The sequence below is a fragment of the Ochotona princeps genome, chromosome 4 (assembly GCF_030435755.1).
Source record: "Ochotona princeps isolate mOchPri1 chromosome 4, mOchPri1.hap1, whole genome shotgun sequence".
NCBI classification, from domain to species: Eukaryota; Metazoa; Chordata; class Mammalia; order Lagomorpha; family Ochotonidae; genus Ochotona; species Ochotona princeps.
The window spans coordinates 77000431-77144281 of NC_080835.1; the positions used below are offsets into that span (position 1 = coordinate 77000431).

The following is a 143851-nucleotide window of genomic DNA, read 5'->3' on the forward strand; positions in this document are numbered from 1 at the left end:
AGTACATTAAATCTGCAATGCAAAGTAGAGCAAATGGTGTCTTCACCAGATATAGTTAGAGTTGTACAGTGGAGGAAAAACCCAGCCAGGAGGATCTAGCCTTGACTTTGCAGCTAAGCAGTTCTGTAGCCTTAGGCAAGTTGTTTCCTCTGTGCACCTTTCATTGCAAATGAGAGAAATGCATCCCAGCTGTGTCTGAGAGCCAGCTCAGCTTGGAAATCCTTTGGGTGATATGCCACTGTGCATTCTCACTCTGGGAATTTGTAAGGCCTCAGGAACTGAGAAGAAAGGTCTGCATCTTCTAAAAAACTGACTACCAGTTACCCCTAAAGCACAGAAACCCTCACTATGGGATCCTTCAAACCCTAAAACCTCACTATGAACTGAAGAGTCAATGGCCCAACACAGGACCTTCCAGAACAACACATGTGGACTTGAGCATCATTGTGGATGAGCAAGGAAGAGTGAAAGCTCTCTGGTGTGGTCCTTCTTGGGCGGTCTGTCTCCTCAATCAGCAGAGTGACCAGCCACTATGATCAAAAAGACACTTAGAAAACCCTAACTCTGTGGCAGGTATGGTCCTGCAAGGCTGATATTCCGACCTCCACTGAGGCTGGGGCAGCTTACACATAGCCCAAGGTGACATTGTGAGGATTGGGACCCACACTGAGGCCTCAGGTCCTAAAGCCTGTACTGCCATCCTCATAATTGCTAGGTTGACCATGTCATACCCCTGACACACCCAGGAAACGGGATCAAGAGTCAAGGGTCCTCAGCCTGCTGATCCCTACATCCACCAGGCGTCCCTTGTGGGAAATGGAAGGGAATCATGGCCTCTGAACTTGGAGGAGCAACTACCCCCTTTACTGGCAGCTCTCTTCCTCCCTAGAGAGATCCTGAGATGTTGGCACGCCCACCAGCCTCTCCCCAGTTCGGAGTGTCCACGTCCCATCATGCAAGCTCCAGGCAGGCAGGCAAGTGTGGCGGTACACAGTTCAGTCACAGACCCTATCATTTCTGGCTTTGACTTTTAATCTGGTATTCATTCCAACCTGATTTACCCAGATCAACTGTTAACCCCTGGCTGCTCAAGGTGTGGTGCACAAGCCAGCAGCTTCCTGATAAGCACCTGAGAGCCTGTGGAGAAGGTGAAATCTCTGCCCCCACTACGGAGTGGAGACTTCAGGCCAGCCAGATGCTTCCAGTGATTTGAACATGCATGCGCATTTGTTTACCTTAATTAATTAATTTTATTTGCAAAGCAGAGGGACAGGAGAAGAATGTCTCCCAAATTCCTGCCAATAGCCAGGGAACTCAATCTAGATCTCCTACGTGGGTGGCAGGGATCCCACCACTTGGGCCAACAGGCTACATGAGCATTTTAAAGGTACTAGTACACAGCCACCTGTGGCGCATCCTCGGAGTGTAAATTTCCAGAAACTAGAGTCCTAACTTCCAGAGAAGAGAGTACCAGAGTAGAGGGAGACCCGAGAGAGAAGTCCAAGAGAGAGGGAGGAGAGAGAAAGAGATTGTGTGTGTGTATGTGCGCGCATGCAATTAACTTTCTTCAGATTCTCTACCCTCAAGAAAAATCAAGTCCTTTCTGGCTGGAATCAAAGAACAACTTTGTTTTATCAACAGTGGAACAGTGACCCTTAGCCAGCAGAACCCTCTCCTCCCTACAGGCAATGCTGGTGTCCTCTACAAGCCCTCTTGGGCTGAACTCCACTTGGCAGTGAATGAAAGGCACTGTTCTGCTTATATATCACCCCACTTCTCTGTCTCCCAAAGCCCACAGAGGTTTACACTGATGCATATAAATAAGATTCCTCTTATTTTCTATTGATCCACTGTCCTAATCTAACATGAATTAAGGCAAAGGAAGGAGGAAGAGAAGAAGGAAATGAACCTATGCTAAATATCTGTTATATTCAAGCAGGTTTTTAACCTCATGGTAACAACACTCGGGTTCCGTATTAGAGTACTTGTGTTCAATTCCCACCTCCGGCTGCAGAGTCCAGCCTCCCACCAACACACTCAGAGGCAGAGGTGAGTGGCCATGTACAGTCCCTGCCGCTCTGTACATTTGAAGAGAGAAGAGATCTCCAGCTACCTATCTGGGAAAGTTTGTTTCTCTGATTTTCTATTAAAGAAATGTATAAACAATAAAAAATCCATATGTTCTGCCCAATCCATTCTCTAAAAGTTCCTTTGTTCACATATCTATCATTTAATAAACATTGAACTAGGCAAGATTATTTTTTAAGGTTTACTTATTTTGAAAGGGAGAGACACACAGAAAGATCTTCCATTCACTGCTTCACTGCCCAGATGGTCGCAATGGCCAGAGCTGAGCCGATCTGAAGCCAGGAGCCAGGAGCTTCGTGCATATCTTCTATAAACCACAGTGGCAGCTCCTGACTTCCAGTTTCTGCCTGGTCCAGCCTGGGCCATTGCAGCCATCTGGGGAGTGAACCAGAGTGGATGGAAGATCTCTCTGTGTGTCTCCCTCTCTGTTACTCTCTCAAACAAATAAATCTTCTAAAAAATATTTACTGAGCTATAAGTGACATACCAGAATTCAATGCAGTGGTGTTTAACATATACACAAGGTTATGAACATCGCCACTATCTACTTCCAGAATATTTCCATCCCTCAAAAAGAAACCTCAAATTGAATATAGTCATTTTCCTTTGCTTCCTTCCCTAGTTTCCAGCAGTCACTTCCTGTCTCAGTAAATTTGCCCTTTCTGGATATTTCATGTAAATGAAATTGTATAATATGTAGGCTTTTATGTGCAGCTTCTTTCAATTAGCATAAAATGTGTCAACATTAATCCATGATGGAACACATATCAATATTACATTCCTCTTAAAAATGAATAATTCTATATATGGATATACCACTTTTTTTTTATTGTTATTGGAAAGCCAGATATACAGAGAGGAGGAGACACACAGAGGAAGATCTTTCATCCGATGATTAACTCCCCAAGTGAGCCGCAACGGGTCGGTATGTGCCAATCCGAAGCCGGGAACCAGGAACCTCTTCCGGGTCTCCCACACAGGTGCAGGGTCCCAAAGCTTTGGGCCATCCTCGACTGCTTTCCCAGGCCACAAGCAGGGAGCTGGATGGGAAGTGGAGCTGCCGGGATTAGAACCAGCACCCATATGGGATTCCGGGGCTTTCAAGGCGAGGACTTTAGCCGCTAGGCCATGCCGCCGGGCCTATACCACTTTTTTAATGTTTATCTTTTTATCTACTTGAAGGGCTGTGAGCAAACAGAATGAGAGGGTTCCATCTGCTAGTTCTTTCCTTGAATGCCCACAGCAGCCACAGCTGGGTCAAGTTGAAGTGAGGAACCTCAAACTCCATCCAGGTCTCTCATAGGTGGCAGGGGTCCAAGTACATGAGCCACAATCTGCTACTTCTTAGAAAGCTTTAGCAGGAAGCTGGCTAAGCAGAATAACCAGGACTCAAATCAGCACTCCAGTGTCGGATGTAGGTATCCCAGATGATGGCTTAACCCCCTGTGACACATTGCCCACACCAGTTAAACTACCTTTTGTTCATTCACTCCTGAGTAGGTGAACATTTAGGTTATTGTCACTGTGGGACTATTATTAATAATGGTCCTATAAATACTGATGTGCAAATTTCCATATAAATATATATTTTAATTCTCCTGAGTAAATACATAGCACTGGTGTCCTCAGATCATGTAAGAGTGAATCTATGCTTAACTTTTTGAAGAAATACCAAATTGTTCCAAAGTGACTACATCATATACATTCCCACTGGCAATGAGGGTGCAAGATATTCACGTTCTTGTCTATATGTTATTGTACGTTACTTTAATTAAAGTCTTCCTAGTAGCCATAAAGTAGTATCTCGCTGTAGTTTTCATTTCATTTCATTGAGTATCTTTTCATGTGCTATTGGTTATCTGTACTCAAATTTATTTGGAGAAAGTGTTCAAATTCTTGGCTCTTTTTTGGTTGAAAACACATGTGGCAGCTCTTGGTACCATATTCCCCTTCTTTCGCTGGCTTTGATGTTTTTGTTGTCTGTTTTGTGAATTCCCAAGTTCATTTGGTAAAATCTATATTGTTTATCATGTGTGACTACTTGTATCTGCTCAATTAAGTTAGTGGTCAACAAATGAATAAACAGAAATTTCTTTGTCTTTTTAAAAAAATAAGTCACCCAATCTCTGTGTGTGTGTGTGTGTGTGTGTGTGTGTGTGTGTGTGTTGGGACATACCTTCATGGGTCAAATAGGCAGTTTACAACTCTACATTAGCCGTCACTTCCTGCTTGTGTAGAGCCCCAAAGTCAGAGGTAAAATTAGGATTTTCCTAAGTCTCTTCCTACACATGGCTTTGTGCATGTGCTTGACCTTCTAGATTTTTAGAAAGGTCCAGAGATTCCTCTGGACCTCCCATTCCCCATTTTCCTTTTCTTTTGTGCTTTCTACTAAGTCTCTTGTTAATTCTGAAATCACTGCCTGAGGAAGCTGCGATGTTTAAACATTCCCACTGATTATCTCCATAATTACCCTAGCAGTAAGACTGCTTACAAAGAAAGCTCTGAGGCCAAATAAAGACGAGTTCGGAGAATGCAGTTTTACAGGAACCTCCCTAGCAGGTAACAGTGATTATTCTCTGGGGGTGAAGTTTTCTGCAACCCCCCAACGTGTTCTGTCCCCTTCCATTGCTTCTGATTGGCTTGTCTGCACAGCACCAGCTTCTAGGTTGCCAAATTTTCTGGTCGCCTGAGGAGGTGGGAGTAACACAAGTTAGAGTGCCACAAGGCTCACTGTTCTTTTTATTTATTTAAATTCTTTATTTTATTACACAGTTTAATAAGTATTGGGGTTTCCTCTTCCCCCCATTATTCTCCTCTCCAGGCTTTCAATAGGTGTCTTCCGAATAAGGCTCACTATTCTTACTGGTATCATTAAGAATACACTGAACTATTTTTTTTAAAAAAATAAAATAAATGCATCAAGTGAATGCAAGTCTTTCGTTAATTTCCAGAGTTCTAAAAAATGTTGATTTTGATCATTCTTTGCTAACATCCTCATTGCTTTCATGGGGAAGTGGATTTTTTTCAGAAGTTCTTACTTCATTACTCTGTAAATGCTTCTTTTAATGAAACACATAAATATTATCGCAATCCAATTCTATATATTTTTCTTGTTTTTTTTTTTCTACTCACAAAGTAACATTCTTATTTATTTTCTCCTTCAGTGAGTAAAGTGTAAAATTGAGAATGGAGACACAAAACATTTATTTTCTGATTTTCCAGCAGTTCCCTCAGACAATGGTTGTGTGATAGGAAAGCACAGAGCTAAAATACTTTTTCCAAAGAAATAAATATAAATCCAGGGTCACAGTGGTTTTAGTTCCCTATTAGTTACAAGAGGAACTCGGGATTACAGACTTGTCTGACTATGGAAGACTTGAAGAGGATACATCATATTCCAAGGGGAAAAAAATGCCTCGATTTCTTGAATCTTTGTGGGAAGAAGAGCAGAACTTCTGAACAGACCAGTTGTGTGGCAATTACTCAACTTCAAATTTCATGTGACTCTTCCTTCTCCATGGCTTTCTCCCAATAGCAGACACTGAGGTGAGTTAGATGCAAATGAAACCACGATTAATATCTTCCCCCTTCTTGAGCAAAACTGGAATTGGTCAAGGATCTCTGGTGACTGCTGGCTCCCTCCTGGAGATAGTTGGAGCCAAATTCCAGGAATCAGTGTGCTTTGGGGAGGGGTGGGAAGGAGATTTGCATGTGTGACCTCACCCAGGAGACGCTCCAGCCCCGAGCATATAAACAGGAGGAGCGTGCTAGGCAGGGAGTTGCACCCTGCTCCAACGTTCCAGTCCCAGCAATCGCCTAACCCATCAGGACCATGGCGGCTCTCAGGTTCTTGCTGCTGCCCTTGGGGCTCTTTCTGTGCCTTGGATGGAAGCTTACCTTGGCCAGCCCTGCAAATTACAGTGACAACTGCCTGGACTTCCAAGACGTTTTTATCACCATCAGCAGCACAGGCATCAAGGCCTCTCCAACAGTCTATGAAAGCAACACAGTCTACACAGGTGAGCAGAAGCCACTCTCTTTGCGGTGCTTTGTTCGCCAAGGGGTGTGGCCCAGAACCTCAGAACCTACTCCTCTGTCCCTGCTCTCCATTACACAGTGTGTTTCTTAGCTAGATGGGCTGGGGTGGTAGAGAGAGATTTCTGCAAGTTTCTTGTGCAGACCTGGGTCGCGGGAGATTAAGAGTCGCTGTGCCTGGAATGAGTGTGTCCAAGAGCATACTTGGAGCAAATTCTCTGATAAAAGTACAATGGACATTTTAATTTTTTTTAATTTTTAAGGGATAACAACTGCATCTTATGACATTCACTTGATAAAGCAGTGCCAATGTGGACCACTGTGTCCTGCACACCTCTAGAATGCGCCATTTGTATCTGGTCTATAGTTGGAACATCTAGTGAGCTGAACAGGAAAGCATGACAATGTCATCTCATATACTGACTTGCTCAGGTTTCACTACTAGCTAAGAATCTGCTCACCTGACTTAGTGTATCTTGTTCTTTCTTTTTGAGATTTATTTATTTATTATTAGAGAGTCAGATTTACAGAGAGAGAGAGGAGCTACAGAGAGAAATATCTTCCATCTGTTGATTCACTCCCCAAGTAGCCGCAATGGCAGGAATTGAGCTAATCAAAAGCCAGGAGCCAGGAATTTCTTCCAGGTCTCCCATGCAGATGCAGGGTCCCAAGGCCTTGGGCCATTCTCAACTGCTTTCCCAGGCCACAAGGAGGAAGCTGGGTGGGAAGTGGAACAGCTGGGACATGAAACAGCAGTCATATGGGATCCTGGCACATGCCAGGCGAGGACTTTAGCCGCTAGGCTACTGCACTGGGTCCTGTATTTTGTTCTTAATCCAAGGCTTTGATGACAGGTGTCTTTTACAGTCAAGGAAAATACTTTCTAATCCATTTCATAAGAGCAGTAACAAATAATAGCATTTCATATGGTGCTTTATGCATGCCGTCCACCCAATGATCTATTGTTCTAATTTATAGGTGAGAAAACAGGCAGAGATGATAAGGGACTGGCTCAGGTCATGGAGCTACTGAAATGCTGGAACTGAGATATGAACCAGCATTCTGGCTTCAGAGGCCCTGCCCTTAACCATTGCATGACCTGGGTTATAATAATGGGAGTTGACACAGTTACCATGTGCTAGGTACTACACTAGAGGGAAATGCTATCATTTCCCCCATTTTACAGATGAGAACTGAGTAAGGTTGTTCAATTTTTACCCAAGATGATTAGGACAGAACAGAGCTAAGAGTTCAACCTGAATAATACATCCAAGATCTTTCCCGCTTTGTCCAGCCAGCCTGTATGATTTCAGAGCCTGTATTCTTAACTAGGGTGCTATCTGGGCTCTCTGTAATGTCCAGCCACACATGTTAGAACCCACCAGGGTGACTGATAATCCACAATCACGGTTGACAGAGACCAGACAGGTGCATGTGGTCAACCACAACAGGCTCACACATACCCTTGTTGGCCTGTCTTCTAGCATTTCACCGGGACCCACCATCAATTGCTGGAGTCCCGTGATGAAGCTCACAATGCCCCACCCCTCTCAGGTAGTGAACCTTGTCCTTCCAAAGCAAGAAGAAGAATCCTGTCATTCGAGATGAGCAGCAGGTTGCACCTATGTGTTGGCCCATGGAGGGACCTGGAAGGTTGAGAGGTGTGAGGGCAAGTGAGATTACAGGCCCCGATGGAAGGTAACATGTTATGTGGTGAAGGATCTTGCCACTGAAATGGAAGAATGAGATCTCCACCATGAGAAGGTGTTGTGGAGGGGGAGATGGGGAGTCTTTTGAAAGTGGGAAGGCAGGAGTAGGAAAAATCAAGAGGACATTAGGTTGAGCCAGGAGAAAAGGAAGGAGTAGAGAACTATGCTTCCTTGAATGCCTACACATGCCATGCACTTCTCCAAATTTTGCCCGACTCACCCTCAGAGGGTGGGAGTTTGGCACAGTGGTTAAGAAGCTGGTTAAGGTGCCAGCTGGCGGCAGCCCCGACCTCAGCTTCCTGTCAGGAGGACCCTGCGAGTCAGCAGTGATAGCTCAAGTGGTTGGGTTTTTGCCACCCACCTGGGAGGCCTGGACAGAGTCCCAGCTTCCACTTCTGGGTTGTTGTGGGCATTTGAGAGGTGAACCTTAGAGATACCTTAGAAATGAGAACAACAACAACAAAAAAATCAGGATGAGGGCAGGTTCTTAGGGCCCCAAAAGTTAGGTGCTACATATGACCATCCACAGAGCAGAGGCAAAAAAGAAAAGCAGAAATGTTTGTTTTTGCTAATGTTTGTTTATTTATTTTCATCTACTTGAAAGGCAGAGAGAAATGAAGCAAGATCTTCCATTTGCCAGGTTCACTCCTCACATGCTTACAATAGTAAGGGCTGGTCTTGGTTGAAGACAAAAACCTCAAACTCAATTTGGCTGCCCCATGTGGGGGTAGAAACCCAAGGTTTTGAGCCATCATCTGCTGCTTCCCACGATACACTCTCATGAAGCTAATTAGGAAGCAGAGTAGCCAGGACTCAACCTACCACTCCTAAATGAGATCTAAGGGTCCCCAGTGTTGGCTTAACCTACTCTACCACAATATCCAACCCCTAAAGTAGATGTGTTTAGATACCCTGGAAAAGGACACTCAGAGGGTTTTGAACAGCTGTGTATTCTGATTCCATGTTTGTAAATCAGGTTTGGCCACAGCATGTTCCAATCCAGCCTGAAGGAAGAAGACTCTCAGACTGTAGAACTCTATACAACGCAGGTGTCTAGGAAGTGAGAAAGGAGGACTAGAGCCCAAGCGAAAGGGCGAGAACAGGAGGCGGGATGAGTAAGGGCATGTCCAAATGACTGACTGCCTGACACCATCCCTCCTCACCTCCACCACACCGAGACCCACAGATCTAGGTCAAATGTCAGGGGCTCACTGAGCAAGTCAGGGCCCATGGGATGCAGTCAGCCAATCTTGATTGGCAAAGCAAACCACAGGAACAGAGAGATGCATTGTGCTAAAAATAACACAACAACGCAATTTAATCCAACATCCATCAGGTATTAAAAGCTTTACATTCTCCTCTTTAAGCCTCCCAGGAACCTTTCCAGGTAGCTAACATGATCCCAGGTAATGAGAGATGACATCATTTTCCCCAGACCTGGAACCAGGCTATGTGCAAAGTGCACATTAAACAAAAGTGTGTGGCGTGAAAGAGGAACAAGAAGCAAGTGGAAGATCAGAGCAGACACGAGTTGTTTTTTTTTTTAAATGTACAAGTTTTATTTGTTTTTTTTTAAGATTTATTTATTTTATTACAAAGTCAGATATACAGAGAGGAGGAGAGACAGAGAGGAAGATCTTCCGTCCGATGATTCACTCCCCAAGTGAGCCGCAACGGGCCGGTGCGCGCAGATCCGAAGCCGGGAACCAGGAACCTCTTCCAGGTCTCCCACGCGGGTGCAGGGTCCCAAAGCTTTGGGCTGTCCTCGACTGCTTTCCCAGGCCACAAGCAGGGAGCTGAATAGGAAGTGGAGCTGCCGGGATTAGAACCGGAGCCCATATGGGATCCCGGGGCTTTCAAGGCGAGGACTTTAGCTGCTAGGCCACGCCGCCGGGCCCACGAGTTGTTCTCAGTAGGAATTCAGGTCCAGGACCACCTGACCCCAGTGTGCTACATGATCCATTTGTGTTTGCTTTGCCCAAAGGTCTTTGAAGAAATGTGTGGTGGGCAGAATGGTGAAAGGAACAAGAATGGTGTCTCCTCTGTGGGTGACGGCTAGAGGGGTCACAGGAATGTCTCATCTGAGTGTGGACATTGACCCCAACGGGCCATTTAACCTGTGCATGCATTAGGCTCTCAACAGCTCGGAACTGGAGAATCAGCATTTCTGGGACCAAGAAGCAGGCTTTGCTTTTACTCAGAAGTGGTGTTCCCATATGTTCACGGAGGGGTTCCCACACCTCCGTCACAGGATCTGCTCCTCCAGGCCCTTGCTGCCCCTGGGAGGAGGGCCGAGCAGGTTCATCATCCTCCCTGGGAGATTGGCCTGGTTCAGGGAGGTTGAGAGAGCCCCTGCTAGAATCCCCTCATCCAGGATAGAGTGAAGGCAGCAGCAGACCAGATCATTGTCCACTTCTCACTGTGGCAAATTCAGAAAGCACAAAATAGGGCCCAGCGTGGTAGCCTAGCAGCTAAAGTCCTGCCTTGCACAAGCCAGTATCCCACATGGCTACTGCTTCTAATTCTGGGATCCCAGCTTCCCATCCAGCTCCCTGATTGTGTTCTGGGAAAAAACTTGACAACGGCCTAAGGCCTTGGAACTGCACTCACATGGAACACCTTGAAGAGGTCCCTGGCTCCTGGCTTCAGATCAGTGTAGCTCTGGCCATTGCAGCCACTTGGGGAATGAATCAGTAGATAGAAGATCTTCCTCTCTGTCTCTCTTCCTCTCTGTATATCTGACTTTCCAATAAAAATTAAATAAATCTTTTAAAAAAAGAAAACACAAAATAGCACTAGGGACAAAGCCACCCAGAGGACCACGACAAAGAAGTTATCACAGTTCACATAGTTTATTTCAGTCGTTTTATTTGGAGGGCAGATGGGTCAAGTCAGGCAACAGGCAGGGCTGGGCAGATAGGGACCTAGAACTGTTCTGGGATTCCCACATGGGTGGGGACCTTAGATCACGAGCTATCATCCACTGCCTCCCAGGAAGCACATGAGCAGGACACTGGATCAGAAACAGAGGAGTAGAGACTCGAGTCAGCACCGTGATATGGCATACAGGTGTCCCCAGAGGTGTCTTCACCATGGCATTAAGTGCCAGCCTCTTTGGTTATCCACTTGATGTATTTATTTCCAAACTTTCTTCAACTTTCTTTTTAGAAATATACCAGGGAGTGGGTGTTTGGGTCAATGACTAAGTTACCAGTAGAGATGTGTGCATTCTACCTTGGAGTACTTGGGCTTGAGTCCCTGCTCTGGCTCCCGACTCCAGCTCCCCACTGATGCAAACCCTGGGAGGCGGCTGTAATGGCTTCAGTTGTTGGGTCCCTGTCACCCACATGGGAGACCTGGATTGAGTTTCCAGCTCCCAGCTTCCGCCGCAAGACCATCACAGCATTTAGAGAGTGAACCAGGTATTTACTTGAGAAGTGCTCAAGTAAATACATTTTCAATATTTTTTTAATGTTTTAAATAAATAAATAACAGGATCATGCTACATGTGCACACTCTGGCTCACAACTGATTATTTCCTCTTCCCTTCCTCGTAGTGTGGGTTCCCGTGAATGCCAACCTCAGCTCTGTGGTCCTGCGAGCCCTGGACAGGAACAGCAATTCAGTGGGCTCCTGGCAAGGTGCAGATAAACACTGCAATGACAGTGTTCTCTATTACATGAAGCCTGGGGACAACACGCTTATCAAGGTGCAGTGGACAGCTCCTGCTTCTCACAACATCACCGAAGTGGAGCTGCAGTAAGAACCCATTTTACCTTGCTTGTTAACTTCCATACTGGGGATTACAGTTTCAAATTGACCTTGGAGGATGGAAAAGACAATCCAGATGATGTGATGTGGAAAATTCAGCAGTGGCTCTTCTTTTCTGTCTCCCCATTCTCTCTGTCCTACCTTTTATCTGCAGTGCTTACACACACATGTACACACACCCGCACACATCAGCTGTCTTCAACATAAATAGCAAGAACTGGACAGCATTTTTGTTTGACATTACACTCAAACTGCAGATTCTTAAAAAAAAAAAAAAAAACATAGATTCACTTTGGAAATAGCTAACAGAAAGTATGAGGGTTGTATACAAAACTGGCTGCCTAGTATCCCACAAAATAGACACACTCTGATTATGAGGGAGGTCACCTGGGAAAATTTAACAGTAAATCTTCTGCATTTACTTTAGGAACCAAACCTTGGGGGGAGGGGGAAGGGAAACTCATGCTCACTGATGAGCACCTCGCATTGAGAAGGCAGGTCTGACCTTGAGGCTGAGTCCACTGTCAACAGCCAGGTCTCTGTGGGAGCTTGTGACACCCACAGTGATGGTGTGAAGCCATTCTGTGCTTTCCTGCCATGCTCTGGGCCTGCTCAAACTGAGCAGGCTTTGGAGCAGGCACTACTGTGCCCAGAGGGAGATGTGCAAGGGACTGCCACAGCCTCGCCTCACAAGGACAGCAGGTATTAAAGACAGCCAAGGCTAAGCGGGCAGAAACTTCCTCTCCTCTCACCATGCTTCCTCTCCTCTCACATGCAAGAATGTTTAAAAGTGCAAGCAGTGACAATCTGAGAAAATCAGGACAGTTCCGCAGCAAGAGTAGGCTCCAGGCCCATCTCAACTCACACACCTGCTACACCTGTTGGCCTATGCTGGCTCACAGTGTGTGCACAAAACCACCCAAAGGAGGGGGGAGCCCAGCATAGTAAGGTGGAACAGAAAGCAAGAAACCCCAGTATGGTGGGTACTGTGCTGAGGAGAGCACAAAACAGATATGAAGGGGCCTCTGCCACCCGGGACTTAACGGTGGAGTTGAGGAGGTAAGACCTAGAGAGAATTTCTGAGGCACATCACTTTCTCAGCCTTCTTTATAGTCTCAGGTCTCTGCTTTATGTTCTCATGACTCCCTCAACTGTATCAGTGCCTGGATCACAATGGCAATTGATGGCTGAACTCATCAGTTGATCATTTGAATTCTCTCAGATTGCCAATGCCACAAGGGCAGGAACCATGCCAATCTCATTCACCACCAAGCATAGTGATTGGCATGTAGGGTCCTTGCATTAATTACCAGTTGAATGCATGAAATACGACTGACAATAGAACTATACTCAAGCCATAGGTCCTCCAGTGGGAAGGCAGATCCAATGCATTTCAGTGCAGCAGAGGGACCCCACAGGAGACCTGTGGGTTAGTAATGAAGGGAGACATGACTTCCAGAAAAGGTTGCATCGAGTCTTAAGGCAGATGTGACCAGAACTGGCCTTCAATGCAGGGGACTGGCTTGCATCAAGAACAGAGGTGTGAGACAACTGGAAGGGAGTCCAGGATGGTGACCTTGGTGGGGCTGGGATGGAAAAGAATCTTAGTCAAGTCAACCTAGGACAGGCCAACATTTAATGATGTATTAACTGTGCTGTGACAAAAGGAATTCAGTCCCAGAGGCAGAAATGTGAGCTGAGCTCATGAATTCCAGAGAAAAGGCCCTCACTTTCTCTCTCCTTGTTTTTCCCACCACAGAGCCTTCTGTGTAGACTTCAACAACACGGCTTTGTTTTCTTCCCAGAAGCTGGACAGAGCAGGTAAGTACCTCTGCACAGTTTGACAGGAAACTCAGCTGGCATGGGAAATGGCTTTGTGAATGCCTGAGACAAGACAGTCTTCCTAACACCCATTAGGAAGGCATCACTTGAGTCTCCCAGCACTTGGAAATGTAACATTTGCCCAGCCGCATAACCCAGGCCCTGTGGGAAACAAAATCCCTCCCCAGCATTCCAGCAGATTCCCAGAAACTTTACATTCTCAGTCACTCATGGCTTGACTCCTGTGTAACCAGACATTCGTAGGAAAATCAACATCTTCCAGTTTGCAAAGCATTCATGGATATAGTAGCCTTTAGGCAAAGGGCTTTAAAGGAAGTGGGTGTAGGGGGTGGAAAGCGGCACAAAGAAGCACTGGTATAGTAGAAATATTGACAATTTCATCAATTCTTAAAGTGGCCTTATGTGACATAGCACTAGGAATTTCCATTGGCTTTTTTTTTTTTAAGATTTACTTTATTTTTATTGAAAAGGCAGATTTACAAAGAGGAGAAACAGTAAGAAGGATCTTCCATCTGCTGGTTCATTCCTCAAGTGGAACAGCCAGAGCTAAGCTGATCTGAAGCCAAGAGCCAGGAGCTTCTTCTGGGTCTCCCACATGGGTGCAGGGTCCCAATGCTTTGGGCTGTCCTCGACTGCTTTCCCAGGCCACAAGCAGGGAGCTGGATGGGAAGTGGGGCAGCCAGGATATGAACCAGCACCCATATGGAATCCCAGTGCATTTAAGGCAAGGACTTTCGACACTGGGCTGCTATGCCAGTCCCAGAGATATCACTTGTTAAGATCTAGATACATCCAGTTTTTGAACAGACCTTTGAGATTAGCAAAGAGATAAGAAAATTGCACCTTTCTGCATATTTTCACTAATCAATCTAATATAATATTAACCACATGAAAAGAATCAAGCACAGGTTCTCTGCGCCAACAACAAATTCAACAATTATAGAAATTCAGTAGGTCTCTTCTTCATCCCATAAAGTTATGCAGACCTTAAGAGTAGAGAATTGCGGGCCCGGCGCCGTGGCCTAGCAGCTAAAGTCCTCGCCTTGAACGCCCCGGGATCCCATATGGGCGCCGGTTCTAATCCCGGCAGCTCCACTTCCCATCCAGCTCCCTGCTTGTGGCCTGGGAAAGCAGTCGAGGACGGCCCAATGCATTGGGACCCTGTACCCGTGTGGGAGACCAGGAAGAGGTTCCTGGTTCCCGGCTTCGGATCGGCGCGCAAAGGCGCGCACCAGCCGTTGCACTCACTTGGGGAGTGAATCATCGGACGGAAGATCTTCCTCTCTGTCTCTCCTCTCTGTATATCTGACTTTGTAATAAAAATAAATAAATCTTTAAAAATATATATATATTTATATATAAATATAAATTTTTTAAAAAAGAGTAGAGAATTGCTTATTTTTGTTACTTAATACTGAGTTCCCCCATCTGTCTTCCAGCTAGGCATGCACCTCACCCTAGAGAAGTACTGATGGGAAGTTTTCCCATGGACTCTGGCTCCAGCAGCCCATCAGAGTAGCCTTCTTTGTTCAGTACCCATTTGTCACCCAAAAGATGTTCTAATGTCATTTTTTTCCCCACAGTGATGACTACAACCATGACCTCCAACCCTACCACAGCCTTCACCTCCAAGACTCCCATAGCCTCAACTTCGAAGATCTCCACAACTTTGCCCCCCAGGATTTCCACTGCCTTGACGTCCAGAACTCCTAATAACCCATCCACAACTACAACCACAACCAAAACCACAACCAAAACCACAACCACGAGCTTGGCCCACAGAGCCTTCAGCAGTTCCATCACAGGTGCCGTTCATATCCTGCTCGTCTTTCTCACCAGCAAACTCCTCTTTTAAAGGAAATTTAAAAATCGGTCATTCCCACTTCTACCACATTCTCCAGTTCCAAATGGTTCAGTTCAGTTCCAAACAGGTGCTTGGACATGTGTAAAGAATGAAGGCCTAAGACAGCCAAGTACAACTCTACAACCACTGCTTTGGGCCACTGCTGGGGGAGCGTGGGTCAAACAGACGCTCAACTGGACCTTTCAGGGACCCAGTAAGGTTTTTTGTAAATACTGAGATCTGGCTCGAGTGTAACCTCAGGTTCTGCCTCTTGGTTTAACACACTGACAGCCAACTCCACAGTCAACCCAAACTTCTGTTCATCGCTAGCTCATTTCTCTGTACCCCCTGAGTGTCCAGGGGAAGAATCCTTCCCTGCTTCCAAGATGACCTCAGGGTTCTGACTAAACCCACTTAGGTTGCACAGAATGTCTGGGACTCATGTGACTCAAGGAGGAAAGGAAAAAGAAGAAATAGCCCTGGGGCTATTGGCAGCTTCTCATTTTGTTTGCACTGTGGGTTCTGCAGAGCAAAGAACAGGGATGTGCCCTGTCTGTGCAGACACTGATAGGAAATCATAGGGTAGGTAGGTATCAGTGTATTTTTTTCTATTTCAGACCACAAATATTATATTCTTCAAGTAAAAATAATGAACATGATCAATTCAAAGTCCAAAGAGTGACCAATCTTATTGTATTCAGTTTTGTGGGTATTAAAATTTTCACAAAATGCTGAGTGTGTGTGTTTTCCTGGCCAGGCATAAGGGTTACAATATCCCAATTTTCATTTTCCTCAAGCACAAACTGGTAATTTCCCCCCATAGTAATTTCTGTTAAGAAATGGGCAAAATATTTGTCATATTTATAGCATGATATAAAGCCAAAAAATGGTATTTCTAGAAAGTTGATAATAAATAATGAGGCTTTCTTTAAATAACTGTGCTAAATCCCAGGCTGCCAACAGTCTTCTCTGACCCCCTAGAGCATGTGCCTTTTAAGAGTTCTCCCACTGTTCACTCAGTATCATGGTATATCCTCATGGTATTCCCCACCATAGTCCGTGTATATAACTGATGAAGGGTTCCTAGGCAGACATCCAATCTGCTCATTCATAGATTCTTGGCATACCCAAGTAACTACTATTGTGAAAGGTTGCCTACGATTCTTTTCAGTCATCTAAAAAGTCACTATAATAAATGAAATAACCAACTTTTCCTTTCAAGATCATCTCCTTACTCATTTGGGATCCAGGGTAGGTGTAGGATGGGTTGGGCTTGGTCTTGGCACCCACTGAACTACATTAGAGCTGGGTCTGAGGGTGGACCAGACATGGCTGGGCTATAGCACCCAACAGTAAAAGCCAGAATGGGTGTAGACTGGTCAGGCAAGGCCGCTGTTCCTGCCAAGAGAGCAGGTGGGCCAAATCAGGCTGGGCCAAGGACCCACCAATATGAGATCTGCCAGTGGGAGATGACCTGATAGAGGAACTTGGGGAATTCCTCTGTTGGGACACAGTACCTGCAGATGAGCATAAGAATCGAGACTGGGAACAGCCCAAACCAGGCCAAGTTACAGCACCCACCAGCAGATGCACATACGTGAGTCAGGTCTGGGGGAAGTCCAGGCTTGGTCGGTTCACAGCACTCATTGACAGATTAGAGAACCAGGACAGGGTGCAGGACAAGCCAGGTTGAGTTGCAACACCACCCAGTTCACATTAGGGCCAAGATGGGGGCTTGCTGGGCTGAGTTGGGCTGCAGCACCCACCAACATGAGTTAGAACTGGGGCAGACAGGACCAGGTCAGGCTACAGCACCCACCAGTAAATACCAAGGTGAGGTGAGTCATGCCAGACTGGGCCGCAGCACCCATCAGCACATGCAAGACCTGAGATGGGGGGAGGGGGTGCTGAGTCCATTAGGGGCCAGCAAGGACTCCCCTGCTGAATTACTGCTCCTGTTGGTGATTGTGAAAGTTGGGACTTGGAGCAAATCAGGCTGGGCAGGGCTACAACACTTCTTGGTCTGCAGATGAGTCAGGTTAAGGGAGAGCCAGGCTGGGCTAAGAGACCATATCCACTGGTGCATGAATGAACCAGGGTAAGTGCAAGCTTGTTGGGCTTTGCTGCAGCATTAGCTGGCAAGTGCTGGGGCTGGGGGAAAACCCTGTCATACTAGATCGTAGAGCCACCTGGAAAGTGCAAGATCCAGGGCTGGGATTGGGTACAGTAGGGAAATTGTGGGCATCTTTCTGACGGGCTGCAGTTTCCACTGGTAAGCATGAGAGCTGGGAGTGGGACTGGCTAGATAGGTGGTAGCACCCACTGGCATGAGGTTGGTTGGGTTGAGCTAGGCTACAATGCCCATTGATGTGTTCTAGAGCCAAATGAGATGTAGGAAAGACTAGACCAGTCTCCTGCACATTACTGACATGCACAGGAACCAGGGCTGGAGGCTGGGACTTAGTGGGGGTTATTATAACTGCAGCCTAGACCACTATGACTAGGCTGCAGTTCCCACTAGTGCACATGAGGGCTGAGTGTGTGGTGGGTAGAGTTGGGCTGGGTTGCAGCATCCATTGGTTTGTGTAAGAGATGGAACTGGAGACAGAACTTACTCAGCAACTGAAATCACCAGTGTGTGTAGACTGATGTGGGTGACAGACTGAGCCAGACCCTTTACTGGTTAGCACACACAGGAGTCAGATTTGGGGTCATCTCAAGGCTTCTTTGGGGAACCCCCCCTGCAACTGAACCACTGGACTCAGAATTGCAGGATGAAGTTCATATGTCAGAATGGACTTCCTTGGTTGCTAGAGATGGTGCAGTGGATGGCATGCCCAGATGCACTCAGGAGACATGACAACCATTTAATTGAGGCCTACAGAGAATGTTTAATACTAGAGGGCAAAAAAAAAAAAAAAAAAAAAAAAAAAAAAAATTTGGGCAGCTATCCCAGGCAAGCACTGACAGCAAGTATCTGGGCAATGGAAACTCTAAGATAAACTATGTCAGCCAATGGACCTTAAAAGGATTTCTTCATCCTTGGAGCAATGAAACCAACAGCATTTCAGAACTATCAAAACCACTTGAGCAGTACCCTCGGAGCACGCTCCACGTTGAGACATTGGGATGACACTGGCTGGTCATTCCCCACCCCCAAGTACTGATGCAGTTGGGAGGTTGAATGCAGCTTCTCCCTTTCTCCCAGATACAGGAAGAAGAAAAAAAAATTGGAAACAATGGACTCACTCACTTTCCCCTATTCCTTGACCCTTCCCACCCTAACTGGTGATCCACATGAGCATGCATCCTTCCCGACTATGTAAACATCATCAAAAATAAAACGAAATTTAAAAAAATTGATCTCCCCAAAACACTGAGAAATGTCACAGGATGAGGAAAAACCCACAGCTGCCCACCCATTTAATCATCAATTGCTTTATGCTTCATGACTGAATATTAGGAAGAAATATTAGGAGAAATACCCTAGTTTTAAATCCTACAAAACTTGCTTTTGTGATCATTTCCACTCTCATTAAAATTATAAAAAGAATTTTATTACTATACTGTTAAAACTAACAGCCCTATTCTGATTTAGATAATGGCCATCTCCAACTGCTTCAGGTTCATTTAGCAACAAATATTTATTGAGCACCTGCTACCTACCAGATAATGTTCTGAGCTCTTGAGCAACACAAAGGTCCTTCTGGGCACAGATCCCCATCTCACAACTGCTTCACCAACCCGCCAATTTTTTTTAAGATTTCATTTATTTTTATTGGAAAGTCAGATATACAGAGAGGAGGAAAGACAGAGATAATTCACTCCCCAAGTGAGTGCAACGGCCCGTGCTAGCCGATCCGAAGCCAGGATCCCGGAACTTCTTCCAGGTCTCCCACAAGGGTACAGAGTCCCAAGGCTTTGGGCTGTCTTCAATTGCTTTCCCAGGCCAAAAGCAGGGAGCGGGATGGGAAGTGGAGCAGCCGGAACTGGAACCGGCGCCCATAAAGCTTCGTATTCAATCCTTACAAAAATGTATTACCTTAAAAGTTGCCTGATTGTTCTCTATGTTTTCAAAGATGAGATAATTAGCACTCAGAGGTGTTATGTAACTGGCCTCCATCACACAACTAGTAAAAGGCAGGGAAGGAAAATGGATTTGCTCACAAGATTATGCATTCCCATTTCACCAAGATGACTTTGAGTCAGCCACGATTTTAATGAGCTGAGTGACAAGAGATGAACACTTGGCTCTGTTTCACTGAATGAGTGTACAATAGTAACAGTGGCATGAAACTGGTAGTAATAACTGCTCCATAAATGGTAGCTGCTCTGACGATGTGTCTTAGTGTCTCTCAGTTTACCTTTCTTGGAGTTCACTAAGTATCTTAGATGTACATATTCATGTCTTTTATTTGATTTGATAAGTTTTCAGTCATTATTTCCTTAAATATCCTTTTCCCCTTTTCTCTTCTTCTTGGAATCCCACTACACATGTAGTAAGACACCTCACTGTGGCTCACGGTTCTCTGACTCTGTTCATTAGCTTTCATTCTTTTACCTTTCTGAACCTCAGGATCATTAGTTCACTAGTTCTTAGGTCTAATTACCACAGCCCCTCTGATGAATTTCTCACTTCAGTTACACTTTTCAGGTTCAACATTTCTACTTGGGTTGTTATCATTTGTATCTCCTTTTTCACATTCTCTGTTCAGACATTGGTCTCTTACTTGCCTTTAGTTCTTTGTGCATGGAGGCAGCTGACTTAAAGTCTTTGCCTAGTACAATAATTTAGATATTAGTTTGGCTGTCTCCCAAAAGCACTCATTTTAAAGGCTTGTTCCTTAAGTTCTTATGTTAATGAGAATAGTAAAGGCTAAGGGAAGAAACTTAATTCGCTCACAGCCTCTGAGGGTGGGGCTTTAGGAAAGTGCACCGGATTAGGTTGCTGGGATGGGATCCCATGAGCAAATCCTGGTGGCTTTGGAAGGAGAGACCACACAGAAGACTGTGGGTTCCCTGTCTCTGCTTAACGACTCTGCTCACCATGTTATTCTTTGTGGTTGTTCTGCTGTGTATTGCCATATCAGATTCCAGAATAATGGGGCCTCTATTCTAGGACCTCAAAAATTATGAGCTGAAAAAACTTTCTTCCTTCATCAGTAGCTTCTCTGCAGTATTTTTAGAGAGATAAAAAACTGACTCATTCTCACACCTAGAAAGTATGACTGGGCTTCATCAGAGAGATACAAATGAAAACCATGTTGAGGTACCACCTAACTCCAGTGAGACTGGCCTACGTTCAGAACTCAAGTAACAACACCTGCTGACATGGATGTGGGGAGAATGGTAACTTCCTTCACTGCTGGAGTGTAAGCTAGTACAACCACTGTGGAAATCAGTATGGAGAGTGCTTGGAGAATTGTAAATAAATCTGCCATATGACCCAGCTATCCCACTCCCAGGAATATACCCAAAGGAAATGAAATCTGCATAATGAGAAGTGGATCTGCAATCCTAAATGTGCAGCAGCACAATCTACAATAGTAAAGACATGGAAACAAACCAGATGTGCTTCCAAAGAAGAGTAGTTAAAGAAACTGTGGTACGGGCCATCCTAGATTATTTTCCCAAGCCACAGGCAGGGAACTGGATGGGCAGTGCAGCACCCGGGACATGAACTGGCATCCATATGGGATCCTGGCTTGTGCAAGGCAAGGATTTAATCATTGAGTCATTGCACCAAGCCCCTAGCTGTAGTTTCTTATTACCCCTTCTGAGTCTATGCTTACACTTAGGTAGATAATACAGAGGTTTTACTGTGCCTTTTCAAAGCAAAAATGTATACTAATATATACATAGTATATATTATAATTATTACATATTAATATTTGCTATTGTATGAATTATCTTACTGTACAATTAAATATTTGTTTCAGAGACCTATTCCTATTAAGAATATAAAGAACTTTCCTTTTTTGTTTTGTGGTAGGCCCATAACTTTCCATTGTATGAAGTGAAGGCAACATTCTGTTTAAATGTGGTTGTTGAAATATGAATTTCCTTAGAAAGTCATAGTACTTTTTATAATATATAATCTATTAGTGTTTATTCTCAAACTGTGGAATGCATGGGGAAACTGGGAGTCAGCCTGCATGTTTTTCCTTTTAGAGTGATGTACATGTAATATGTTTATTTTGTACATTATCATAGTTTTGTATATTGTATTTTACCAATGATCTCATGGATTCCTTGCTTCTGACATTTTAGGAAAAATAGAAACACTTGAAGTCTAAAAAAAAAAAAAAGAAAAGAAACTGTGGCACATCTACTCCATGGAATATTATTCAGCTATTAAGAAGAATGAAATTATGCCATTTACAACTAGGGGTCCCAACTAGAGATCATTTTGCTCATGAAATGAGTCAATCACAAAAGAACAAATACCATAGGTTTTTAATATAAGGAAACCATCATGGAAAGTGTAACTTCAACAACCCAATTCACATTGTTTACTTTTGGGTTTTGGCTTTCTTTAGGGGGGGAGGGGAGTGCATCCTGTGTGTTTTGATGTTTTTTATTTCAGTTTCATTTATGCCAAATACTTTCTTTTGTCTTGCCAAGCTCATTGCTGGCTCATGGATGACACAGAGGCATCATTTTCCCAAGAGACTGCTGTGTTTTCTTTTTGTCACCCATGTGTTGGTTACTCGGTGGCATGTTTTTTCATGGTGCCGTAACTTGTTGTTGTTGTTGTTCTAACTCATACCAGTTGTTGACCTTGTTTCATGGCTTCTCATTTATGGAAATGTATAGTGATGGAGTACCGGGTTCTACCATATCCAGATGTGAGGGTACAGTGCAACATGCAGTTCTGCTTCCAAACAAAAGATGGAATCCCAATGAAACTGTTGGAAATATGTAGACAATGGGATGCCGGACTATCTGACACCATCTTTACCAGCAACGTTAGGGCACACTTAAATAAGAGACTGACGGAATTATGACTCCTTATGAAGGACTATACTATTGTAGCACATGGGAAAAAATCTGTCGGTGGGTGGGAGTTTGGGGGAAAATCCAAAATAAAATAAAATAAAATAAAATTTAAAAAAAAAGAAAGTATGACTGAGCTTCCTCAGGGACAGTTTCTGTCAATGTCTTTTTCCTTTAAGTGAACTGTGTGTTGCTTTGTTTTTGTATGTTTTGTAATTCTTTCTTGACAACTAAACATTTTCAATATTATAGTAACTGATTTGTTTCTTTTCCCCCAATTCATTTTACTATTTTTGGTTGTTGAAGGTAAGAGTTTTGCTTTTTTTAAATTTGTGATGATTTTTACATAGTTGGAGTGCGAAGGGTCAAGGACTAGAGAAAAGCGGGTGAGATCATTGTTTCTACATTCTCCTTTTTCCTTCCTACATCTGGGGGCATGAGGAAGGGGAGAAGCCACACCCAGCCTCCCAACCATCCCAGGGTCCCTGATGTGGGGCATGCTCCAAGGATCCTGCTGAAGTGGATTTGATAATTCAACTTTTCTGAACTGCTGTCCATCGCATCACTCCAATCACAATGAAATTTCTCCAGAGTCCACTGGTTGACATAGTTCACCTTAGAGTCTCCATTTGCCCAGGTATTTACTGCCAACACTTGGCTAGGGTAGTGATCAATTTGTTCTGACCATCCTCTGTTATGGTCCCAGGTATTCTCTGCAATTCCAATGTACTACCATATCCTTCATGTGCATCTGAATATGCTGTACACTGCTCCATCTAAGTCACTGAGGAGGCCCAACTCTGACATATGCATTCCACAGCCAACCTTGGAACCTGTACTTCTCTTCATGACTGGAGTTCTGAGATCAGCATTCAGTTTGGGGGGATCCCCAAAGAAACTTTGTCTGAAGTAATCCCAGACCTGATTCTTGTTCCCACCTGTCAATACAGGGTCCGACACAGTTTGTCACCCCAATCAGCCTATGCACACACTGGTAGTTGCAATTGCTGGGTAAGTTCTATCTCCAGGTCTGTCTTCTATACAAACCAATAGGTGTTGCAGCCAGCTCAAACCTGCTCATCACGCACTCAGCTTCATGTAAACCAGTGGGAGCTGAAGCCTAATTGGAGCAACTTACAATAACTCCCACCAGGCCCACACCCTGCCCTGGTTCCCATGCTTGCCAGTATATACAGCAGACTGGTCCAGTCTGTCCCACATCCCATTTTGCTCCTATACATGTGAATAGGCATTGGAGCCTAGTTCAACCCAACAACCTCCCACTGTCCAATCTACACTAGTGCCGACGGGTTCCACTCTCTGTCTAGCCATGTCTGACCCTAGTCCTGGTTCTCATGCAAACCAGTGGGAGTGGCAACCCAAGGGGGAGATGCCCACTGTTTCCTTACTGGGCCCATTCCCACTCATGGATCTTTCATTCTCCAGGTGGTTCTTCAGTTTAGCTTAACAGAATTAGCCCCCAGTGCCACCCTCTGCCAGCTGATGCTGTGGTAAAGCCCAACCAACCCACATCCACTCTGGCTTATGCATGCATGAGTAGGTACAGTCAGTCCAACCTGGCTTTCCCCTGAGGCCAACAGGTATTATAATCCTTCCTGGCCTGGACTGCCCCCATCCCAGCACTCATGCTCACCAGTGAAAGTAGTGGCCCATCAGGGGATCCCCCTCGCAGCCCACCAATAGGCTCACCCCCTTCCCCCAAGTCTTATGTGTGTTGGTTGGGTGCCACGGACCAGTCTTGCACAACCTACCTCACCTTGGTATTTGCCAGTGGATGCTGCAGCCTGGCCCAGCCCACTCCTAGTTCCAGCTCACGCTGGTGGGGGCTACAGCCTAGCCTAGCCCAACCAGCCCCTAGTCCTGGCCCTAATGTGAATTGGTTGGCATTGTGGCCAACTCGGCATGACCCACACACCATTCTGGTTCTCAAAATTGCCAGCAGGTAATATGAACTGGTCCAGCCTGGCTCGCCCCAGATCTGAACTAAACATATGCCAGTGGGTACCATAACCTGGCCTGGTTTGGGGTGCTCCCTATCTTGGTTCTTGTATTTACTTGCAGGGACTGTGTCCCGACAGAGGAGTTCCCCAACCTTCTCCATCAGAACCTCTCCCAATGCCAGATCTCACACACTCTGGTGGGTCTAAGGCCCAGCCCTACTTAATCCACCTCCTATCCTAGCAGGAACAGTGGCCTTTCCTGACTGGCCCTCACCCATTCTGATTCTTACTGTTGAGTGTTACAATCCAGCCAAGCCTGGTCTATACCCAGACACAGATCACACACGGCTCTGCAGGGGCAGAGACCTAGCCCAGCCCATCCTACACCCACCCAGCTTGGTTCTCACAAGCACCAGTGGATGCCAGAGTCTAGCCCAGCCTGGTGCACCCCAGACCCAGTACCCAGTCCACACTGTGCTGAGAGACATTGCAGCCATGTCCAGACCAGATCGCAGCTCCCATCCAGCCTTTGCACTCACCAGTGGGAACCAGAACCCAGCCAGGGCATCCCCTTAGTTCCCCAACCAGCCACAGATCTTCCATGTGCCAGTGGTTGCTCGGCATAGTCCCTCCCCTGTCTTGGTCTTTGCCTTTGGATGCTGCAGCCTGGCCTGACCCCAGTCCCAACTCTCGCTGGCTGGTGCTACAACCTGGCCCTGTTAAGTCTGCTGCCATCCATGGCTCATGCAAATCAGAAGGTGTGATAGCCTAGCTTGGCATGACCTGCACCCTAGCCTGGTTTCTGCACTTGCCAGTGGGCTAAGGTTTGCTTGGCCCTGCTCGATCCACTCTCTTTCCAAAACCAATCCACACACTTGTCAACAGATGGAGCTACCTTGCCTAGCCTGCCCAACACCCAGGCCTGGACCATGTGCTCACCAGCAGGAGCTATAACACACTAGGGGAGTTTCCCTCATTCGCCTGCTTGGCCCACTCCCAGACCCAAATCTCACACATGCCAGCAGGTGCTAGGCCCTTACCCAGCATAGTCTAACCCCCTCTTTCCTGATCTTTGCATGAGCTGGTAGCTTTTGCAGCCTGGCCCACCCCACATTCTGTTTTAGGGTGCATATGTAGGTGCTGTAGCCTGGACCTGCCCAGCCTGTTCCAGTACTGTATCAGTGGGTCCTATGGCCATGCCTGGCTCAGCCCATCACTATGCCCAGCTCTTAGGGTAATCAGCAGGACTTGTAGTACCACAGGGTTAGGCTCATATATTCTCCACAGAATCTACCCCTGGACCTGGTTCTCTCGCATGCTGGTTAGTTTCATAGCCCATCCTAATGTGATCCATCCCCTGTTCTGACCACTCAACCATCAGTTACCGGGATCCTGCCCTGCCAGAATGGTCCCAGCCCTAGCTTTCATGTGGGCTGGCATGTGGTATTCAGCAATGTTCCATGCTAACAAGTCCAGCTCAGTTCTCCCATGTGGGTTGGTTCATCTGTTTGACCCATAAAAGTCTTCTGGTCTTCCCCCTCGAAACCACCAGGTCTCATACTCCTCACTTACCTGCAAGTACAGCGGTCTTGTTGTTTGGAGTCCCTGGGGAGTCATTCTTCACCTGCAGGATGCTCCCATGGTGGTCCTTACTAACCATATCCCCTTGCTCCTTTTCCTAATCAATCCATAATCCTTGTGCCCAGGATTGCATGGGTTCTTTTTTTTTTTTTTTTCAATTTTTTCCCTTATTTTTGACAATCTTTACATAGTTAATTAGGGCACAAAGGTTCAAGGGCTAGAGGAAAGTGGGTAAGACTATTATTTCCACATTCTTTTCCTTTTATCTGTTGTAATGGGAAAGATAAAGGGAGAAGCCCCACCTAACCTCCCACCCATCCCAGGTCCCCAATGTGAGGCATGCTCCAAGGGTCTTGCTCCAGTGGTTTTGATAGTTCAACAGTTATAAACTGCTGCCAATCTCGCCGCTAAAAAGCATGATGAGGTCTCTGCAGAATCTACTGGTTGACATAGTCCACCTTAAGAGTTTCCGTTTGCCCAGATCTTCACTGTCAACACTTGGCTGGGGTAGTTGATTGATTTGTTCTGTCCTCTGTTGTGGTGCCAGGTATCCTCTGCAGGTTCTGGTGGACTGCCATATCCTCCATGTGCACCTGGATATGCTGTCCACTGCTCCGTCTGAGCCTCTCAGGACACTCAGCTCTGGCACTTGCACTCCATGACAGATCATGGAACCTGCACTTCTCTTCATGGTTAGGCTTCTGAGTCCAGCAGTTCAGTTTGGGAGATCCCAAAAGAAACTGTCTAAGGTGATCCCAGACCAGATTCTTGTGTGTACTTGCAAGTACAGGGCCCGGTACAGTCCATCGCCCCAATCAGTTGGTGGTTGCAAATGCTGGGTCAGTTCTGTTTCCAGCCCTGTCTTCAACGCGAACCAACGGGTGTTGCAGTCCAGCCTGATTCTGCCCAGTACACACTCGGTCCTCACATAAACCAGTGGGACTGCAGCCTAGTCAGAGTGACCCACAATATCCCCCACCTGGCCTGCCCCATACCCTGGTTCCCGTGCTTGCCAGTAATGTACAGCAAACTAGTCCAGTCTGTCCCACATCCCGTTCAGCTCTCATACATGTCAATGGGCATTGAAGCCTAGTTCAACCCAACCAACTCTACTATCCAGCCCACACACATACTGGTGGATGCCTTTCTGTCTAGCTATCCCTTGCCCTGTCCGTCCTGGTTTTCGTGCTCTCCAATTGGAGTGGTAACCCAAGATGGAAGAGCCCACTATTCCCTTCTAGGCCACTCCCACTCCCAGATTATACACTTTCCAGGTGGTTCTGGAGTTTAACTTGACAGATTTAGCCCCCAGTGCCAGCCTCTGCCAGCTGATGCTGAGACAAAGCCCAACCAACCCTCATCCACTCTAATTTTTGCTTGCACCAGTCAGAACAGTCAGCTCAACCTGGCTTTTCCCTGATTTAGTTCACATGAGGTCCACAGCTGTTGTAGCCCTGCCTGGTCTAGTCTGCACCCATCCCAACTCATGCTCTCCAGTGGGAGTGGTTGTACAGCAGGGGAGCCCTCCACATTCCCTCTACCAGCTTTGCCCCCTCCCTGCCTGGTTCTACATAGGTTCTTCAGCCCAGCCTTTGGAAGCCCAGCAGGTGGTATGCTGATCCAAAACTCTCCCCACCCACCAGAGTCCCAAGCTCCTGGCACATGTGCTGGCCTGATGCCTTACCCCTCTACACCCTCAAGATCCAGACCCACTGAAGTTCTCCAGGCCTGATCCACCAGCACACCAGGGCAACGTGCTGACCTGGAGCTCTCCCTTCCCCTCTCTCCAGCCAAGACCAAGCACATGGAGAAATCCCCAGGTTCGCTCTACCTGCCTGGAGGTGAGCTCCCAGGTCCCCACATGCCCACCGGTGCTATGCTCCTAGCCCTCCACTAACCCAAGCCCACATCCTCAGGCCCCCAAGGGCTTCCCGCTGCCCTCCAGGCCAGCTTGCTGACCCAGCCTACCCAGCCTCCCCCCCCACCAGCAGGCTTGCCACTTGCCAATATGGTAGAATGTACAATTTTCAATTTGTTTGCTGTTATGAATTATTTTTGCAAGGACTGCATTCGTTGTTGTGTATGATCACTGATGTCCCATCTGTTATCTGAACTGTCAGCCAGTGAGCATACATATTTTCTTAAATTCTCAATGTTAGTATCCTCTTTTTTTCATTAAGCTTTCCCTGGTACCTGTAGTTCCTTGTTTGGGGTGTTTGTCTGTTTGTTTGTATGTTTAGATTCCAGAATTCTAAGGACATTGACTCCAACAGTTTTGGTCAAACTAATGACTATATCAGAGGAGAGTCCAATTATTGGGGTTCCTCATTCCTGCATTGTTAGTATCTGCTAGGCCTTGTACTGAGCACATGACTCATCTCATTCGACCCTCACCATAACCCTATATGAGATTTGGCCATTTTACAGATGAGGACCAGCAAGCTGAAAGGGAGAAATCACTCTCCCAAAGTCAGTGACCAAGCAGTGAAGCTGGGCTTTGAAGCCTGGTCTGTACAGTTCACCACAGTTTGAAAATGGTTTGTCCCCTCCAAAAGTCACACTGCAGTTTAAGCCCCATAGTAAGGTAGTAAGAGGGTGAATATTTAATCTGACCACAGCAGTGTTTAGAGGTGAAGCCTTTGAGAAGCAATTACATTAGATAAGGGTATCAAGGCTGAATTCTGTTGGCTTTCTAAGAAAGGGCTGGGGGAGGCCAGAGGACACACCTTGTGCTCACCATCACTCATCATGTCATATACTGAACTGTTTGGGGATTCTGCTTGTAAGAAGGCCATCACGAGATGTGGTCCTTGATACTGGACTAGAACCAGGCGCCAAGAGAAACCCCTTTTTCTCCTTCACCCAGTCTGTGAAACTGTGCCATTAGCACCAGAAACCAGACAAAACAAACTCAAGAGTCTGCCTCCTAATCAAACACCCAGGGGTGGAATGGAGGTACAAGGTTCTTGCGGTTCTTACATCATCTGCATTCCACCAGAACAACTGGCTCCCATAGATCAAGACAAAGAGAAGGGATGGAGGTCCCCTACTGATACCATAAGCAGGCCACATACTCTCAGAGTTTCTCCATGCCCTACTAATGTGCCACCACCTCCAAGATAAACTACAGACAGTCCTGACCCAATAAGCTAGGAACACGTTCCATGTTTACCTTTCATGGCTCAGCCTGGTTCTCAACTCAGGATCAGTGTGGAAGGTGCAGCACGTATTGGCTATGCCAAGACACTCTCTGAAGACAAAGACTTTGTAAACTCCAAAGAAATTTGGGTAGCTACATTCAAATGAGCAGAACAGAGTCAGTTAAGCAAGAACACAGCCTGAGAAGCCAGAAGCTTGTTAAATTCCTGTTCTACTAAATGGCAAAGTGACCTCAGACTGCTTGCTCAACCTTCTTCCACCTCCACTTTCTCACCTGTTAGATAAGGGTTGGTCCAGCTGCCTCAGCTCTAGTTCCAGGCTCAATTTCTCTGAAGTGTTCAGGCCTTGTTTCAAGCATCTGATCAGGGGTAGTTAGCAGGTGTCCCCTTTTACTGAGGCTGAACAAGGAGAGAGGTTTCAGTTGAAAAATACAGGGTTGGGCCCAGCATAGTAGCCTAGTGGCTAAAGCCCTTGCCTTGCATGTGCCAGGATCCCATGTGGGAGTCAGTTCTAATCCCAGCAGCCCCACTTCTCATCCAGCTCCCTGCTTGTGTCTTGGGAAAGCACTCAAGGACAGCCCAAAGCTTTGGGACCCTGAACCCACATGGGAGACCCATGGGAAGCTCCTGCCTTCAAATCAGCTTGGCTCTTGCTGTTACAGCCACTTGGGGAGTGAATCAGTGGACGAAAGATCTTCCTCTCTGACTCTCCTCCTCTCTATGTATCTAGCTTTCCAATAAAAATAAATAGATCTTTTTTAAAAAAGGAGGGGGGAAGGGCCATGGTCAGCCATCTGCCACCCTTGGTGGATCCCTAGGAGAACCAGCAAGCAGGGCAGCTGGCAGGGTCAGAGTAAAGGGCTTCAAATGCATGCACGTGTATGGGGCCAGGGACAGCTACTCCTGACCCTCCTCTGATCACTCTCCAGTCTCATACCTGGGAAGTGATACACCTCACCCCCTATTCCTAATGTAAAAACACACCTGCACTGAAGCCTGCAGGCTGTGCCTCCTGCCCAGAAAGAAGAGATGAACAATCAACAGGCTGTATATTACTCCCACTCTCTTGCCCAACCTTGTTTTTTCACGTTAGCACTTTCTTGCTCACAGTTTTGTAATTAATAAATGCAATGTGAAAGTAGGAAAAAAAATTCATGTCTTCGAAATCCCATTACCTACCAGATCATTGCCTGTCAGTCAGACTCTCGAACCTGGTGAATGATCTATTACACTAGCCATCCAAAGCAGGAGAGTAAAAATAAATAAATCTTTAAAAAAAAAAGAATTTTTGAAGATACAGAACATGTAGATGTACACTATTGTCTTTTTAAATCACACATATTTTTATAATAAACATTGAAAAGTTTGACTGAAAACATGCTACTTCATAAGAAAATGGTTTTTAAAACCATAAACTCCAAAGCAAGGTTGCCTGTGTTCAATTTCATTTGAGTTCCATTAGCTGTTTAATACTCAAGTTTTATGGTTTGTTTTTTTACAGAAAAAAATAGAAGTTACCCATAGGTTGCTATGAGTATTAAATAAATATACACAAAACTCCTAGAACAGTGCCTGGAATGTAAATATTACCTAAATCTTCCTAATGCACTAAACAGGCACCACAAATGATATAATGATGAACAAGAAAACTGAGTATTCTAATAATATAAAGCAATATAAACGTAGGCAAATAAAACAGTGCCTAGAACAAAGATTAAAACTACTGACTCGTAACTGACCTAAGAAGTATCTCATGTTGAGGCACTGGAGTGATGGCTCAGTGACTAAATCCTTGCTTTTCATGTGCTGACAATCCCATATGGGTGTTGGTTCATGTCCTAGCTATTCCACTTCCCATCCAGGTCCTTACTTATGGACCAGGAAAGCAACACAGATGGTCTAAAGCCTTGGGTCCTTTACCCGTATAGTAGAAGCTCCCAACTCTTGGCTTCAGATCATCTCAGCTCCATCCAAGTGAGAGTGGTCCAAGTCCTTGGACCTCTACACTCATGTGGGAAACCAGGAAGCCAGGAAGAAGCTCCTGGCTCTTGGCTTTGGATTGGATCAACTCTGTCCATTGTAGCCATTTGGGGAGTGAAACAACAGCTGGAAGAGCTCCCTCTCTCTGTCTCTGTTTCTCTCTGTGTAACTGTTTCTTTCAAATAAAAATAAGATAAAAGTTTAAATGAGGCTCAGCAGTGAAACTAGGACATAGAGATCACTTTCACCTTGACTTTCTGTAAGTCACATCCATATGTAGGTAAATACGGCAGGTAATATGAAGTTAAATATATATTATGTGTGTGTATATATATATATAAACTTGATATAAATGGAAATTAACATATGCAAAAGATGTATATTTTTAATCTATATTTACACAGATAACCTATTTGTAAAAATAACTTTAGGTCCAGACACTTGAGTTAAACAAACTGAAAACGTCTTTAGCTACATTACTAAAATACGTTTTTTAAAAAGGGATCTATTTAAAGAGCTTTCAAAGTTTGTTTTAAACTAGTTAGTTATTTTTAATTATTGGCCCTGGGGTTGTCTGTTTAAACTAAAGAGACCTAGTTTCAAATCCCAGCTATTCAACTTAACTGGATTACTTTGTGCTAGATTTTTAATCTCTTTAACTCCAGATTCCTCATCATCAAGAAAACAGCGTCCACATTGGGCTACTGGACACACGGTGGCTGTTAAATCAGCATAAGCCAACAAATGCGCAAACCTGAAGTTAGCCAACAATGCAGACATCAACACAATCACAAATGATGGTAGAAAGTGAAATGCCTCCGGTCGTGTTGTATTTTTTTCTTCTTTCCTTTTCTAAACACTGTCTTCTCCTTCAAGAACAGAGCCTTTGGTTTTTTTCCCCCTAGCAGTATGGGGATTGCTAAAGATTATTATGACAACAGATCAGGTCCTTGTTTGCTGCAAAACACTATTGCCTCAGAGTTACTATCAATGAGTTGAGCTCTACATTCCACCAGGCACTCTGCTCTGAGGCCAAACAGATGGACTGATAATAAGCATTCTTCGCAAGATCAGCCAAACTGCTCCTTGCCTGGGGCACAGCCAACACTCCAGGAGCTCAGGGATGGGCAGTAACTACATGCAACCCTTTCTGCCCACCCTACACGGTGAGGGAGTCCTTTTCAGTTGAGCCTCAGGCTCAAGGGACAGTTAAGAAGACAGCTATTTATGGAGAGGGCTTTGAGGCAGAGTTCTAGCTTATTCAAAAAAAATAAATCTACTTATTTTTATCGGAAAGGCAGATTTACACAGAGAAGGAGAGACAGAGAGAAAGGTTTTCCATCCACTGGGTCACTTCCCAAGTGGCCACAATGGCTGGAGGAATGGAGCCAATCCAAAGCCAGGAGCTAGGAGCTTCTTCTGGGTCTCCCATGCGGATACAGGGTCCCAAAGCTTTGGGCCGTCCTCCACTGTTTTCCCAGGCGGTAATAAGGAGGGAGCTAGATTAAAAGTGGAGTAGCTGGAAGAGAATTGGCAGCCATAAGGAATCTATACTTGCAGACAGAAGATTAGCCAGTTGAGCCATCATGTTAGTCCCAATTCATTACATAAATTAGTAGCTGAAGACTAAAAGAAATGTTGACAATGAATGGAAATGTAAAATTCTCAGATGAAATTAACCAGTAAACAGGTCTGAATGAACATTTAGAGTATTTTGTTTTATGCCGTGGTGGTTGTTCACTAAGCTGGAGTGCATAAAGAATAACATCTATCTAAAGAAGGCTCAAAAAAATGGATATCAAATCTCAAAGATTTACCAATCCAAGCCCAAGAAGTGCTTAAAGATGGTGGTCCTGAGTCATCCATCCAGGAAAGAGTTATTCAGTACTTTCTGTGTGGCAGGCATTGAGCTAATTCCCAGGGAAACAGGACTGAACCAGACAGAGCAAGCTCTGGTCCTCATACACTGGACAGCCTCAGGCCTGGGACAGATAAATAGTAAACCAGCACACAATTAAGTAAGACAAAAGGAATGGGGGTGGAATTAAAACCCATCTTAAGCTTAACCTTTTTTCAATGGCAAGAAAGAGGGTCTAGTATTTTGACAGTAAACTAAGAGGAATTCCACCTACTCAAGGTGAAGAAGGAAGACTTCTTCCAAAGGGCAAGTGTTAAGCTAAGATCAGAAGAATGCTTTCAGTGTAAGATGGGAATGGAATGGCACTGTGCAAGAATAGCAAGCCAAGCAGAAATTTAATAAATGCAAAGAATTTGAGGCAGGAGTAGAATCAACATGCTTTAGAACTTGAAAAACGACCAACTAGACCAAAAGAGAATGACTTGAAGCTGGGAAAGTAGGCAGGGTCAGGTAAGCCAGTGGAAGGAAGAAGTCTTCTAGAGATAATATGGAGGGTATTAGGGTAGTCAAGAACTGAAATACCCTTTAGCAAGATCTGCAGGCATGTCAAAGAGGAAGCAAGGGAGCATGAATGAGGTCAAGTCACAAATGTGAGTGGCCTGGAGGCTGGCATGATGGCACAATGGGACTAAGCCACCACTTGGGACACTGATATCCGATACTGGAGTACCAGTTTGAGTTCCAGATAATTCACTTCTGATCCAGCTTCCTGCTAATGTGACTAAGAAAGCAGTGGAGGATGATCCAAGTGTTTGGGTCCCTCCCACCAACATGGGAGGACAGGTTGGAGTTTAAGGCTCTTGGCTACAGCTTGGCCCAGTCCCAGCTCTTTGGGCCATCTGGAGAGTGAATAGTGGATGGTAGAGTGATCTTGGACACTCTCTCTCTCTGAGTCTCACACTCTCTTTCATTCATGGAAATAGTGGTGGTTCAGGCTAGTATGATAACATTCAAAACGGAAAGATAGATTTTGAGAGCAATGCAATCTAATTTTCTGATAGATTAGATATAAGATAGAGTCAGAGTGGGGGAATTGAGGACAACTCTCAGGTTTCCAGCTTTGCAAAAAAAAAAAAAAAAGGATGGGGACCAGCATGGTATGGTAATATAGCTGGCTAATCCTCTGCCTGTGGTAGTATATCCCATATGGGCACCAATTCAAATCCCAGCTACCCCACTTCCCACCCAGCTCCCTACTGGAAAAGCAACAGAGGATAGTCCAAAGCCCTAGAATGCTGCACCCACATTGAAGACCTGGAAGAAGCTCCTAGCTCCTGGCTCCTGGCTTCAGTTCAGCTCAGCTTTGGTTACTGCAGGCATTTGGAGAGCAAAACAGTAGACAGAAGATCTTTGTCTCTGTAAATCTGTTTTTCCAACAAAAATAAATAAATCTTTTAAAAACAATTAATGGATGGCAGTAGCATTTTTGAGGAAGACTGGCAGAGGAAGAAGGAGAAGAAATCAGATGTGTGTAACTGGAAATGGTAACTTCGGGATGCTCCTGAGACATACAACTCTGGATCTAGCTGTGGCCAAATACAAATTTTGACAAGTGAAAGACAAAACCAACACTTCTATTTCTTCAGGCTGTTCCTAGTCTTGGTGCTCATATCTATTAATAGAGCTTTGAGGGATCTGACAACTTGGCTCATACTTAATATCCTATTACACTGGCAATTTTTACCGAACACAAACAAGTTAGATGTGGATGAACTTGAACTTAAGTACTCAGAACTGTTTCTCTCTCTCTCTTTTTTAAGACCTATTTTTTTTTATTAGAAAGGCAGATTTACAAAGGAAAGGAGAGAGAGAAAGATATTCTGTCTGCTGGTTCACTGAGCCGATCCGAAAGCCAGGAACCAGAAGCTTCTTCCTGGTCTCCCACGCAGGTGCAGGGTCCCAAGGCTTTGGGCCATCCTCTACTGCTTTCCCATGCCACAAGTAGGGAACTGGAAAGGAAGTGGAGCAGCCTGGATATGAACCAGCACCTATATGGGATCCTGGGATCCTGAGCATGCAATACAAGGACTTCAGCTTCTAGGCTACTATGCCAGGCCGTGTGAGATGATTTCTTAGGAATCTTTTTTTTTTAAGATTTATTTATTTTTATTGCAAAGTCAGATATACAGAGAAGAGGGGAGACAGAGAGGAAGATCTTCCATCCGATGATTCACTCCCCAAGTGACCACAACGGCCGGTACTGCGCCGATCCGAAGCTGAGAGCCAGGAGTTCTTCCAGGTCTCTCATGCGGGTGCAAGGTCTCAAGGCTTTGGGCCATCCTCGACTGCTTTCTCAGGTCACAACCAGGGAGCTGGATGGGAAGTGGAGCCACCGGGACTAGAACCGGTGACCATATGGAATCCTGGCGCGTTCAAGGTGAGGACTTCAGCTGCTAGGCCACGGTGCCAGGCCCTTCTTAGGAATCTTTACTAACACTATTACAAGCCTAGGATGTCATTTCTTTGATCAATTACAAAAAAAAAAATTAAAACAGAAAAAAAGAACAGAGAGGGAGGGAGAGAGAGGGAGGGAGAAACAGTATTCTCTTTTCAAAAACATTAATTCAGAGTCAATATTGTGACATAGTGGGTAAAACAGTTGCCTGCAATGCCACATCACATATGGGCACTTGTTTTAGTCCTGACTGCTCCACTTAACAATTTAGCTGTCTGCTAATGGCCTAGGAAAAGCAGCACAAGATAGCCCAAGTGTTGGAGCTCCTGCCAACCACGTGGGTGACTCAAATGAAACCAAGGCTCCTGGCTTCACTCTGGTCCAGCCCTGGTTACAGCCATCTGGGCAGTGAAACAAAGGATCTCTCTCTCTCTCTCTCTCTCTCTCTTTCTCTCTCTCCTTTTCTCTCTCTGTAACTCTTTCAAATAAAATAATTTTTTAAGTCATTAATTGTTCTGCTTTTTTTATTTTTTACTTGTTATGTTTCGAAGGCTGTAGGAGGAGTGGGCATTTGGCCCAGCAGTTGTGATCCAATTGAGACACCTGTAACCCACACTGGAGTGCCTAGTTTGGGAGTACTCCCAACACTGGCTCTTCTTATCTATAGTTTTCTGCTAATATAGACAGTAGATATGAGTTCAAGTGCTTACGTTTCTGCCACCCGCATGGAAGACCTGGGTAGAGTTCCTGGCTCCCAGGTTTACTTCATCCCAGGCCTGACACACACCCTCTCTCTTGTTCTCTCTCTCTCTTTCTTTTTCCTTTCAAAAAACAAATGTTCAAGAAGCGGATATTTGGATTTCTGAAGGCAATCAACTGATGAGTCACTGAAGGTAGAAATCCTGCAGAACAAGAACCACCCTCCACTATTTTTCTTTTGTGCCAATAGCAGTTCTCTCTGCAGCTATGCGGGGACTCTAACAGAGTTGATCTGGGCCATTTTCCAAAAGTGTCTTACCGCAGAATCTTGCCATAAAGTGAAATTGTGTGAAACTGACAATGATTTTTCTATGTGCAAAGGAAGCCAGAATTATACAAGACATAACAAAAGCAAAACGAGTACAATCTGTTTCTCATCTTCAGGAGAATTTCAGTTTGAGGGAAAATGCACAAGTTTAGAACTTGCAAAGCCAAATGGATCACTTACCATTGGTCCAGTGTGTACTGGTGGCCATATGTACACAACTAGTCATAGTATCCTGGCTATTTTTATAATATATTAGTGCTTATTATCCCAGTTAACACAATACAGACGAAACTTGAGCTCTGGTCGTTATGCTCATTTTAACTTCTTACCTTGGATCCAGTTTTCAATTCAAGAGTTATGCTTCCGATATTTTTGTATTTCTTTATCCATAAACCCCAGTAATGACCACTGCTGTTTTCTTATTGCACCCTGCAAACATGAAACATGCCTCACTCCCCCACTCCTCTGCTCCAGAAAGGGCATGATACACACTCCTGCCCACCTTCCCCAGCCTCCCCTCCTGCTCCTGCACCTCATACTTAATATACGAGCAGTCCATGCACTGTCTTATCCTCCTTGGTGGGCTAGACCTGGTGACTGGTTCTAAGGACATTAGCTCCAATGTTGCTGGCACTCTGCCCTTCCTTCACCTGTTGCAATGATCAAGAGGATGGTAAGCAGTCTGGGGTGGTAGCCCAAAAGGCTAATCCTCTACCTGCAAGCGCCAGCACCACACACGGGCACATGTTCATGTCCTGGCTGCTCCACTTCTGACTCAGCTCCCTGCTTATGGCCTGGGAAAGCAGTGAAGGATGGCCTAAAGCCTTGGACCCTGAACCCACATAGAAGACCTGAAGAAGCTCCTAGCTCCTGGTTTCAGAATGGCTCAGTTCTAGTCATGTGATGAGTGAACCACTGGAATTGCAAATCTTTCTCTCTGTCTCTTCTCTCTGTAAATCTGCCTTTCCAACAAAAATAAATCTTGAAAGTGCTAAAAAAAGAACAGTATGGTGAGCAACCAAAGGGGAAAACCGACATCTCAGCCCAGTCATCCACAAGGAACTAAATCCTGCTCACAACCATGTGAGTGAGCTGGGAGGAAGAGCTTTCCAGGATAAGCTTTGAGGAGACGGAAGTGCTGAGCGAGCCTGAGCCAGAACTGCAGCCTAGCTACGCTTAGCTTTCTGGCCCACAGACACGTAACAGACATGTGCCATAAATTTTTTTTCTTTATTTCCCTTTTATTTGAAAGGCAGAGAGACAGATTTTTTCCATCTAATGGCTCATTCTCCAAATGCCCACAACAGCCAAGGCATGGGCAGACCAAAATCAGCAGCCCAGAATTCAATCCAGGTCTCCCACATGGGTGGCAGGAACCCCAGGTATGTGGGCCATCAACTAATGCCTCACAGAGTGCACTCAGACAGGAAGCTGGATTGGAAGCAGAGGCAGGACTCAAAGCCAGGCACTCTGTTATGGGATGTGGGCATCCCAATGGCAGCTTAGCCACTGAGCCAGAAGCCCATCCCACGTATTGTTTTAATCCACTCTGTCAGGGTAACTCCAACACTCACCCAGAGCAGTGGTTATGAGGATGAAACACATTGATACGAGAAGCATTCAGCCAAATGCCCAACACAGAACAGACACTGCACAAGGTCACTCCTATTCTCTCTCCACTTGCCTCCACCTCGGTCCACATACATATCAGCTCAGTGTGAGATTCCTACAATTGCTTTACAACTGGTTTCTTGCTTCCCTTTGTCCAGCTGGTCTTCTTTATAAACAAACGAAACCTTATCAGCTCCCCATATGACCTTTTTCCTTCCCTAAACTAATGTTTACTCATTAGTATTTATAGTCATCTGGATAGAAAAGTTACAAGTTCAAGCCTCAAAACCTATACGTTTTTCGAGTCTAAAAATATTTACAGGGGCCCGGCAGCATGGCCTAGCGGCTAAAGTCCTCGCCTTGAAAGCGCCGGGATCCCATACGGGCGCCGGTTCTAATCCCGGCAGCTCCACTTCCCATCCAGCTCCCTGCTTGTGGCCTGGGAAAGCAGTCGAGGATGGCCCAATGCATTGGGACCCTGCACCCGCGTGGGAGACCCAGAAGAGGTTCCAGGTTCCCGGGTTCGGATCGGCGCTCATCGGCCCGTTGCGGCTCACTTGGGGAGTGAATCATTGGACGGAAGATCTTCCTCTCTATCTCTCCTCCTCTATGTATATCTGGCTGTAATAAAAATGAATAAATCTTTAAAAAAAAAGATTTATAAGTGCTCATTTTGTATATAAGATACTACATAATTTCATCAGCTTTTGCCAATATGTCATTTTAACAAAATATTATTGAATAGCTTCTCAGCTATTGTGGTTAGAATAAAGACTTCCCAGAAGAAATTCAGAATAAGTAGGGGGAAAAAGGTAATAACTACAATATAGCTTGATAGAATATAGCAGCAGACTCTAGGGAGAAAGGAAAATCACCCTTATTCTATCTTGGTACTGCCAACCATTAATTCATCTACTCACTGATTTATTTGACAGATTAATTAGACAGTTAAATAGATACACAAAATTCTTGCTCTCCTAAGGAGAACGAGTCAAAAAATTCCACAAAACTCTCCTGAATCAACTCATGAACAACAAACACTGGAGAATCAAAAATATTATGAAAAATACTTTCCCAAAGTGCTATGAGAAAATATTTTCCCAATGTATCAGAACTGTAAAGTGGGCATTTTTAAAAATCTAGAAATATGCACCCACTGCTCCTTTTTCAGGGTCTGTGTTTTAGATTCAAAATCCCTGAATGCCCTACATTCAGTTTATAATTTACTAGATGAGTGATCTTAAACAAATAGCTTAAGCCTTCAATTTTAGTTTTCTCATCTACAGAGAACAATACCTGTCTTGAATGTTACTTGTGAGAATTAAAACATCACTTGCTTTAATAACTGCAATCCCACATTTCATAATCAATATCAAATAATCAGAATAAATAACATAAATTGTGATTAGTAACTAAAATACATTCAAATTTGATTATGTAGGCAGTGAATTACTGTCAAAAAGGACAATAAAATTCTTGGAACTATTAATTCCCCAAAATAAAAATCTATCTCTTCCTTCATCAGTTTTTCTAGAATATTAATCACCATGTAAGTCCTTTTATTATTTTCAGGCAACAACATTCTGAGAACTTGTATATACTAGGTGGAAATAATAAAACCCTGTGTTTAAGAAGTTTAGAATAGGGCCCGGCAGCGTGGCCTAGCGGCTGCCTTGAACACACCAGGATCCCGTATGGGCGCCGGTTCTAATCCCGGCAGCTCCACTTCCCATCCAGCTCCCTGCTTGTGGCCTGGGAAAGCAGTTGAGGACGGCCCAAGGCACTGGGACACTGCACCCGTGTGGGAGACCTGGAAGAGGTTCCTGGTTCCTGGCATAGGATCGGCGCGTATAGGCCCGTTGCAGCTCACTTGGGGAGTGAATCATCGGACGGAAGATCTTCCTCTCTGTCTCTCCTCCTCTCTCTGTATATCTGACTTTGTAATAAAAAAAATAATAATAAATAAATAAATAAATCTTTTTAAAAAAAAAGAAGTTTAGAATATGAGAACACAGAGAGAACTTGCTTGCGTTTGTACAAGCAATATCCTGCAGATTTAATCATGAAGATCCCAGAGATGAATGCCAAGAACATAGCTCAACTGATACTGGTAAGTTAAATGATCATGAACAAAATGGAATCAATAAAGAAAAACTGTACACAGGAAATGCTTCGTAGAGTTGCAGATCAATTTTGTTTTCACTATTTGAACAAGTGTAAAAGATGTGGTAATTCTGCATTCTTCTGAACTGAGATCTTTCTAACAATCCTAACGTCTGGAAATCCAGACAAAAGTACATAGATAGTTACTGATATTCCATATTTGTTCAACATGTTGCTCCTCACTGGCAAGTATAGCTCGCTAAGTTGTGTAAACGTGCACTAAAGTAGTGTCTCCAATAATCTTTGTACATGTGTCTGCAAAGCACAGGCTCAGACATATGTGTGCCTAATTTTCACAGAATTTTGGCATACTCAGGAGAAGCAATCAAAGGAATGCTATCTATTAAAGTACATGTTACAGTTTGGGCTTTGTGGCACAGCAGTTAAGCCACTGCTTGGCATTTGCCCATATCCCTTATCAGGTGACAGCATTCGAGAACCGTCTCTGCTTCAATTTCAGCTTCTTGCTAATGTACATTCTACCAGACAGCAGTTAATGAATAGCTCAGTTTAGGTCCATGCTCTATATACACAGGAGACCTGGACAGAGTTCCTGGCTTCTGGCCTTGGAGTGGCCCATCCTCAGGCATTGCAAGCACTTAGGACTATACCAGTAGATGCACTCATCCTCGTGTTCACTCTCTCTCTCTCACTCAATGTTGCTATGTCTTTCAAATACATACAAATACATAAAACTTAAAAAACAATGTTCATTAAAAAATAAAGTCTATACACTGTCTTCAGACTTTGTGGCCATTTGAATTTTTTTTTTATAGGATTCACCTAAGTTGTATAACATTTTTACTATTTGTATGACACCAAGGGGAAAAAACTGATACTAAAAATCAGATAAGGAGAAAATAGATTGCTCTTGCATTCAAATCATTCCACATTAAAACATTTTGATGAACAGTACTCACCCAGCAATTGCAACCACCAGCATATGCATAAGCTGATCAGGGCAAAAAACTGTGCCAGACCCTGTATTGGCAAGTACACACAAGAATCTGGTCTGGGATCACCTTAGACAGTTTCTTTGAGGATCTCCCCCAAACTGAATGCTGATCTCAGAACCCTAACCATGAAGAGAAGAGCAGGTTCCATGGTCTGTCATGGAGTGCAAGTGTCAAAGCTGAGCCTCATCAGAGGCTCAGACGGAGCAGTGGACAGCACATCCAGGTGCACATGGAGGATATGGCAGTCTATCGGAACCTGCAGAGGATACCTGGCACCACAACAGAGGGCAGAGGAGAGAACAAATTGATCAAGTACCACAGCCAAGTGTTGGCAGTGAAGATCTGGGCAAACGCAAACTCTAGGGTGGACTATGTCAGTCAGTGGATTCTGCAGAGACCTCATCATGCTTGGAGCAGCGAGATCGGCAGCAGTTCATAACTGTTGAACTATTAAAATCACTTGAGCAGGACCCTCAGAGCGTGCCCCACGTCAGGGACCCTGGAATGGGTGGGAGGCTAGGTGGGGCTTCTCCTTTTATCTCTCCCTTTACCCCAGATACAGAAATAATAATAATAATAATAATAATAATACATTTTCCTATAGTCTTTGATCCTTTGTGCCCTAATCAACTATGTAAAGATCATTAAAATAAACTAATTACAAAAAATTTTTGATGAAAATGAAGTGATTTTTAATTTGCAGATGAAGGATTCTGAAGGTTATATTAAGGCTACATCACAAGTTTGGTTTTAAAGCAGCTCTAATAAGGATTTCAACAAATCAGCTACTCCAGGACATATGCAGAGATACAATTATGTGGCAACTTCTTAATATTCCAAGGCATCACAGTCTTGTTCAAATATGGAAAGAGATGAGTCTTTCTACAGTGCTACTCCCTCAGAGCTATTCTCCTTTGTAGACAACAATGTTATTGTCAGTCTCATACACTTTCACTTTGTAAAGAACTCCCACAGGAAGAAATTTCTGGAGGTTTTCCCAGATATAAACAGCTACATTCTCAGTTGTGCTATAGGAAAAGAAAAACAAAAAGACAGGAGAGAAAGTTCAAAATGCAAATAAACAAAATTTCTAGAGACCAGAAATTCTAATTTTGATATCATTATTAAACACTTCACACATCAAACAGCAATCAGACAAAATGCTCAAGTCAGTTTTTCTCTGTTCTCTACCCCTGTCAGGGCAGACACCAACACCCACCTCACGACATTTGCGAAGTATGGCACGTCCAGGTCCAGATTCTTGTGATCCAGGGGCTTCATAATCGCCTCCTAGAGATGAAGGGAAAAACCATTTAGAGAAAAGGAGACTCACATTCCAAGGTGTTCCACTAAGGTCTCTAAACCTCACCCTGCCATCTAGCCACCATTTTACCTGTGACTTACAAATCCATCCATCTTAGAGTTTAAAAATATAGTCAGGTCCAATACTCCGTAATAAATACAAAATTATCCCTGACCCTGAATTGAAAAGATGAAAACCAAAGAGTGAGGAGGATTTCTGGTTCTTCCTTGTAAAATAAGCTATCATTTTCGAGAATCAAATGAACACTTTCTGAACTCCTTCCCAAAAGATACCAGGAATACTTTTCCATAGCAATCTCACCTAAGAGACAGTGGACAAAGCTCAGGGAGTGTTGCATTTGATAGGGCTGACTAACAACTACTACGATACTAAATAAGTGGTTCTAAATTTCTGCTCTAGGAATGATTTAAGAATGACCTTGGCCTCCTAGAGAAATACAAAATACAAATATAGAAAGACTATATGCTTATATATACTAACATAATGCTTCCTAATGCTTATATATACTAACATAATGCTTTCCTTGCCATTAGCAATTATTCTAACTCCTTTATTCTTTCTAGAGTTTTACTTTTGGCTATTACACAAAGTTTAAGCATTTGTGAAACAATCCAACTTTCCTTATGGTATTGTTTTAAGAGAGGTATGCTAATAACAATAGTACCAAGAATTCTTTGGAAGAAAATTGAAATCACATTTAAAAAAATTCAGCAAGTCCCAGATCCAACAGCTTTTACAAAGTAGGTCAAATGAAGGACATTCCCCATGGCTACCAAGAACATAACTACCTTTGCTTTATCTTCAGTCCCAATTCCAGCCCCAACTCCTCCCCTGGAGCCTCTTCTGCAGGGCCCTTTCTAGTCTCCCTCTGTATGCCATGGTGAGGCCCTTCTACTGTGGGCAGTGTGTGTGTCCCCAGGTCAACCAAAGTGGGGAAAAGCAGAGAGCCGCTCCTCCGGGGAGTCAATCACATTCTTGCTGAGACCTCCATACGGTCACCTTGCACGTAACTGTGTGTGTACAAATTCTACACCCCCAGACAACACATGAACCCTGTCTTTAAAGAACTTTCTTCACATCTATTTATTTAGCCAATAGTTAATGAATACTTAACTATCCTTTACCTCTCAGAAAAAGTAATGAACATGATCTATGGGCTATGTCCCAGTCATCTTTGTATTCTTAATACATAAGAATAGATGCATAGTAAGCAAGCTGAATATAGGGATAGATATCACACAAGAAATCATGACAGTTAATAAAAGACCCACATTTTTAATGGAATAATATCAGAATACCTGGGTTAAAGTCCGAGTGCTACTTCCTATCAAATTTCCTGCTAACGAGCTCCCTGGGAGGCAGGTAATGGTTCTAAGTACTGTGGCTCTTGCTGCCCAGGTGGGAAACCAGCACTGACTTCCAGAATGTTTGCCTCAGCCTAGTTTAGCCTTGGCTGTTGCAGACACTTCAAGAGCAAAGTAGCAGATCAACTATTTATCTCTGTGTCTATCTCTTGTCTCCCTGCCTTTCAAAACAACAACAAAAAAATCTAAATGGAAAGAAATCTTCTGCTAATTTTGCAAACATCCTGGGGTAAGTGGGTTAATTGCTCGCATCTCTCAATCTTCATCTATGGAATGAAGAAGTTGGTTTGAATTATCCCTAAAGTCTCGTAGAAGGCAAGAATTCTGTAAGGACATAATCAGTGTGCTCTTTATTGCATGTCATCCCTATGATGAACTGCTCCAGTGAGTTTAAAATAAATCCAGAGTGGATAAATGGGTGAGGGGACAGAGGAGTAAAATCTATGACCAAAGGCATGAGGAATATTTAAATAAAAAATAGAAAGTTGGGTCCGACACAGTTGCCTAGTGGCTAAAGTCCTAGTCTTGCATGCACTGGGATCCTATCCAGGCATCGATTTGTATCTGGGCTGTTCCACTTCCCTTCCAGTTCCCTGCTTGTAGCCGAGGAAAGCAGTCAAGGATGACCCTAAGTTACCTTGGGACCCTGCACTGGCATGGTAGACCTGGAGGGAGCTCCTGGCTCCTGGCTTTGGATCAGCTCAGCTCCAGCCATCGCAGTCACTTGGGAGTGAACCAGCAGACAGATTTTTCTATCTCTCCTTCTCTCTGTACATCTGATTTTCCAATAAAAATAAATACATTTTAAAAAAGACATCTTAAAAAAAGAAATAGAAAGCTACAATGAGAAAATTGGGTCTTAAAAGATGAGCAGAATTTGTCAGATGGAGGACATCAAGAGATTTCATCAACGAAGAGTACAAGGCGAGCATGTTACATTTCTTCCCATCACTTCAACTCCACTGTGAGTAATTTCTACTAAAGCCACCCAAACATCTTAGAAGCCCATGTAAATAGTTCCTCCAACCACTCTTCAATTCACATACCTAATTCTACTTCCAAGGTCATGGAATCTCAGAAGACAACTGGTTGGGGAGGTGACAAGGGGACCATCACATACTGTGCTTCAGGGATAGCATTCAGTAAGTATTTAACATGGCATTACCTCCATGTACTCTTTGAGTTCAGTCAAATTCATAACCATTCCTGTAACAGGATCAATCTGAAGAATAAAACAAGGTGAATGTTACTTTAATAGGCTCTCCACATCTAAACCTCTGGAAATTATTACAGGCTGTGCAAGGTGTGCAGATTGTGCTCTCAATGGCCTTGGTCCTGGAGAAATCATCTGAGCACAGAAGTACCACGCACTTCAGGCAGTCACATCATTGTACAGCTCTTTGATTAGTCACACACAGCACATGGAAGACAGCACTTAGGGGGAGGAGAGGCCTGGAAGGGAGGTGGCTCACCACACACAAAGCCAACGAGGACTCAACACTGATTAGCTTAGTTTTCAGCAGGGAATCCACCACATTGTCTGAAAGAGGGCCCAGCAATGTGCACAAACCACACAAATATTTGCAGCACGTACCTCTCCATGTACTGTCACCACCACTATGGGAAAAGGAAACAAAACACCAAAAAAACCAGCATGACTTTCAACAGATTAACATCACAGCACAAGTTAGGCAACGTAAATGATGTGTTCACTGCCCTCCACCCACAAAGGAACCCTTCACATTTTCTTTTAGTTAACATCTTTTCACCAACCAAACTGAAACTCGAACAAAATAGAGGGGCTTAGTAGCTGCTCAGCTAAGCAGGAAATCATGAAGGGTATAAAATTAGGATGTTGAGACACCAGGGGATAGAGTTCCTGCTGGAGCTCTGAGTACAGAAGTAGAAAACGCATACAGAGAAGAGAAGCTATGCACTGAGCTGGTCTCCAGTTCTGGCCAGTACTCCTGAGCATGCAAAACTACTGTTAGGTCTTCAACTCATCGCTTAACTCACAAAAAACTTGAATAGTGAACTATAATGCTTTGTAAACTAGCAAGCACTTACACGAATATTTGAAAAATCTTCATAATAGGGGCTTTACAAACTAGAAAGTTTTACAGATTTTTTTTTTGTCCCTGCACAAATTCCTTGGAATGTTGGCAAATTTTCAGACTCAATCATTTTTCTGCCACACAGCATATGCCTAGGATATGCCCCCTTTTGTCAAGGAACAAAATTTAACTTAAGTGTCAGGCATACCTGAAGGAAGGGTAAAAACGCCACCAAAAAAATTTAGTAGACACGCTAAGACCCAAGAAAGACTTCTTTCAACTCTTTGTTTTGGACACATCCTACCAAGGCTACTGATGGTAACTCCCATTTGCTGTTCACCGCCGGCTCCAAGCATTGACACTCCGTCCGTCGGAGCTCTCTGATTACACCTACATGTGTGCAACACCTTTTGTCCTCACAGAAGGGCTAACTCGTCACCAGGTTTTTTTCTCACCTTTATAATTGTGCCCATGGCCATTGGGATTGTTGCATTTCCCAAACAGTTTCAAGTTTTCTTCATTACTCAAGGAATTGCTGCACACAAAAAGAGAAAAAAAGCATAACACATTCAGACCCGCCGACCCCTTTTCTGTTCCCTCATTTATTATTTGTTCCAGTCATTTGAGAAGTTTTTCAATTTGTTATTACTTTGGTTCACCAAGTGCGGAGTCATACATCATCTTGATTTCATTATTTGACTATACATCATGAACCAGCATATGCTCCCTAATTGGATGACTGTACTGTGCAAATTAGCATGAACAACCCTTACAGCTAACCCCCTTTTCCCACAGCAAATTCCTACAACTGATCTACACATGTTCTCCCTCATTTCACTTCAGTAAACACTGACTAAACACCTACTATGTAAAAGGCAGGTGCAGAAGGAAGCAAAAGCACATAAGGATAAATGCAAGATTTGTCCTCAAGCCATAAAATCTCTCCTGAAAAAGAAAATTACAGGGCTTAAATCTATGCTTTAATTATCTTGGTCTACTGTGCCACAACTATCGCCTATTGAAAATTGTATCACTCCATTGAGGATTTCAAATTCAGCAAATTTTTAAAATTGCAACACAGAGCTCTTGTTTCAGAGAGAAAACAATTCACTGAATGATTTTTTAAATGTATTTATCTGAAAGGAAGAGAGGCACAAACAACTCTCCCAACCACTGGTTCTCTCCCCCTCAATGCCTGGAAGAGCCAGGGCTGGTGCGCCAAGAGCTCTGGGCTCTGGGCTCTGGGCTCTGGCTCTGGCTCTGGACTCTCACACCTGCCACAGCACCTGAGCCATCACCTCCTGAATGTCAGGGTGTACAGCGGCAGGAAGCTGGAATCAACAGGCTCCCTGAAATGGAATATGGGCATCCTACTACTGCACCAAACCCCTGCTCACACTCACCCAGCGAGCTTCTGTCCCCGGGAGGCCTCACCCACGTTCATTCTGTGAGCTTCCCCCCCTTGCCCTGTGAGATCTTCCCCGTTATTCCCACTTTTCATAGACTGCCACAGCCAAGCTGCAGCACAATTTTGTGCTCAGCGTACTCTCCACAAGATTGGTTGCATCTGTGAACTCAACCAGGTTCATCTGCAAGCTGGCTGGATCCCTGCAAACATCCCTGCCACCAGCACAAGACCGCATACAGAATAAACAAGCGCTTGTCTGGTGAATGAATGGATGCCTCCTGGTACAGAAATTGACAAAAATCAGGCATTGCTTGGGACACCCACATCCCTTCTCACTGCCCTCTGCTCTCCATCAGCTTCCTTCTAACACATGCTCTGGGGGCAGCAGGTGATTTAAGTACTTAGGTCGCCGCAAAGGCACTGGAGCCCAGGGCTAGGGGTCCTGACTCTTCCTGGCTGTCGTTGGCCCAGTCCTGGCTCTTACTCATCATCTGGGGAACGAAACAAGGGGTGGACGCTTGTGTGTGTGTGCCTTTCAAATAAAATAAAAAAAATTTTTAGAGCTTAAAACTTCCTAAGGTTTCAAATCGCAACTGTGCTGCAGGCTTAGGAAACTGAACATACTGGGCTCCTCTCGGTAACAAAGGAGCAAAATGTGCCACGTAACCGTTCCAGATGCGGTAGCTGTGCGCATGACACATGATGTCAGCCAACACTCACTGAATGCGCTGACGACACACCACAGCCAGTACCGGGTGGTCTGAGCCTAACTCGTTGAACTTCACGGCCACACCCTAGAAGGGGCGACTGGAGCGTCCGGCTCCCGAAACCAGGTCGTCGCCCCTCGGCAGCCGGCCGCCTGTTCCAGAACCCGGCACGTCTCGGTCCCCGCGGCCGCCCCACCCCGGGGCGCGCGCGCGGCCACGCCCCGGGACGTGCCCGGCAGCCGGATGCCCGCCCGTGGCTGTGGGCACCTGCAGGCCCTCCCCACCTGTGCAGCCGGTGGCTCGCGCTGAAGGAAACTAGGCGGGACACCCGCGCCCAGCGGCGACCGCCCGAGCCCGCCGCGCTCATGGTCTTCCAGGCCCACGCCCTTTTTCTGTCAGCGCCTCTTCCTCGTGCGGCTGCGCAGGACGGGCTCGGGCCGTCCCCGGAGGCGTTCCCGCCGTTGGGCTCCAGCCAATCCCGGCCCGGGGAGGTCTCCACTTCGTACCGGCGGCTTCCTCCTTCCCTGTTTATTCTGAAGTTCGATTAGTTAGCGAAACCTCTGACGGACGCCGATGGCTGGGGACTTACCGTCCAGAGGCCGCCCCGCACGTTTTGGGGCACCGTAGTTACTTGCTGGGTCCTCGAGTGACCTCTCAAGCTTCCTCTCCTGCTCCTAGAAAGCCTGGGGTTAAACAGAAAGCCGCGGAGGCTGCTAACCCTTGATCAGATGAACCCCAGGACAACCATCTGCTTGTAGCTTTATGCAGAAATCTGAGTGCCGGGAGGACTGCTTAGTGTGAACCCATGGCAGCCATCAACATGGCGTCTCTTCTATTTTCCTCTCCTAAATGTACAACTCTACAGCAAGTCAAGACACCTTGGGAGAGAGAGGCTCCTGTCTTCTCCCACCTGCTCACAAGAATGTTCATTCTACTTACTGTCGTTTCCTCTTGCCTCCATCACTTTTCATTAAATATTTATTACAAATCTACCGTGTTGCTGGCACTGCAACAGGCAGGCACAGGAGAGAAGAACTGGACACTGTATATGAGAAAAATGAGAAGCAGGACACGCCAGTGATAACAGACTAGGAAGTTTCTTGTACATGTGGGAGAGGGGGAAAAAAATCAGTGGGACCTAGTGGAAATGTAAGGGCTGGAAAGTTATGGGTAACAGGGTATCTTGCCAACGCTATCCATCTGAGACCTTTATGGCTTCCCTGAATAAAAGATAGGGGGCTTCCTAAGGTTTATTTTTACTGGAAAGACAAATCTACACAGAGAAGGGGCAACAGAGAAAAAGTTCTTCCCTCTGCTGGTTCACTCCCCTACTGGGTTCAATGGCCAGAGCTGAGCTGATCTGAAGCTGGGAGCCAGGATCTTCTGAGTCTCCCACGTGGGGAGCAGGGTCCCAAGGCCTCAGGCCACCCTCCATTGCCTTCCTAGACCACATGTAAGGAGCTGGATGGGAAGTAGACCAGCCGGGACATGAACCAGTGCCCATATGGGATGCTGGCAGGTGCAAAGCAAGGAGTTAGTCACTAAGCCATCACACCAGGCCCAGTCTTCTGACATAAATAAACCCAGCACAAAGCTAGGCAATGTTGCGTGGGTGAAATGAATAACTCTAATCTCAAAGCACAGAAGCCTAAGAGGAGTATTGTTTATACTGATTAGATCCTTCTGTAGTTTCAAGAACTTTGCAGAAGGCAGGGCTAGGGCAGAATTCAATGGTGATTTCTCCCAGATGTTTCCTGTCTCCTGCTATAGACTAGGAATCTTCAAGAGTTAGCAGAAGATAATCTAAGCCTCTGAGGAGGCTGAGCTTTGACACATGCTCTCCATGGTCAGACCATGGAACCTGCACTTTTCTGCATGGTTGGAGTTCTGAGATCAGCATTCAGTTTGGGGGGATCCCCAAAGAAACTTTGTCTGAGGTGATCCCAGACCTGATTCTTGGGTGTGCTTGCCAGTACAGGGTCTGGCACAGTTTGTTGCCTCAATCAGCTTATTCATATGCTGCTGGTTGCAATTGCTGGGTCAGTTCTGACTCCATCCATGTCTTCTATTACAAACCAATGGGTGTTGCAGCCAGCCCGATCCTGCCCACTACACACTCACCCCTCACACAAATCAGTGGAAGCTGCAGCCTAGTGGGAGTGACCCGCAATAACCCCCATCAGTCCTGCCCTGGTTCCCATGCTTGCCAGTATGCACAGCAGACTGGTCTAGGCTGTCCCACATTCCATTCAGCTCCCCTAAACATCATTGGGCATTGAAGCCTAACTCAACCTCCAACCCTCATTCATGTCAGCAGGTGCCCCTGCCTGCCTAGTCAGGGCTGCCCCCAGTCCTCATTCTCATGTTCACCAATTAGAGCTTCAGCCCATCAGAGAAGGGCCCACTGTTTCCCTACTGGGCCCACTCCCACTCCAGGATCTTGCAATCTGCAGGTGGTTCTGCAGGCTAACTCAGTATGACTTGCCCCAAGTTCCAGCACTTGCCAGCTGATGCTGCAGCAGAGCCCAACCAGCCTGTCCTTATTCTGACATAAAGTATTTTTAATTCAGTTTTCCAAAACTTTTTGAAGTACTCTCATTTTGTTTGTTCTAAATTCAATTATTGTTATATAACAAACCTTCTTTACACATTTTCAAATATTTGTCCCATCTCCCTCATTGGGTTATTTTTAAAAAGAATTTCAAAGAATTATAAACTTTTATAGATTGTAGAGAAAGAAATTTTAATGGATACGAAAGCACAGGCTAAGATAAATGAATAACTTATCCAGGATCACTTAGAATAGCAACAGTATTCCCTAGGGACTGACTACAACAGACAAATACTGTCTAGAAACTATTGTTACACAAACATTTCTCATTCCCCAAACAGTTGGAAGAATAAAAAGGTGGAAGGACAAAAGATATTTCTAAGAAGTTACTTTGATAAACAAGGTGCCCTACTAAAATATTTCATTGCATTTACAAAGTTCGTATGCCAAACTGTTTTTCTATGTAAAAGTATTCACCAATTTCATCATCAGTGGTCCTCACTGATCATTTATGAATTATGAGTTGAACTGTGTCCCTCTTAAGAAAAGTTCCTGTGTTGAAGCCCCTCGGAATGTAACTGTATTTGGAAATAGAGCTAATTAACTGGTCCAGGGTGGGAATTCAGCCAGCCACGGGAGGGAGTACAGGTGTTACTGGAGGAAAAGAGAACAAAGGATTTTGAGGGCGTTGGCAGGAGTGTGACTTAAGTGACAGACTCTAAGTAGACCTGAGGCTATTGGTAAAAACTGGCAGGGTGTAGAAATACAGATTTTTGTGGTCTCTAGTGCCACCTGTTGCCCAACTACTGGCGTTTCCTCAGTTCCTGAGAGTTATACCACCAAAGAGCACAAGAAATGCCCAATTACTGAAGTCCCTCAAAACAACAGCCCCCAAGGCTGAGCTGGGGTAGAGGGCGTGGTAGCAGGTGGTCTACAGGAGCTGTGTGCCATTGCACTAGTATTGCTATCAACAGCACAGAAATAGCCAGCTGAGAAGAAGCCTCCAAATATAGCATGCATGGCTTCCTGTCCTCCAGCTGTCTTAGGGCCAATGGCAAGCATGGCTGTGATGGAATGAACGAGATGTATATGAGACCAGTACTCAAAGTCCACTATCTCAATCACTTTTATTCTCCCAGCCTGATAGTGGTAATGACCCAATTTCAGTTTCTCTTTTATGCATACTTACTGTTATCCATAGAAAGATACATCCAATAAATGTAAATCTATGCACTCTTCAAAAGGTTGTATCACTTGCTTAATGATATCAAGGAAAAAAACCCAAAAATATAAAACCATTATTATCTCACAAATTCTGTTTTTAATAGCAATGTGAAAACCAAATAGTTTGGGATATTGGGGTGTCTTTTTTCCTCTCTTTTGTACAAAGTACACTCATTTTAAACCTGGCTCCTGAAGTTGTTTCCTCAGATGGGGACGAAGGTGCCATGGAATCCATAGGGCATTTGCACAGGTACCTCTGCTCGGCCCAGTTCTTCAAAGTTCTTGGCATCCAAGACAAGGAGGAAATTGCTTTCCTTCTAGAAAAGGAAACACAATACTAAAAGAAAAAGTTCCTCTCTTTTAATTGAAAATGGTCTCTTCCTCAGGACCATAAAATTCTTAAAGGCAAGACTATGTCTTAATCATCTTCATCTCTATTCTCAGTCCCTAGCATACTACCTTACCTATATGCTCATGAAAAATTTCCACAGTGATACACTAGACCGAAAAGGAAATTACAGCTAAACAACTTAATATTTAAAGCGTACTTAAATTGTCTAAATCAGTGATCTTCATAGGATCACTAATGATCTTTATACTTGTCTCTTCCCAGTCTCCTAAGATACATAGGAGCATTACCAAATTAGAAACACTTCCATTTTGTGTTCCTTTGGAGTGGTTCAAAGGGCAGTATTGTGAGGCTGACTAAGGTTTGTCCTGTTTTAATTACAGGAGTACCAAGTGCATCATGAGGCTTGAGTCTCCCAAGTTCATGCAGATATGGCTAACCGATCACAGCATTTGTCCCACTGAATCCTTAACAGGCCTCTGGATCCCACACCAAGGCAGGTACCAGTCACTAACCAAAGTCTTCGCTCAAAGTGAATGAATCTGCCATAGGACTGTCCTAGACAACAGTTCACATAATAGGTAACATTATTGAGACACTAGGCCAGGCTTATGGCCTTGAACTTTGAGATCCACTAATTGAAATCTGTGCAGAGGGTGATGTGAACATTAGACTAGAAGCCCAAACATGTAGACTTAAAGACTGGTTTTGCCACTCTGGGACATGCTGCAAGTCTCAACTTTTTACTGTATGTAAAACAGTATCCCACGAAGTAATTTTGATGACTGAGTAAGACAGCATGGTGAAAGCAGTTTGTTAATAACAAATTCTTACTTAAATATAAATTAGTGTCATGGTACTACAAATAGAACTTTAAAACAATAATAAAATGTGGATTGTGATAAAGGAGTATGTAACTAGTAAAAAGTAGAGGGTGACATATCAGAATCAAAAAAACTTTACAGCACCATTAAATAGAACCCTCAAGTGGCTCCAGTGCTGTTTCCCTCTGACTAGCCACATCCAGGAAAATGTGATCTATTGATTTACCTGGTTGGGAGTGATCACCACAGAAAGAACAACCCCATCATCTTCTTCATTAGCTCCTGGTATTGGCACAAAAACTGGTTCTGAGGGATAAAATCCATCCTTTCTCCAAACCTGCAGAGACCCCCAAAAAAGCACATGATTAACAAAAAAAGACCAGTTATGACAAGGAAGATTTCTGTAGCTTTTGTCACTTCCAGCATAAAGCTGGATATCAATAGAGTATTCAGAAAGTCTTGTTGAGTTGGATAGTGGGATGGAGTTTTTGTAACCACAAATTCCATCACCACTGAACATAATTTACAGTGTAATTTATCAGCAACCTCAACCTTACAGTTTCTCCCAAAATAACATCATCCATAGAAATTATGTTTCTGCATTTGGGGTTTTTTTAGATTCCCCAGGGGGAACATATTCCTAACTTAGGCAATTCCATGTGTCCCTCAAAATTAAAAAAATATTACTGGGCTACTTATATATTAAAGAATCCTAGGTGTTACCTTAAAACAAACAGTAACTAATTTAAAAACCAAAAGAGGTTTTTTAAAAGTTCCAAAGAAGAAAAATATTTCAATCACCTTCAGTGTCTTGTTCACCACATCAACCTTGATCAGAGAATCTCCCACCAAATGCCGGAAGCCACAGCCATAGAAGAACTGATACTTTTTGCCGCTGAATTTTCCGTAGTTGATCTGGGGAAATTCAATGCCTCCTTCCTCCTCTAGGTCCTTGTGATGCAGATTTTCATGAGAGCACCAAATCTAACAGATCCAAAAAGGATTTACTTATTTCCTTTAGTGTTTCTGATTTTCATCAGTGTAAGTCAGTGAGGGGGGACTAACTAAATGAATTTGTAACAAGCCTTGGAAACTGAGGTTCTATATGAATTTTTTTTTTTAGCAATTGCTCTTTTTTTATCGTGGGTATAAATGCATAAAATAACATCATAGGAGTGAGCAACTGACTCGGTAGTTAAAATAACCACATCCTGTACCTCAGTACCTGGATTCACATCCTGGATCCAGCTCCCAGGTTCACTATCTCAGCAATCGATAATGGCTGAAGTATTTGAATGCTGCAACCCACATGGGAGACTGGAATTGAATTACTGCCTCTTGGCTCCAAGCTCCTAGTTTTGGCCTAGTTTTCCTAACCATTGCGGGCATTTACAAAGTGAACTTGTAGATTGGAGCACTGTCTCTCACACTCCCCATTCCCCTTAAATAATAGTCAAAAAATAAATTAGATTTAAGAGCAAATACAAACACCAGGTTTTATAACTGCTCATAAAATGGAATAAGAGATGAAAGTGAACTTCCTACTTGGCTAAAGCTAAGAGACTGACAGCTTCACAACACTATTACCAACAAGGTGGGAAACGTTCAATGCCCACTTCAAATGCTTAGCCATCCCACAACCACTAGGAAGCTGCATTCACCTTCTTCCAAACAAAAACAAAGTGCAGCGTAAGCACAGTGCTCAGTCTCATCTAGTTGCTGTAATTTTTATTCAAGCAATATTCCCCTACTCTCACCCTGATCAGCTAAATCCTGGGAAGCCTTCTAAACACCAAATATTGGTGAGAACAGCCAAGAGGTGAAGTAACCCCACAGAGTTCAAAGTCTTCATCTAATGTCCATGGATGGCATACCTTTCCGTCAGCCTGTTTCACAGCTCTGGCTGAAGAATAGGACAATGGACTGAGGTTCTCACCTTCAGGGGCATCCACACTAATGTTTAAGGGCAAAACAAACCTTCTAGGAAAAGCTCTGGCTGCTGAATTATAGACCTATTGAGACAAAAATAAAACAGATGGAAAAAATTGTCATCCACAGGATAATAGCATGTCTTAACCATTTGGATCCCATCAACATTCCTGGCATTCCTTTGTAACCACATAAATGATCATTTTCATGTATTTCTTAAGTATTTATTGATACCATCAGGCAAGCATCAGACACTAGGAATATCGCAGTGAACAAAGTAAAGTGTTTGCCTTCTGGAAATTTATATTCTAGGAGTAGAAGTATGATAATAAGAGCATAGAAAGAATAGAAACTATTTATGCTACTTGATGGAGTCCATGCAGTAGGTGTGAATAACACGAAGGTGTGAAGAGAACAGCTCCCTGACTGGCAGGGCCCAGGGAGCTACCAGCTGCTTAGCAGGGCTAAGTGGATTCATCTCTGACCACCTTGACGCAGTTTTCACTCCCCTTCGCATGGGCACTCAACCACCCCACTAAGAATTTTGTAATCTATTGAGGCATTGTCTGCCCCTGTGAGATGGCTTTTACAACCAATGTGAGCTTAAGAGTTAATGTTACTGAGGATGTCCTGGTGAGTGGGCCTTTAACTACACACAGGAGTATAATTAAGTCTGTGCTGTTTACCCATTGCCAGAAAATCTGGCCCAGATATTTATCATGCTTTCTGGGGAATGGCTTGATAAGAGGGACCCTAAAAGTTATCCTGTTACTGTGACCCTAAAGGTCATTCTGCTATGACAAAGAATATAGTTACTGTGACCCTAAAGGCCATCCTGCTATGACGAAGAATATAGCTACTGTAACCCTGAAGCCTATCCTGCTAAGGCAAAAAATATAGTTACTGTGGTCTTATAGGTTAGCCTGTCCTTGCAATTCTTTAGAATATAGAAAATGTAGTTGTTTTAGTTGTTTTCATAAAATTTTAGCTAGAGGAAATATAGGGTGATTTCACTAATATCATAAAGATATATTTTTGATTATTGTTTGATCACTTATGAAGTTGTAGAGCCTGCAGTTGTAGAGCAATGTAATGTTCATAACTTTTTGTTTTAGATCTTCATGTTTTTTCTCTCTTGATGTATTTCTCCCATTTAGTGATAGATAAGTTGAATAAGAATTGTGTTAGGAGTGTATTACTGCATAAGATGTGTGGTCTACTGAGAAACTCTTGGTTGCAACGTTGGAATGGATAATGCCTTGTTTAATACTGAAACAATTTGTAGAATTGTTTTTGGAAACACTCACTCATCCATTGTAGAGTTGAAACTTAAATAGAGTAACTTAGCTCACTGCTAACTGCAATTCTTTCCGCCGTTATTTCCCTTGCTTTAACAAATTGTGTGAGCTTACAGACCTAATGGCCAACTAATGTCAATAACCCCGATCCCCATGGACCAAGGCCCCAGACCTTTTAACTCATACAAGATAGGGGTCTGGTTGACACAGGCGGCGCCTAGGTTATAGTCCAGACCTGAGGAGAGCAGATGAAGACTGACAAGCCAAGATAAGCAAGGAATATGGAATCCTTACTCAATCATTTCTCAAAAAGTTGTAAATTGTGCCCCCCTGAAGCTATGTCAATATGCCCCTAAGAAAAAACTTTGTACTGCTTCTGTATAAATAAAGCGGACAGCTTTCTCGCTAAGTCCACTACGATCAAGGAATCTGGTGGTCCGTCTCCTTTCTTTCTCTTCACGCCTCATCCACGCACCCTTCTCGAGCTCTGAACCTCGGCCGGAGCTGGACTCCGGCAGCTACTTATAATTAGCATCAAATAAATGACAATTTAGACAAAGATCAAAGGACTAGGGAAATGCTCTCTGTTCAGGTTTGGTCAGAATAGACGTCTGTGCAAAAAGGGTCAATTTAGCAGGCTGATGTGCAAACCTTGCCCATTTTCAAGAAGGGCCTGTTTTGATGACTCACCTCTGGTTGGTTCCTGGAATGATCTGTCTGATTAGATATCTTAGATGAACAATCCAGATATCTTATATTAACAGTGATTTATAAAGAACACTTGTGTTCTCTTGGGAGCCTGGAACTTCATTAACTGAGTTTACTAGGTATCAATGACCAAGAAAAGGACAGTGCATTAAGCATAAATTATGTAGGAAAACAAATAATAAAAATATGGCAATTGAAAAATGTAAAACAAACACACATTATAGAAAACCAACTAAGCCAAAAAGGCTGACGGACTTTCAAAAAGCCAAATTAAATTAATAAAAATCAGCAAGTAAAAACAAAGACAGTAAGAATAAGCACATCAGCAATAAAAGTGGGGAGGAGATGACATATCAATCAACCCTACTACAGTTTTAAAAATACCACATAATGATATGGATAACTTTAGCTCAATAAATTTTATATACTGCAGGTGATCTGGGTAAATTCCTAGAAAAATACAATCTGCCAAATCTGACACAGAAGGAGAGAAAACTGGAATACTTTTATCCAGTTAAAGAAATAGAACTTATAATTTGTCCGTAAGGAAATACATAGCTCCGGAAGGATGTATGGTTAAATTATCCCCAAAACTTTAAGAAACAGTGCCAATCGTCTACAATCTCACCCAAAAAGAAGAAAAAGAGTGAATGATTCCTCCATTGTTTGAGATTAGCAAAATCTTGAAACTCAAACCATAGGGGGACACTACAGAAAAGAAAGCTTACAAGTCAACTTTATTAATGAACACAGATGCAAAAATTCTAAACCAAACATTAGCTAAGCAAATCCACAGTGTGGATGAAATCAACTGGACTTTACTTCGGAAACGAAAGGTTAGCTTAACATGCAAAACTCAATGAAAGGGCTTTGGCTTTCTAATGAAGACTCCAATTGAAATGCCTGGGTCCCACATCAGAATGCTCAGTTTCAATGCTCAGCTGATGGCAGCTTCCTGCTAACGCCTCCTGTTGGAGGCATGGGTGGTGGCTCAGGGAATTCATTTCTACCACATAGGAGGATGATCTGGATTAGCATCTGGGGAGTGAGCCACCAGGGGAACATTTCTCTCTCTCTCTCTCTCTTTCTCTCTCTGCCTCTCAAAACAAAACAAAACAAAACAAAACAAAACCAAAAAAAAAAAAAAAAAACCCAAACCACTTTTGCATGTTATAAGTACTTTTAAAGAAATAAAAGAAAAATGTTGGGGGAAAAAAAAAAAAAGTAAAACTTGTAATTTTCAGATAACATGACTGTGTACACAGGGCCAACTAACTAAACTAATAAGTAAGTTTAGCAAGATCTCTGGATAACAGACAATATTCAAAACAGGCTGCATTTCTCTATACCAGCAACAAAGAGAAAATTAAAGTTTAAATGATATAGATTACAGCAGTTTCAAAACATGCAAAATGCCTAGGGATAAATTTTTGTCTAATTTATCTATTTGAGAGGCAGAAAAAGAAACACAAAGAGCGCTCCCATCCACTGGTTCACTCCCTAAATGCTCACAGTGCCAAAGAGGACAAAGGCAGGACAGAAACTTGGTCTAGGTCTCCCATAGGAGTGGCAGGAACCCAACCACTTGGACCATCAGCTTCTGTCTCCCAGGATCTGCATGGTCAGGAAGATGGAAATGGAAGCTGGTGCCATTCATCAAAACCAAGTACTCCAATACGGGACACACTCATCCTCATGGCTAGGCTAAATACCTGCTCCACTAGGAACACATGCAGGTATGTTATATCCTTATACTGAAACTATAACATTACTAAGACATTAAAATACAAAGCATGGAGGAAGTTTCCATATCCATCAATTGGAAGATTCAATATTGTAAAGGTATCAATCATCTCCAGGTTGATCCATAGTTGCAACATGATCACATTCAGGTTTTTTTTTTCTTTGCAAAATTTGGTAAGGTGATTTTAAAATTTATGAAAATATAAAAAGCCAAGAAAAATCCAGGCAGTTTTTAAAAAGAAACAAAGCTAAATGAGTCACACCACAGACATCAAAACCTATAAAACTATAATAAGTAAACTTACTAAATTTAGTATTATTTTTAAAATATTTAAAAATACAAATACACCTAAAAACAAAATTGAATCTGAAAACAATTTATATTATATAATTCAAGAAAAAATTTTACCCCTTATTTGGTGTCAGGGAAAAATTAATCCCTCAATAAGATAAACTAAGAAAAACTTGTTATCCCTTTCAGGAAACATATTTGTAGTGCATTAGCCTAATAAGGAACTAATCTCAGTGCTTCAAAATTTGCACTGTGCTGTCTCTGCCATGCCTTTTACTTACTAGATATTGAGCTATTTAAGATATTGTTTAATGCTAAATAAATGGTAAGCTTATGTTTCCAATGTATTAAAACCAGTCTCTTTCCTCTGTCACCAGAGAAGAAGAAACAGAAAATTCCAAAGCCAGTGCCAGAACCTCTTTAGTTCAAAACTATTCTGATAACTCCTAAAAAGTCCGGGATGTTTACCTGGTCGAGGCCTTCTCCAGCTTTCCTGAGGTTCTGCAGTCGGTAAACATCTAGGTTCCTTCCATCATCTTCACAGCACATATCAATCACAACACAGCCCTGGTCCTCAAAGGCGTTGATTTGATGAAAAGTGACAAAAGGTTGACTGTAGTACCTCCCTGGAAGAAGCTGGGCAGAAGGGTTGTGGGATACAAACCATGAGAAATAGTTATCCTTGCCTTCCTCCTCTCCCGTCCCCTTCCCTGACTCTCCCTTTCCTTCTGTTTTGTTTTCATTCCTTGTAAGAATTTCTTCCCCTTACATGGCACACTTAGTAATGTAGAACGAAGGAATAAATATGCTTTTACTTAAGTATCTTTTAAGTTTACTTAAGTCATCTCAACTCATATTCATTCATGAAGTGGACCTATTTGATAAAGACCAATCATTACAACTAATTTAAAAGTCCTTATGAAATAACACACAATGTTTTTTTGTTTTAAGATTTATTCATTTTTTTTATTACAGCCAGATGTACACAGAGGAGGAGAGACAGAGAGGAAGATCGACCATCCGATGTTTCATTCCCCAAGTGAGTGCAACGGCCCTGTGCTGCGCCGATCCGAAGCCGGGAACCAGGAACCTCTTCCGGGTCTCCCACACAGGTGCAGGGTCCCAATGCTTTGGGCCGTCCTCGACTGCTTTCCCAGGCCACAAGCAGGGAGCTGGATGGGAAGTGGAGCTGCTGGGATTAGAACCGGCGCCCATATGGGATCCTGGGGCTTTCAAGGCGAGGACTTTAGCCGCTAGGCCACGCCGCCGGGCCCAACACACAATGTTTTAAAGGATCAATATCCTAGGCTCTAACCCCATGATTAAATAAAAAATACTACTATTTAGTTGGCTTATGATAAAAGGAATGACCAATTCTTTGAAAAATGCTCTAATTACTAACTTTTTCTGTATAATGAAGCCTACATAAAATAAATTTAAGACACCATGTCTTTTTTTTTTAAAAGATTTATTATTTTTTATTTGAAAAGCAGAGTTACAGAAAGGAGCAACAGAGACACAGAGAGAGATCTTCCATCTGCTGGTTCACTCCAACAGACATAAAGATACTATCTTTAGACAGGCAAAAAGATAGACAAATATCATAGCCCTAAAACTAATGAGCTCTACGAAATACTCGGATAGCCTCTACCTTGGTGAGATTTTGATACTCACTTTGAAGAAGTTATAGAAGGGGCCCGGCATGATAGCCTAGCGGCTAAAGTCCGCACCTTGAATGCATTGGGATCCCATATGGGCGCCAGTTCTAATCCCGCCAGCTCTACTTCCCATTCAGCTCCCTGCTTGTGGCCTGGGAAAGCCCAAAGCCTTGTGACCCTGCACCTGCATGGGAGACCCAGAAGAGGTTCCAGGCTCCTGGCTTCGGATTGGTTCAGCTCCAGCTGTTGCGGCCATTTGGGGAGTGAAACATTGGATGGAAGATCTTCCTCTCTGTCTCTCCTCCTCTCTGTATATCTGACTTTGCAATACAAATGAATAAAATCTTTTTGAAAAAAGTTAATAGAAGCAACTAGATAAAGTATCACTGTCATAGTTAAAAAAGGTCTTTGCATGAACAACTTCTTTCTCAGTTATTATCAGTTGGAAAAACGTATGCTCAGAGGTTTCTAGATGTCATTTTAATTGAATCATACAATTAAAAAACAAAATCATTTCCTAAGAAAATCATTTCCTAGTAAGAAAAATTCACTATGTTAATTAACAAGTAACCAGTCCAACCTATAGAAAACCATAATATCTTATCCTGGTATCAGTGCTATGGCATAGCTAGTAAAGCTGCCACTGGCATCCCATACGAGCCCCTGTTCAAATCCTGGCTGTTTTACTTCTGATTCAGCTTCCTGTTAATGTACCTGGGAAAGCAGAGGAAGATGACCCAAATACTTGGGCCCCTGCACTCATGTGGGAGACCCAGAGAAAGCTCATGGCTCCTGGCCCCGACCAGTCTAGCTCCAGCTGTTGTTGTCATTTAGGGAACGAACTAGAGGATGGAAAATTTCTCTCTCTCTCTCCCTCTTTCTCTCTATAATTTTGACTCTGAAATAAATAATTAAAAAAAAGAGTGCCTTATCTTATGTAAGCACTGTCTACTGAAGGCGTAAAATGAACCCCATGGAAATCTGCCATCGCGTCCACCACTTTCATGATAATTATCTCAAAATATGCCACCTGTCCAGTGCTTTTATCCACCACATGAAACCGTGTATTATACTGGGGTTCCCAGCTTATTCCATCTGAAATGGCCTTTCCCCGAATTTTAGCAGTGACAATTTTCCACAGATTCATCTTCAGAGGTTGTTCAATGAAGATTATGTAGTTACTTGTCATTCCTAAAAGGTTCCATAAGACAATAAAATGTTATTTGGCAAGCTAGAGTTGTCTGAAATGTGATAGTTATGGCAAGTTGTCTAATTCCTAGAAACAGGGGGAACTTCAAAATGTTTATGGGAAAATGCAATAAAAACACGAAGCAAACATTTTTAAAATGCATGTCAACAGGGGTTTTTTGGAAAGTTTGTGCAAAATGTGTATTAGTAGGGGGAAAATATGCATGAATTTCAAAATTTTTTGACCAAAATAAACTCAGCTTTTAACTTCATTTTTTCCATACACAGTTTGAAGTACCCTCATATTACTGCTGACCCAAGCAAACATTGACAAAAAGACTTCATTATTTCCCAGCTTTGTCTTACAATTTTCCTGTTCAGACATATAAAAGGAGAACTGCTTTGGGTAGCTTCAGTTGAATGTCCTCAATTTTCTTTTTATCTTTTTTTAAATATTGTCTTTCTAAATTGTTTTGCTTTAGGAACAGAGTAATGAGATTAATATTAAAGTGTCATGGGAGAGTGTTCTGGCATAGCACGTTAAACCTCTCCTACCCTCTCTCTGTGACTGCTTTCTAAATAAAATAAACTTTTTAAAAAACCCAAATGATTTATTTTAAAGGAATAATCATTTATTATCTGTAAGTTAGTCTTTTTGTTATTTGCATTGAAAGTAAACGCCCAGGAACAATTTGACCATAACAGTTTAGAATGCAGAAAATAAGCCATTTGATTAGAGATAATAAAGTCTGAAGCTACATGTTTTAAATATGAATTCCAACAAATATATATAAAGTCTAGATCTTTATATGTGCAATTATTATTGGTGGGAATTAACATTGCTGAAAATTTTCAATTCTACCAACTAATTTTTTAATAGTTGTTTGTACTAGAGCAACTATATTCTTTCAAGCAGCACACAAAGATATACGACTAAACAGAATCAACTTAATTGGCCTTAAAATGCAGCACTGGCCTTGCTTTTATCATATTCTCACAAGTGAACACAGCACTTGCCAAAATTAGTGCCTGAAGGACAGCAGTGTTAAGGCAGGGCTATTGTAATGTACCTTATCTCTGGACTCACCAAAGCTATGGTAATAAGAAGGCTTCATCGCCTCCGAGGAAGCAATAGAACATATCACTTTAGCTCCATGGATCGTCTCCCCAAGGTCAACCTTCGCTGGAGGAACCTGAATAACATTATAGCAGGAACCTGGAAAATGGAGAATCCTGCCTTAACTCTTTTACATGCATTCTAGAATAAAAGATAACCCTTGTTCTTGGTGATGAGGTAAAAGCAGTTAAGGGATTTATGCAGTATGTATGACACTCATCTTTCATAAGGAGTTATTTTAAAGATTTGAATGCTAAAAAATTCTAATTTTATGAAAGTCATTAGCTAAGGTTTTGAAAACAACACAAAGTAATCAACCAACGCGTCACTGTATTTTAATGATCTCAAATGGTGACTCTATTACTCTCTGCAGACAAGCTCCATCCATATTTCACAGGGAAAGATAAGACAGCACCCATGATAATCTTTAAATTGTATTTGCTCTCCCCCTGCTAATCCCCTATTCCAACTATAATTCCTACATGTACCTATATACAACTCTTCTCTACCATCCTCTGGAATCCTGGGGACACTCTGGGTCCCATCCCAACCTACTCATTAATTCATAATGCCATGATTCATTCAGCTGTTCATTCGAGAGTCAACTTAGATTCCCACTCCTCATGCAGCTTTTCCTGGATGGGAAGTGGAGCAGCCGAGATAAGAACTGCTACCCATATGGGTAAAGTCGAAGACTTTAGCCACTAGTCTATCATGCCAGACCCATAAAATAAGCTTTGTACAATTGCAAAACAGAGTGCATAAGCTGTACAGTTTCAAGAATGCCATATTACTATCTCTGATTAATATGGAAATTATATTTTAAAGCTTGAAAAACTAACCGGACTAATTAATGTTTAAACTATCCTGTTCTTTTTTTAAAGGTTTTTAAAAATATTTTTATTTTTCATGATGCATTTTTATAAATATAGGGATTCCCTTCTTCCCTCCCTTACCTCCCTCCCTTTGTTCCACTCTCATATTATTACAGTTGTATAGTTTTTTAACAACAGCTATAAGATCAACATTCTGCTGCTTAAAGTTATCATAGCATTGTAGGTACAGGTAATGGTAGGAAATCAAGTATCATATTGACAAGGTATATTTAGCTGTTTCACTGGGATTCCTCCTGTTATTCCAGAGTACAGATGTCTCCTACAATGACTGTATCTTTAATTCTCAGTATGCTAATCTCCATTATACATAGAATATATGTATATTGTTCACCTATATATCTACCTGTTTTGTATTTTGCACGATTGTTGTCTTACACCAAAGCTGCCTTTGGATTATTACCTTATTCCAAAAAAATGTTTTTGGAAAAATAAAAACCATGAAAATATTTTTATTTCCTAAAGTTAGGAATTGGAAGAGAACATTTTGTTTTATTGTGAGAATCACTGAATTCCCTACAAACATATGCTAAGCAGTCAAACTCCCTGCAGCTGCATGTACAGTTCCAGCTCAGAATCTTCTCACTGAACCAAATCAGGAGGGGAGAAAAAAAAAAAAGTAGAATCATGTTGGTTGGGATTAGGAAAAGATAAAAAGAAGAATATCCTGTCTCAGTAATTGAATTAAGGATAAATTACTCAATTCACCGAACATATTAATCACCTGTTTTCAGCTACCAATCTTAAGGGCATTAGGCAAAGACAAACAAAAACACAGGAAACACCCAGCACAGGAATGCCCCCAAACACCTGTTCTGCCCTCTACTATGGCACTCCTTAACACTGGAACTCTCTAGGAGTTTATATAAGAAGCAAATAGAGGCTATAACTCATGATTGGTGGCTGGGTTTTCTCAGTTGAAATCCAAGACCATGGGTAAGAAGACTACCAGGTACTATGTGAAAATAAGGATTTTTCCATCCTTTTTCTTTTCATTTCCTTTATTTTCTTTCATTCCCTTTTCTTCTCCTTCCTAATCCATGCCTCATAGGACTGTTTTGTTTTGTTTAGAATTTATTTGATTTTTATTTGAAAGACAGAGTTACAGAGAGAGGGGAGAGAGAGAGTGTGTGCGCGAGCGAGAGAGAGAGAGAGAGGTATCTTTCATTTTCTGGTTCACTTCCTAAATGGCTAAAATGGTCAGAAATAAGCCAGAGTTGATGCCAGGAGTCAGAAGCCTCCTCCTCCTTCCCCTTGCACCACATGGGTGCAAGGACTTGGGGCCATCCTCCCCTGCTTTTCCAAGCAGGGGGCTAGATCAAAAACGGAGCAGTCAAGACACAAATTGGCACCCCTATGGGACACCAGTGCCACAGGTGGAAGCTTAGACAACTATATCACGGCACCAGCCTCAAGTAACTGTCCATCCAAAAGATGGACAAAGCACCCATTGCATCAGTGTATCCATCCACTGAAATATTTTACACAGAAGGATGCTTGCTATTTCCAATGTCAGTTTTAAGAATCCATCCCTTAGGCCTGCACCTTGGCATAGCTGGATAAAGCTGCCACCTGCAGCACTGGCATTCCATATGGGCCTCCTGTTCAAGTCCTAACTTCTGACCCAACTCCCTGTTAATGCTCCCAGAAAAAGTAGTGGAGGATGGCCCAAGTGCTTGGGCCCCTCCGCTCATATGGGAGACCTAGATGAAGCTCCTGTCTTCTGGCTTCACACTGGCTCAGTTCCAGTCATTGTGACCATTTGGGGACAGAATCAATAGAAGGAAGATCTCTCACTATCTCTCTAGACTTGATCTTAGCCAAAAGGTTGAGAAGCAATTCACTGCCTCTCTAGAATTCTGCTTTTCAAGTAAATAAAAAAAACCTCTTATGAAAAAAAGAATCCAACCTCACCTGAGCTCAGGTGATCAAGAAGAGAAAGAGCTAAGTGATGGAGTAGGGCATTCTACCTCTATTTGAAGCAGTAAAACACAAAACTGCAGTATTTGTGCTGGTATACATGCATATATGGAGATACAGAAATGCATAGAGGAGAAAATTACAAAGGCAATTACTTGTTATCTTAGGTCCAAAAGATCCCCGGACTGAGGACAGATGAGTTTCACACGCACTCACTTGCCTTCGATGGTTGTATGGAATTCCAGTTCAAGGGCCCAGCACAATGACCCAGTTAATAGGGTCCTCACCTTGCATGCACTGAGGTCCTGTGCAGGCACCAGTTCATGTCCCGGCTGCTGCACTTCCCTCCCAGCTCCCTGCTTGTAGCCTGGGAAAGCAGTGGATGGCCAGGGACCTTGGGTCCCTGCATCCGAATGGGAGGGTCCGGGCTTCTGACTTCATTTGGATCAGCTCAACTCTGTCCATTGCGGCCACTTGGGGAGTGAGCCAGAGAGAGTGGAGGATCTTTGTCTCTCCTTCTCTGCAGATCTGACTTTCCAATAAAAATAAATAGATCTTAAAAAAAAAAAAAAAAGACTTTCAGTTCAAGTCCTGCTTCCTCCACTTCCAATCCTGCTGATGTGCATGGGAAAGCAGTGGAAGATGGTCCAAGTCCTTGTGGCCCCTGCCACCCATGTAGGAGAGCTGAACGAAGCTCCTGGCTTTGGCCTGGCTTAGCTCCCAGCTGTTGTGGCCAACTAGGGAGAGCCAGCAGATAGAAAAGCTCCATCTCTCCATCTCTCCCCTTTTCTCTGCAACTCTGCCTTCCTAATAAATAAATAAATAAAATCTTAAAAAAAAAAAAAGGACCTCATCAAAAGCTTACCATTACCAAATACAAAGAAACACAAAGGTTTCATAAGTAATGGGTGACAGGTTGATTAATAGCTAAGATACATCAGAAATATGTAACACCTAAACATTTGTTTGCAAATAGAGATACAGTTCTGAGTTACATGAACTGGAAACATGATTTCACATGCCCTAAGAGAGAGAATAGATCAGTGAAAACAAATGGAGGAAGAAATGGTGACCAGCAACAGATTAACAGATAAAAACACCAATACAGGAGTAGGTGTGATGGTATAGCAAACTAATCCTCCACCTGCTAGCACCAGCATCCCATATTATTGTCAGCTCATTTCCTGGCTGCCCTGCTTCTGATCCCGATCCCTGCCTATGGCATGAGAGAGCAGCAATGATAGCTTAAGTTCTTGAGTCCCTGCACCCATGTGGGAGACCTAGTTCCTGACTTTGGATCTCCTCAGCTCTGGCCATTTCAGCCATTCAGTGAGTAAGCCAACAAATAGAATTTCTCTTTCAAACAAACATAAATACCAATACAGAGGTGTGTATTTGATCTAGCAGTTAAGACATGAGTTGTACCACCTGAATTAAACTGGAGTTCCTGGATTTCAATTTCAATTCTAGTTGTCGATTCTAGCTTCCTACCCATATGGACCCTGGAAGGGGAGGCAGTGCTGCTAGCTCAAGTGATTGGGTCCCTGCCAGCCAGTGAGACCTGGATTGATTTCCTAACTCCCAGATTCAGTTTAGTGCAGTCCCAGAAGGATGGGCACACGAGGAACAAACCAACAGAGGAAAAGGGCTCTGCCTGACTGCAGGTATGTCTCGCAAATAACTGTCTTAAAAAGTCAAAAAGATATTGGATATTTGGGTTTGGTTGCGACAAAACCAGTACACATTATGGAATGCCAGGGCATGGTTGCCTGTACTGGATATGAATGCAGCACCCATCCAGCACACGTGAGATCCAGGAAGGAAGGGGCAGAGCTGGTGGGGGGATTATGGGGCTGGTCCCCTCGCCGGTCAGCTACTCCCACTGGAGAGTGTTGGCTGGGATAGAGACAGACCCGACTAAGCAAGGCTATAACACCTGTGCGCTGCATGTGGACTAGATCAGGGCCGCAGCATCAGCTGGCAGAAGCTGCCACTGGGGACTAATTCTGTCGAGTCAAATCACAGAACCACCTAAAGAGTGCATAAACCGGGACAGAGAGACCTGGGAGGGAAAAGTGGGTTCCCCCTTCTTGGGTCACTATTCCCGCGGGAGGGCATGAAAACTAGGACGGGGGCTGGGATGGCTAGATAGAGAGGCACTCAACAGCATCCGTGAGGGCTGGATGGTTGAGTTGGTTAGATAGAACTAAGCTTTAATACCCATTGACAAGTACAAGAGCCAAATAGGATGTGGGACAGACTGGACTAGTCTGCTATACATACTGGCAAACCAGGGTAGGGGGCGGGCCTGGTGGGGGTTATTGTGGGTCGCCCCGACTAGGCTGCAGCTCCCATTGGTTGATGCAAGGGCCGAACCAGACTGGACTGCAACACCCATTGCTTCCAGTGCAACTCGGGACTGAAAACAGAACCAACACAGCAATTGCAACCACCAGCTGATCGGGGTGATGGACTGTGCCGGGCCCTGTGCTTGCTAGAACATACAAAAAACTAATCTGGGAATACCTCAAAGTATCTTTGGAGATCTCCCCAGTCGAACTGCTGGACTCAGAACTCTAACCAAGAAAAGACAGAAGACAGAACAGGACAATCATTCATCTCAGCTATATGTTGGCAGCAAATTATGGGGCAAACGGAGACAGTATGATGGACCATATCAATCAGTGGACGACTTCATCGAGCGAAACTGGCAGCGATTCATAACTGGAGAACTATTAACACCACTTGAGCACGTATCTCAGAGCATGCCCCACATCCGGGACTTGGGGTGGGCGGGAAACCGGGTGGGGCTTCTCCCTCAATATCCCCCTTTACCTCAGATACATGATGGAAACAATATGGACATAATAGCATTACCCACTTTCCTATCCCCCTGAACCTTTTTTTCTTTCTTTTTTTTTTCTTTTCTTCTTTTTCCTTTAACTGTAATTAACTATGTAAAGATTGTCAACAACAATACAATAAAAAGAAAAAAGAAAAAGAAAAAGAAAAAGATATTGGATATTTGGAAGTGAATTCATTCTCAAGATAAATGAGTCTTAGGCTGCAGATAGCCTAAAAGCATACAATCAAAACAGCGTTCTCCACTCAGTGATTAATAATTAATGAGGTAATCTTAAGTGACTAATAGCAAGCTTTGAGGTGTGAGTCAGGTTTGGTGTTCAGTCTGTTATCAAACACAAATGCTTACCTACCCAAGCGACTATCCCTCTTCACATTTTACTGCCCTCATTTGTAAAGCAAATAATTGTACCTTTCTCAGCAAATTGGTTTAAGAATTAAATGAAAAATTATGGAGAAAAATGACTTAATATCAGCAGGTAGTAGGTATCAAGTAAATGTTAGCTATCAATATTAACTTTTAGACCTTTTTGGAGCAAGTTGGTAGGCAAGTGTGGAAGCATGCATATGACCAGGAAAGAAATGTGATGTAAGTGGTTGTGAATGCAACCTCATTACGACCTTACTTTGTAGTACATTACTTGTATGAAAAAACTAAATTCCTTTCTGTGATATACAACATATCTTTGCTGAAACATACACATTTCTTATCCTATGATATGGTGCCTCCTAAAAATTAAAGGTTTAGGGACCAGTGTTGTGGTATAGCACATAAAGCAGTTTCCTGTAATATCAGCAGTCCTTGTGGGTGCCAGTTCCAATCCTGGCCAAATAACTTCCAATCCAGCACCCTGCTAATGCCCCTGGGAAAGCAGCATAAGATGGCCCAAGTGCTTGGGCACCTATACCCATGTGGGAAACACAGAAGGAGTTCCTGGATCTCAGTTTTGGTCTGGCACAGCCCTGGCCATTGCACCCATTTGGACAGTAAACCTGAAGATGAAAGATCTCTTACCCTCTCTCTTTCTCCCTCTCTATGTGTAATCCTGCCTTTTAAACAAATCTTTTAAAAAATTGAAATTTGGGCCTGGCACAACAGCCTAGTGGCTAAATCCTTGCCTTGCACCCACCAGGATTCCATATGGATGCCAGTTTGTACACCAGCTACTCTACTTCCGATCCAGATCTGTTTGTGGCTGGTAAAACAGTAGAGGATGATTTAAAGCCTTGGGACACTACACTTGTGTGGGAGATCCCAGAAGAGATTTCTGGCTCCTTGCTTAGGGTCAGCTCAGCTCCAGCCATTGTGGCCACTTGGGGAGTGAAACAGCAGATAGAAGATCTTTCTCTCTGACACTCTTCTCTGTACATCTGCCTTTCCAATAAAAATAAATGAATAAAAATCTAAATTTTAGGGCCTAGCGGCGTGGCCTAGTGGCTAAAGTCCTCACCTAGAAAGCCCCGGGATCCCATATGGGCACCAGTTCTAATCCCGGCAGCTCCACTTCCCATCCAGCTCCCTGCTTATGACCTGGGAAAGCAGTTGAAGACGGCCCAAGGCATTGGGATCCTGCACCCATGTGGGAGACCTGGAGGAGCTTTCTGGCTCCTGGCTCCGGATTGACACAGCACCGGCCGTTGCGGCTCACTTGGGGAGTGAATCATCGGACAAAAGATATTTCTCTCTATCTCTCCTCCTCTCTGTATATGTGACTTTGTAATAAAAATAAATAAATTTTTTAAAAATTGAAATTTTAGAGGGGTTCGGGCCTTGGGTTTGGGGGCAAGTGCCGCTCCTCACAGTGTGGCGGCTGTGGGGGGTGCTCCTGCCGGGTCGGACCCAATGCTGGGGGCTCACACCAAAGACACTGCTGCAAGGCAGTGAATAAGTCCTCGGCCTCACCCAGACCCAAGAGAGCTCTTTCCTCAGGGTAAGTGCGCCATGAGGGAACTTGGGAACTGGGTTAAAATTCCTAGCTCTACCCAGCTGCTAATATCTGCTGACTGGGCGAGTTTGGGAGGGGTTCGGGCCTTGGGTTTGGGGGCAAGTGCCGCCCCTCACAGTGTGGCAGCTGTGGGGGGTGCCCCTGCCGGGTCGGACCCAATGCTGGGGGCTCACGCCAAGGACACTGCTGCAAGGCAGTGAATGAGTCCTCAGCCTCACCCAGGGCCAGGGAGCTCTGGGGTACTGGTTGTCTGAATCGTTGCTTAGGTAGCTCCAGGTTGATCCCACTGTGCTTCTGGGATCTCAGTCAATCCTTAATATTCCCAATGGCGGTAACTCCTCCTTTGAAGAAATTGGTAACGGAACAGAATGTACTGGGCAGGACTGAGCAAACCTTAGCCTACAAGCAAAACTAGAAACCAGCATGGAGCACAGGTCATGCCGAGCCATGCTCTTGCACCTACTGGTCTACTTGAGTCAAGGACACTAAGTCACACTGTCTAAGGCAGAGGCCAGGACAAGTGAGGGACTGAGACAAGCTGAGTCAGAGCAACCACTGGCAGGCGCATGATCTATGGCTAGGAACAGGCCCATCTGGGGAGGTAAAGGGACACCTTAACTGGGTTGAGGTTCCCACCAAGGGGCACGTGTGCTGGAATGGAGTTGCGTTCTGTCTAGGAAACAGTTGCAATCTCCCGAGGCACTAGTGTGGACTGGGATTGGATGCACCAGGCCAGGCCAGACCCCAACACCATCTGGTGTCATGGAGAACCAGGGTAGATGTGGAACTGACTAGGCTGGGTCTCAACCCCATACTGAGCCATGTGTGAGCTGTACGTGGGTATGGACGAGCCATGGCTGGGCTGAAACATCCAACAACAAGAACCAGAAGGGGGTGAAAGCAAGCCAGGAAAAGCCACTGTTCCTGCTAGGACAGGAGGTGAACTGAATAGGGCTGGCTCATGGACCCCCTGGTATGCACAAAATCTGGCATTGGGAGAGGTTCTGATGGAGGAGCCTGGGCAACTCCTCTGGCAGGACACAGTCCCTGCAGGTAAGCGCAAGAAGCATGATAGGAAACAGCCCAGAATAGGCCATGGAAAGTTTCCCACTGGCACACATTCGGCATGGGTCAGGGGCAGACCAGGCTGAATCGGTTCATGTCATATACTGGTAACTCCGAACACCAGAATAGAGTGTGGGTCGAGCTGGGACTGGTCACGACAAAACCAGTACACACTATGGAACGCTAGGGTGAGGTTGCTTGTACTGGATTTGACTGCAGGACCCAACCAGCACGCGTGAGATCCAGGAAGGGAGGGGCAGAGCCGGCGGGGGGATTAAGGGGCTGGTCCCCTCGCCAGACAGCTACTCCCACTGGAGAGCTTGGGCTGGGATGGGGACAGACCAGACTAAGCAAGGCTGCAACACCTGTGCGCTGCACGTGGACTACATCAGGGAAAAGCCAAGCTGGGCTGATTATTCCTGCTGGTACAAGCATAAATTAGAGTGGGTGAGGGATGTTTGGGCTTAGCCACAGCATCAACTGGCAGAAGCTGGCACTGGGGACTAATTCTGTCAAGTCAAATCACAGAACCATCCGAAGAGTGCATAAACCGGGACAGAGAGACCTGGGAGGGAAATAGTGGGTTCTCCCCTCTTGGGTCACTACTCCCGCGGGAGGGCATGAAAACTTAGACGGGGGCTGGGGTGGCTAGATAGAGAGGCACTCAACAGCATCCGTGAGGGCTTGAGAGTTGAGTTGGTTAGATGGAACTAAGCTTTAATACCCATTGACAAGTACAAGAGCCAAATAGGATGTGGGACAGACTGGACTAGTCTGCTGTACATACTGGCAAACCAGGGTAGGGGGTGGGCCTGGTGGGGGTTATTGTGGGTCGCCCCGACTAGGCTGCAGCTCTCACTGGTTGATGCAAGGGCCGAGTATGTGCTGGGCAGAGCCAGGCTGGACTGCAACACCCATTGGTTCCAGTGCAACTCGGGACTGAAAACAGAACCAACCCAGCAATTGAAACCACCAGCTGATCGTGGTGACGGACTGTGCCGGGCCCTGTGCTTGCTAGAGCATATAAGAATCTGGTCTGGGAATACCTCAAAGTTTCTTTGGAGATCTCCCCAATCGAACTGCTGGACTCAGAACCCTAGCCAAGAAAAGACAGAGGACAGAGCAAGTCAATCAACCACCTCAGCTATATGTTGGCAGCGAAATACTGGGCAAATGAAGACTCGATGATGGACTGTGTCAATCAGTGGCGACCTCATCGAGTGAAACTGGCAGCGATTCATAACTGGAGAACTATTAAAACCATTTGAGCAAGGATCTCAGAGCATGCTCCACATCCGGGACTTGGGGTGGGTGGGAAATTGGGTGGGGCTTCTCCGTCAATATCCCCCTTTACCTCAGATACATGATGGAAACAATATGGACATAATACTATTACCCACTTACTTATACCCCCTGAACCTTTTTTTTTTTTTTACCGTAATTAACTATGTAAAGATTGTCAACAAAAATACAATAAAAAAATACATTGAAAAAAAAATTGAAATTTTAAAAATACATACTAAAAATTCCTTTTTGTCAGGTAAAAGCAAAACAGAACATTAAAATACGATTTATGCTGAAAATGAAAAATCTGAGTTATGCTATTAACCATGGCTGCAAAAGGACCACACAACAGATACACATTGATAAACCACATCCTTTAAGATCAACAATGATTGGGCCTGGCGGCATGGCCTAGCGGCTAAAGTCCTCACCTTGAACGCCCTGGGATCCCATATGGGCGCTGGTTCTAATCCCGGTAGCCCCGCTTCCCATCCAGCTCCCTGCTTGTGGCCTGGGAAAGCAGTCGAGGATGGCCCAAAGCTTTGGGACACTGCACCCGCGTGGGAGACCCGGAAGAGGTTCCTGGTTCCTGGCTTCGGATCGGCGCGTACCGGCCCGTTGCGGCTCACTTGGGGAGTGAAACATCGGATGGAAGATCTTGCTCTCTGTCTCTCCTCCTCTCTGTATATCCGGCTTTCCAATAATAATAAAATCTTGTATAAAAAAAAAAAAAAGATCAACAATGATAATTTAGAGATTTCCCTCTGAATCTTTTCAAATACAATTTCATAGCTTTACATCTTAACCATAATAGCACTTGGGGAGGGTAGCTAACTCCCAAGTAATACTTTTTTAAGATGTATTACTTTTATTTGAAAATCAGATTTACAAAGAGAAGGAAATATAGAAAGATCTTCCATCCTCAGGTTTACTCCTCAAGTGGCTGAAATAACTGAAGCTGAGCCAATCTGAAGCCAGGAGCTTCTTCAGGTCTCCCACACAGGTGCAGGGTCCCAAGGTTTTGAGCCATCCTCTACTCCTTTCCCAGACCACAAGCAGGGAGTTGGATGGGAAGTGGGGAAGCCAAGACACAAACTGGCACCCATATGGGATCCTGGCATGTGTAACGTGAGAATCAAGCCACTGAGCGATCATGCTGAGCCCAATTCCCAATTATTTCTAAAAAGAATTCCATCCCAACTTTATACCTTTTGGTCCATAAGAATTTCCCATATTGTAGGCTGTTCCATCTGAGTCATAATGAGGATGTGCAGTTGCTCCATTCACAGCAATAAATTTGCTCCAATCTACCTGCAAATATAAGAACATCAGAGATTTTAGAGATCTAAGAACATCAGCGAACATCAGATGAGCTGATCTCTGTTTGCATGAATAGACACTAGGGATGTATCAAATATCTTTATAAGATGGATTGATTGATTGGTTTAAAGGTAGAGTTAGAGAAAGAGCACCATTTTCCATGTGTTGGTTCACTCCTCAGATTGCTGCAATAGCCAAGGCTACGCCAGGCCAAAGCCAGGAGCCCAGAACTCTTTCCAGGCCTCTCTTGTGGATTGCAGGGGCTCATGCACTTGAGCCACCTTCCACTGCCTTCCCAGGTGTATTAACAGGGAACTGAATCCAAAGTAGAGCAGCCAGTCTCCAACCAACACTCCTATGGGATGCTGACTTTGCAGACCACTATTTAATCCGATGTACCAGAACACTCACCTCAGAATTTGTAAGAGAAGATATGAAAACCACAGTTTAAGTTCTAATTTCTAACTTCTGAGAAATCTAAATTATTTTTTTCACTATAGAAAGAGAAAGCAGAGCCAATTTAGTATCCCATAGGGTTACCAGTTCATATCCTGGCTTCTCCACTTTTGATTTACCTCCCTGCTACTGTGCCTTGGAAAGCAGCATAAGATGGCCCAAGTCCTTTAGACCCTGTACTCACATGAGAAACCCAGATAAAAACCTGTGGCTTCCAGCTTTGGATCAGCTTGGCTCTGGCGGTTGCAGCCAGTTAGGGACTGATTCAGTGGATGGAGCTTCTTCCTAATCTCCTACATGGGTACAGGGACCCAAGCACTTAGGACAACTTGCACTGCTTTCCCAGGTGCAACAGGGAGCTGGATTGAAAGTTGTGTGGCCAGGACTCTGTCTCTCCTTCTCTCTGTAAAAAGAGAGAAGGATTTCAAATTTAAAAATTAAATAAATTTCAAATAAAATAATTTAAAGAAAAAAATCAAAAAGAAACTGAAATACAAAAACAGAAAATAAAGAAAATAAAGACCCACCGACACCACCAACAACAAAAAATCCTGAATAGGGCCCGGTGCACTAGCCTAGTAGCTACAGTCCTCGTTTTGCACATGCCAGGATCCCATATGGGCACCACTTCTAATCGCAACAGCCCCACATCCCATCTAGCTCCCTGCTTGTGACCTGGGAAATCAGTCAAGGACAGCCCAAAGCCTTGGGACCCTGCACCCACATGGGAAACCCAGAAGAGGTTCCAGGCTCTTTGTATTGGCTCAGCTCTGGCTGTTGCAGCCACTTCGGCAATGAATCAGCAGATGTAAGATCTTCTCTGTCTCTCCTTCTCTCTGTATACCTTACTTTCCAAAATAAATAAATAAATCTTTAAAACAAAGAATCCTAAATAGATTTATCCAAGACCATGTAAAAGTTCAAAAGGAATACAGGAATTAAAATTAAAATTCTGGGATAATTTATTTTTCATTAATATATTGAGTGGAGGAGATGTAGATACAAACAGTTCCACAGCCAATATAAACTGTGTTTAGGAAGACCATGAGCAAGATAAGTAGGTTGATTTTTTTTCACCTCTCTTTTATCCTAGCCTTAGATAACAGAAGGAAGGAAGAAGTTGAGAGTTATCTTTAAGGAAAAGCAGCCCCCAGACCCCAAAGGGGAAAAATAATCTAAACCCATGGAGAAATTTGTTTTTGTGTGATCAGAGCTCCAGTTTCCTCTTCAGGTATCTATTATCATTAAAAAAAAAAATCATGAATGCAAAAAAAAGTTACGGACACAATTATGCATGTTTTAAAGTATACATTACCTTTTCTGTTTTCTCCAGAGTTTCAACATCCACTTTATTCATAAAGTTGGTCTCAGTACTAACGTAGTAATCACCCTTATACTGCACATAGTTGACATTGGTGTTGTCAGTTGTGGCTGAAAACAAACCACAGAGTAACTGAAGCACCACAGCTCAGAGACAGAAAACAGTTTCAACATCCTCTCACATAAAAATAAAATCTATTTGTAGGTTTATATTTGTAAATATCATCAAATATCATAATCATTATTGTCACTGGTAAATTCTGGGACTATTAAAGGATGCCTACCTGGCGGCTCAAACTTTGACATGAAACGTTCAAAAACATTCTTGCATGGATCAGGCAGAGCCAATGTGCCAAATTCTGAGACCATAATTCGATTTTGAGCACTGTTGGCCTTATAGGCATCACTCTGTAGAAACTTGCTCCTGTATGTCACTGTACCCTTCTCCATCCTGAACTGGTGAAGCAAAGCCATTCCATCAAACCAATGATTATACCTAAACATGTGAGAAAAAAGAAAAACAATCATAGGTAAGAAGAGTGTGTGTGTTTTTTTTTTATTTGTTTATTTTTATTGGAAAGGTAAATTTACAGAGAGGATAGCCAGAAAGAAAGAACATCCCTCTGCCAGTTCATTTGCCAAAGGACCACAATGGCCAGAGCTGAGCCTGACCACAACCAGTAGCCAGGTGTTTCTTCCAGGTCTCCCACACAGGAGCAAGATCCCAAGGCTTTGGGCCATCCTCCACTGCTTTCCCAGGCCACAGGCGGGGAGCTAGACGGGAAGCGGGGCAGCCAAGACACGAACCAGTGCCCATGTGTAAGCACATGCAAGGTGAGGATTTAGCTACTGGGCCATTGCACTGGGCCCCTAATAGTTGAAGTTTTGAAGAAATGTTTCTGTGAAATAATCTGAATCTTTTGCTTTTTAAAATGTAAGAAGTATTTCCTAAGTTTTTCTATTCATATTATTGCACAGAAATTGCTCTTCTTAAACTCTCTATCAATTTTAGTAACCTATTGTTGCCCAGAAAATTTCCATTTCATCAAGGTTTCCGAGTGTGTTTACACATGCCTGCAATGTCTCCAGTAAACGTTTTGTTCTTATTCCAATAATTACTTCCCCATTGAGATTCCCTCGTTTTACACATGTGTGCTTTTTCCCTTTTTCATCTTGAGCACACTATCTAGGGATTTGTCTTTCTGGTATTTTTTTTTTTTTCAAAAACCCTTAAGAAGAAGACAGTTTCAATAATCCTTGCTATTTGGGACTAAATCCCTTTAAAGTCACACGACTTAGAACCAGACACAGTACTCTGGTATAAAGCCACAAACTCGGCTTTACAGATGAGGATGTTTTTGTTCTTCATTTGGAGGCCTGGTTTTACTACCTTGCATGAGTGACTCCCACTGAGACACTGAGTTGTCAGCTGAAACCCCTGAGTAAGTTATAAAACACTTTCTGGTACAATCACAGCTCTTTCATCATTGGGCTCATGCAATTAATTTCCTGATTTCCTTTATAAATGTCAGTTTGTTAGATTCTGTCTTATAAGAATCAGTAATTTCATGCATTCAAGGATTCAAACCAATGTTTCACTACTATCTGCCATTGACTGTGCCAAAGCCAGTGCTTAACAGATTCATACAACTTAGGTACAAGGTGATCACCACCTCAACAGAGAAATCTTAGAAATAACATTTGCAGGCCTGGTGCACTAGCCTAGTGGCTAAAGTCCACACCTTGCACGTGCCAATCCCAAATGGGTACTAGTTCTAATCCCAGCAGCCCCACTTCCCATCCAGCTCCCTGCTTGTGGCCTGGGAAAGCAGTAGAGAACGGCCCAAAGCCTTGGGACCCTGCACCGGCATAGGAGACCTGGAAGAGGTTCCAGGCTCCTGGCTTCTGATAGGCACAGCTCCAGCCTTTGTGGCCACTTTGGGAGTGAATCAGCAGATGGAAGATCTTTTCTGTCTCTCCTCCTCTCTGTATATCTGACTTTGCAATAAAAATAAATAAATCATTAAAGAAGAAAATGTCATTTGCACAAAGAAAGAGCAACAGGATGGAAGGATGGGGAAGCAGGAAGGCAGGGGATAAATGTGGCTGGTTCTTGAAAAATGTTCATTGGTGGAGGGAATTAAGGGTAGAAGTAAAAGAAGCAGGAAGGGCTATGACGGCATGTGCATGGGGGAAGAATAGCCACTTAACTAGTCAGCACTGGGTGCAGTTGACAGCATCAAGTAATGAGAAAGGAGAAATGGGTCAGCAGCAAACCTACCAGCATTTAGACTTAAGCTTGAAGACCTTTAATAACCGAGATTGGGGGTTTGACAACAGGAGAGTGAACTGCTACATCTGCATCTTAGAAAAGTCACTCTAGGGGCTGGTTGCTTGGCATAGTAGTCTAATCCTCTGCCTGTTCCACCAGCATCACTTATGGGCACCACTTTGAATTCCGACTACTCCACTTTTGATCCAGCTCCCTGCTTATTACAGCCAGGGAAACTAGTGGAAAATGGTCAAAGTCCTTGGGTTCCCACACCTAATTGGGAGTCCTGAAGAAGCTCCTAGCCGCTGGCTTCGTATCAGCTTAATTCCAGCCCTTATGGCCATTTGGGGAGTGAACCAGTGGCTGCAAGATCTCTCTCTCTCTCTCTCTTTCTCTCTCTTTCTCCTTCCCTCCATCCATCTTTTTTTCCTTCCCTTCCTCCTTCCCTCCATTCCTGGCCTTATGTTCTTCAAATAAATCTTTAAAAATACAAATATTTATGTATAAGCTTTCAAATGAGATCATATCTCACAGATGAGACCACAACTGTGGAAACATGATAATCTCTGCCATCCACTGAGCTCTAGTATATACCAGGTACTATGCTAAGTTGTTTACCACACACTTTCTCTCTCTCTCTCACACACACACACACACACACACACTCTCCAGGTTTCCACCTCTATTCCCTTTTACAGTTATGAGAATCAAGGTTCAGAGCAACTTCCCCACGGTTACAGGGCTGGTGAGTGGTAGAAAAAGGGTTTATGTTTAATGTTGAAGAAACACGGACTGCCGGGCCTGGCGGCATGGCCTAGCGGCTAAAGTCCTCGCCTTGAAAGCCCCGGGATCCCATATGGGCGCCGGTTCTAATCCCAGCAGCTCCCTGCTTGTGGCCTGGGAAAGCAGTAGAGGACAACCCAATGCATTGGGACCCTGCACCCGCGTGGGAGACCCGGAAGAGGTTCCTGGTTCCTGGCTTCAGATTGGCGCAGCACCGGCCGTTGCGGCTCACTTGGGGAGTTAATCATCGGACGGAAGATTTTCCTCTCTGTCTTTCCTCCTCTCTCTGTATATCTGACTTTGTAATAAAAACAAATAAATCTTTAAAAAAAAAAAAGAAAGAAACACACACTGACTGCCAAACCTGCCCTGGAAACACCAAGTACTCAGCGAGGGCTGGAAATCAGAATATTGCAACTGAGCCAACCACCATGTCTTTGATTTACTTCAGACATGATCAACAGGCCAGGGTCACAACAGAGAAAACCAAGAATAAATGGACTCAACTGGGATTGGAATTAGTCAGAGGAGAGGGATCTACTACCAGGGCAAAGGAGGCGAGAGCAGTGGGAGTGTACTGTTAGTGGGGAAATTAAGAATGGGGTTAAGCTAAGAGGATAGCAAACAGTGAAGCACCAAACCTGATGAATGGGACAGTTGGCTAATGCCAGTGCCGGAATATGAAGATTAAGAGTTTTTGCGCACAGTTTCAGAGAGTTCAAGATTTCATGGGTACAGCAAGTGTGCAGAAGAGGGTTGTTGGCCTTGTTGCAGTAGCGTAAAGTGGGCAATGGTTGCAGTGGGGAGGGTTCAGGAGCTGGGAGGCCAGACTATCAGAATCATGGCTGGACATGCCCTAGGAGAGTGGTAGATACAAAGAGGCTGAGGATCAAGTTTCTGATTATAGAGTAAACTGAAAACATGTCACTGCAAAAATTAAAAGAAAAATAAGGAAGAGAGAAGATGTGATAAGTATCATTATGTTCTTTTTTTTTTAAGATTTATTCATTTTTTATTACAGCCAGATATACACAGAGGAGGAGTGACAGAGAGGAAGATCTTCCATCCGATGATTCACTCCCCAAGTGAGCCGCAACGGCCGGTGCTGCGCCGATCCGAAGCCGGGAACCTGGAACCTCCTCCAGGTCTCCCACACGGGTGCAGGGTCCCAATGCATTGGGCCGTTCTCCACTGCTTTCCCAGGCCACAAGCAGGGAGCTGGATGGGAAGTAGAGCTGCCGGGATTAGAACCGGAGCCCATATGCGATCCCGGGGCGTTCAAGGCGAGGACTTTAGCCGCTAGGCCATGCCGCCGGGCCCAATGTTCTTAAAACAATATGCATGAAATACATTAAACATGTTCCTTTCCAATAAATAAAATTTTGAGAAATTGTAAAAAAAAAAATAGGAGTCCTCAGTTCATCATGGCTTACGCAATTTAATTGTAGAAAGACCTCTTGTGTGTCATCATTACATCTGAATTGACATGGATCTATTAAGAGTGAGCAGACTATCACAACTGAGTGGGGTATTCTCACAGAGTAAGTTACCACAAGCTTCATTCAGTCCTGCCCCTCTGTTTCAGCCTAATCTAGAAAGCCAACCATCAAACTAAAACTCTGCTTCTCTCCTCTTTAGTTGGAAGTTATTACTAACCTCTTATTTGAGGTACTTTTTGTTTTTTAAGATTTATTTTAGGGCCTGGCGCAATAACCTAGTGCATGCGTCAGGATCCCTTGTGGACACCGATTCGCAACCCAGCTGGATCCACTTCCCATCCAGCTCCCTGCTTGTGGCCTGGGAAAGCAGCTGATGACGGCCCAAACCCTTCAGACCCTGCACCCGTGTGGGAGACCTGGAAGAAGATCCTGGCTCCTAGCTTCGGATCAGCTCAGCTCCGACTGTTTTGGTCACTTGGAGAGGAAACCAGTGGCTGGAAGACCTTTGTCTCTCCTTCCCTCTGTAAATCTGCCTTTCCAATAAAAATACATAAATCTTTTTAGAAAGATTTATTTTATTTAGTTGAAAGAGTAGCAGAGACGGGGTGAGAGACAGACAGAAACAGAGCTTCCATCTGTTAGTTCATTTCTCAAATGCCAGCAACACTGGAGGCTGAGTGAAGCCAAAGCTAGGAGCATGGAACTGGGACCTCCAAGTACCACAGGCAGTGGCTTAACCTGATGAGCCACAACATGGACACTTAGGTGGGATTCTTAACCCAGGGTAAGATCCTGTTCTTGCTCTGTACTCCTGTTACTGGCTCTGAGAAGCCCGACTGGGAGGACAGAGCTGGCACCTGTGACGACCCAGCTATATCATCCACATGTCCCCCAAAGACATTTCTCTTAAAAGACCTCTGTGCATTAGCTCGGCTCTGTGGCTCGGCTTTACCAGTGCACCGGGGCTCCTCCTCCTGCAGCAACAGAAAACACCACGTGATTTCTGCAAGAAGCTGGACTAGGAGTTATCTCACCTTCCCGTTCCCCTTTTGCTTCCTTCTCCTTCCTCTTAACTGTTATTCTTTATTCTACTTGACATGACAGACATGTGACAGAGAAAGCAGCAGAGGGCTTGGCCAGTGCACTCACCCTCCTTCTCTGCGCCTCTAAGTGCCCCTTCCTCTCAGCCCAAGACCCTCCTCCCCATCTGCATGCTAGCTTCCAAAATAACTTCTAAAGCACTTTGTGCAGCACTGGAGCAAAACTAAAGGCCGAAAGAAAAAGGAAAAAATAGGGAGGGAGGAAGGGCAGGAGGGAGAAAGAAAAAAAGAAAGAAAATATTCAAATCTTTGCATTTTATAAGTCTGTTATTAGGGTCAGTGCTGTGGTGTGGTAAGCTAAGCTTCTGCCTACAGGGCCAGCATCTCTTAAGGGTGCCAGTTCATGTGCCAGTTCAAGTGCATGGCTCCACTTCCAATCCAGCTCCCCGCTTAAGGCCTGGGAAAGCAGAGCAGGGCGAGGCGGATGGCCCAAGTGCTTGGTACTCTACACCCACACAGGAGACCTGGAAGAAGTTTCAGTTTCCTAGCTTCAGATGAGCTCAGCTCTAGCCATTGCAGCCATTTGGGGAGTGAGCCAGTAGATGGAAGACCTCTATCTCTGCTTTTCCTTCTTTGTCTGTAACTCTGCCTTGCAAGTACAAATAAATAAAACTCTAGAAAAAAGATTGTTTGTAAGTTTGTTATTCAGTGAAGACAAAACACAACAGGTCCAGTGTAATGAAAATGTCTGAGATATTAAGAAATAGATCTCAATCACATTTCTAGTTCTCAGTCTATTGCATTACAACATGAATTTAAAAGCATTAAAGTGAAGTGTTTTTAAGGCAGGGGGAAGAATTTGACAGATAATATGACTAATTATTGAAAATAATGGCTGGATGGCCCGGCGGCGTGGCCTAGTGGCTAAAGTCCTCGCCTTGAATGTGCCGGGATCCCATATGGGTGCCGGTTCTAATCCCGGCAGCTCCACTTCCCATCCAGCTCCCTGCTTGTGGCCTGGGAAAGCAGTCGAGGACGGCCCAAAGCTTTGGGACCCTGCACCCACGTGGGAGACCTGGAGGAGGTTCCCGGCATCGGATCGGCGCAGTACCGGCCCGTTGCAGCTCACTTGGGGAGTGAATCATCGGATGGAAGATCTTCCTCTCTGTCTCTCCTCTCTGTATATCTGACTTTGTAATAAAATAAATAAATCTTTAAAAAAAAAAGAAAGAAAAGAAAAGAATGGCTGGAAATACAGTGAAGTGCTAATGGAGGATGTGTCAGATGGCACATGCTTCTCCTCTCCTATATTTTAGAATGTTTTATACAGGTAAAAACTTTTAGAATAAAAAATGTCTTCTGATATTTGAAAGTGTTTAAGATGAAACAGATTTCTTCTTGGCCATCATTTCATGACTCTAGTGGATAAATGATATATTAAGGTATTATTGAATTTTTTTTCATTCATATCTATTTACTTAAGGCTATGTAGGCTATAAAATCACTGTTGTAAACAACTGGGGGAAGAGGGTGAACTACAAAAAAGTCCTATTCTCATGGAACTTAACCTAGTAGAGAAACACAGCTCACACAATTAAACAAGCGAACAACTACCTGACACCAACAGTAGTGGGTGGAGATTAACAAGTGCTAGTATTTTGACTGGGGACCAGGGAAAGCTAAAGGTCCAGCAGATTTGAGTTGACAGCTGAACAAGAACTAGACTGGGGAGATCCAGGCAGACAGATGAGAGAACTAAAGCCAAGAAACTGAGCAAAAGTATGTGTGCCCATTTGAGGAACTGAAAGAGATCACTGTGTCTGTGGGGAAGACTGGCTGCAGGAAGAGTTACAACGTGAGGACATTGCCCTTCCTCCAGGAACCTGTGGTGAAACAGCTCCATGGTCACATGGTACATTCCTGATACCTCTTCTCTTTTAACACAAACCAAAAGAGGGCTACAGATTTACAAGATTCTGCAGAGTGGTGAAAACAGAACATTTAAAGAAAAATCAAATCTCTTTTTTTTCACCTCTAGGCTACCTTTTCCTTGCCTACGATCAAATCGATGAAAAGGCCATGTCAGCCTCAAAGACAAAGCATGCATCAATGGCTACTCTATGGATTGGGCTTACTGGTCTTTTCCAAATTCGAATTTCCCAGGTCCAATCCGAAGTAGATAGCCACTGAGCCACTCAGGGAACTGTCCTCGGACTTGAGCAGAGACCTCCAGAGGTGTCTCCTCCACAGTGCTCAGCAGTGGCTCTATGCAGGGCAGGTTCTGTTGCTGCCCCGAGACAGCTGCTTTCCGATGAGGACTCCTATTTCCCACATATTTCTTCAGAACTGTGAAGGGCAAAACCAAAAGCACACAATTATTTTACCAGACCTTCTGTAAGCATCTTATGGCTCCACAGACAATATCTTTTTTTTTCTTTTTTTTTTTTAATTTTATTTTAAATTCATTAATTACATTGCATTATGTGACACAGTTTCATAGGTACTTGGATTCTCCCCACCCCTCCCCAAACCCTCCCACCATGGTGGATTCCTCCACCTTGTTGCATAACCACAGTTCAAGTTCAGTTGAGATTCCCCCATTGCAAGCATATACTAAACATAGAGTCCAGCATCTTATTGTCTAGTCAAGTTCAACGGCTTCTTAGGTATACCCTCTCTGGTCTGACGACAGAGCCAGCAGAGTATCATCCCAGTCAATTGAAAGCTCCAACATACCATCAGCAAAAATTTACATCATTATGGAATTAATTGACATAGTAATGAGTAACCAATATGGTAAAAGTAAATGCGAGTTCTTAACCACCTTCTGTGACCACCTCATTGACATTTCCATTTCAGTTTATACACAACATATAACATTCATAACATAACATGTTATACATAACATCATATCATCTTAAGGCAAACATGTGGTATTTAACCTTTTGGGATTGGCTCATTTCCCTTAGCATTATGGTTTCCAGTTTGGCCCATTTGGCCACAAAGAACTGCATTTTGTTTTTTTTAATAGCTGAGTAGTATTCCATGGAGTAGATGAACCATAGCTTTCTTATCCAATCCTCTGTTGATGGGCATTTTGGTTGCTTCCATGTTTTTGCAATTACTGATTGTGCTGCTATGAGCATAGGAGTGCATGTTGGTTTCTCATAAAACAAGTGTTCTGGATATATTCCTAGGAGTGCTATTGCTGGATCATATGGTATGTTGATTTTGAGTTGTTTGAATATTCTCCATACTGATTTCCATAGAGGCTGTACCAGCCTGCAGCCCCACCAGCAGTGGAGTAGGGATCCCTTTTCCCCACAACCTCGCCAACAAGTGTTGTTGGTGCTTTTATTCATGTGGGCCAGTCTTACTGGCGTTAGGTGGTACCTCATTGATGTTTTAATTTGGATTTCCCTTATTGCCAGGGAACTTGAGCATTTTTTCATATGTTTATTTGCCATTTGGGTTTGTTGCTTTGTGAAGTGTTTGCCCATTTCCCGTGCCCATTTCTTGAGTGGCTTGTTTGTTTTGACATTTTGGCTGTTTTGTAGCTCTTTGTATATTCTGGAGATTAGCCCTCTATCACGTATGTCGTGTGCGAAGATCTTCTCCCATTCTGTGGGTTGCCTTTTTACTTTGTTGATTGTTTCTCTAGCTGTACAGAAGCTTCTTAGTTTGATGAGGTCCCAATTGTTTATTTTGGCACAGACAATATCTTATTGACTGGTAGCTTTAGGGTTATATGAACCTAACACCAACTACAGTCTCCAAATTCCTTTCCCTCCATCCTTATCCTCAGACCACCAATACTTTAGTTCCGGATTGCTGAACCACAACAAATTTTGTATTTTTTGCAGGACAAATAGGCCTAAGAATTTACTCAGAACTTCAATTACAATGATCAATTCACATAATTGAACAATGTATGCCTTTTTATTAGAATAAATTTAATGCTAAACGTAAATGTACAATTTTGTTATTATTCCAAAAATTATATGGACCCCAGTTCTTCAGATACATCAGAATACAATTCAAAATACTACATAAGGATTTCTGTGAATTTAGTAGGATATTCAATTTAATTTCTTCTACTTTAGTGGTAATTTACATTAATGTGTGTGACTTCTAGGAGAAGGATTATACAATTATACCCAATCTGAAATCACCAAAACCCAAAAGCCACAGAAGTAAAAAGGGTTACTGTATAATCAAGAGCTGAATTTTTTTCCTTAATATTTCATATTTGTTCACAAGGCAACAGTAGCTGATACACACAATGGATAAATATACAACTGAGTAAATACTATAAAATATAATTTTATATACCATTTTGTGAAAGCTTAACAATGATACAGAAGTCTACAATAGAAAAACGAGTTAACATGTAGGAGCATAATTCCTATCAAGAAGTGAGATGAGCATGCTTTTAGCAATTTAAAAAATATTATAACTATTTTCCAATTTCTTTCAAACATTTCAGAAATTCAGTTTGGAGCACAGCAAACCTGTTTCCTGGATGTAACAATTCAGTCATTCCCAACTACTTCCTGATTAAAAAAAAAAAAAAAAATCACTTTCACCCAGAATACCTCTTCTCAAAATATATCCCCTAGAGAATTGTATCTGTTGTTCACCATCTATCTCAAATGCTACTTCCTGTAACAGCAGCAAAGTGTAATGTTTAAGAATCGGGGTTGGGGGCTGACTCCATGGCACAGTATGTTAAGCCTCCTTCTGTGGTGCCACATCTCAGACTGTTTGGGTTCAAATCTTGCTTTGTCACTTTCTAAACAAGTAACCTCTCTCTCCTGTTTTAACTTTTCTAAGATGAGGATAATAATGGCTCTTGTACCTAAGGCTATAAGCAATGACTTAGTTTATGTAAAAATTTTAAAAGACAGAAGGGGTTTTTTAAATTTTCACAGAAAATAAGTACTACAGAAAGCTAACCGTGCATTTTGAAATTTTCTGTATCAAAACAAACTCTTAGTAACTGTAGTTGGAGGTTCCAAGAAGGATAAAATATCAGTTTGGAAAAACCCTCTTTCAAAGCAACATTCTGGTAAAATTGAAGTAAGAACATCAAATTTATGATGCAGTTTGTGGGGTAGAAGGATGTGGAATCACTGATGCTTTACAAAAATTTTACAGGGACAATGCTCCAATGAGCCAAGAGTTTACAAACAGATAACTCATTTTTAGAAAGGGTTAGACAGAGCCCAGCATCAATGACATAGAAGTTCGAGTCGCTGCCTGTGGTCCTGGCAGCCTGTATGGGCACTGGTATGAGTCTCACTGCTCCACTTCCAGTCCAGTTCTCTGCTAACGGCCCGAGAAGAGCCACAGCAAATGGCCCAAGTGTTTGGGCCCCTGTCACTCATGTGGAAGACAAGGAAGAAGCTCCTGGCTTCAGCCTGGCTTAGCCACAACTGTTGCAGCCATCTGGGGAGTGAACCAAAGGATGGAAAATCTTTCTCTCTCTTTTTTTCTTTCTCTCTCTTTCAAATAACCAAAACAAAAATTTTTTAAAAGGATGAAACAATGTTGTGGCAGAAGTTTACAAGGAAAAAAAGCATTTAGTTCATGCCATAATAATTGTGCCACATAATCATTATGTCATTTACTATAAACACATACAGCAGAAAAGGAAAGAGCCCATATTTTAAGCAGAAACTTGCCAGCAGAAGGACACTGAGAGCTCATAGTCGAGGGCACGCAGGAGAGCAACCCTGTCAAGGAATATTCTGTCGGTAAATGGGTTTCCTGCGTAGTGTAAGTGATGGGCTGAAGATGCATATTCATAGTCACAGCAGTGGAAAGCCACACATGTGCTCCAAGGGCAGCAAGGCAGTTAGCCAGAAGCAAGGCCTGCATGAGCACCAATGGACACACAATGGAAAGTGTTTCCAAAGTGATGTCTGCAGTTTGGTTTTCAGCCTGCAGAAAATGTTGTTTTGACACAAGATGACTCACATTCCCGAGTGTCCACCAGCAGAATGCCAATGTTGCTATAAGAAGTTTACAAGAGGGCCTGGCGGCGTGGCCTAGCGGCTAAAATCTTCACCTTGAAAGCCCCGGGATCCCATATGGATGCCGGTTCTAATCCCGCCAGCTCCACTTCCCATCCAGCTCCCTGCTTGTGGCCTGGGAAAGCAGTCGAGGACGGCCCAAAGCTTTGGCACCCTGCACCTGTGTGGGAGACCAGGAAGAGGTTCCTGGCTCCTGGCTTTGGATTGGCGCACATCGGCCCGTTGCGACTCACTTGGGGAGTGAAACATCGGATGGAAGATCTTCCTCTCTGTCTCTCCTCCTCTCTGTATATCCGGCTTTCCAATAATAATAAAATCTTTTAAAAAAAAAAAAGAAGTTTACAAGAAATGATTCCTTCCATGGGGTAGCTGACAGCTCATGGGAGCTGTAGAGGAATTAAACAATTCAAACGAGCTCCTAATCATGTCAAGTTTTTATCTGATCAACCAGGACTAGACAAAAGCAACTTGCTGGTCTGTTTTTATTTGCTTATCCTTAGAGCCTTTGTATGCATAAGCAAAAACAACCAAAACAAAGGCTTACTTCACCAAAAAATATTATCAATAAGGGGACACAACCCTCCAAAACCTTGCAAAATACTGCTCCTGTTGTCTTATCAAAATGGAAGCAGGAGAGGCCAACACTGTGGCATAGTATGTAAAGTCACAGAGAGCACCCAATATGGATGCCAGTCCAAGTCCCTGATGTTCCACTTTGAATCCAGCTCCCTGCTAATGTGCGTTGGGAAGCAGCAGAGGGTGGCCTCTGCACTCCCATAGGAGATCCTGAAGAAGCTCCTGGCTCCTGGCTTTAGACTGGCCCAGCTTAGGTCATTGCGACCATTCAGGGAGTGAACCAGCAGGTGGAAGCTCTCTCTCTCTCTCTCCCTAACTCTGCCTTTCAAATAAACAGATTAACCTTAAAAAAAATAAATGAAGTGGAGACAGGAGTCATTGCTGTGTCTTGACCCATCTCTGTTTAACATTTTACTGTTATCTTTTGAGTCTGAATGTGTATCTGTTTGTACTTGTGCATGCACTTACAAATAATGGTTATGACAGCTGGTTCTTGTCGCTCCAGTTGTACAATCGGTTAGCGCATGGTACTTATAAGACAACTGGTTCTTAATTAGGCCAACAGGAATCAAGATCTCCAACTATTTTCTTACATATAAGTGTAAAAGCAAAACTTTTTGAAACATCAAGAATAACAAAACAAACACTTAGTATTTCATCAGAATTCATTCATTTAACAGCTTCATATAAAAATGAGGCTAAAATGGATATTTGAGAAATTTAAAATATTTTCATACCTGAATGTTCCATACTTCACAGCATGCTGTTGGCAATCTATTACACCTGTTCAAGCTTTCTACATTACCTGAGATTGTTGTCAACCCTTCCTTAAATACCTCTCTGTTGTTGGCCTCAGAGATGTTATACTATTTCAACTTTCCTACTTCCTGACCACTCTGCTTTATGCCAACTCCACTACCTAACTGATTGACAACTTTGCGCAAATTCCTTAATCTCTGTGAGACTTAGGTTTTCTGATGATAAAATGGTGATAAAAAGAGGTTGATACTTCCTGTTCATGTCTATCATCATAGTTTAATACTTTACCAGTTATTTTCATTATTGGCTCCTTTTCCCCTTATCATGTTACGAATGGTTTCCTCAGGTCTGACCTTAGACCAGCAGTCTACCTCAGCAATCACAGCTGGGCTTTTAACTTCATCAGTCACTCCTTTTTTTGTTTTCAAGATTTATTTATTTATTCATCTGAAAGGCAGAGTTATGGAAAGAAGGAGAGACGGAGATCTTCTGCAGCATCGCTCCCAAAGGGCCACGATGGTCAGGGCCACACTAAGCTGAACCTAGGAGACTGGAACTTCTTCGGGTCTTTCATTTGAATGGCAGGGGCCCAAGGACCTGGGTCACCTTCTGCTGCTCCACCAGGTACTAATGAAAATCCTGGACAATTTCAGTTCTGCTATTCACACCTTCCACCCCAGCCTAACTCCACCACTCCCCCGTTCTCTTTTCATCATAATCACACCATTTTCTCCACCTGGGATAGTTCCCATCTTTTTGAGGCAAAATTCATTTATCTAATTCACTTATCCAATTCAAGGGATTGTTTCCACCTGCTCCACAAACATTCTCCTTACTATTCTCCTTAGTTAGAACCCATACAGGATCTATAGCTCTATATCCCTGATTTTGCCTGTGTGATACTAATGTATAAACCTTCTAACCTTTACTGCCAGTTCAGGGTCTGGTTTTTGTCTTCCCTCTTCCTACAAAACCTAACACATTGTTTTCTACATGCAAGCACTGAATTCCCAAATTAAGTAATTTTAAAAGTAGTAGTCCTGAACCCAGCGCAATAGCGCAGTGGTTAAAGTCCTCGCCTTGAACGCACCAGGATCCCATATGGGCACCAGTTCTAATCCCGGCAGCTCCACTTCCCATCCAGCTCCCTGCTTGTGGCCTGGGAAAGCAGTTGAGGACGGTCCAAAGCCTTGGGACCCTGCACCCATGTGGGAGACCCGGAAGAGCTCCTGGCTCCTGGCTTTGGATTGGCTCAGCTCCAGCTGTTGCGGCTCACTTGGGGAGTGAACCATCACACAGAAGATCTTCCTGTCTCTCCTCCTCTCTGTATATCTGCCTTTCCAATAAAAATAAACAAATCTTAAAAAAAAGTTGTAGTCCTTACCCGTATGATTTTTCATAGCTCTATTTCAACCAATTTCATGAAACAAAGTCCAATAATAACATTTTTTAATAGAAAACTACAAGATAAACTGTCTTAACTACTAGAAAGCAAACAGAAAAAAATTCACATTAGAATGTAAACAGCCATGATTTTCAATCCAGGAAAAAGTGTGACTAGGGAGCATTCCTGTCACAAAGCCAAGAGAAACCTTAAATCCTGAATTGTGCCTTTGTGTGCTCTATAAAATACACAATGAAGACAATTTCCCTGACGACAAGGAAATAAATCCTGACTGAGTCTTCCTTTAACTTCCGGCTTCCCATCTGTGTCCCACACACCAATGAAAGCTTCAGAACCTCTCCATGACCTTCAGGTAACAAGCAAAGAATTCTAAGAAGTTTGGCCATGGATGAAGTAGATGGAGGACAAAAAGAGGAAGGAACAAATCCCCTACCTGGGAGCCGGTGCATCATCACAGTGAGGAAACCTACTGCAATGGTAGAAAAGTTGCTGACAAACTGGAGAAAGGTTTGAAAAAGCATTCTTTGTGCTGAATGGTACAGATCTTGTGATTGCTAAAGCCTCCCACACTGCCCTTTGTAAATACTACTGAGCACTGAACACATACTTCCTGGTCTGTCCCAGGCTCGCTGACTATGGGAGCGGGAGGGGGTAGGGTTAAAGGGCTGAGCTGCAAAACAGCTGTAATCTCTTGGATAATTTCCTTGGCAAGTACCCCAGAGGCTGCATACACATGATCAGCAATCTGAAATATTGTGGTTGGAGTGTAAACAGTAGTCTCCCTCTCTAAATGTTTCATTTTTTTATTCTGTCCTGAGGCCACGTATCTATTTCAACTGCTCTTTTCTCATCTCAGCAAGATTAAAATAGAGAACAAGGTCCAAATTCAGATTGCTAATAAAGGATCTCTTTTTTTTTTAGTATTTATTTATTTATTTTTCTTGGAAAGTCAGATATACAGAGAGGAGAGACAGAGAGGAAGATCTTCCATCTGCTGGTTAACTCCCCAGCTAGCCACAACAGCTGTAGCTGAGGTAACTGAACTCAGGAGGAGCCAGGAGTTTCCTCTAGGTCTCCTGTGCAGACACAGTGTCCCAAGGCTTTGCGCCATCTTCTACTGCTTCCCCAGGATACAAGCCCATATGGGATCCGGGCATGTAAGGCAAGGATTTCAGCCACTGAATCTTCGCAGTAAGCCTGCCAATAAAGGATCTTACAATTTGGTTCATAGCTTACCTTTCATCCTTTAGCTACCATCCCCATCTCTTAAATTTTATGAAGTTCTTTTCAAACAATCTAATATAACTTCTAAAGGTACACTCTTTATAAACATACCAGTTTATTACTTCAGCGACACATTAGTCATCCAACAGCATGTTATTTAACTTCTATTTTTCTTCCTGTTGTTGATTTTGTATTGTGGCTTTTCATTTAAGGAGATGTACAATAACTGTAATGGAGACTAACATATCCAGATGTGAGGATACAATGCAATATGCATCTCTACTTCCAAAGATGGACTCCCAATGAAACTGTTTACTATATCTTGACAATAGGAAGCTGGACTCTCTGCCATTGTCCATGCCTGCAATGATGGACATATGACTGTGTATGAAGAACTATACTATAGTAATGATATAGGGGAACTCAGTGGGGGGGAGGGAATGAGAGAGGGGATAAGGGAAATCCCAGGGCCTATTGAACTGTATCATAAAATGGTAACAACAAAAAAAGTAAAATTTTTAAAAACAAAAAATAAACAGACCAGTTTATTTGATTTTACTACTTAAGCGATTTTCAGCATCAATGTATCAAATATTATATTTTTTCTCCCCAAAATACCTTCCCTTTCCTTTTCAAAAATCCAACCCAAAATTTTCAATCCCCTTCCTAAAGATAGCATTGCCTTATGGATATTTTAAATATTAACATATTAGGTCTTCCTAATAAAAAGTTAAGTAAATTTCAAGAATAGAGCGGTTAAAATTGTCAGAAGGCTAGCCCCAGTGTTTGCTACAGCAGGTAAGAAACAGGAAGCTTGGTTCAATTCTGCCTATGCTCCCAATCCTAGCTTCTTGCTAATGTGCATCCTGGGAGGCAGCGGTGATGTGATTCAAGTATTTTAATCCCTGCAACCCACTGAGAGACCTGTATAGAATTCCTGACTCCTGGCTCCAGCCTGGAACAACCTTGGCTCTTGCAGGCATTTGGGAAATAAACCAGTGGACAGAACATCACTCTGAGCCTTTCAAGTATGTAAAAATAATGTTTAAAATGAAGAACTCAGTGAGATGATCTTAAAAGAGAAAGAAAACTACCAGAAGGCCAAATCTTAAAGTATTCCATCGTGCTTCCTACAGTAAGAGTACAAAGGTGAGTAAATAATTCTGAAGTGGTGGAACTTTACAGAAATCAGTGACATTAAAAGTATTAATTACAACAGACTGATGGAATCATGACTCATTATGAAGGGCTATACTACTATAACAACGTGGGGAAAATCTGTCAAGGGAGAGAGAGTTTGAGGGAGAGAGGAATCCAGTCTATGAGGAAAAAAAGTATTAATTAAAGGAGAATGGCATTCCTACAAGAGTATATTTTTCTGTTATAAAATAGTTGTTCTTTTTTACCTGGATGGTACCAAAGTCACTAAAATTTGATTTAAAAAAAAAAAAGGCAAAAAAAAAAAAATAGAAGTTGGGGCGGGGAGTGGCATCCAGCTAAGGGGCACAGATAGTTAAGTCACCACCTGAAAGCCCAGCATCCTATATGGGTACCATTTGACTGGCTGCCTCTCTTCTTACCCAGCTTCCTTCTGATACAGCTGGGAAAGCAGCAAAAGATGGCCCAAGTGCTTGGGCCTCTGCCACCCTGGTGGGAAACCAGAGGGCATCCTAGCTTCAGTCCAGCCTACTCCCAGCTATTGCAGTCATTTGGTGAGTAATCCAATGGATGCAAAAATCACTGTTTTTGTCTCTCTCTGCATAACTCTGCCTTTCAGATAAATACATAAATCTATTTTAGAAAGAGATGAGCCTTAAACATTGGACTTTCAAGCACTTTTATATACTTTCGTAACAGGAAGGCACCTGAATAGAAAACACATTATAACTTAAAATCAGATCCTTTTTCTACCAAATGAAATGATCAAATCAATACCAAATGAATGCCAAGGGAAATGACTGAATCAATTTTGTGAACTTCCAAAAGAAAGAATAGAATGCTGAACAGTGCTGATACCTACTAGAGCAAGTAATATTATGCTGCGCCCGGTGCAGTAGCCTAGCAGCCAAAATCTTCGCTTTGCACACACCGGGATCCCATATGGACACCAGTTCTAATCCCAGTAGCCCCACTTCCCATCCAGCTCCCTGCTTGTGGCCTGGGAAAGCAGTAGAGAACATCCCAAAGCCTTGGTACCCTGTACCTGCGTGGGAGACCTGGAGGAAGCTCTGGGCTCCTGGCTTTGGATCGGAGCAGCTCCTGCCATTGCGGCTGCTTGGGGAGTGAATCATTGGACAGAAGATCTTCCTCTCTGTATATCTGACTTTCCAATAAAAATAAAATAAATCTTTTTTTAAAAAATGAAGTATTATGAAATCCAGTCTAAAATAATGCATTGGCCTTATTTTTCATAGTAATAGCAAATGCTTGAAAAAGAAAACATCATCTGCTGATTCTTGTTTGTATTTTGAACATTACTGGAAGTAAAAAAGTTCACTCAACATTTAGATCATATGTCATGTTAACAGTCTCTTGCTGCATTTTGGCCTTAAAAATTCTATTTCTAATAACACTTCGTTGACTTCCAATCTAAAGTATTACTTTACTTTTTTTTCTCAAGATATATTTATGGGCCTGTCATGGTGGCTCAATTGGTTAATCATCCCTTTACAAACTCCAGGATCCCATATGGGCACTGGTTAGTGTCCCAGATGCTCTACTTCCCATGCAGGCCCTGCTTGTGACCTGGGAAAGCAGTGGAGGATGACCCAAAGTCTCGGGACTCTGTACCTGTGCGGGAGGCCAGGAAAAAGCTCCAGACTCCTAGTTACGGATCAGCTCGGCTCCAGCAGTGGCAGTCATTTGGGCAGTGAACTAGTGGATGAACAGTCTTTCTTCTTCTCTTTATAAATCTGCCTTTCCAATTCAAATTTGAAAGGCAGTGTTAAACAGAGGGAGAGAAAGAAAGAGAGAGAGAAAGAGGATTTCCCATCTATTGGTTCACTTCCCAAATAACTACAATGGCTGGAGCTCGTTTGGTTGGAAACCAAGAGTTTCTTTCAGTTCTCCCACATGGATATAGGGGCCCAGGGACTTAAAACTGTGTTCCCAAGTGTTCTGGTAGGGAACTAGATGGAAAGTGGAGCAGCAGGAACTCAAACTAGTGCTCATACAATATACTGACCACTGTTTTACATTTATTGTCCTTTTTTTGTGTGAATATTTGCACAGTATAGCATTAAAGCTTTAAACAGTAATTGGTGAAACAATATTGTAAGAATTCAAAAGCTATCTCCCTTTAGAAATATCAAGCCCCTTGGTACTGTTTATAAATATGTTTAAACTCATATTGACCAAAAAATGCACAAGAATGCTGTGCATTTTTTTTAAAAGAATCTGAATGATGAAGTAATCTCATATAGTTATAAAGCATAAAGAAAGATTTCAATAACAGCATAACAGTACTTTATATCCAAAGAAGAAATTTTAGAACTGGTGTAATAGGAAAAGGCCACTGCCTGTGACAGATGCCAGCATCCTACATGGGTGCCAATGCAAGCCTCAGCTGCTCTTCTTACATGGCTCCCTGCTAATGGCCTGGGGAAAGCAGCAGCAGATGGCCCTAGTGCTTGGAGATCTGGAAGAAGCTCCTGGCTCTTGGCTTTGATCTATTTCAGTCCTGACTATAGTGGCCAATTGGGGAATGAACTAGTGGATGGAAGATCTTTGTGTCACTCTCATTCTCTCTCCAACTCTGCCTTTCAAATAAACAAAAATTTTTTTTTTAATGGACAGCCCAATGTGATAGCCTCGTGGTTAAAGTCCTCGTCTTGCATGCACTGGGATCCCATAAGGGCAGCAGTTTGTGTCCTCCACTTTCCATCCAGCTCCCTGCTTGTGGCCTAGGAGAGCAGTAGAGAATGACCCAAAGCCTTGGGACCCTGCACCCGTGTAGGAGACCTGGAGAAAGTTCCAGGCCCTTGGCCTCAGTTCAGTTTAGCTCCAGCCATTGCAGCCATTTGGGGAGTGAAATCAATGGATGGAAGATCTTTCTCTCCCTCTCTCCTTCTCTCTGTATACCTGCCTTTCCAAAAAATTAATAAATCTTGAGCCCTGTGCAATAGCTTAGTGGCTAAAGTTCACACCTTGCATGTGCTGGGATTACATACAAGCACTGGTTCGTGTCCAGGCTGCGCCACTTCCCATCCAGCTCCCTGCTTGTGGCCTAGGAGAGCAGAAGAGAGTGACCCACAACCTTGGGACCCTGTGCCAGTGTGGGAGAACCAGGAGAAGCTCAAGTTTCCTGGCTTTGGATCAGCTCAGCTCTGGTCATTGCAGCCACTTGGGGAGTGAGCCAGTGAATGGAAGATCTTTCTGTCTCTCCTCTCTGTATATCTGACTTTACAATAAAAATAAATAAACATTTAAAATAAATAGATAAATAAATCTTAATGAAAAAGAAATTTATAGCTAAGTGAGTACAGATCCTTAGTCCAAATTCAATTTCTTTTTTTTTTTTTAAAGATTTTTATTATTATTGGAAAGCCGGATATACAGAGAGGAGGAGAGACAGACAGGAAGATCTTCCGTCCGATGATTCATTCCCCAAGTGAGCCGCAACGGCTGGTGCCATGCCGATCCGATGCCAGGAACCAGGAACCTCCTCCAGGTCTCCCACATGGGTGCAGGGTCCCAAAGCTTTGGGCCATCCTCGACTGCTTTCCCAGGCCACAAGCAGGGAGCTGGATGGGAAGTGGAGCTGCCGGGACTAGAACCGGCACCCATATGGGATCCTGGTGCTTTCAAGGCGAGGACTTTAACTGCTAGGCCACGCCGCCGGGCCCCAAATTCAATTTCTAAATCATAAAAGCAGTTACCTGCCAAAGTTGTCTTGTGTAAGCTAATTTCTTCACTCCTGCATCATAATCCTTATCCTAGATCACAGATCAGCTTTATGGATAAAGCTTCCAAATATAATTCAATAACCACACACATTGATATATAAAAAGCCAACTCATTCAAGGTTCTGGTTAGTAATTTCTGATTTTTATTTTACTATTTTTATCACAAGAATGTAATTTTAAGCCAAGAAACTTTGCTAATAATCATACATAGTAACTAATAGTAAAAAATAATAAAATGACAATAATACAGAGCTACATCTTGTTACATATTCAGAAACTGGACAAATTACCCATAAGCTTCTAATATGCTTTTCTAATACTGACCATGAAAAACATTTTAAAATGAGTTCCAAATGTATATGCTATGTAAACAAACACTCTAAGAGAAAAGGTGCAATATTGTTTAACATAATCAATAACTTGGTTCTCTTTTTGAAATTTAAGGCTATAAAAGTAAGGGGAAAGGGAAAGAAAATAATCCAACAACTTAAATAATTTATGATTTTATAAAATATATCAAATATTTAAGCCTCTAAAGGAAAGCCACATAGTTTATATTAATTCACAGCGTTATATTAAAGCCCCCTTCTAGATCTAGAAAAGAAATTCAAGGAGTCACCCTTTCTTGGCTGAAGTACATTTTCTTTAGTAAGAGAACTTCCTGAGCATAAACCTCATTTTTTCATTACAACAAGGATGGGTTTTCTAAATTATATTTAAGTACACATTTTATCTGTGCAACGTGTTTGCAATGACTGTGAACCTTTGTCTCAAGAATTCTCTTTTCTGTATTAGAAAATTTTCAATAGTATTGGCTTCTTTGAAGAGTCCATCTATCTCATCAATGTAAGATGCATCTACTGCTGCTCTCTCACTAATGAGAAAAAAAAGTTTTATATTAAACCAAATCGTTAGCAAGACTAATCATACCATCATGGCAATAGTTTCTGTTACATCAACTCCTTCACTACTTCACATACTACTTCATTTCAATGGCTTTGGGCACCTAAGAGTTTCATTAACTTATTGATACTCTTCAAGAGAAAGATAAATCAGTCCCACTAGCATGTGTGACATTCAAAAAGTCTCCTTACACAGTAGGAAGTGTATTTTAGATGTCACAACTTTAATATTAAGTTATACACATTATTTTTACAACAGCACAAGCCATCATTCAAATATGACTTCAATATTTTTAAAAACCACCTTAAAACATGATAATCTCATGTCAATAAAATATTTAAACTCAGTTTTCAAATACATAAATTGCTAATATATGAAATAAGTATCCTCAATATCCTAATTTCATTAATTTCAGGAACTGACATTTTTCTCAAGTATTTACATAAAATTTTAAAAGCAATGTTATCTAATTAGAGACCAATATGTATCCAGCCTAGCATTAACTCTAATAGAAATAGAAGCTATGTTTACAATTTAATTACTTCCTTAAAAAAATCAACTAATGCATTATAAGAAACTGAGACAGAATTTTTTAAATCCTAGTTGTAATTCCACGTAACCATGGAATTAAACTTTCAATTACAGAGCTTTCAGAAGGAAACTTCTAACACACAGACCCAGGAAAATATATTATCAGTACTTGCCTTAAGAGCTTTGCATACGTAGACAACATTAAATTAATTTCCTTACTCATATCTGTTAAAAAGAACATTAAATTATAAAATGAAAACCTTTAAGACTGTGAATAACAAAATTAATATACAGAAATATAAGATTTTTATACATCACCATTCAAATCTTTCTCCAGGGATTCATCTTTATAAAACAGTCCAGAACTCTCAGAGCAAGGTGAATCTGATTTTCCAAGAGAAGACATCTGTGGACTATCTGGCATTTGAGGCTAACAAAACAAAGTAAAATCAGGTATACAGTCAGTATAATCCTTATGACATACACATACTGTTTCTTCATTTTTAAAGGCAAATAAAATATTTTTCAGAAAAGGCAAAATGCTAGAAACTTTCAGACCTATAAATCACAGTTGAACATACTAATTTTGTTTTTATTTTAATTTTAATGCCTTGATGAAAAGACACATTTTGAAGCAACAGGGGTTTTCACAGTAATACCTAAATTATAGGGTTTTTTTTTTTAGATTTATTTAATTATTTGAGAAGTACAGCAAAAGAAAGAGGAATAGATAGAAAAAGAGCTTCCAACTGCTGGTTCATAACCCAAATGGTCATAACAACCAAGTTCAGGGCAGGCAAAAGCCAAAAGCGAGGCACTCCACTCGGGTCTCCAATGCGGATGGGCAAGGGCCTTATTACTTGAGCCATCTTTTGCTCCCTTCCCAGGCACATCAGTAGGAAGCCAGATGGGAAGCAGTGACCTGGTCTCAAGTTCGCACTCTGATATGGGATGCCAAGGTTGCAAGGGGCTGTTAACCTGCTGTGGCACAATGTTAGCTCCGGCAACTACAACACGGATAACAGCGAAAGGCTTGCAAAACATTACAAGATAATATAATATTCAAGGTAGTAAGCAGTTCCCCAAATGCAATAGATGAATTGCTAGAAATAGTAATAAAGGACAAGAGCCACCATTCTTAAAAAAAAAAAAAAAATCAGTCAGTACAGTACTCCCGTTCCTTATCACAGCAAGGTAATTAAGTCCTACATGCCACAGTGATTACAAGCCACCAAAAAGAGGGCTCCCTTTCTTAGGGATCTATACTCAGAGAAAAAGCAGCCAGAGTCAACACAGTTCCTGCTGGAAGAATCCTAGCCCTGGGAATATGAAAACATTAAATTCCATTCACCAACATAGCTTTCTTAACTGAAAGAAAGTTAAGCACATAAACAGGGTAAAATATTAAGCCACCAGGGACATACAGCTTTACCTCTGATTCTCTTGGCCTCTTGCAATTTCTAACGTCAGGTTTTACAAGGTGACTTGCCATCATATTCTGGGGGCAGGAACTGTAAAACTGAAAGCAATGCCAAAGTTAGCTACAAACTACATGCTACAGCTCTGTTGAACTGTCCCTCCCCACCCTCCCCTCGTTTTTGGCACTTCTACCACTGCTGTTAATTTTTACCTGGCACTCACCTAAGTTCGATCCCTCCCTTCTCTTATTCTGTAAATCGCTGGTTGAGTAATCTTTCAAAACTTTGATTACTGCATTCCTCCTTAGGTCAAAAAACTTCCACTATCAAGGCTCACAAGTTCAAATTCCATGCTATTGCATCCTAGGTCACCTGCAGTCAACCCACCATTCTCATCATTTTCAACTAACCAATGTCTCTTGGGTACATCTTGAAGGACTACCTCATTTAAGATTCTTCACAAAATATTAGTGTTGAGATAGATCTCACAGTCCATCTCATTCAAGTTTTTCTCTTTTTTTTTTTTTTTTTTTTTAACAAATAAGACAACAGAGAGAAAGTGTTGTCCAAATCCAAACCAATACTGAGACGTGTCAGAAACAAGATCTTCTAGTCTGAAATCATTCTACTGTCCTGCCGTACCTTAATATAGCATCATTTACTTTCCCATAAACTATGAAGATGGTTTCTCCAGAAACCTTCTGGATTCAGTTTAAACTGTAAGAGTTGGCACCTGGAAAGAGTGGTCTCCACATGGAGAGATGGAGTCCTGTCATATTCAAGTTCTCCATATACTTTGTTTTGTAAGAGCTGTGTGGACTTGGATATAATGAACCTGCCTGTTCCCCTACACAATATGGAAGGCTTCTGTTTTATAAATTCTCTGTTTCTGCCATTGCCTTTAGAAGGTTTAAGTGTGGGTAGCAGTAATTTGTAGAAAATACAAGGGCGTGCTAACTTGGCCTTGGAGGTGGGAAAACGTCATTCGTTAACAGTCAAAGTCGGGTTTTTTTTTCGTCCCTTTCACCCCTCTTACTCTCCTCTCTCAAAGCGACAGGATGTATGCATGCGTCACACGAAAACTTTTCTAAGTAGCTAACCCATTAATTTTTTAAAGTTTTTCCGTCACAACAGCCTGGCCTAGGCCGAATCCAGCTCAGGTCAGGCAGGAGCTGGTTCTCACCCCGTGACTAAAGCATTCACGGAGGTGAGGCTTCACGAGCTCTTCCCGCCTCACCGCCTGGTCTCAATGCCACTCCGGCCCCTCAGGCCACTTCTTCCCACACCACCCGTGCCCTTCCTCCCTTTCCCACCGAGACCCTGACGGGACGCTCCCTCCGCCCCCTCATTGCCTTCTTTCTGGGTCCGTCACTCTCTCCACCCTCTTCCGCCCTCTTGCTCTCTTCTCATGACTGACCTAGTTCGCCTCCTCAGAACCTTCCAGGTCAGCTGAAGGGCGGGAATGAAGGCTTCCGGTCGCTGCCAGTGCGCAGACTCCCCGGGTGACGCCAGCGTCACGTGGTGTGCCCAGCCGCCAGCGCATGAGGGTCACATGACAGGCGGCGCCACCTCCTGGGCTCTGTGCCCGACCCCCGACCCCTCCGTTCTCCTCTTTGTGTATCTCCACCTGTTGTTCCTCTTTAAGAGTCTGGAGACTGAAGTCTATCCTAACCCAGTTTGTGGGAAGAGGAAAATGTGAACCCGGTGTCAGGAAGAACACGGAAGTTAACGGCAGCAAGGTCGCAGTGTGTCCCAGCGGCCTGGAAATTTCCGCCAAAGAGCCCAGAACCCTCCAGCAGGCAGTTTGCTGGGAAGAACGGTTCAAAGCCAGAATTCCCAGGCCCACAAAGGTCGCCACCTAGCCCGCAGGCTCCCTTCGTGCCACTCTTTCTCCTTGGTGCCAACTTTTTAGGAAATGGCTGATGGTGTCAATGATTTGACCAACAGTATTTTATGACAATGTGTATAGTGCACATATTTGCAGCTTATACTAACTGGGTGCTTACATGTGGCAACTTTGACCTGCAATTTGAAAGATAGACATTCTAAACTTAGGCCAGTTATTTCATGTGCAAGGAGAAATTAAAAATCAATATCACTTCATAAGACAAAGGTCACTAATGCCCTTCATAAACATCAGGCACAGGATGTTACAGCTTAGGGAACACAGTGCAATCCTGGGGTACTTGTTCTTACTGAAATATTAGTGATCATGAGAGTTCACAAGTATCATGTGTGTATATTTTTATTTTCTGTGAAGAAAAAGTCACTTTGAAGTAAGTTCCTACAGCATAGGCACTCAGGTTATTACATCTCAATTTGTTATTGTATTGAAATATAAGCCTTTTAATAATACTTGGCTAGACGATTATGGTGAAGTTAGTGGCAGTCTTTAAAGATACCAATCAGGCTGTTAAAGTTTTTTACCAGCCATGGTAAAATAAAGGAGAGAGAACACTTTTCATCAGTTCAAATGTGTGGTCTTTAAGTGACGTTAGGATACAATGTCCTCCCTCATTTTTTTGTTCTTAAAATCTGTTCTCATGATCTGGCTGGCACTGTGCTGCCTGAGCCTCTCCTTGCAGTGCTGACATCCAAAAAACAAAGTTGATGATTTTTTTTAATTTATTTTTTATTTTTTTTAATTATTTTTATTTTACTTGAAAGTTAGATTCACAAAGAAAGTAGAGACAGAGAAAAAGAGATCTTCCACTTGTGGATCACTCCCAAAATGGCTGCAAGGGGCAGAGCTGGACTGGTCTGAAGCTGGGAACCAGGAGCTTCTTCTGGGTCTGCGACAGGGGTACCGGTGCCCAAGCCTTTGGGCCATCCTCTGCAGCTGTCTAGGTCATCAGCAGGCAACCGAATGGGAAGTGAAGCAGCTGGGACACAAACCAGCACCCATATGGGATCCCGGTGCGTGCAAGGCGAGGATTTAGCCGCTGAGTCAGCACCAGGCCTAAGATTTCAAAATTTTTTAGTGTCCTTATTTGCTAAAAAATAAAAGTTCTCTATTCAGTGTTTATCTCTTCTTCATTACTATGTTTATTGCTGTTATCATTTTTAATGACTGTGTAATCCAAAAGAAATTGATTTCCTCTCCCAACCATCACATTCTATGATAATCTGGCACAAATGAATTACCCATTTGCCCCTTAAAAGGTCCCAGAGAAATTAGTACACCTGACGTATAAATGCTTTCATAAAATTCAAAGAAAACCGTAGGCGTTTCAGTTTACTTTGAAAACCTTATTGTCAGTGCATAAAATACATAGGTAAGAATAAGTAGCCACCTAGTGCCTTAGAATCTTTAAAAGTTGTCATGATCACATTCAATCTCCAAAAGCCAGGAGCCAGTAGCCTCCTCAGGGTCTCCTGCATGAGTGTAGGGGCCCAAAATCTTGGACCATTCTCTGCTGCTTTCCCAGGCCAAAGCTGGGAGCTGGATTGGAAGTGGCACAGCTAGGACTCGAACCGGCACCCATATGGGATGCCAGCTCTGCAGGTGGATGACTAGCCTACTATGCCACCACATTGGTCTCCACATGCTTTTTAAATGTACTGTTTTTAATTTTTTTTAAGATTATCATCACCACAGACAAGCCCCTTCACTCATCCTTTCTCACTTTTCTTTTGCTATCTCTGCTGCAGAAACAATGTTTTTATAACTTTATAAGGTGAAAATCTCTTACTAAAAAAAAAATGCTCCAGCTGTAGATATTTGCTTAGGTTGCACTGTACCAAGGCAAGTGTTACACTGCTGGGAGGAAAGCAGCCAATAGCTGGTGAGCATCCTGGGCCTGGTTAATGCCAAATTTGTGTTAACTATACCAGTATGTTAGCATAGTTGCTTTTTTTTTTTAAGTGATATGGTTGGCCACTTTAAAAATCAGACTGATTCACCTGCCCACGTGGGAGACCTAAGCTAAGCTATTTAGCATTGACCAGTACACACAAAAGCTAGGGTTAGGGGCCTGCCTGGCAGGGTTAGTCCACCATACCCACCAGTGAGTGTTGGAGCAGGGAATGGGCCACATTAGTCTCACATGAAACTAAACAGCACATGAGAGAATCAGGCCTGGGTGCTGATTCTGTGGGGAATTTGTGAGCTCACCCCTGTGGGCAATACTTGCTGGTTTGCTCAAGGGTTGAAGGTGGAGACAGGCTGAGGCAGGCATGACCATGGCACTCACTGACATTCATGGGAACTGGGGCTGAGAATAGGCCAGTCTGGTCCAGGCTGCAGCACCCACAGGTGCACCCAAGAGTTAGCTATGGAGTCAGCCAGGCCACAATATCCACCAGCACACACAAAGGCCAAGGCTGGAGGGATGGACTATGTCGGGTAGAGGCTTAGCGCTTGCTGACATGTGTGAGATCTGGGTCTAGGAGTGGGCCAGGTGGGAGAATTTGGGAAGCTCCCCTGGTGGGCTGTGGCTCCGGTTGGTGAACATGTGAGGGCTGGGTGTGGACCAGGCTTGACAGGGCTGCTCCACTTGTCAGGGTGGGAGGTCCAAACAGGACCAGGCCAAACTATGGCTCACTGGCATATGCAAGAGCCAGAATGGGATGTGGGCCATGCTGGGGTAGGTTATAACACCTACTGGTTTGCATGAAGGCTAGGGATGGGGGCGGCCTGAGCAGAGCTAGGCTGAGGCACCCACCAGCTAGAGTTGAGACCACAGACTGGCCAGGCCAGGACACACTGCAGCATCTGATGGCAAGTGCCAGGACAGGGTGTTAAGTTGTGTCCGACTAGATTACACTACCTCTTGGAAAGTGCAGGATCCAGGACTGGAAAGTGGGCCTAGTAGGGAGACTGTGGGCATTCCCGTGCTGGGCTGTAGCTCCTTCTAGAGTGCATGAGAGCCAAGGTTTGGGGTAACCAGGCTAGACAAGGCAGCAGCACCCATTGGCATACATGTGAACCGGATCATGGGGTAGGATGGGCTAAGCTAAGCTGTAACACCCATAGGTGTATATGAGAGCCCAAATGGGATGCAGCACGGATGGGACTACTCTGTTATACATACTGGCAGGCACATAAACCAGGGCTAGAAGAAGGACTGTTGGGGATTGCTGGGGGTTGCCGCAACTAGGCTGCAGTTCCCACTGGTGTGTGCAAGGACCAGCTCCATGGCACAATGGGTTGGGCTGGGCTGCAGCATCCATCAGTTTGCATAGGACATGGGGCTGGGGACAGAACTGACCAGGAAACCACAATTACCAGAATGTGCATAGGCTGATGCAGGAAATGGACTGAACTGGACCCTATACTGGCTGGCACATGCAAGAGTCAGATCTAGGGTCATCCCAGGTGAGGTTTCTTGGGAGATCTCCCAACTGGACCACTGGATTCAAAACTCTGGCCACAGGGAAGATCATAGGATTTATGGTCTTATCTTGGAACACATGTGTGTGTCAGGACTGTACTACATTGATTACTGATGCCTGTGCAGTAGATGGCATGCCCAGGTGTATATGAAGGAGAGGACGGCCAGCTCATTTATGCCTGCAGAGGACATTGAGTGCCATGTCAGAAAGTGGAGAACAGAATGGGTTGGACAACTCTGCTGGCTGGGCGTTGGCAACAAGTGCTTGGGTGAGTGGATGCACTGGGGTGGATCCTGTCAGCCAAAGGACCTTGGAAGGATTTTCTCAACCTTGGAGCAGCAAAACCGACAAGACTACTCAAGCAATACCCTCGGAACATCCTTCTCCACATCAGCATTTCTAAGATGACATAAATTGGGCATCCCCCAGCCCTGGCTACTGATGTAGTTTGGCAACTAGGGGCAATCCCCTCTCACTCCCTTACCCTCCCCCAATGCAGGAGAAAAGGGAAGAAACAGAAAATTGGACGCATTTGTCCCACCCACCTCCCCCCATGCATTGACCCTCCCCACCCTAGTCAGTGGTCCTTAAGGGCATGCATCCTTGTCAACTATGTAAACATCATCAAAAATAAAATAAAATTATTAAATAAATAAATATAAACAATTGGTTGTTCATTTTAGACTTTTTAATGAGTTGACTATAAGCTGTAAAAATACATATTCTTAAATTAATATTTTAAATACTATAAATGAGAACTCTGTGATCATTTCAGGAATAGAAAGTTCAGCATAGGAAATTACAAGCTGATATTTGCTCTTTTATTAGAATTATAGCATCTTTCCCAGGTTTACATTCTGCGACAGAAAAAAAGAAAATGATTCAATACAATTCCAATGAAGGTTTGCAATGTGTCTTCCTTTTGATATGGCAGATAAAAAGCTTTTATGAAAATATAGCCAGCGTTGTGGCATAGTGGGTTAAGCTACTACCTCCAATGCTGGCATCTCATATGGGTGCCAGTTGGAATCCCCGCTATCCCACTTCTAGTCCAACTCACTGCTAATGCGCCTGGGAAGTCAGTGGGAGTTGGTCCAAATGCTTGAGCCCCTACAATCAAGTGGGAGATCCTAATGGAGTTCCAGTCCCAGCCATTGCAGCAATTAAAGGAGCAAACCAGAAAATGGAAGATGTGTGTGTGTGTGTATCCTTCTCTTTCTGTGACCCTGTCTTTAAAATAAATCTTCACGGGCTGGCATGATAGCTCAGTTCACTAGTCCTCCACCTGTGAGTGCCAGAATCGCTTATGTGCACTGGTTCATGTCTTGGCTGCTCCAGTACCCATCCATCCCCCTGCTGGTAGCCTGAGAAAGCAGCAAAGTATGGCTCAAAGTCTGGGGACTCTATAGCCACATGGGAGACCCAGAGGAAGCTCCTAGCTGTAGATCAGTTAAGCTCTGGCCATTGTGGCCATTTGGGAAGTGAACCAGCAGATGGAAGGTCTTTCTCTCTCTCCTCTATCTATACATTTACCTTTGCAACAAAAATATATGTTTTTTTTAAATAAATAGCCTAAGTTTTAAAAATAAAAAATTTAAAAAGAAAATTCATTCTTATTTCACTAAAAAATAAATCCTAAATGCTTCTATCAATTACCCTGTGGGACCATCGTGAACTTGGAAAGATGTTTTATATGAAATCATAAAGTGAGAAAAAAAACTATTTTACAAGATGTTCTTTCTAAAAACATTGTATTTTCTAAACATTTCAGGTGCTATGATTGTATTAGGGATTACTTCAGTGGGACAGATTAATTAGCAGTGTTAGATAAGAAAAGAAGTTCTGTGCTGAACTGTGGCCAAAAAATCTCAAAAGAGCGACGGGTGAGAGAAAAGAAGGCGCTTCGAATGGTGGAACATGCCCTGGCTGTACTTCTGCAGGAGAGGCAGAAAGACAAGGGGTAAGGAGTTACATCAAAAGAAATATCAGTATTGCAATACTTTATTTTAAGTTCTACTGCCTTGGGAAAGAGCCCACATAAGACAGCAGGTTCAAGGCGTGCCAGGGGCAATCAGTCTCCTCCCCTCCCTCCGCACCTCTTCCTTGTTCCCTCCCAATTGAGCACTTGGCTCTTTCTTCCTCTGAGTCCAGAGGCTTTTTTATTCTTGGCTGGCCACCAGCTGCTGCTGATCTACGAGGCTTGAGGCAGAGGGAAAAAACTACAAACTTTCCAGATGGCTTCCTTTTGCAAGCAACAATTTGGCACAGGTAGGAAAACTCATTCATTCCTCTTTAGTTGGGAACCGCGGGCATGGCGATGAGAGGTAAATAAGCTAGAAAAACTCCGAAGTGCAATGTAAGTCTTCTCACCTCACTGTGAGGGGCAGTCACACAAGGGAAGTGAAGTCAGACTAGAAGCTCTGTCTTACCAAACACGGGAAATCGTCACTGCCGAGTGCTGTCCTGTAAGTCTTTGGTCTCAAGCCCCCATTTACACACTTAAAACTTATTGAGAAGTTGAAGAGTTTTTGTTTCTCTAGATTATTTATTGCATTACTGAAATGTATTCTATTAGAAAGTAAAACTAAGACATTCTTAAATAGTTATTGACTAGCAATTTATTTTAAAATAACAATAAGCATATCACATGTTAGTATAAATATCATTTTTAATCAAAGGTAACAGTGCATTCTGAAAAAAAAATCAAGTTTGAAGAGTGACACTGTTTTTCATGTGAGCAAACTTCTTTACTGGGAACACAACTGCTTTGCATTTTGTCTAGCTCAGTGCTACCCAGGATGCGGTCTCTAATAGACCCTGTTGGAGCTCCCCACTCCCAGTGAAGGAATGTGGAAAAGACAAATGAAATGTCAAAATTATTGGAAAACAGCTCTCTCTCTCTCTCTCTTTCTTTCTTTTTCTCTCTCTCTCCCTCTCTCTGCCTCTCAAGTAATGAATTTTTTTAAAAGAAGCATCTTTTACTTCCTCAGGACACTTCCGGGTACTGTAGCCTTAACTCTGTGAACCCTTGAGAATCACTGCTTTAACTACTTGAATAAACTTCATGAATGTCTCTTTCAGGAACTCTCAGCTATACTAAAAACAAGGAAAATATTTGCACAGTGTTGATAAGCACGATAGAATATGCAGCGGCACCCTTGGGCTGGGCTATAATTACCTAATATTTTAGTCATCTCCATGAGGATTTTATTGCTCAATCAGTAAAGGGTTGGATTAATATCACTGTTTTGAAACTGAGTAACAACCACTAGGATACTCTTCATCCCCTCTTTTTTATTTGCTTGTATTCAGCTACTTAAAGTTTTAGTAAATCTTCCTTCAACTTTTTCTTTCTTCAAAATTTTTTTAATTCCAATGTTTTACTATTGCTTATGAAATTAATTTTAAATTCATCTACCTGATTTCCAAAATCCTCCCTATTCTAACCCCTCCTTACCTTGTATTCACTTGTAGACAGCCAGACTGTTTCACTACAGTCAAAAGATGGCTTCTGTTAGTCTACCTCAATTGGTATGTTTGATGATCACATACAGGCTCCAGGCCCTTTGCCATCTATTCATATCTTAAACATTCTGTGATATGAAATCCACTTCTAGTCATCACACAAACTTTTTCCAACTATATTAGTTTTGCTTTGAGGCTGTATCTAGCAGTTGATTAGATACACCTAATTAGTTCTCTAATTTTAAAAGTGTTTTTGTCTCATTTATTCAAAAGGCAGAGAGAAGGGCAATCAGATGGATTTCCCATCTGCTGACTCTCTCCTTGAATGCCCTCAGTCCAGGTCTGGGTCACACTGAAGTCAGGAGTTGGGAACCCACTCAACGTCTCTCTGTGGACAGTAGGGACCCAAATCTTGCAGCCATCATTTGCCGCCTCCCAGGGCACACATTATCACGGAGCTGTAATCTGAAGTAGAAGTAGGACTCATGTGGTTTGCTGGCATTCCAAACGGTACTTAATCATGACACCAAGAGCACGTCTCTACGTAATTTTTAATTTGTCTTCTATGCCCACTTCTTCCACACCCACATATACACATTCATAAAATAGCAAAATTTTCAAGGACAGAATGATCCTTAGATTTGGGATTTTTAAATTTTTGATCCTGTTGCTGCAGAGATGATTGCCTTCCCGATTTTAGAGAATTAGTAATGTAGCACTATCCCTTATTTCATTCCATTCCTATTCCATGGAATTGGACTTCAACAGTAAGTGAAAATATAATTATTGTTGCTTTTAAAATTCATGACATGTTACCTTTATTCCAGCAGTGTGTTTTTAAGCTACTAGTAATTTAATGATGTTCATATATTTAATAAATATTAAATAAATGTGTGTTGTTTTAGAATTAACAGGAAGGGCTTACTAGGCTACTGACCACATACAAAGATTCTTTTCTGGAAGGCCCAACTACAATGCTGAAAACTGGAAAAGACTTGAAGATTGACATTTTGACTTCCTTCTTATGCAAATGACAAAGCTAAGACCCTCAGAATTAAGGGTGTTGCTCCAAAACAAAATTAGAATTCATTTTTCATCCTGATATTCTACTGTTCACTTGCCAGTGGTTAGTTTTCAAAGGCTTGTATAGTCAAATCTTTTCATTTCAAACAAATATTTGTCACTGCTGACTTCTGGAAAGATTTTTCAGGGTGGCTTACAACACTTTAAAAAAAAGTCGATAGAATATTAGATAAATAGTGAAAGCATTCTGATACAGTGGAAGCTATGAAAACACAAAACTTGTAATCATTAGATATATTAAAAAGTAATAAAAAGCAGTATCTGGTGCAGTGATCAAGAAATCCCATAACAGAGTACCAGAATTCAAGTCTCAGCCCCTTATTCCAGCTTCTCGCTAACACATAGCACAGGAGGCAGCAGGGCCTTACCACCTACACAAGAGACCTGTGACAAATTCCTGCCTTCCAAGTATTTGAGGAGTGAACCAGTAGATGATCTCTCTTTTTCTGCCAGCAAATCAAATCCAATAAAATAAACAATATTTTTAAAGTGATAATAAAGAGATAAGCATTCAAAACAAACACATGAGACAAAAAGAAACTACTAGAAATAAAGAAGGGGAAAAATGTTTGCAGCATTATTCAAAGTTTTAATATTTTTCCAGTCTTCCCTTGTTTTCTTTCTCTTTCTCATTGGCCTTCAGAGGGAAGCACTGTTTTAAGACAGAAAAAGACATCCACTGGCCCTTTTCCATACTGTTGTCAGGGTTACACATTTTATCACAGCAAACATTTTGTTGTTCTTGTTTAACATTGATTGAGCTTTTACCATGTACTAAAATCTTTCCAGGCAACTGAAGATCCATTGTCTTCAAGAAACAAAGATAAAACCTGAGCAGACCTATTTGTGGTCAGAGTAATTTAATTCAATGTAGTAAGAGCTACTTCTAAAACAGGAACGGGGGTAAAGGAAGGGGAACTCATTGGAGAGAATGATTAGCCAGCAAAGGAACAGGATAGGAAGTTTTCTTAGCGGAGATATAAGCTGAGAGTTAAAGAATGAAAAGTGAAAATCTGGGAAGCAGCAGAGAAAGTTCTGAGCTAGCAGAGGCAATAACTGTTGCAACAATGTAAAGTACAGAAAAAAAAAGAAGCAGAGAAAAAAGAGAAAGTTGAAAAGCAGGAAGTCTACATTTTGGTGGTTGTAAATTTATACATACTTTCTCATAGGTTAGGCATTCTTGTTGTAAAACGTGACTGTATTTGCACTATTTATAATAGAATGGTAAGGGCTCAAGTAACCCAGGCTGTCAGCTTCCTTGTGTCCTAGCCTTTGTAAACATTGTTTATTCTTTTAGGAAGCTCTGCCTGCCCCTTTATAACCTCTGGTGGCACAGGAGCTAGGGTGGTATAACTGGGTGGAGCTTAATTGAATATTCAAAGGAGATGCAGTTTGGGGTGGGATGTGAATACCACCTATGTCCTTGCCTTTCTTGGGAAATATTAAAAGTGTCATGGCATCAGATATGTGATGGGAGTTGAAGCAGTTTTATAATAATGATATTATAATGAAGTAAATATCTTTGTGGGAACATAGTTTGCAGCCATATTGGGTAACTTTAGCTGGCACTAGTTTTAACTGAGGCTTTCTACTACGTGGAAGTAGTGGAGGTTTGGCAATGTATGAAGGACAGTGTGGTAGTGCAAGGAAAGTGGGTTTGGGTACTGCTCACAGGGCTGCTGTGTTGTACAGGGCAGTGCTAGCAAGACTCAACTTCTCTTTGCTAATGTTCTCTCTCTCCCTGCATTAACTTGGCTTTTCATGAAAAAAAAAGTGTTTAGACTTATATCAGCAAACTTTTCATTCTTTCTGTGTTTTTTTTTCTAAGATTTATTTATTTTTGTTAGAAATGTAGGTTTACAGACAGAAGGAGATACAGAGAGAATGATCTTCTATCTGCTGGTTTACCACCCAAGCGGTCAAAATGGCCAGAGCTGAGCCGATCCAAAGCCAGGAGCCAGGAGCAGCTGGGACTAGAACTGGCGCCCATATGAGGCAAGGATTTAGCCACCGAACCATCATGCCAGGCCCACTTTTCACTCTTTGCTATATTATTTCCCTTTTAGCCAGTCTCCCTATCCCTCCCATTTAAAAAATAGGTGAGAATTATCTATTTGTAAAAAAACTTTATTTTAATTAAAAATTGATAACAAATCTACATTAGGATGTACATAAGGAACTGAACCTAGAAAAGATTAATAGTCATCACCTAATGAGCATTGTGGGTCAGCCTAATTAAGATGAACTTTAGGTCTGGTGAATTTTAATTTACTGTTTCCTCTATCAGAAGTGCTTAATTTTAAATTATGCTGGGAAATGTCTGAGTCCATGCTGTCTCTCTATTAGGACAAATCTATAAATATCCCTCTATAGCTCTGGCAACTATACCCCATACTCCTTCTTTGGAGCCCCAATCATACTTGCCACAGGAACTCAAGACATTGCTGAACGCTCTGAGTAGGGTCTCCTGACCATTGCTGTGGCGTGGACTCCAGGGACAATTTGATAAAGTCTGTGAACTGTTCAGAATGATTCTTTCATGTATACAATAAAATAATCAGCCTTAGAGAAGAAATCCATTAAAGTTATCAAAACATTTTAAACAAATTTTATATAGTACATGTCTTTCTATATTAGTACATTAAGTAAGATCTAATGCTGAAACCAATAACTTCTGTAACTTCAAAGTCGCAACTTAAACCATCCTTCACTTGGGCCCAATGTAATAATTCAATTGGTTGACCCTCCCCTTGCAAGTGCCAGTATCCACATGGGCACCAGTTCATGTCCGGGGCACGCCACTTCCCATCTAGCTTCCTACTTGTTGCTTGTGAAAGCAGTGGAGGATAGCTCAAATCCTTGGGACCCTGCATCCATGTGGGAGACCCAGAAGAAGATTCTGGAATCTGGCTTTGGATTGGCTCAGCTCTGGCTATTACAGTCATTTGGGGAGTGAGCCAGCAGACTAATATCTTCCTCTATGTCTTTCCTTCTCTCTGTAAATCTGCCTTTCTAATAAAATAAATAAATAAATCAGTCTTTGGAAATTTTAAGGATACATTGTTTAAAATTTATTTGTATTTACTTACTTATTTATTCATTTCTTTGGAAAGCAGAGAGACAGAAAGAAAGGAAGAGACAAAGACTTTTCCACTCACTGATTCACTCCTCAAATGGCTGCAATAGGGCTAGGCTAAAACAGGAGCCAGGAACCCCAGTCTGGTCTCCCATGAAGGTGGAAGAATACCAAGTACCCACTGCCTTGTCAGGTGTTTTAGCAGGAAGCTGGACTGGAAGCAGAGAATTGGGGAGTTGAACTGGTGCTCCAAGTTTTCTATTTGGGGTACAGATATTCCGAACAATGGTTTACCCCTACTGTATCACAATGCCAGTTCTTCTCAAACATTATTAACATAATACATATACATATACTATACATATACTTGTATAGCTACTGTGGCTTGTCTCCTACACTAATCATTGAAGCAATGCTAAACTTAAGTTGGTAAAAAGAAACGCTTGATTGTTTTTTTTTTACCAGCCAAGTTAAACACTTTAGGAGATTTAAAACCCTACTCCAGACATAATTCTGGAAGGATACATAGTATAATGGGATAGTGTGTGTGGCAGAGGAAAAAAGCCAAAAGAATTTAAAATTTTGCCAAATTGTATAAACTAATTTGATTTTTTCAACAAGATTATATTTATGTATTACTTGCATTTTAAAAAAATAAAAAACATTACATAATCCAACTCCAGACCAAAAACCACTGCTGCTTAAGACAAAAAGAGGTTTATTAAATGCCAGAGTCCATCAGCCTACTCCCTGCCCTACCTAGAGAGGAAACACCGGCTTGGTCCTTGCCTTACCCTCAGCACTCTAACATGAGGTTCCAAGCCAGCAACCTCTCAGGAACTCACGAATGGTAAGACAGCCCTGGAACTAGTGCCTAGTTAAAGGACAGAATTAGACATGTTTCTAATATCATCAAGCATGGTTAGATTTACATGGACAATATATTTAAATCTGCCCAAGAACTAGTACAACAATAATTCAGTTTATTAATGGGCCGCTTGTCTACCCTTTATAATGTCATTTAGTCAGAAAATTCTTTCTAGATCGCAAATATATGGTGGGTTCTGACAGAATAAATATTTATTAAGTATTCAGTGTTCAGTAGCATATAGGATAGCAAACTGACTTATGAATTTGGAGGGTGGTACATGCTAGTAGTAAAAGTTTCTTTTACAAAAGAAGAATAATTCTTGCATCCTAACAGATGTTTTTGCTTTTCTTACAAGTAGAGAGGATTCCTGAGCCAACAGAAGAGGATTGCATCAATTTTGTGGCAATGAAATTTACTGACAACACACTTTACTTTATAAGTAAGTCTAAGGAAACAGGGCAACCACCTTGTTCAGACAGATGTGTAAGCAACTAAAAAAGATATCGTGAGAACTCTAATAATTTTGGTGATTCATTGTCACCAAATTCCATTGTAATATTAATGACTTTCTTTTTTTTTAAGATTTATTAATTTTATTACAGCCAGATATACACAGAGGAGGAGAGACAGAGAGGAAGATCTTCCGTCCGATGTTTCACTCCCCAAGTGAGCCGCAACAGGCCAATGCGCGCCGATCCGATGCCGGGAACCAGGAACCTCTTCCAGGTCTCCCACGCGGGTGCAGTGTCCCAATGCATTGGGCCGTCCTCAACTGCCTTCCCAGGCCACAAGCAGGGAGCTGGATGGGAAGTGGAGCTGCTGGGATTAGAACCGGCGCCCATATGGGATCCCGGGGCGTTCAAGGCGAGGACTTTAGCCGCTAGGCCACGCCGCCGGGCCCTATTAATGACTTTCTAAAAACAAAGTGGCACTTCTGGAAATGAACTATTGTGTGTCAAATGGCCAGCAACTCATTCCATCACACGTTCTGACACTTCAATTAGGAGAAACCCAATCTCAAGGTGGCAGTAGGTGCATTCCATGAAAAATCCCACAAATCTCGGTAAGCTCAGGACACAAACTCTCTCAAAGCAAACTGCCAGCCTTCCTGGGACATACCACAAACCAAGAGTTCTGTGAGTGAACTAAACCATTTTATGTAAATATATTTGACAAACAAATGATTAATCTTTTGTGGGTAATTTGATTTCATTTGGACACTTCATAAAAAGCTCTCAGGTAACTTTCCATTTAAGTAATCCATTTCAAGCATAAAATACATCACTTTATAAATTTACTTTTAGCTATATATTGAACTGCATAAGTGCTGGACTTAAGTTTAATGTCTAACATAATTTACAATGCATTATGTATAATGACTTAATTTTACAATGTGTCTTTTGGATGATACGATAATATGTCTAATAAGGCCAACAAAGACCATCACCCATAAAGGAGAGGGTTAAAGAATAGGGAATAGCAGAAAGAATGGTGAAGCATTAGGGTGCGGGGAAGCTCTGAGTAGAATTAAAGAATTGAGCATATCTTTTTTTTCTCCTTCTCTCCCTTAGGTGAAAATGATGGTAAAGTATAAAAGTATTTCTTTCTTTACAAAGTAAGTAGCTGATTGAGACATATCCATGTCACCCCGTCAGCAGGAAGGAACTGTCTACATGGTACCAATCCATCCACCCAGGAAGCCCACCTCCCCTCAAGGGAGTGTGGACTCAATCACACAGCCTTGAAACGAAGATGAGCATGAGGGCAACAAGGAAGAGCCTCTACAGCGTGTGTTTTCCCTTCCTACACCTTAGAAATTCTCTAGCTCTTGGAATTGACAAAATAGGCCCAGCCTATGACATAGGTCCCACAATTACCAAGGAGTCTGGAAGAATCAAAGCATGAAAAGTTCCACAATCAACCATATCTTCCGCTCCAATCGCCTCTTTTAGAAACACATTAGGAAGAAGCCCAGAGGTCTATAGTGAACAGAGAATTCTGACAGCAGAGGAGTTAGGGATGAGTGGAGCAATTAGACTACATACAAAAAAATGAGGTATGAGAGAAAGCTGGCGTGTCTACAGAATTAACAGTAATGCAGACTGGCACTACAAGGGTGGTCTGGCTGGTTAACTGCCACCTGTAGCACTGCCAGCATCCCATACGGGCATCAGTTCAATTCTCAGCTGCTCCATTTCTGATCCAGCTCTGTTAGTGCATCTGGGAAGACAGTGAAGGGTGGTTCAAATGCTTAGGATCCTGTCCCCACACAGGAAACCCAGAAGAAACTCCTGGTTCCTGGCTTTGGGCTCGCCCGTCCTACTCATTGCAACCATTTGTGGAGTGAACTAGCAGATGGGAGATATCTCTGTTTCTCCCTCTATCTATATAACTCTGTCTTTCAAATAAAATAAAGCAAATATGCAGACTGTGAGGAAAAACTAGAGAGATAAAGAGCTTGCAGATCCAAAAATCCTCTTATCACAAGACTCCAAAATCAGATCTTACACTGAGAGTAACTGAGACTCACTAAGGACAGAATGTGTCAGCCAGGATGAGATTAGTTCTCTGTAACAAAGAGATTCAAAAAACAGAGTAACTGAATAGAACAGGAAAATGTTCACTCAAATAAATTTCTACAGAGTTACAGTTTAATATGGCTAAACACATCCTGGTGTTGTGACTTCAGGGTTATTTTGTTTTGTTACTCCATCATGCCCTAGTTGTTGAACTCTTTCACATGACTGAAAATCATCTTACTTTCTGATTCCATATAACCAAGAAAGTAGATCAAGATGAGATGGAAGACAGGCACATTCCTTTTAAAGAATATCCTTGGAAGTTGTACAGACAATTCAATTGATTAGAATTTAGTTACATGACCACACCAAGAAGGAAATATAACCTTTTGGGGGGTCACAGAGGTGATCATTCTGTATATATTTTTATATTTCTTAAAAGATTTATTTATTTATGTGAAAGGCAGAGTTACAGATAGGGAGGGAGAGAGACAGTGAATGAAATTTTCTAACTGCTGGTTTATTCCCCAAATGATTGCAACAGTCAGGGTTGGGACAGGCTCAAGCCAGGAACATGGAACTCCATTCAGGTCTCCAACGTGGATGGCAGGGGTCCAAGTACTTAGGCCATCTTCTGTTGCTTTTTCAGATGTATTAGCAGGGAGCTGGATTGGAAAAGGAGTATGTGATGTTTGAACCAGCACCCATGGGTGATGTTGACATCACAAGCAGTGAGTGACCTAACTTGCTAAGCCACAATGCTGGCCCTCACATAATCATGTTTTAAAAATATCCTCCTGGCTTCAGCACAAAGAATTAATGTAACGGATTGGAAGCAGGGGACAAAGAAAGAAGGAAGCCAAAGCCAGTTAAGAGGCTATTAGGGTGGAGACGTGGATTAAGTTATGCAAGGTGGGATGCCTATAAAGAACCATGAGTAGATTCAAGAAATACTTGGCAGAATCAAAAAAGGATTGGATTTGTAAAGAAACGTAGAAGAAATAAGGAATAAGATTTTTCAGTTAGCTAATTTGTACCTTTGATGGAATAGGAAAAAGAAAAGAACAGATTTTGGTGTGTTAGGGAAAATAAGAAAGGGGATAATAAATTTGGTTTTGGACTTTAAGATTTTGAGAAGTCTGTGAGGCATCCTAATGGATATATCCAGTAAATTCTTGCCCATATTGTTCTATGCTCAGGACAAGGATTGGACTGCAGATCAAGATGTGGATGGCAGAGCCATAGCAATGACATTTGAAGCAATAGGAATTAAAAAAAAAAAAGGAATATGTACTGTCAGAGGGTAAAAGCTAAGAGCTAATGTCTGAAGAATGTCAAGAATTCAATAGAAAGATGGGCTATAATAAAGACTACAGAGCAGACTAACCAATACGGAAGAAGGGAAATTGAGAGACTGGCACAGACTTTCCAGGGAGCTTTTCAAAATGGAAGGAATTGGCACTGTGCCCTGAATCTCTAGGACAATAAATCAGCCATTAGATTTAACAACAGGAAGTTTTGGGATCCCAGTGCAAGCAATCTGATAGAGACAGGGAGACAGAGACAGACGACAATGAGAGCAAGAGTGACTGGAAAATAAGGAAATGAAACTGACATCCCTTCCAAGTTATCACAAGGAGTAAACAAGGCTTTGCACAGAACAGGGTTGAGGTGAAGTTTTAAATCTCAAATAGAGAGATCCATACTCCTCTAATTATGAAAATAATGTGTTTGATCCAGGCAATAAGGAAATATAATACATAAAATGAAAAAAAATTAAAGCATGAAAATCTCTCAGAATTATTAGCCTAGATTGAGTAACTGAGGTATAAATTCATAACATCCTCATTATAAGGAGACATCAAAATATATTCATTCAATTCACAGTTGATTGATATTTAGTTTCCAGTCTATTGTTATTATTAATTAGTAATAGTGCTATCATAAGCACTCTTGTACAAAAATGTGTGCAAAGATGTCTGATTACTTAAGATAAAACCCAGAATTTAAAATCCCTGGGTTTATAGAAGAGAATGGTTCTAAATCAAGTTATTAGTCCTGGGAACGTACAGAGAGCAAGTCAACCTTAGCTACTCTAAGAGACACACCTTTTACACGTTTTCCTTTGGGACAAGGAAGGTAGAGAAATGAACTGCTCTCACCACAGTTAAGTGGAACAGAAAGAAAGAATTTTCAAAAGTGAAAGCAGAGATGATGGCATAAACAGGCTGAAGAAGGTGAAGAAGGTGCAGTGATGTACTGTGGACAAGTGCTGTGGTGGAAGACCAAAGAAGTGTTGCCAATCCATGTGTGTGTAATTAGAATCCACGGATAATTGTTTGTCAGAGGCATTTCAGCAGCCAAGATCAGAGTTTTGTAGCAAAAAGACAAATGAGTTATAGGTTTAAGATACTAACAAAAAGGAAAATAAAATGATAAATCACGGAACCAGTGTAGAGGAACTGCAGGAAGACAGGAAGAAGCCAGTTGCAGGAAGAAATACAAAAATCAGAAAACCGGGGCCTTAGTGATATCTAGGAACATGTACAGTTAGTGTAAAGGCACAAGAAATCAAAAAGCAAAGGAGACTGGTCAGAAAGAAGGAGTCTGAAGTTAACATTTCAGAGGTTGAGTAATTGTGAGTAGTAACAAGAAACTGTACCTTGGGAATAGATTATAAAACACCCTGAAAGGGGATCATAGCTGCTTGTCAAAAAGATTGCCCTTATATGTCATTGAACACTGAAATATAGGGTAAATCTATTTGTAAATGTGAAGAAAAGACTTGGTTTTTAATGATATTTAATGTGAATCGTAGACAATCTGGAGTCGGATTACTTCGGCAAACTTGAACCAAGAATCTCCATCATACGGAATTTGAATGACCAAGTTCTCTTCGTTGACCAAGAGAAAAAGCCTCTGTTTGAGGATATGCCTGATTCTGACTGTACAGGTATTTTTTTTTTCATCTTCACCCAAACACAGAAATGACTAGCTCTCCCAATCCTTTTTATTGCCTACCTTTCTCTGTGCTAAACCAAATCCTTGGATGAAGTCACAGGAGTAGCAAGAATCTCATATTCAAGCAACTTCATAGGACATCTGTATTTTTTTCTTGGGGTGAAAATTGGATACAATAAGGGCACTGCTATGGATCATGGCACCATGAACTCACAAGTGCCTCACCAATACTTTTATTATAATTGTATTAACTAAATAAGATCTCTATTTTATTGGATCCTTATTTATTGCTGGTTATAATAGCATTTTCTGAATTCAAGATTAAGTATGCAAGAATTTCAAATGAGTTTGTCCTCCACCAGAAATTTACAGTGCCTTAGAAAATAAATGTACCAAGTCTTCCAAGTTATGAACTACAAATATCAGAGTTTTAGACTGAATTGGAGCAGTAAATGTGCATTTTTTTAAATCAAGATTTATCCTTATCAAATACACTTTAAAATTCTATTTAGCATTTAAAAGTTAGAAAATATTTTAAAATTCAGTATATTCTTAAGATGTCCTAAAAGCTGTCACAAATGTGTTGTTGTACACGTTTAAATTTGTTTTAAAGAGTGTCTGTCCAGGCTGTGCCTAGTCTCCTGTTGACTGATTTAATCTCAGAGCTCACAGTTGGTAAGGGTTCTATTAAGGACAATCCTTCAGTAAAATTTCCTTAACTATTGATTGCAGAAATTACTCTAACTGGTGTTCTCATTTATTGTTTATTCCAGATAATGGGCCCCAAACCACTTTTATAATACACATATATAAAGACAGCTATGCTAGAGGCATGGCTGTAACCCTCTCTGTGAAGAATAAGAAAATTCTTACTCTCTCCTGTGAGAATAAAATTATTTCCTTTAAGGTAAGAAGAATCCTCTATCTTAACGGCTCTGTCAGATTGGGGATTTGCCAATAAAGACCATCCCATGCCCTTAGAAAGACATTGGGGCATGACCAAGTTTCTGAGGGCAACTTGGAAGGGAGGATTAATCCCTTCTAAATTATAATCCCAGTAAAACAAGAGTAGTATGCAGCAGACACAGCATCCAAACAAATCCCTTAGCCATCTCCTGCCACCCGTTCAGGAGGCATGTGGAGTCCCGATTCTAAATCCTGTGGGCAGGAAGCTGACTTATCATAGTGGCAGTAGAGGCCTGGGACAGAAAGGAAGGATAGAAAGCTTTAGGACAATGAGAGGAATTTGCTTCAAAAAGTTACTAACCATGTTTGTTTCTTGAAAACATATTTGAGGGGCCCAGCACGATAGCTCAATAGCTAAATCCTCACCATGCAAACACCGAGATCCCATATGGGCACTGGTTCTAATCCCAGCTGCTCCACTTCCCATCCAGCTCCCTGCTTGTGGCCTGGGAAAGCAGTGGAGGATGACCCAAAGCCTTGGGACCCTGCACCCACGTGGAAGACCTAGAGGAAGCTCCTGGCTCCTAGCTTCAGATCAGCTCAGCTCTGGCCATTGCAGCCATTTAGGGAATGAACTGGCAGATGAAAGATCTTTCTGTCTCTCCTTATCTCCAAAAATCTGATCTGCCTTTCTAATAAAAATAAATAAATATTTTTAAAAAATTCACCACACACCTACAAGTCTAGGCAGGGTTCTTAGACCTCTTAGGAAATGGGCATAAGAAAAGATGTTATGTCAAGCTTAACTTTACTGGGTTTAGATTCAGCCCCTCCTAATGTTAAACAGAGAGAGAAAGAGATCTTAACAATTTGCTGATTCACTACCCAAATAGTCACGATTGCATGGCTGGGCCAGGCAAAAGTCAGGAGCCTGAAATTACTTGTGGGTTTCCCAAATGGACTACAGGAGCCTAAGTACTTGGTCCATCTTCCGCCACCTTCCCAGGCATATTAGCAGGGAACTGGATCAGAAGTGAAGTCATTAAAAAAAAAAAAAAAGGAAAAATAAAGATATAATTAAAAAGAATAAAGTTGTTGGGATCCGAACTGTCATGTGTAGGGGATGCCAGTGTCGAACCACCCGACCCTCATTAAAGTTTTGACTAAGGATAAATTCTCATTTATACATTAAAACTTTATTACAAACTGACTTGCACAGCTTAGGATCTCCTCCTATTTTAATTCTGGAGATTTCTCAGTAAGCCCTTAGGATCTTTGCTACCCTAGCATCAAAATGGAGTCCAAAATATTGATTGGTTCCAGAATTCACAAGGGAAAACCTTAACATGAGCCCCAAAACCTTTAGGAAAAGTGTATACAGTCCTACCAGTGAGACGGCCAACAGGATTGTAGTTTCCAGTTATCTAATCATTCCTCACAAGACCCTATTCTTCACAAGACCCTATTCTGTGGCTCAGCAATACAGGAAGAGTAAACATTTGGCCTTCCAGGGCCCGGTCCAGTCAAATAAACTATATTCAGGACTATAGTCTGGGACCACCATGGAACAGAAGTATTTGGCATGAAAACGGAGTCTAGGGTTTCGGACTAAGGCAGTACAGCAGGGCTCCACACAACAAGGGCCTACTCCTGGGGTGAGTTTCAGGGTTATTTCAAGTAAGTTTCAATTTCAGGGTCCATTGAAAGAGGGCCAGAGATTTCCGGACTTCCCACCTCTCTCACAGTTGATTCAGAAAGTGGAGCTAGCCTAGGCTTATAGAAGGTGGTCATCGATATCGTTCCCTGTGAACATGGGTAAGACAAGATCCAACATTGGCTCAAAGGGATTGTGGCCTTTGCTGGAACTCTATTTTGAGATGTGGTCTCCACTCCACAAAAGAAGAGGAGGAATTTATCTTACGGAAACCTGAGGCCTGTTCTGCGTGACAGGAAGAGTCAGAGTGGACAGGGAGAATAAGGCACTAGGAATAAAAGAGAGGGAATCACTCTGTATATTCTGGGATGTTTTTACCTTCCTTAACTCTCGAACAGAAAAATTACTTTAGCTCTGTTCACTAAGATGCTTCCAAATACATTGCAATTCAAGTTGTCCATTTCTAGAAAAAGGTTAGATAATACTGAGTTTTTTTTTTCTCTGCAGGAACTCGAGCCTCCTAAAGATATCTATGATACAAAAAGTGAGTTCATATTCTTCCAGAAAAGTGTCCCAGGACACATAGATAAGATGCAATTTGAGTCTTCATTGTATAAGGGACACTTTCTAGGTTGTACAAAGGAGAAAGACCTTTACAAACTTATTTTGAAAGAAAAGGATAACAAAGAGGATAAATCTGTACTTTTCAGTGTCCAAATTCAACAATAAATATTATAATTCTACACCTTAAGCTTTCTGAAATTTTGCATCTCAGAAAACTTCTAACAGTCTGTGAGCCTTATTTGTTCTGTGTTGTTATATGAAAATACTTGAGTTTGTCTGGTTGGAGGGAGGGCGAGTCCAGCCAGCATCCTGCCAAGAGCTCCCCATCTGCACCATGGTGGAGAAATAGAAGAAACAGCTGTTTACAAAAAGGATTAAGCACCTGGGATATCCCCATCTTATAACAACCTGCTCTCACAGACATTCATCCCTTCTGTGGGTGGTGCTCCCACCTATCAAAGCCTCCTCCACCTCAATACTGCGATGTCATGGACCAAGGTTCCAGCCCATGGATGTTACTATAGCTATACCACAGCAAGCCTCTAATTTTAACAGCAAAACAAAGCAGATAAAGGCTCAGAAGTTACTACTAAGAAGTGAATGAGCTTTCACAAAATTGAATTGTTCAAGTGGATAAAATATCAGTATAATGCAAAAAAAGTGTTGGAAAACATTTTATATTATGACTGGCTCATAGTTTATCCTCAGTAAAATTACTTTGAATCTTTTGAGTTATTGTCCATAACATTATGAAAGATACCGTTGTTTGAATTTTCTAAGTTTCAGAAAAGTCATTACAACCACTGAGAGTTTTATGAGAAAATCACTTCACTAGACTCATTTCTAAATTTCTTCCAAAATCAGAATATCTTTAAAAGTCAGCTTGATTCTCAATCCAACAACATATAAAAAGGATTCTATAGTCTGACCAAGTGGCATTCATCCAAGAAATAGAAAGCTGTTTTATCTTCCTCATACCAAGTAACATAATAAATCATATTAAAGACCAAACCATATTACTACCTTAATAATTAGAGAAAATTTGTTTTAAAAAATTAGTAAAAAAATTTTAAGAAACTGGAAAGAGAACTTTCTGAAAATTATGAAGAGCATCCATAAAAAACTTACACCTACCATTACATTTCATGGTGAATAGCTGAATATTTTATCTTAAGCTCGAGAATAATAAAAGCCTGTCAGCTCCTGAAACTTCTATTCGGCATCATACGAGAGGATCCAATCAATGTGCTAAACAGGAAAAGATATCTAGATCAGAAAAACAAGAAATCTTATTTTCAGGCTCTGTGTGTAGAAAACCTTGGCAAACACATACATGCCTTTTGGAACAAATAAAGCAGCTCAGCAAGATTGCAAAGTACAAGATGAATATGCAAAAATCAATTGTATGGGTAAAGTTGCAATCTGAAAATGAAAACAAGAAAGCAATTCTATTCACAATTGTATTAAAAAGAATTTTAAAAAAACAGTATTCTCCACTTACTTATATCTTTGTTTTCTATGATTCATTTAGCCATGGTCAACCATGGTCCAAAAATATTCGGTGGAAGAGTCTAGAAATAAAAATGCTAAATAGCACAACAAAACCTCTTGCAGTCTTGTTCTTTCCCACTTGGGGTATGAATTGCCTCTCTGTTCATGCTGTATATGCTCTCTGCCCACTGGTCACCTAACAGCCTTCCTGGTCATCAGGTCAACTGTTAGGGTACAATTGATAAGTAACCCTTGTCCTACTTAGCAATGTCCCTAAAGCACAATAGTGACCCTGGCTAATTCAGACACACACAAATAGGAGTCGTAAAGTGCTCCCTTCACATGCAAAGATGTGAGGTTGTCACAGGTTTGTACACATAGGAAAAATATACAGCGCATAGAGGGTTCAATATTAAAATTTTAGGTGTCTATGAAGGGTGTTTTGGATAGGGAGGACTACTAGACTTAAAAATAGAACTTGTCAAAAGAAGTGCTGGAGGAAAATTAAAGACCATCTAATTAAGTGAAGAAATATTGTGAGTTCACTGATAAGAGATCAACATAGTTAAGAGAGCAGTTCTCCTTCAACTGATACATAGGCTCAGCTATGAAAGTTGTCTGAATTAAAAGAAAGTCTCTTGTGTCAAACAAATAACACCACACGCTGCCCAGCTGTAGGTAATAGCCTTGGTTGCATTTTATCTAGGTAAGTGTTACACTGCAGGGAGAACCAGCTAATTGCTATTCTGGGTATTTGGGGCCTGGTTAACGTCAAATTTGTGTTAACTATACTAGTGTTCCAGCATATTGCCCATTTTTTTAAAAAGATATGTGTGGGGCAGACACCAGCATGTTGACAGACAGGGTCTGGGGACTTGCACACAAGTGTGCGTGGGCTCTGAGCAGGCAGGATGGGCTTCAGGCCGGCACAAAACAGCACCAGATGACTGGGCATGGGTCTGTTGATTGCTCAGGGAGGTGGGTCTGAAGATGTGTGGGAGGGATAACTGCTGAAGGAGAATGTGACAGGTGAGGAGTGACTTCTGGGGGACTTCATGTACTTGTAGGTAAACAAGGGGTCTGAGACTGGGAGGTTTGCAGGAGGGAAAGCCCACCCAAGTGGGAGACCAGAGCTGGGATTGTTGGTATCAACCACAGCCTACCAGTACAAGCTTGGTCAGGGAGCTAAGGGAATGCTCCTGCTGGGCTGTGGTTCCTACTAGTGAGCATGAGAGCTGGAATGGGGGCAGTGAACTGGGCTGGACATGGCTGCAGCATCCTTTGGCATGGGTGTGGACTGCGTCCTGGATGTGCGAGACTGGGCTAGGCTCTAGCACCTGCTGGTGCTCACAAGAGCTAGGGAAGGTGTATAACGGGCTGGGCTAGGTCTCTACATCCACTGAACCATGCAAAAGCTGAGTCTGAGGGTGGACTAAGCATGGCTGGCTGTAGAACTCAACAGAAAGAACAGGAATGAGTATGGGCCAGTCAGTTAAGGCTACTGTTCCTGCCGGGACAGGAAGTGGGCCAAGTCAGGCTGGGCCAAGGACCCCACCGGTGTGCACAAGATCTGCCAGTGGGAGGTGACTTGATAGAGGATCTTGGGGAACTCCTCTGTCAGGACACAGTCCCCGCAGCTGAGGGCAAAAACTAAGCATGGGAGCAGCACAGCCCAAGCCAGGTTACAGTACCCGCTGGCATACATGTGGATCAGGTCTGGGCAGCGGGTCAGGCTGGGCCAGTTCAGAGCACGTACTGGAAGTTGTGAGAACCAGGATAGGGTGCAGAATGGGCCAGGTTGGGCTACATCATCAGCTGGTTTACATTAGGGCCTGGACTGGGGACTGGCTGGGCTGGGTTGGGCTGTAGCACCCACCAGCATGAGCTGGACCTGGAGGCAGGCCAGGCTGAATCAGGTTACAGTACCTGCTCTTGGATGCCAAAGTGAGGTGAGCCATGCCAGTCTGGGGAACAGCACCCACCAGTAAATGTAAGACCAGAATGAGGAGGAGGGGCCACTGATCCTGCTGGTGGTATGCATAAGAACTGGCAGACCAGGCTGAACAGAGCTACAACACCCATTGGCCTGCATGTGAACTGGGTTAGAGGGAGAGCCAGGCTGGGCTAAACACATGTATCCACTGGGGCATGTATGAGCCACAGTAAATGCAGGCTAGTTGGGTTTTGCTACAGCATCAGCTGGCAAGTGGTAGAACTGGGGGCAAATCCTGTCAGACTAAACTGTAGAACCACCTGGAAAGTACAAAATCTGGGGCTGGGAGTGGGCCCAATAGTGAAACATAATAACCCACTGGTTAGTATGAGAACTTGGCCTGGGGACAGGCCTAACTAGACAGGCAGTGGCACCTGCCAGCATGAGTGTGAGCTGGATAGCGGAGTCAGTTAGTTTGAGTTAGGCTCCAGTGTCCACTGATGTGTACAAGAGCTGGATCAGATAGGGGACAGGCTGGACCAATCTGCTGCTCACACCAGCATGCATAGAAATCAGGGCTGGGGATAGGCCTAATGGAGGTTACTGGGAGTCACTCATACTAGGCTGCAGTTCCCACTGGTGTGTGTGAGGGCAGAATGTGTGCTGAGCAAGGTTAGGCTAGGCCACAGCATTCACTTATTTGTAAATGAGGTAGGGTTGGAGACAGAATTGACCAGGTGACTACAAACACCAGCGTGTTTGTAAACTGATGTGGATGATGGACTGAGACAGACCCAGCCCCAGCTGGCAAAGCACAGGAATCAGGTTGGGTTCACCTCTGGTGAAGTTTCTTTGAGGATCCACCCCCGCTCCCCACCAACAGGATCACTGGACTCAAAACTCCAACCATGGTGAAAAATCACAGAATATATTGTCTGACTGTGGGTGCACATGTCAGAATTGGGTCTCCATGGTTGCTGAGGCCTGTGCAGTGGACAGCATGCCCAGCTGCTCATGGGGGACATAACAACCAGTTCACTGAGGTCTAGTACCATAGAGGGCAGAATAAATTGGACAGCTCTCCTTGACAAGTATCTGGGAGAATCAAGACTCTAAGGTGGATTTCCTCAACCCTGGAGCAACAAAACCAACAGTATCTCAGAACTTTCAAAATCACTCAAACAGTGTCCTTGGAACATGTTCCACATCGGGGACCCTGGGATAACCATTTCCCCATTCCTTAGGACTAATGTGGTTGGCCTGCTGGGAGTGGCCCTCTCCCCTTCTCTCTCTACTCAGATACCAGGGGGAAAAAAAGGAAATTGGAAGCAATAGTCTCATTCCGTTTCCCCCATTTCTGAATCCTCCCCCCCACCCGTAATTGGTGGTCCAAATGGGCGTGCATCCCTCTCAACTATGTAAACATCATCAAAAATAAAATGAACTTATTATTAAAACAAATAAATAAAAGCAAAGCCACATGCTATGAAGGATATTTCATACACACAGGTCTGCAACTATCACAAAAGGGTCTGCCAGAACCTCAAAGCCTGCTACAGCTGCACACATAAAATACTTCCACAAGGGTGTAGTTTGATTAAGGCTGCTTAACAATTACCAAGAATGATGCTGCCTTTCTTATTTATCCTAGGAACCAAGGAAAATTGCTTCAAAAAAGCCCATACAAATCTCTTCATTCTGCCTTGAAAAACTTCCCCTTCTTTACTCTCCTGGACTATATACAACATTCATTATGGTACACATCTTCCTGTTGCTTATTCCAAAACAAACTTAACTATGGAAAATCTCTTTCTCTATCACCATCAAGATTCCAGAAAGCTTTTTGCAGAAATTAATAAGCTGCATCTAAACACGTGTGGATACTTATCAGACAAGAAAGTTTTTTGATAAACAAGAACAAAGCTGGAAAACTCTCTAAGTTTAAATTTTACTATATTGATATTCTATCAGAAACATTTAGTACTGGCCTAAAGGTTAAACATAGACTAACACAACAAAATTGAGTCTAGAAACAATCCTTGCATTTGCAGTCAATAAATTTTTTTTAAAGATTTATTCATTTTATTACAGCCAGATATACAGAGAGGAGGAGAGACAGAGAGGAAGATCTTCCGTCCAATGATTCACTCCTCAAGTGAGCCGCAACGGGCCGGTGCTCGCCGATCCGAACCCGGGAACCTGGAACCTCTTCCAGGTCTCCCACGCGGGTGCAGCGTCCCAATGCATTGGGCCATCCTCAACTGCCTTCCCAGGCCACAAGCAGGGAGCTGGATGGGAAGTGGAGCTGCCGGGATTAGAACCGGCGCCCATATGGGATCCCGGGGCTTTCAAGGCGAGGACTTTAGCCGCTAGGCCACGCCGCCGGGCCCATGCAGTCAATAAATTTTTGACAAAGTACCGAAGTAATTGGATAGAGAAAGGAGTCTTTTTTCACTAAATGGTGCTGGGACAATTGGATATTCACATGTGGAAAAAAAAAAAACCTAGATCCTTCATATCTTAATCAAAGATCAATTTAAAATAAACTACAGACATTCATACAAGAATTAAAGCTACAAAACTTTTATAACAATGCACAGGTTAGGCAGGTTTATAAAGATGTGACGCAAGAATGAAAAGAAAACCATATTAACAAATTGAACTTAACATGAATTCATCTTTTGAGGAAAAAAACTGGGTGAGCTCTATCTTATCTAGGCCACTTCCTGTGGGTCTTTAATTACTTCAAGACAAAAATGTTTCTTAAAATCATTTTTGCACTTGCAGATTCCATTAGGAAAAAGAAGAGACAGGGGCTAGTGCTAGTATTATGGGTAAAATTGCTGGCCCACATCTTATATGGATACCAATTAATGCCCCAGCTGCTCCACTTACAGCAAGCACCCTACTAATAGCCTAAGAAAAGCAACAGAAGATGACCCAGGTGTTTGGGACCCTGCCACTCTTATGGGAAACCTTGATGAAGCTCCTGGCTTCCATCTGGCCCAGCACTGGCTGTTGCAGCCATAAGGAGAATGAACTAGTAAATGGAAGATTGACCTCAGTCTCTCTCTCCAAGTCTCTGTAACTCTAACCTTCAAATAAATAATCTTAAAGAATGAGTGAGCACCCACTCATAAATGCTGAGACAAGGTGGGCCATACCAGACTGAGCCGCTGCAGTCTCCACCACATACAAGACCCAGGGCTAGGGACGAGCCTGGTAGAGGAACTTAAAGGAGTCCCCTGCTAGGACACTGCTCCCACTGGTGAGCATGAAAGCTGGGACCAGGAGTGGACCGGGCTAGGCAGGGCTACAACACCCATCGGCCTGTTGTGAGTTGGGTTTGGAGGAGGACCAGGCTAGGCTAGGTCACTGCATCCCCTGGCAAGTGTCAGGACTGGGTACAAGTCATGTCAGACTAGATTGCAGTATCCCCTGGCAAATAAATGCAAGATTCAGGGCTGAGACTGGGCTTAGGAGGGAAACAGCGGGTACTCTTCTGCTGGGCTGCAGCTCCTGTTGGTGATCATAACAGCCAGGGCTGAGGTCATCCACATTGGACAAGGCAACAGTACCCATCAGCATATGTGTGGGCTGGCTCTGAGGAGAGTCAGGCTGAGTTGAGCTGCAGCACCCATGGATGTGTGCAAGAGCTAGATGGAATGCAGGCTGGCCCAGACTAGACTGATGCTGGTACATGCAGGAACTTGGAATGGGTGCCAGCCTGGTGGGAGTTACTGGGGGTCGCCCCAACTAGGCTGCAGTCCTTGCTGGTGTATATAGGGGCTGGGTTAGGTTAAGCCACAGTATCAGTCTGTTTGCACGGGAGATGGGGCTGGGGAAGGTACTGAACAGGCAACTGCATTCACTGGTACATGCAAAGGCTGATGAGGGTGATGGGCTATACCAGACCCCACACTAGCTGGCACACACAATAGTCAAGTCTGGCATCACCACAGGCAAGGTTTCTTTTTTCTTTTTTTTTTTTTTAAGATTTATTCATTTTATTATGGCCAGATATACACAGAGGAGGAGAGACAGAGAGGAAGATCTTCCGTCCGATGATTGACTCCCCAAGTGAGCCACAACGGGCCAGTGCGCGCCGATCCGAAGCCGGGAACCTGGAACCTCTTCCGGGTCTCCCACGTGGGTGCAGTGTCCCAATGCATTGGGCTGTCCTCACCTCAACTGCTTTCCCAGGCCACAAGCAGGGAGCTGGATGGGAAGTGGAGCTGCTGGGATTAGAACCGGCGCCCATATGGGATCCTGGGGCTTTCAAGGCGAGGACTTTAGCCGCTAGACTACGCCGCCAGGCCCTCACAGGCAAGGTTTCTTGAGGGACTCCCCAGCTGAACCTCTGGATTCAAACTCTAGCCACAGGGAAACAAATCACAAGATATGTGTTCCGACCTTGGAGTGCATGTATCAGGACTGGGCATCATCAGTCATTGATGCCCATGCAGAGACAGCATACTCAGACAAACACAGAGGAACATGACAGCAGAGGAAGTCAAGTGCCACATCAGAAGATGGAAAGCAGAACAGGTTGGTCCACTCTTTTGGCCAAGTTTTGGCAGCAAGTATCTGGGTGTGTGGATGCATTGAGGTGGACTTTGTCAACAAATAGAACTTGGAAAGATTTTCTCAACCTTGGAGCAACAAAGCCAACAATATCTCAGAATTATCAAAACCACTCAGGTAACACTCTCCAGACATTCTTCTTCATATCAGGGTCTCTAAAATGACATCGAATGGTCATCCCCCATCCCCAGGTGCTGATGGAGCCTAGCAGCAAGGAGCTCCTCATAATAAAGGCATGCTTGTTACAAATACAGAAAATACGAAGAAGAAATTTAAACTGTCCTTCTTTTCATCTTCAGATAATCACTGTTGACATTTTAACATACATCCTTACAGCTTTTCTTCTGTAGGAATATAGGCTCAAAAACATGTACACACTTCCTAGCCCTGCACAGACTGATAAATCTTTATAGCAAGCCTTCTAAAGCATCCATTGAAATCTTGGAGGGAAAGCTGGGTTGAGGCTGGATGAGAAGAATGGAAAGACCTGCATGGTTCTACAGAAGGAAGGAAGGAAGGAGGTGGTTCTGAGAAGTGGGGTCAGCAGAGAGTCTTAGCTCAAATTTTCAAAACTGTAAACACACAGTGTGAAGCATCACCTTATATGCAGGGCACTGGTTTAAGGAGAGACCTCAGGGTACAGACGTGAAAAGCTGAGGACAGTGAGATGGGGAAGGTGCGAAAGCCAGTGACAGGTGTGCTGTCAGGGTTGTTTGTAACTATGTACCTGATTTGTCCAAACTCTCCCCAAGAAGCATAAAGAACACTGCTCAGGATGAGCCTCCTAAAGCAAAGGACACACTGGCTTTTTTTTTAACATTTATTTAAATTATTAAATTAAATTAGTAAATTATTAAAAGTCAGATATACAGAGGAGGAGGGAGAGAGGAAGATCTTATCGTTGATTCGCTCCCTAAGCAGCCGCAACAGCTGGTGCTAAGCCAATCCAAAGCCAGGAGCCAGGAGCTTCTTCCAAGTCTCCCACGGGGTACAGGGCCTCAAGGCATTGGGCCGACCTCGACTGCTTTTCCAGGCCACAAGCAGGAAGCTGGATGGGGAGCGGGGCTGTCAGGACATGAACTGGTGCCCATATGGGATCCTGGCACATCCAAGGCGAGGACCCTAGCCGCTAGTGCTGGGCCCAGCAAACTGGCTTTTACCTAGCAGTTCCTGACACCCATTGGATGAAGGTGACCCCTGGGAACATGAGCTTCACATTTGAAGGTTGTCCTCGGCCAGGCACAGCACACTCTCTCAGTGACGTGAGTGGCATGAGCTGGTACAGAATTGCCCACTACATTGACTGCCCAATGCCCTTTCTCCTCACAGCTAAGATATTGTTGACTGTAAAATGCACCATTACTCTGAGTGCAACTAGGAAAGAAGAGGCACCACCAATTAACCTATGGCACGCCTTCAGTTGTAAGGCACATTCTTACTTCAGAGATGTTAAAATGTTTTGTCTTAGAACTGATGAAACACAGTGAACAATTTTTAGGATTTTTTTTATTACTCAAGTATAAATGCTTTCAGCTCCATAAACTTTTAATAAAATCTGCTAGACACATAATATTGTATGTGACATTTTATTTATTTTGGTGGGGGTGGAACTTAAAAGGAATGGCTCAATTTCATATTTGAATCAGCGTCCAAGCCAATCTTAACAAGATCTTAATGGAATTCTTTAAAAAAAAAAAGCCAAACTAGAATCACATCAGGCAAACTGCTTTATGTTCTTTCCGTTTCAATTAGATAATTTAATCACTTAAAATATTTACTTAAGTAACAGACTAAGACAGTGAACGACACAGACAAGTGAGAGAGAGCTCATACCTTCTGAGTCTCTCCTCAAATGTCCTTGATGTCCAGTGCTGGGCACAGTGAGTCCAAGCACTGAGCACTCCGTGCCTGTCTCCCACACAGGCAGCAGGGTCCCAGCTATGTGAACCATTACCAGATGCCTCCCAGGGTCTGCATTATCAGCAGGAAGCTGAATTCAGAGACCAGAGCCAGGCATCAAAAGTCAAGCACTCCGATGTGAGACCCAGGCATCTTAAATGCGAGGCTAAACATCCACCCATGACCACTTTTTTTAATTTTCTAGAATCCAAAATCCAAAATCAGTCTTCATTGCCAGCCTGGGCCTCAGAAAAATAAAGCTGATAATGTGCAGCCATCTAATCCACTAGCTTAACCCTAATCAGTTACCTGCAGTCTCGTTAGGTTTAATAAACAGAAGACAGAGTGGTGCTATTTCGTTCGCTAGGCTCCTTTGGTCTTCCTTGTATTTTGACTCTGGATCCATATTGTGTAGATGTTTTAAAGAGGTAATGTGAAGTCATAAGATGAGGAGAATGAGTTCTAGACTCACTAAAATTTGTTTTGAATCTTGCTCCATGGCCTAAGACCTGTACTAAAACCAAATTATGCAAGAGCAATGTGCTTGGCATACCATATTTCTGAGGCCCAACATCTGTCTCAAGGTGATGTGAGAAGGTGGGTGGCCAGAGAGAGGAGATGAAGCAGCCCCTGCTGACCCATGCAGCAGCATGACCCCCGTAGGGTTGCTCTGACAGCCCCCGCAGCAGGCACAGCTGGCCCCCAACAAGAACCCAATCTGCACCATCCAGAACCTGCTCCCTTTCTGTATATCACGAAGACCCCTCTGTGTACTGCCCAAACCCACCTTCCAGGCACCAGGCCTCCATCCTGCCCTTGTGGCAGAAACTGTATGTATGACTATGCCATAAACTTAGACCAGTTCCAGCTGGAAATATCCAACATGGCTACAGGTTGTACCACCACTATGACCTCTAGGTCATCATAATAAAATTATCTTGGAGGGCACTTTGACTTCCATCATTCACTTGACTTCATGATGTTTCCCAGAAAACATCTTGGAGATCGGTAGTATTCAAAGCACTGCCGCCAAATCCACCGTAAGTGACTATTCAGTTAAGCCTCATCTAAGACACATCCCCTATGCCTCTGGATAACGTAAAAGGATGGCCTGAATCTTATTCTGTTCATTGTCCCTTCCTCGCTCTCGAGCTTGCCTGCATTTATTTCTGGAGTATGTTCTTTTCCTTTACAAATACATCCTACTCTCCTGACATCTTTATGCCTCCACCTCGAAATCTTCCATGTGTGGAGGGAAGAATCTGGAATAAGTTCAGATGGGGTCTGTTGCCCACAATAGAGGGCTATCCACATTAAACAGAGTAACGTCTCAGCAGCAACTGGTCCTGGAGCTGCAAGCGTCATCCACTTCATACTTCACACACTGACTTCCCTCTTCCACATGTGCTCTTACACGCACAGATCATCTGTCAGAGAGAAACAGGGTCTTCCCTTCCCACAAGAACTAATCACATCCTGCTTTGGGTCGTTCCCTTTTCCTGTAATGTGTGAACTTCCGTTCTGCTCTGAAGAAATGAAAACGTCACAGCTTTTCTATCCTTCTTTCTGACTATTAGGCATCTGTTGGTTTTTTCCCTATCTTTGCTCAACACATGGATTTTATAATTGAAAGGGAAAATGTCAGGCCATAAAAACCTGTTTTTGCTTTGCTTGTTGTTTTCTGAATTTAAACACTTTATTTTGCAGCACACCAGAAATCTAATTTAGCCTCGTTCAGAGAAAATAAAAATTCATAGTTCAGAGTGTTTGCTAATCTACTTACAACTGCCTCTGGACTCACAAATCCCACAGAACCAAACAGAATGTTCCATTCCTCTCTGCATTTGTGTCCAAAATGCGGCCCTTGATTTTCCTCCCGTGGTGATGGGCATGCTTGAGGATGGACCTTCACTACCACGGGTAGATTCTGTCTTTCATCAAGAAACTAAATTCAGTGTATCTCATAGCTCAGGAATCCAGACAGTAAAAGCAGTTAATAATAGAAGCTCTGGAAACCATAAAACTTGGGGCAAGAGATCATGAGACTACACCTGCTCCCTGAAAGAGCTCTTCTGGCAGACACATAAAGGGCCTGTTTACCTGCAGTCTCTGCAAATAATCAGCTTCAAGCAGCACTTGCCCAAAGAAAGAGTTCTTTCTTTCTGATAACAGGAAGACATAGTTCCCTAAAGAAACTGCCTCCCTGAAGGGACTTTGATAGCAAGGGTTAGGGGAGCATATTAGTATGCAGTAATGGAGAAGCGGGTGGGCCCTTCCTGCCCAAGCAATAGTCATCTTCATACACAAAGTATTCAAAGCTGACTAAGACCACTTTCTTGTGGCTTTTACCAGCAGCGTTGTTGCAGTGTAAGTCTTCCAGGAATATGCTCTGAAAAACACACTCTAAAAAGGAAACCATTTCAAATTCTCTGTCCTGTTCCTGCATCCATCCGTTACCTAAATCCCACACTCTCGGGTACATCTCCTCAATTGACTTGCAAAGCAAGCACTTTCTCTTTCTGGTTTTTAAGCTGCATAAAACAGTCTGGAAGACATTTTCAGAAGCAGTAACTCTCTCTTTTGAGGATTTTTGACTAAAAAACAAACAAACAAAAAACAGGTGGAGATAGTTCCAGAAAGCTCTCAGGTACTAATACAACAATCCCAGTACCTATGAAACTGTGTCACATAATACAATGTAATTAATGAATTTAAAATAAAATTAAAAAAAAAAAAAAAAGACACAATGCCTTTTAAGTAAGACCAGAGGCAGAGCCTTGGGCCTTCTACGAGTAACTCATAATAAAAACAGAACAGAGAAAGAGAAAAAGACTTGTGATTGGCTAGTGCGATATGGGCCTGAGTAACTTAATTTCTGTTCCAGGTCCTTGCCCCACAGAGATAAAACTTCAAGCCTCAGAAGCATCTATATATCTACCTAGATGCAGATAATGTAGTGTAAGTATTTAAAAAGTGAGAGAATAAGCACACATCCACACATGAATGTGAGCAGCCTACAGGGAAGATGAATGGGTCAGAGGGAAACGAGAGTGGTACCTCCAAGCATAGTCCATGGAGGAAAAAAACCTCTTCCTGTTCTCAGTGTCTTTTTTATAAGATAGGGAGTGGTACCTCAACTAGAAAAACCAATGGGGTGAGGTCTCAGCATGCACGCTACTTCTAGATGAAACAGGTATATCCTGGGAAGGTGAGCATATTGCAAGAATTCCACTTTGCCTAAAGTTTAACTGCTTAGCCCAAATCAGCTAGAGAATCCTCCACAAATAAACATTATTTCAGCCAAGCCTTACAAAAATAAGATTTTTCTGTAAGATGCATTTAATGTATTTGAAAAGCAGAGTTACAGAGAAAAAGGAGACAGAAAAGTTTCTTTCATCTGTTGGTTCACTACCCAGAGGCTGCAATAACCAGAACTGGGCCTGGAGAAGTTTTCTTCAGATTTCCCATGTGGATGAAGGTGTTCAAGCGCTTGGATCATCCTCTGCTGCTTTCCCAGGTGTATTAGCAAGGAGCTGGATCAGAACTGCGGCAACTTGGACTTGAACTGGTGCCTATCTGCCAGTGTCTCAGGCAGTTCTTCTAGCCCCTATGTCATAGCACCAGCTGCAAGAGTAAGAATTTTGAGAGACAAATGTGAAGAAGGACTCTTTCCTTCTAGACTCTTTTCCTTCTGAATTTAGATTGTTGGACGATGCCCCTATAGGTCAGAGTATTAATTGATGTTGCAGGCATGAGTTTTAGTCCATAAACTGATGAATAAGAATTGCAACTGGTGTGCCCAGCACGATGGCTCAGTGGCTAAATCCTCACCTGGCATGCACCATGATTGCACATGGGCACCAGTTCATATCCCAGCTTCTCCAGTTTCCATCCAGCTTCCTGCTTATGGCCTGGGAAGGCAGTGGATGATGGCACAGAGCCTTGGGAGCCTTGGGAGCCTTCCACCCACGTGGAAGACCAAAAGGAGGCTCCTGGCTCCTGACTCCTAGCTTTGGATCGACTCGGCTCCAGTCATTGTGGCCATTTGGGGAGTGAACCAACAGATACAAGATCTTTCTGGCTCTTCTTCTCTCTGTAAATCTGCCTTTCTAATAATAATAATAATAATAATAATAATAATAATAATAGCAATTATTTTCTATGATTTTAAAATATTTTTATTAGAAAAATTTAGAGAGAGGAGAGACAGAGAAAAATCTCCCATCCACTGGTTCACTCCTCAAGCCAGAGCAGAACCTGTCTGAAGCCAGGAACCAGGAGCTTCTTCCAGGTCTCCCACGGGGGTGCAGGGTCCCAAGGCTTTGGGCCGTCCTCGACTGCTTTCCCAGGCCACAAGCAGGGGGCTGGATGCATCCATATGTGATCCCCATGCATGCAAGGCAAGAATTTTAGCCCCTTGGCTACTACCCTGGGCCTCATTTTCTGCATTTTAATTTCCCCCTCCCAGTTCTTACTACGCTGAGGGGAGTGGAAACTTAATTTTAATAATTACTGGGTGGCCCTCATTCTCTGGAGTTGTAGCTATGTTCTGTAGGGTAAATAATTTCAGGGCAGCATGAGGTGAGATGGATAAGAAACTACATGCTTGGTAATTATCAACACACCCCAACATCTGCTGAGGTGGCCATCACCTCTACGTGGCCCGTGGCTGTTCTGCAAGTTAGTTCTGAGCAGGCCTTCAGTTCTGCCCACAGATCCTGTTTAAGAGTAAGGTCTCTCCAACTCCATGGTGGATGTTCTTGGTTGCTACTCCAGAATCTATTTCGCTAGTCTCTGCATAGGATCATGGCACCTGCAGGGTGAGGAATTAGCCATTGAGCCATCATGCCAGACCCCTCTGCCCACTGTCCATACTGTAACAAAGAGATGGAGCAAACAGTACCCACCACCCGTTCCCTACCACTTCCACCAGCAGATCCCAGTTGGCTCGGGAGTCATCTACCCTCTTGCCTTGATGCCAATTCCTTAGTCATAGAACTTGCTTTGGAGGTGAGAGCATAACTGTGATTGGTCCAACCCAAAGCCCAGGTATGTCCTTCCATAGTTGAGGGAAAAGAAGTTCTCTGTCTGAACAGGTAGAAGTGAGGAACAGAACTGATGCAAGAATTCCACTGTTAGATGCAGAGCCAGCCTTAGGGCAAAGCAACGCCCAGAAGAGAACAGCAAGACAGCCAATGCCTGATCAAACAACTCCTACCTCGGAGTTTTGACTATGGAACCAATGATTGATTCATGTGTTTAACCAGTTTGAATCAAATTTTCAATAAACTTTGATCCAAGTACATTCTAACTAATCCAGTCTATTTCAGTGATACCCTTGGGTGCACTGGCAACTGTCTGACTTTTCTGGATTCCATTGGGGCTCAGGTTGCTAAACATGATACACTGTTTCTGTTTGCACCATCTTGCTACTGCCCGGACTTCTACCAAACCCTCTGTTATTACATTCCACAAACATATCTGGGAGGCTTGTCAACCTTATATCCCATCCAGCCTAGTGGGAATCAGGTCTCCACCACCCACTCAGCCAGAAAGCTTGTGGCTCCCTGCTGGCCTCCACCTCTTCCCTGCCCAGATGCTTCTTACTGCACAAGAAGCATGGGTAGGAAAAGAACCTATGTATCCATCACCTCCAATCAACTCTCTCTTGCTGAGTCCTCCCAAACAAGCTAAGAAAGACCTGAAAAGTATATCAATCGCCATCAGCTCACCCTATAAAAATAGGCCTTGAATTTGTAATCAATTTTTTTCAGGTGCAAAATCATATATGGGCAGAAGCCTTCAAGGAAGCTTTTAGAAAGGCCTAATACTGATTCTTGAATTATCCTATGTGTAAGATAATGACTACAAACAAGGCGTATCTTTAGTGCCTAGAATGACTGAGCGAGAACTCTACTGTGTGCATATGCATAATGACATACATACCCCCATGCATGCGTGTTTAAAATTTGAGACTTAAAATCAAATTATAACTCATATTTATCCAGATCTTTTCAATGCTGCCATAGAATTCAATCTACAATTAGGTTGAGAGTGAGAGTAAGAGAAGGAAACTGTTATTCCCACTTCACAGAAGGGTAAACTGAGGCCCAGAGGACCTAATCATGATTAGCACTCAGGGTCACATGGCTAGCACCTGAGAGAGCCAGATCTCAAACACTTCGTCAATGCATTGCACCATCCACCATGCCACTACAGTATTTTCTGTGTAATCCTGGGCCCCAAAGAGAAGGAAAGTGAGGATCATCACAAAGAGATGACATGAGACCCCTCTGAAGTCACACACCCAACATCCAGGTCACTGCACTCGAGAGACGTGAAGACAGAGTTGATCACTAAGCACCTCCTCCACGCCAGGGGCACATCAAGGGCTGGGCACACGGAAAGGAACCAAACACAGTCCTTTCTTTTAAGAAACTTGACTCTCCATACAAGAAACCTGTTTTAAAACCATTAATAACAAATTTTAAAAATACACTATAGACCAGATCTACACTAAAACATAATAATTATCCACCAATTTTGTAAACTCAGTTCTTTAAATTGGTTGTTGTTTTTTCAAGTTAGTCACACTGATTATTTGGCACCTTGCAACTGAACAAAAGCTACTACTGCCTGTTTATTTTTAATCTTCATTACTAATCCTAATAACTGCAGTTACTCAAGGTTTTACAGTTACAATTACTTATGCCCACAATAAGCGTCAGACATGGCAACAGCACATTAAACACAAAACAATGCTTACTGATGATAGTAATAATAGAGGAGCCATGTTAGTTTGGGTTAATCGGGGAATCTTTCTGAAACAGGAGGGACCCGCTTGGTGGTACAGTGTTAAAACGCAGCCTGTGACGCCAGCATTCCATAAAAATGCCAGTTTGAGCCACAACTGCTCCATTTCCAACTCAGCTCCTTACTAATGTGCCTGGGAAGGCAGCAGCAAGTGGCTCAAGTGTTTGGACCCCTCCCACCCACTTGGGAGACCCAGGTGGAATTCTTAGCTCCTCGCTTCACCCTTCGAGGCCATCATGGCTATTTAGAAAATGAACCAGAATAAGGAACATCTCTCTCCCTCTCCTTCCTTCTCTCTCTGTAACCACCCACTACCAAACTAATGTTTATTCATTTATTTTGGAAACAGAAATAATGAGAGAGCTCTCGTACACTGTTCATTCCCCCAAGTGCCTGCAATGCCCCCAAGTGGCTGGTCCAGGTCAAAGCCAGGAACCAAAATCTAAATGCAGGTCTCAAGTGTGAGCGGCAGGAAGCAAATGACTTGAGCCACCATCACTGCCTCCCAAGAATAGGTACCACAGGAAGTTGGAGTCAGGGAGTGGAGCCAGGGATTGACCCAGCTTCTCCAATACAGGACATGAGCACCTAAGTAGGGATCTTCACTGCTAGGCTGAACATCTACCTCAACAGCTGAAGTTTAATGCTTCAGATAAGAGACTTGTTTTGTAGAACCTAAAAAAAAACAACAACAACAACAACAACAACAACAAAAAACCCTACCTACTGTGGATGTCTTCAAAGCATCTTAATACTTGCTATGAATTTGCTTCATGGTAGGAAATATCAGACTGGGCCTGGCATGACAGCTCAATGGTTAAATCCTCACCTTGTAAGTGTCGTGATCCCAGGCCTGGCACAGTAGCCTAGTGGCTAAAGTCCTTGCCTTGCACTCACTGGGATCCCATTCGGGCTCCGGTTCATACCCCAGCAGCCCCGCTTCCCATCCAGCTCCCTGTTTGTGGCCTCGGAGAGCAGTCAAGGATGGTCTAAAGCCTTGGGACACTGCACCTACGTGGGAGACCCGGAAGAAGCTCCTGGCTCCTGGCTCCTGGCTCCTGGCTTCGGATCGACTCAGCTCTGGCCATTGCAGCCACTTGGGGAGTGAATGAGCAGACGGAAGATCTTCCTCTCTATCTTTACTTCTCTCTATATATCTGACTGCAATAAAAATAAATAAAAATCTTTAAAAAAATGTCTGGATCCCTTATGCTGGTTCGTACCCCAGCTGCTCCACTTCCCATCCAGCTCCCTGCTTGTGACTGGGAAAGCAGGCGAGGATAGTTCAAAGCCTTGGGGCCATACACACATGTGGGAGACCCAGAAGAAGCTTCTGGCTCTTGGCTTTGCATCAGCTTGGCTCCAGCCATTGTGTCCACTTCGGGCATGGACCAGTGGATGAAATAACTTTCTCTCCTTCTCTCTGTAAATCTGATCTGTCTTTCCAATAAAAATTTTTAAAATAACAATTTTTTAAAAGTGAAAATTACAGTGCAGGTACAATGTGTGTTTTAGTGAGTAATTATGCCTGAGCTTGAGCAGACCTTTCAGTTAGCCGATTCCAGATCTATGGGAGTTGTTTCAGCATTTTGTGAGTTTTGGATCACTGACAACAATGCAAAATCATCCTGACCCATAAATGTGAGCCTCTTGTCCTGTCCAGTGGAAGGGCCATACCCTCCCTTCCTTCAGGAAAACCAGCTTTGTCTCCTTTCTCACAAGTGTTTTGAAATGCCTGAGCTACAGATGTGGCTGCCCTTCCAATTCCCCCCTAAAACTACAAATGAATGCATAATCAGTAAAATAAAATGTTCAACATGTGCTTGGCTTATATCTGTGTTGAAGATCATAAATTGGCCTTAATGTAGAAACTCTTTTTGCTCCCAGAGAGACAACAAACACAAGAAAATAGGAGAAGCTGGAAGAGAGAGAGAGGGAGGGAGCAAGGGGGTTAAAAGATGCATAACTCTCTGGTAATGTCTGAGGGGATAAATTAGAAGTCTGAGTCCATGAGATATAAACTTTTGTTTTTACACATTATTTGTTGTTTCGGGTTGTGGCATAAGTGTGTGTTGTGGGAATATAATTAAAATATAATTAAAACAACTTATTCAGGGCCAATGTTCGGCATAGTGTGTAAGGCCACTACCTGCAACTCCAGCATCCTGTATGGGCTCCAGTTCAAGTCCAAGCTGCTACACTTCTGATCCAGCTCCCTGCTAATGAGCCTGGGAAACACTGGAAAATGATCCAAGTACTTGGAACCCTACACCTACGTGGTAGACCCAGATGAAGGTCCTGGCTCCTGGCTCCTGGCTTTAGCCTGGCCAAGCCTGGCTATTTGGAAAGTAAATCAATGGATGCACAATCTCCCACTATATGTGTGTATGTATTCATAGATGTGTGTGTTTTTAATAAATAAATAAAACTTAACAGAAACATAAACCAAACAAATAAGCAAAAAGGCGCCAGTGCAGTGGCCTAGCATACCTATCCGTCACGTGCAGTGCCACCATCCCATAGTCACTGCTGCTACACTTCCAATCCATCTCCCTGCTTATGGTCTGGGTAAGCAGTGGAGGATGGCCCAAAGCTTTGGGCCTCTGCACCCACATGGGAAACACATTAGAAGCTCCTGGCTCCCAGCTTCAGGAGGGCCCAGCTCTATTTGGGAAGTGAATCAGTAGATGAGGAATTTCTCTCTCTCTCTCTGCCTTTTCCTCTTTCTCTCTCTCTCTCCCCCTCTCTCTCACATACACACAAACACATACACAAACACACATACAAGCACACACACTTTCTTTTAAGTAATATAAATAAACCTTTAAAAAAAATCTTCCAACCCAGAGACCCTCAACAAAGAAAAACAAAGAAAACACTTCTCTTAAATTACTGAGGTAGCATGCAACCAGAATTTGTAACACATCTCCAACAATCCACACAGGGTAGGCACACCTCGTTTTTCTAGCAAAGGTCATTTGGATATTTACAATATCCTTCACAGGCCAGACAACATTATCAACTTAAAACCCAGCCTGGTATAGACTTATTGAATTCAAGTCCAGCCAGAACAAATGATTTCACAGACTTTATAGGGCCCATGAGCCAGACATTTCCCCACCCCTGCAGGAAATGCAAAAACAGAAAGAAGCCTCCGCTTTCTCCAAGCCAGGCAGATACGGGGTGACACACACTGTTCTCAAGATAAACAACAATTAGTCCTTTGATAATAGGACTTGACGGCACCGTTTAGTACACACATCACTTACCGTAAATTCACCTGCAACTGGAGCAACCATCTGTGAGTTAATAGGTTTCACACAAAGGAAGCATACATTCCTTTTTCACAAGAGATGGTGTTGCAACTGGAAGCCAGGTGCTTGCTGAATTCAGCTCCGCCCCTTCCACTGAAACTGGGAGATGCACACCCAATCCTCTAAAGGAATGCTTCCTAAATCCTTAATTTGCATCTCTGCTCCCAATTGAAAGAGGGATTCACAATGAAACTGTTGAATATATCTTGACAATAGATGCTGGACTTTCTACCATTGCCCATGCCTTAAATGTCATGGTATATTTAAATAGCAAAATGATGGATTTGTGACTGTTGCTGAAGAACTATGCTATTATAATAATATAGGGAAAAACACTGATGGGGGATGAGGAGGGTGGAAGGGTAAATCCCTGAGCCTATGAAAATGTATCACGAAAAAATAAAAAAGTAAAAAAAGATTAAAAAATCATTAACGTCTTGGGAAAAACAAAAAAAAAAAAAAAAAAGAAAGGAAGGAAGGAAGAGAGAGAGTGAGGGAGAGAGGGAGGAAACAAATAAAGACGAAACACGTTCCTGCGCCCTACAGCTGGAAAAGGATGCCTTCAGAGTTTAAGAGTGCCAGGGACTGCTGCTGGGGAGCAGCACGTTCAGCAGCCATCTTCAACACCAGCATCCGATACGTGCAGCAATTTGAGCCCTGACTGCTCCGCTTCCGACCCAGCTCCCTGCAAACGCATCTGGGAAGCAGAAAATGGCCCAAGTGCTTGGGTCCCTGCTTTTCCACATGAGTGATCACATGGAATCCAGGCTCCTGGCTTCAGCCTGGCCCAGCCACAGCTACTGTGGCCACTTGCGGAGTGAAACAAGGAATGGAAGATTTTTTTCTCTCTCTCTCCCTTCCTCCCTCCCTCCCTCTCTGTTCCGCCCTCTCAAAGAATGGAGACAGAAATTTTTAAAACAAATTCTAAGTCACTTTAGCAATGAGAATTGTACCTCCAGCTTACATTTTGCCTTGCATGTGTAAATCATAGCTCAAGTAACGGCAGTGTCCAGCAGCACCTCTGGAGGGAGGAACAGCCATCCCTGCTCACTGTGCATGTCTGGTTCAGTCTCCCAAGGTCCTCTGCCTCCATCTTGGACATGCAGAAGCCCTGTGTGAATACAAGCATCCCAACAGCGAAGTGAGGCAGGCTCCAACCTGCGCGGCATTTGAGGCTGACATCATCAACAGCTGGGTTGTTTCTGGAAGAGTCACTCTGATTGCTAGCATCACAGATGTCCCAGGGAAAGTGAGGACTTTGCACCTGCTCTAACAGTCTAAAGAATTCCTCAAGAAGAAGCAAGCTCATGCCTCTTGGTTGAGCTCAGGCAGGGATTCTCAAGATGACAGCTCTACCCAGCAGGTGAGACTGTCCTGGGAAAGCTGAAAAGATCCATTTCCAACACCAGCTGCTCATGGCCCAACAACCCTGCCCTTCTCCACCTCACATGCTAACAGCGAGCCAAGCCCCTGCTTCCATCTCCAGCCTTTGCAGTAAGCTAATGGCAGGGCATGGAGAGCACTGGTCTTACCTGCCACCCAATCTGGATCTGGATGGATTTTGCTGGAGAAAGATGCTGTCTTTTTCTTCTTACAGTCATCTCAATCTATTTATAAACTTTTCCAATTATAAAAATTATTTTTGAGATAATTAAAATACAACCTGTGATATGGTCTTGTTTCACTTTTTGCTATCTTTCACTACTTTCTTCTTAAAAATTATTACACTTGGGCCTGACACAATGGCTCAACAACTAAATTCTCACCTTACGCATGCTGGGATCCCATATGGGTGCCGGTTAATGTCCTGGCTACTCCACTTCCCACCCAGTTCCCAGCTTGTGGCCTGGGAAAACAGTCAAGGAAGGCCCAAAACCTTGGGACACTGCACCCGCGTGGGAGACCTGGTAGAAGCTCCTGGCTCCTGGCATTAGATCGGCTTAGCTCCAGCCATTGTGGCCACATAGGGAGTGAAACAGTGGATGGAAGATCTTTCTCTCTGCCACTCCTTGTCTCTGTAAATTTTCCTTTCCAATAGAAAATAAATAAATCTTTTTCTTAAAGATTTATTTATTTTTACTGCAAAGTCAAACATACAGAGAAGAGGAGAGACAGAGAGGAAGATCCTCCGTCCGATGATTAACTCCCCAAGTGAGCCGCAACGGCCAGTGCTGCGCTGATCCGAAGCCGGGAACCTGGAACCTCTTCCAGTTCTCCCACGTGGGTGCAGGGTCCCAAAGCTTTGGGCTGTCCTCGA

General features: G+C 43.1%; 5 protein-coding genes across 7 annotated transcripts; 2 read left to right on the plus strand and 3 right to left on the minus strand.

The window, feature by feature from the left end:
- The first annotated feature begins 5907 nt into the window (after window positions 1–5907).
- On the plus strand, window positions 5908–15300 carry PLET1 (placenta expressed transcript 1). Its single transcript, XM_004585223.2, has 4 exons — window positions 5908–6107; window positions 11390–11591; window positions 13363–13424; window positions 15029–15300. The coding sequence occupies exons 1-4, from the start codon at window positions 5921–5923 to the stop codon at window positions 15298–15300; spliced, it is 723 nt and encodes a 240-aa protein (XP_004585280.1). The 5' UTR covers window positions 5908–5920.
- Window positions 15301–41708: 26408 nt separating this feature from the next.
- Window positions 41709–48321, minus strand: PTS (6-pyruvoyltetrahydropterin synthase). Of its 2 annotated transcripts, XM_004585072.4 has the most exons (6): window positions 48176–48321; window positions 46232–46311; window positions 45317–45339; window positions 44888–44944; window positions 42254–42324; window positions 41709–42062 (listed from the first exon to the last, which is right to left on the minus strand). In XM_004585072.4, exons 1-6 carry the CDS (start codon window positions 48256–48258, stop codon window positions 41939–41941), a joined length of 438 nt encoding a protein of 145 aa, XP_004585129.1. In that variant the 5' UTR covers window positions 48259–48321; the 3' UTR covers window positions 41709–41938. The 2 variants fall into 2 exon arrangements, with proteins under 2 accessions (XP_004585129.1, XP_058518506.1); XM_058662523.1 differs by lacking the exon at window positions 45317–45339 and having other exon boundaries at window positions 48176–48313.
- A 3428-nt stretch (window positions 48322–51749) lies between these two features.
- On the minus strand, window positions 51750–90758 carry BCO2 (beta-carotene oxygenase 2). Its single transcript, XM_012926977.3, has 12 exons — window positions 90581–90758; window positions 83508–83718; window positions 76123–76334; window positions 75834–75949; window positions 73951–74053; window positions 62743–62871; window positions 61498–61658; window positions 59278–59445; window positions 54714–54851; window positions 53641–53823; window positions 53066–53176; window positions 51750–51983 (listed from the first exon to the last, which is right to left on the minus strand). Exons 1-12 carry the CDS (start codon window positions 90666–90668, stop codon window positions 51870–51872), a joined length of 1734 nt encoding a protein of 577 aa, XP_012782431.2. The 5' UTR covers window positions 90669–90758; the 3' UTR covers window positions 51750–51869.
- A 5569-nt stretch (window positions 90759–96327) lies between these two features.
- TEX12 (testis expressed 12) lies at window positions 96328–100829 on the minus strand. Of its 2 annotated transcripts, XM_012926999.3 has the most exons (5): window positions 100545–100829; window positions 99142–99228; window positions 98028–98139; window positions 97883–97934; window positions 96328–97149 (listed from the first exon to the last, which is right to left on the minus strand). In XM_012926999.3, the coding sequence occupies exons 2-5, from the start codon at window positions 99202–99204 to the stop codon at window positions 97005–97007; spliced, it is 372 nt and encodes a 123-aa protein (XP_012782453.2). In that variant the 5' UTR covers window positions 99205–99228; window positions 100545–100829; the 3' UTR covers window positions 96328–97004. The 2 variants fall into 2 exon arrangements, with proteins under 2 accessions (XP_012782453.2, XP_004585124.2); XM_004585067.4 differs by lacking the exon at window positions 100545–100829 and having other exon boundaries at window positions 99142–99289.
- A 5732-nt stretch (window positions 100830–106561) lies between these two features.
- On the plus strand, window positions 106562–121737 carry IL18 (interleukin 18). Its single transcript, XM_058663911.1, has 6 exons — window positions 106562–106729; window positions 113315–113395; window positions 114528–114539; window positions 118294–118428; window positions 119210–119343; window positions 121504–121737. Exons 1-6 carry the CDS (start codon window positions 106696–106698, stop codon window positions 121723–121725), a joined length of 618 nt encoding a protein of 205 aa, XP_058519894.1. The 5' UTR covers window positions 106562–106695; the 3' UTR covers window positions 121726–121737.
- The last annotated feature ends 22114 nt before the right edge of the window (window positions 121738–143851 follow it).

Bases quoted from the DNA above. Each gene is read 5' to 3' on its own strand.
- PLET1 (XM_004585223.2), top strand. From the start codon at position 5,921: ATGGCGGCTCTCAGGTTCTTGCTGCTGCCCTTGGGGCTCTTTCTGTGC. The intron at 11,592-13,362 runs GTAAGAACCCAT...TTCCCACCACAG, and splicing joins ATCACCGAAGTGGAGCTGCA to AGCCTTCTGTGTAGACTTCA. The intron at 13,425-15,028 runs GTAAGTACCTCT...TTTTCCCCACAG, and splicing joins CCAGAAGCTGGACAGAGCAG to TGATGACTACAACCATGACC.
- PTS (XM_004585072.4), bottom strand. From the start codon at position 48,258: ATGAGCGCGGCGGGCTCGGGCGGTCGCCGCTGGGCGCGGGTGTCCCGC. The intron at 46,312-48,175 runs GTGGGGAGGGCC...TTTTGTGTGCAG, and splicing joins GCGAGCCACCGGCTGCACAG to CAATTCCTTGAGTAATGAAG. The intron at 42,325-44,887 runs GTAATGCCATGT...CTTCATCTCTAG, and splicing joins AACTCAAAGAGTACATGGAG to GAGGCGATTATGAAGCCCCT.
- BCO2 (XM_012926977.3), bottom strand. From the start codon at position 90,668: ATGCTTTTTCAAACCTTTCTCCAGTTTGTCAGCAACTTTTCTACCATT. The intron at 53,824-54,713 runs GTATGCCATCCA...TGGATCTGTTAG, and splicing joins TGAAACAGGCTGACGGAAAG to ATTTGGTGCTCTCATGAAAA. The intron at 53,177-53,640 runs GTGATTGAAATA...GGGTCTCTGCAG, and splicing joins TGGTGAACAAGACACTGAAG to GTTTGGAGAAAGGATGGATT.
- TEX12 (XM_012926999.3), bottom strand. From the start codon at position 99,204: ATGATGGCAAGTCACCTTGTAAAACCTGACGTTAGAAATTGCAAGAGG. The intron at 98,140-99,141 runs GTAAAGCTGTAT...TTGTTTTGTTAG, and splicing joins AGAGGCCAAGAGAATCAGAG to CCTCAAATGCCAGATAGTCC. The intron at 97,150-97,882 runs GCAAGTACTGAT...TTTTCTCATTAG, and splicing joins ACGTATGCAAAGCTCTTAAG to TGAGAGAGCAGCAGTAGATG.
- IL18 (XM_058663911.1), top strand. From the start codon at position 106,696: ATGGCTTCCTTTTGCAAGCAACAATTTGGCACAG. The intron at 118,429-119,209 runs GTATTTTTTTTT...TGTTTATTCCAG, and splicing joins GCCTGATTCTGACTGTACAG to ATAATGGGCCCCAAACCACT. The intron at 119,344-121,503 runs GTAAGAAGAATC...TTTTCTCTGCAG, and splicing joins ATAAAATTATTTCCTTTAAG to GAACTCGAGCCTCCTAAAGA.